The sequence below is a fragment of the Schistocerca nitens genome, chromosome 3 (genome assembly GCF_023898315.1).
Source record: "Schistocerca nitens isolate TAMUIC-IGC-003100 chromosome 3, iqSchNite1.1, whole genome shotgun sequence".
In the NCBI taxonomy this organism is placed as follows: Eukaryota; Metazoa; Arthropoda; class Insecta; order Orthoptera; family Acrididae; genus Schistocerca; species Schistocerca nitens.
In genome coordinates this window covers 302,735,775-302,879,953 of record NC_064616.1, presented here as the reverse complement: position 1 = coordinate 302,879,953, position 144,179 = coordinate 302,735,775, and the positions used below count along the sequence as shown (strand labels likewise).

Sequence of the window (144,179 nt, the reverse complement as noted above, 5' to 3'; positions counted from 1 at the left end):
CAACTCACACACAACTCATGTATGTGAGTTGCGTTTGCGGGAGTGTGTGTGTGTGTGTGTGTGTGTGTGTGTGTGGTCTATTTTTGACGAAGGCGTTACAGCCCAAAAGCTTTATTTGTGACAGTCTTTTTGTTGTGCCTACTCCCAAAAAAGCCATAATTTAGGAACAGTTGTTAGAATGAAGAAACAAACTAATGTTTTTATTATGGTGAATAGTCTTTAACCAGTTGTGAAGTGGAATTAGGTCGGTTTTAGTTCAAGACTGGATATCTTATTTTGAGTAAGGCAATTTTACAAAACTATTAAGTGATTATTAATTTATCATAATCGGTAGGTATGTATTTAGAGTTGCAAGCAGAACTCTGGACATTACAACATGTCTCTTAATAGGGTGTGTGATCACCACGGATGGCAATCCATCCTCTACAGTGTGCTCCTGTGCTGGCCACAAGTTGGGTAAGGAGTTCTTGTGGTATGGCGATCGATTCCTCCAACAGCACGGTTGATAAATGCAGGCTGGTCATTGGTACGTGTAGATGTGCTGTAGTATGTTTCCCTCACATACGCTAGATAGGAAATAACCTTTGCAACACCAACGGTGGGGGGTGGATACTTTATGCCCACCTTTTGAAAATATTGTAATCCAGTAACGTAATTTTTAAATTTTGAAAACAAATATTTATTGTTGAATTCTTCTATCAGATTCCGTATATGTTTTAAATTTTTCACTTAAATTTAGCCCAAAAATTTAAATTTCAGTAAGGTGTTACTTTGGCAGTGAATATTGTATCTAGTATTTCCAGTTTCAAAGCATTACTGCCTTAGAACATTTCGGTTTTGAGCGTGTAGTGCGAGAGGACTCATTGTCCTCCCTTGTCTCCACTCACAATAGTTAGACGGAAGACAATCTTTGGGATATATAAACACTTTATTCAGTATTACTTTACAGGTGTTATTAAGCAGTACGTATCTAACAAGCGCACAAGGTGTCCGGAACCCATGGGCCTTGGCTGGACAAGACATACGTCTGCTCGCTGCAGAGTCCCCAGGCTCCCTGCTGGCCGCTTACAATAGCCGACCAGCTTATCTGCGTGCACAAAGGACCTGGGAAGTCCACTTCAGCACAAACAGCAGTTTTCAAACTGCTGGTAGATGGTTCTTACAGTAGTACTGTGAGTTATGGAACTCAACATACACGCACTCTAAAATGGGTCTCCTCATTTTACAAATAGACATAAATTCAACAAACAACAAGGTTAAAAAAATGGTTCAAATGGCTCTGAGCACTATGGGACTCAACTGCTGTGGTCATCAGTCCCCTAGAACTTAGAACTACTTAAACCTAACTAACCTAAGGACATCACACACATCCATGCCCGAGGCAGGATTCGAACCTGCGACCGTAGCAGTCGCACGGTTCCGGACTGCGCGCCTAGAACCGCGAGACCACCGCGGCCGGCAACAAGGTTCAAACAAGGAAACAACAAAAATAATACTCGACACAAAATCAGGGTACATAAATATGAATTTCACTAACTTTTGGTTACACAAACCAACAAATGTTACTGTCACGCTGATAAGAGACATGAAAGGTACTAACATTAAACACAAAAGCAACGAAATGTTACTATCACACTGCATATGAAATGTATGAACTCAATACTGACAACAGTCAGTACATAAAAGAAACATGCACAGCTTCTCAAACTGACATTATGAGTTAACGATTTGTTCCTGTAAATAGCAATTTGGCAACAGGCGTTTATCATGTACCACCCCACAAATCGGAGGGAACACTAAAATGATTCACTACTTATTCAGGGGACAGAATTATGCTACAGGCCTCTTAACCCACCCGTTGATAGTTTTCACCATCAGCACACGCACATGATTATGAGATCCAGGAAGTAGCTGTTTGACGATGCGCAACCTCCAAACCAAGGAAGGCAAGCTATACTCCTTGACCAGGACATGATTGCCTATCTGGGGTTGCCACGCTCCTTCCTTTTTCCATTTACTGCGTTACTTCAGTTGATGCTGTTACTCAGTGGACCACCTCCTCCAAAAGTACTGGTGCAGCTGCTGTACAAGTTGCCAACTGTGCAACCTCTTGGCAGGAATCTCAAGGACAGGGGGTTTAGGATGGGCACATAGTGGCTGTCCAATGAGGAAACGCCCAGGAGTGAGAACAGATGGAGAATCTATGTCATCAGGGAGAGGACACAATGGTCTTGAATTTAGCCATGCTTGTATCTGGGTCAATATCGTAGTTTGTTCTTTGGAAGTCAGTACTGTATTGCGAATGACACGTTTGAGATATCACTTCATATATTTGACTCCTGCTTCCTACAGTCCACCAAGTGAGGGGCATGCAGTGTAGTAAAATCCCAGTTGATACCCTCCAAGGTCGAAAAGTTCACCACACCTTCAACTGCAGCATCATCACAGAAAAAACGTTTAAGTTCACTGTGTGATCCCACAAACGTAGTACCATTATCACTATACATGTGAGAAGGTTTTCCTCATCTCGCAATGAATCTCCTGAGGACAACAGAAATGAGCTGGTTACTAAGTCACTAACTAACTCTAGATGTATGGCTTTGGTTGCCATGAAAATGAATAGGGCAATATAGGCCATGGTAATAACCTTACTCCATCTTCCACCGTGCTTCACAGTAACAGGGCCTGCGTAACCCAGTCCACAGTGCTGGAAAAGACGATAGTGGTTTACTCTAGATGCTGGTAGTTGACCCATAATTTGAACTGCAGTGTGTGACTTCAAGCTAAAGCTCTTCAAACAATTCCCATTAACTACTTTGACTGTGCTGTGCCCATTGGGGATCCAAAAACTCCTACGAAACATGTTCAGCAAAAGCTCTGACCCAGTATGCAACAGAGTTTCATGTACATAAATGAATAATAGGATGTCGCTCATCATATGGTACGTCACCATTCATTAATCTCCCTCCTACTCGTAGAATACCTTATGTGTCAACAAACGAATGCTAATCTCGTAGTTAGCTGTAATGTGGTATACAAGAACTCGCCATTCGCAAAGCGATCTCGCTACCATACTCACCATGTTGAACTATGCCAAAGGCCTTTTTAATGACGTTTTGGCGTTCTTGCAGGGTGAGCAGACCAGTTATACTGTATGCTTGCCGCGATCTAGTATTTCTAGCAAACCTCAATGCATAAGCCAAAACCCTGTAGGTTTTCTTGAATGAGGAATATTTACGTATCAATTCATCATAAAGCTTAATTACCGACACCAAAGATACTTGCACACAACTTCTTTCAGGTGTATCTTCTACCGCAAGTGAAGGTCATAGTTGGATAGCCATGAAGGGCCAGACCCCCACTGCACAAATGACCCCAAATGTACTGGACTAATACCACGTGATAAGTGATCAGCAGGATTGTCTTCTGATTCGACATGTCTCCAGTTGGGAACTGAATTCAGTTCCCGAATTTCAGAAACTCTGTTGGCCACAAAAGTTTTTCAGTGACTAGGACTACGTTGGAGCCAGCAGAGAACTACTGTGGAGTCCGTCCACAGGTGGATATCACCATTGTTTACGACATCTAAAGCATTGGCCACCTTACGAGTGAGTCAAGCAAGAAGCAGAGCACTACATAATTCCAGTCGTGGGAGAGATTGCAGTTTGACAGGAGTTACACGAGATCTGGCTGCAGCCAATGAAACTACAACCGAGTTGTTGGAAAGAACACATCTGATGTGTAGGTACATAAGCACTATATGCCAACTGTGAAACATCACAAAAACCATGAATTTCGAGTTTAACGTATTGAGGACACGGAACGATCTTCATTCCCATCGAAATATCATTTACGGAAGGTAGTTGCATGTAGAGGACATTTCATTCATCAACTATGTTGGATGGCAGAACTTCATCCCAATCAAGGGTTAGTTGCACAAGCGCGGCAAGAATAGCTTGGATCTTATGGCTGCTGGACTCAAAAGCCCTGGTGGGTCAAAAATAGATGCTATTGTAGACAGGACATTACGCTTCGTAATCTTTGAGCACTGATGACTCTTCAGCTGCATGTGGATCTCGAATGTGTCAGAGGCAGGGTGCCACGATATTCCTAACGTTTTTATGATTTATTCACAAGTAAGATTACAAGTCAAAGAGATTTCTCTGTCCTGCAGTGAAATTTTTTCCACAACCTTGTGACTATTGGAACATCATTTCCTCAGTGGAAACCCACCAGAAGCAAGTAGGTGAGTCAGCTGGGTTTGAAGTTCCTGAGCTTCAGTTTCTGTAGCTGACCCAGCTAAGAAGTCGTCCACATAAAAGCTAGACAACAGTGATTGCGATACCACTGGGAACCTGCCTTGATTTTCCAAGGCCAACTGTTGGAGACATCTAGTCGCAAGACATGCAGCAGCAGCGCTTCCATAAGAGACTATAGACATCACATAGTTTTGCATCGGTTCAGACGGTGATTCCTGCCACAGAATTCTCTGGAAGTTTCTGCATCAGGATGGAGAGGCACTGGGCGATAAATCTTTGTTATATGTGATGACAGAACCACATTAAAGAATCGAAATTTTATAAGAATGAAAAATAAATCTGGCTGCACGGTGGGACCAAAAATCAAGATATCATTCCGAGACACTCCATTAGAAGTGGCAGCAAAGCTATCAAAAACTACCCTCAACTTAGCAATGGAACTGCATTACTTGAATACAGCATGATATGGAAGGTAAGACCTTAGACCAAGAATATCCCGAGAATTGAGAACTCCACGTGTCATAGTTCAGTATACTCATGCATGAATGCAGCATATTCTGCCCTCAAGTTTGGTTGCCTCTTAAATCTCCTCTCAAGATGCTCCATCCTCCGAGAGGCCTGTTGTCTTGATTCACCTAAGGTTTTACGGTCAGGTTTCACTGGCAGTCGAACCACAAACCTCACATCTTCATCTTAAGCTGTGTGGAGCTGAAAGTGAGCCTCGCACATTTTATCCTGCTTACTCATCGTTTTGGTAGACTGTTCCTCTAGCTTCCGAAACCTCTGCAGTCTGGCATCCAAATTGTCACCTGTAACAAAGCACTAGGTCACTGTAGAATGAGGCATGTTGCATGAAGCTGAAGGAATCCTACCAGACAAAGTCCAGCTGAATTTAGTTTCGATCAGTGATGGATGATTTGGTTTCTCCAGCCTTTCACTACAAACAACATCAAATAAAACCTGAGCATCAAGAATTAAATCTACTGAGGTAGGCTTGTTGGACTCAGGAGCAGCAAGTTATAGCTAAAGTGGGACATTCCAACTTATTATGTCTATATAGCTTGCTGGTAGTCACTGGTGACATTTTCAACAATAGCACAAGTGGTTCTGATATGAAATTCGCTAAGCATAGACGACAGTTCAACATCACAGGTATAAGACACTGAGGCTGCAAAGACATTTTTTATGCCATTCGCAGGAAATTATTGTTCATTTCTTTTTAATTTTAATCTACCTGCATGCCCTTAGATATAAAGGACAACTCACTCGCATTATCTAGCAGCACCTTAAAAGACCGCTCCCAACCCCCGTTGTGTTTAACGTTGACAACAGCAGTTGCCAACAAAGCATTACAATTAGTGTTACATCTCCCCTTCATAGCCTGGTGTGCCAAGGATTGGCTTCCAGATTCACCATTCGGTCTACCCCTTCAATCAGCTGATTTGTGGAGCAGTATATTGTGCCTTCCCTTACAGGTCTTATCAGGAGAGACCTTGCATTTACTTGAACAGTGACCAGGGCATATGCACAAAAAACAAAGCATCTTTCTTGTTACAAATGCCCGTCGCTCACCCTTTGCATTTGCTAATAGTGTGAGGTTCTTTACAAAATCGACATGCCCCTCAGTATCAGCATTAGCCTGATGAGCCTTCCTCACATGCTTAGTTTGTTTTGAGTTACTGGCCTTTTCTTGTGGATCCCTTGAGGTGATGTCCCTGAATTTGATCAGCTCGAGAGCCTGACATTTTGTTTCCAAAATATCTATCAGTGGATTCATTGTGGTGAACGTGGACACAGACATTTTTACCTCCCACTAATGCCGGTCTGTGGGTCGTAAGACAGCCAAAATTGCTTAAGAAAGAATCACTTCATGAAGTGGGACGTTAGGTTTAAGAGCTTCTAAGGCTAAACACGTTATTAATTAATTGCCTATGATCGGTTGCCCTACCATGACCGACTGTAGGCAGAGCTAACAAAGTCTTTGCATGTCTGGTTGCAATTAGTTTTGGGTTATCATACCTCTGCTTGATAAGTCGCCAAGCAATTGATAGATTTCCTGATGTTACAGGTACATGTTGCAAAAGATTCCTTGATTCACCTCACAAACAGGAGTTTAGGTAATGAAATTTCTGTACATCATCAATTGAATTATTGTTCATAATATGAAATAAAAATGCAATTTTGTAGGACGACCACTTAAGGTAGTCCCCTTCGAAATTTGGCAGATTAATGGTAAGTAGTTTTAAAGTACTGGCACTGCTTATCGGATTCGGTTCCGTAGGCTGTAGCTTAACGTGCCCCTTGATTAAACCTTGATAGTCGATTCAATCAAGTCCAATGAATCCCCGAATTCTTCCCTATCCTTGCTGTGATCAGCGGATTCATCATCAATTTCCAGCCGACACTGAGACGACTCAAAATCAATCTGAGCCCGCGTCGGTCAGCTTAATTTTGCCTCTAGTATTTCAATGCTAGTACTATCTGCATTCTGCGAAAAGGTCTATACGCGTGCTAGAGCGCCATTGCAACCCCGCTCTGTTTGACTAATTTTGTTCTCTCACAGGAATCCATTTCGGGAATGGCCAGATGATAACAGGATTTCAACAGTTGCACTTACGAGGTTGCGACGGCGTTACAGCACAGTACGAACTGGAACAGTAGCGGGGTCACGGACGCAGGCAACTGACGTGTCAGGGGCTGCACTCTTCGATGGTGTGAAGTTTCGGCGAGAGCAGGAGGTGACGTCACAGATGATGATGGCACCGTCCGTGTTTGTACTTCTCGCGTGTAGAGCAAAAAATTTCTCCGATCACTCTCTCACGTGGTTATCTTTTCACGGTATTTTATGTGTTCACAAGCACGGAACAATCACGAGCGCGAACGCAACTACCCCGCGTGCTGACTGTATCCGGCCCGCAGGACCAAAAAATGTACGCACTACACTTACAGGCCTCTGGTCCTGCGTTAGAAAATTTCAGTTTTGAGTGTGCAGTGCTAGAGAACTCACTTGTCTCAACTAACAATAGTTAGACCGAAGACAACCTTTTTGATATATAAACACTTTATTCCTATTACTTTACAAGTGCTATTCAGCAATATCTAACAAGTGCACGAGGTGCCCGCGAGCTGCGGCCCTTGGCTGGACGAGACATACGTCTGCTCGCTGCAGAGCCTCTGGGCTACCTACTGGCCGCTTACAACAGCCGACCGGTTTACCTGCGTGCACAAAGGACCTGGGAAGTCCATTTCCGCACACAGTTACAACGTTTCCCGAAAGGGAGCAGATTATACTGGACAGTCTGATCTGCCCAGTTTTCAAACTGCAGCTATATGGATCTTACAGTGGCAAGTGCGTTATAGAACTCAACAACTGTGTTCAAAGATTTGGTCTTTGTACTGCCATGCAACATTATTTCTCCCCTCACCAAAACACCGGGAACTCTGAACTGATCATATTCGACAATGTCCCTGGGTGGATTAAGTATGGCCTCATATTACAGGAGGTAGGAGCACGTAATGCACTCATGAACATTGTGGAAAATGATCGTTTTGATGGGCTAGGGTTTGACGTTTGGAGGCACGGGGGCATAATGTTGCATGGACTTACTGCCTCCAAATCTTTGAACATAGTACATTCACCAGTCAACACCACTGCGACACTCTACTCCTTCCTGACGTTTGTCTTTTCAGGAGTACAGTTGTCCCTGGCCTCATTTGTATGGATGACAATGTGCTACTGTATCTTACAGTGCAGGTGCAGGAGCTCTCGGAACGATAATATAAATGGCAAATGGCCTGGCCCGCTTGTCCCCTAGACCTAAAATGCATTTAGCATGTGTTGGATGTGGTGGTGTGATGTGGTATAGCACTTCCACATGTATCCAATGACCATCCAGCTGTTGTCAACTACACTGGTGGAGAAATGGAATGCCCTACCGCAAGAGAGATCCGTACCAGTCCTGTGACCAACATGGTAGCATGCTTTCCCCTCTGTGGTTAAGAACAATGTCCTGCTTGTTATAACTCCAGGGGACCACCATAAATCATGGTGACTTCAGTGTAATTAATCCCTGAATGAAAGCATCATTTCTCTTCATCACATTGTGTATTTCTTTCAGTTACCATCTGTGTTACACTTAAGTAATTTTTATGTATGATCAGAGTTTGTTCAATCTATCTTACCTGGCAGTGACACATAATGCGAAAGTTAATTTCACACGAGTGTAGTATGAGTGTATGGACCTGTGAATGCTTCTGGGAACTTGTTATTGTTTACTGTGGCACGAAACTAATGCATTTTGTACAATCTGTCGTATGTACATCATCAACGTCATCATCACCATCATTAGAACCTGAAGAGTATGTAGACCCACATTCCTGTCGCCATCTCTATGCTGTCAATACATTTTTGCTGTTACCGACCCAAAGCAGTTGTCAAACTGCTGTAACTGACAACTTGGTGTCCTCAAGACATTGTATTCTACTGAACTGCAAAGCAGACGCAAGGGGGATGCTTGAAGTCTTCCTGTTGTCAAATTTTGAGGGATGTTTTCCGAACAACCTGTGGGGGAATGACAGGGCAAAGCAGTGTAAAGGTTCGACCCATCACAGCAACAAAAGCCAACGCAAAATAAATCCCTGACATTCTCCAAGAAAACTTTTGTATCAAAATCTGTATTAATTCAAAGTATGTGGTACGCTATATGTATTGTATGATCCAACCCAGTGTTGCTGTGATGCTAATTGAAATGTATTTATCGAGTCACTCCACTCTGAACACTTACATTAATTAATACTATGATGTATAATGTGTTTTTTAGAAATGATAACTGGAGATTCTTTTGTTGGAATTGCTCGCTGCACCAAACTGTAGGTTATTAGACTTTCCAGAAACATCGTTAATGTTTGCACTACTGTGTTTATATTTTAATAATGCAATTGGTAGAAGTAAAGCAATGTCTCAGGTAGAAATAAAGTGCTAGTTGTATTTATGAAGTATTGTAATGGAGTAATATTGATACTTCTGGACTGAGCCTTCATATCATTAGTCCCAGTGTTAAAATTTTATATTTTAGTGTAATTCCTGTGCAATAAATGTGGTACATCTTGTAAAGTGCGTGAAAATCAATTGTTGTTGTTTAATAAAGACTCTTTCAAGCTTTCAGTCAAGTTCTATTTGTGCTAAATAAACATTATGCACCTCATTAATTCATTCAAATGTAGAGGAATAATCATGCAACAGCTAAAAAGCAAAAGTAGTTGACTCGTGTGAGCTGAATTGGATGTTTTGGGAAACATGGGTAATAATGTTCCCCTGGTAGAATGTATGCAATGAAAACATTTTGCAACAATGAATGTTGATCCATTTGTAATAGTGAATGGTGCTTATGCCTTTATATGCTTGCAGTATATTGAAATATAAAGCTGTTAGTGCCTTTAAGTCACGGTGAAGCATTAGAGACACCTTATAAGTGTTGCTAAATGTATTATTAGGTTTCATCATAGAAAAAGTTTATGCAAGATGCGCATAGAGACTCAAAAAAACCCAACTACTGTTATTATTGGTGTCAAGTACAGAATATGCTTTTATGTTCCCATAGTAAAAAATTGGAGATCAGTTCAGGGAAACACATTTGAGGGACTTGGCATCCACTTCTATCTATTCAACTAATGAAATTAATTTTGTACTTTAATTAGGGGCTGTGACTGAACAAAAATCTTGCATGAAATGTCCAGACGTATTGTTAAATGGTCATTTAGGATGGGAGAAACATGAGCTATTAAATAAACTGTTGAGTAAATGTCGCATATAACGAATGTTTCAGAACTGGCGATTCAAATTATGCTTGCCTTGAGTCGGTCAGAGGATGTGAAAGGACAATTTAAGCTAGTTAATGGATTTTTGCAGGAAAAACGTGGATCCGTTTGAAAAGAGGTGGCTACCAGTGATTCCTAAACACATGCACTTAGATGTTCTACAGAAATTCCATGACACACCTGAGGCCGGACGTTTAGGATTTATTAAGACATACGATAGGATATGCAAGAGATTTTTCTCGCCAGGTTTATTTAGGAGTGTCCGTCACTATGTGTCGCATTGTCGACAGTGCCAGAGGAGAAAGGCAGTTCCTCAAAAACCACCTGGCCGACTCACACCAATTCCACCAACCGGAAAGCCTTTCCAGCGTGTTCGGATTGACCACCTCGGACGATTTTCAACGTCTGATAGTAGCAACAGATGGATTATTGTTTGCATTGATTATCTGACGCACTTTGCCATTACAAACGCCGTGAAAACAGCCGAAGCATTCGAGGTAGCCAAATTCATCGTAGAAGACATTGTGTTAAAACAAGGTGCCCCAATGGTCGTTAATTACGGATTGAGGGAAAGTTTTTCAGTCGAATCTTGTGACAGAGATAAACCGTCGGTGCAACATTACTCATCACATGACGACTGCCTACCATCCGCAAACTAATGGGCTTACTGAACGCCTTGATAAGACCTAGGCCGACGTGCTATCAATGTTCGTCAATGTTGAGCAGAGCAACTGGGATGGGGTGCTACCTTTCGTGACGTTTGCCTACAACACCGCCAAACAAGACACCACAGGATTTACGCTATTTATCATGGTGCATGGGCGTGAGGCGACGACGACGATGGACACGGTGTTTCCGTTACATCCTCATGACGTCGATGACGACTACATTGGCCAGGTGTTAACCAGAGCTGCGGAAGCTCGGCAGGTAGCTCGACTCCGCACGTTGCAGGCTCAAGAAAACCGATCGCCGAAGGTATGACGCGAGCCAACGCCCTGTTATCTACCAGCCTGGTGATCTCGTCTGGATCTTCACTCCTGTTCGGAAGGTTGGTCTCTCTGAGAAGCTCCTCAGGCGCTACTTTGGACCTTATAAGGTTGTGAGACAGTCGTCTGATGTTTCTTATAAAGTTGAAGATTTCGACCCCGACACAAGATGACGAAAGATAGGAGATACGGTCCACACGTCCTTCGAATGAAGCCCTATAAGGATCCTGTCACCCAGGGTAAATTCGAAGCTCCTGCGACAGGCAATAAGGGGAAAAGTGATGAATAACGTAGCGGCAAGGGAAGTTCTAAGAAGATCATGGTTCAAATGGCTCTGAGCACTATGGGACTTAACTGCTGAGGTCATCAGTCCCCTAGAACTTAGAATTACTTAAACCTAACTAACCTAAGGACATCACACACATCCATGCCCGAGGCAGGATTCGAACCTGTGACCGTAGCGGTTGCGCGGTTCCAGACTGCAGCGCCTAGAACCGCTCGGCCACTCCGGTCGGCTAAGGAGATCATGGCCAGGGCGAACACCAGTCATCGGGAGTCGGAGTATGCAGAAACGATGACTCGTTCCCGGACTAGGAGGACGCAACACCGAGACGCTGTTCTCTTAACGAGGGAGCAATGACGCAGAAGAAGCTGAGTAGCACAGTCGCCGTAGTGTTGTGGGTGTGATTCTAGAGTGTTGAAAGAAGAGTCGTAAGTTCACAACTCACTTGAACTGTAAAATTTTAATGTCTATATTCGGTTCGAGTACACTCTAGAAGTATCCACAAATGGCAAGAATCATTGTACTGGAAAGTTCTGTAGCTGTATATATACCGTATGTGCTCTGGCCGGAGGCAGTTCGCTCCGTGCTCTTGTATGTGCCAGTGTTGAATAAACTTTCGTTAAGTGAAGTTAGTATTCGTCATTCATCTACATACACCTTCCTCTATGTGACAATATCAGAGGCTGTGAGACGTCAGTACTGATGCATTGATCAAAGTTGCCTGTGCCCCAGGTAAAATAAAATTAGTTTTTCTTTTTCTTTTCTTAGATGAAGCTTCAGAGTAGGGTGTAATCTACACGCCTCAGAAGATTCAGGCTGCTCTAAAGAAGATAACATGACATAGCAAAGATAAAGTTTATCGGAATATGAATGGCATTGACAGTGAAACAGTGATTATAGGCCTATTTGTCATACTTTTCGACATCTAATTAACACAGTAACTTGCTTCTAGAGTGTTGCCTCCACTTAGTTACAACTATAGAAACAGGTTAGGCCCACCTTATGAACTGGGAAAACATGCTAAACTGAACTCTTGCTAAACTAAACTCTTACGGTACTCAACTATTAGCATTCACAGACATTTCTTGTTTTGCACACTGTAGCCAAGACTATTCTGTTATTGAACAGAGTTGTAAAACAGCGAGAGCAATACAGATGACTGAAATGTAACAACTGGGTATACCAATGACAGGTAGTGCTACTGAAAAGTCCCACAACTCAGGGCGTTATAACAAAGCTTTATAAATGAATTCCTGCATCAAAAGTACATAAATGTATTCAAGTGTTGCAGATGTCATACCTCCAGTGACAATGCCACTTCCTAAAGGGCAAATGTAAGCTGGTCATTTATTTGTTTTGAGATATGTAAAACACCTTTTAGTAATAAATAGGTAGCACACATTGTGAAGTAATGATAGTTTACTATTTCTGCTTTTGACTTATTTTCTCTTTGTTTCTTTGCATGTGCTTCTTCCCTTATTGAGTTTTGATGAAACACACAACGCACAAATTTGTACAGGATGACACAGCAGAACAAAGTGCACTAAAGAAAGCTCTTCTGGGATAACATGGCAAGAATGACAAGGAGTGTAACTCACAAAATATCCCAAGAATTTCAGACATTTACTTAGGGTATACCGGGAGCAAGAAACTGCCTATGATTTCTGAAGTTCATTAACTCGAACTCTTAAGTGAGAAGATAGGACTAATCAAGTTTATTAAGAAAGACTCTGTTGACAATGAAGTTGAACACAAATGATAATGCTGTTGAAAAAAAAAATATTTTTTTAAGTTTGGTAAGTTAATACAGGATGAGATTTTCACTCTGCAGCGGAGTGTGCACTGATATGAAACTTCCTGGCAGATTAAAACTGTGTGCCGGACCGAGACTCGAACTCAGGACCTATGCCTTTTGCAGGCAAGTGCTCTACCGGCTGAGCTACCCAAGCTCCCCGTCCTCACAGGCTTACTTCTGGCAATACCTCGCCTCCTACCTTCCAAATTTTACAGAAGCTCTCCTGCGAACCTAGCAGAAGTAAGTCTGTGAGGACGGAATGTGAGTCGTGCTTGGGTAGCTCAGATGGTAGAGCACTTGCCCGCCAAAGGCAAAGGCCCCGAGTTCGAGTTTCAGCCCGGCACACAGTTTTAATCTGCCAGGAAGTTTCAAGTTAATATAGAATTTGAAAGCACTGGGCTCAAATACTGAAGAAATTGATAGAGTGTGCAGTTTGTTACTAACAGTGTCTCCACAATACTAAATTGTAGTTGCTGCTCTGACAACCTAGTCAAGTGGTCAATTAAAACTGTCACGCGGGATTAGCCGAGCGGTCTCGGGCGCTGCAGTCATGGACTGTGCGGCTGGTCCCAGCGGAGGTTCGAGTCCTCCCTCGGGCATGGGTGTGTGTGTTTGTCCTTAGGATAATTTAGGTTACGTAGTGTGTAAGCTTAGGGACTGATGACCTTAGCAGTTAAGTCCCATAAGATTCCACATACATTTGAACTTTTTTTTAAAATTAAAGCTGAGCTTTGTAACAGGTAGACTATTAGACAAAGAAGCAAAACATAATAATTCGAAAGGTAACAGAAGGTCATCAAACTAATTGTCTTCGGCGACCGGATTTGTCTCTCAGAAAAGGAAATATCAAGTGAGGAACAAGTCTCAAGGTATATACGATACAACCAAAGCACACTCTAAATACATTTGTTACAGATGTGGAGAGCCAGATTATATTAGGATGGAATGGATAGTTAAACTGTAACAAACACACAACAGTAACAACCCTGAAACTGTAGCAAAAGATGTGCAAGAAATAGGAGCAAGTGAAAATAATTTTTCATTCTTGGCTTTTATTACAAGTTCTAATGGTGGCAAAGTAAGAGCGGTTTGTTAACTTGGTGCAATAGAACATTTAGTTATTGAATCTGTTCCTTTTAAGCATATGAAGGAACTGAAAAATCCAGTGAAATAAACGTTGCCAAGAAAGATACATTTTTGTTTGCCAGAAAGGTTGGAGAACTTGATGTTGAAAGCAATGTTTCTGGAAAGAAATTACAAATAAAAATAAAAGAAGTTCTTGCAGTATAAAGTTTCCTAAATAATTTATCGTTAGTTTTTAAGCTATAAATGGCTGGATACTAGATTGTTTTTGAATCTCCAGTGGGTTCAGTTCGAAAGGGTGATAAAGTTATAGCATGTATACCCTTTTTGTTCAAACATACTAAGAGTGCTGTGTGCAGTGCTCGTGTTTCATACAGTGATGTAGAGTTGTGGCATAAATGCTTAGGGCATTTTAACCTCAAAAATATGATGACACTTCATTACCTAGCAAAGTCTCACGTTCAAGGCAAACAACAACTTGGAACGACACATAGTAATGTTCTTGGTCCTATAAGGCCTGTTTGTTTTGGCTCTGAGCACTATTGGACTTAACATCTGAGGTCATCAACCCCTAGAACTTAGAACTTGGTCCTATAAGGCCTGTTTGTTTTGGCTCTGAGCACTATTGGACTTAACATCTGAGGTCATCAACCCCTAGAACTTAGAACTACTTAAACCTAACTAACCTAAGGACATCACACACATCGATGCCCGAGGCAGGATTCGAACCTGCGACTGTAGCTGTCGCGCGGTTCCGGACTGAAGCGCCTAGAACTGCTTGGCCACCGTGGCGGTCCTGTTTGTTTTGATGGAAAGAAATGTATAGTAACTTGCGCTGATGATTATGCTCACTTCACAGAAGCTTATACTCTTCAATTAAAGTCTAAAGTGTTTCATCATTTTAAAGTATGCTAAGGAATGGCCACTGCTCATTTTAACACGAAAATCAGCAGATTTAGAGGTGACAATGGCCGAGAACACATTTCAAATGAAATGACAAAATTCTTTGAAGAAAAGGGAGTGTAGTTCTAGCTTACCAAAAGATACACACCTCAGCAAAATGGACTGACAGAACAACTAAGCCGCACTATCACTGAAAAGGGTTATTGTGTGATACTAGGATGCAAACTTGGCAAGCAATGTTGGTCATAAGCGGTACTTACAGTAGTTTCTGTCATTAACTGTAGTCCTACTTCAGCTTTAGATAGCGATATTCCAGAAACACTATGGCATAGAAGGAAGCCACATTTGAAGAAACTGTGTGTATTTGTGTATGATGCATACTTGCACATTATTAAGGAATTATCAACAAATAAATTTGACACTAGGTCATTAAAATGTTTCATGACTGGATATTGTCGTGGTGGTTATAGATCATGGTGTCCCAAGCAACACATGGCTGTATTTGTAAGACATGTAATTCCTTAAGAAGATAAGTTTCTAGTTAAAGGTGAAAGTAGTGATGACTGTATCTTGAAGGGGAATGTTCGAATGGACAGCATAACACAAAACATAGCAGAAGAAAAGGATACCAGACTCAAAGTAACTTTGAGGAAACTGAACAAACTGCTGAAGATAACTCAGACACCGTGATTTCATAGGTGAAGGAGGCAGAATCTCTGGGGAAAAACAATTGAATAACAAGAAAACCTAGATACTTTGAGGATTATGCAACATTAGCCTTGAATGCAGAAGCATTTCTGAAAAACTTACCTCAGAATTTTGAAGATGTGTCGTTCAGCATGATAAAGAAGACTGGACAAAACAATAAAGGAAGAATTGGTCTCTCTCTCATCTAATGGAACTTGGACTTATGCACAACTTCCAGCAAACAAAAGAGCCAATGACATTAAGCAGGTGTTCAAAGTAAAAAAGTGATGCATCTGGAAATATTGAAAGGTATAAGGCATATTTGGTTATTAAACATTGTGATCAGGTATTCATGATCTATGGAGCCAGTATTAATATATATATGTATGTATGTATATATGGTATAAAGGATATGACTATGAGAAGATATATGCTCTAGATGCTCAACCCACAACTCTCAGAACTTTTCTTATTGTGAGCATGATTTATTTATGGAACAAATAGATGTAAAAATGCATTCCTGATTGGAAAACTGACTGAAGAAATTTATATTAATATTCCTCAAGGTGTAAAGATTAAGGGAGGACTTACATGTGAACTCAATAAAGCTTCATACGGACTGAAGCAGGCACCAAGATATGAAGGAAAACAGATTTTTGCAATCCAAAGTTGATAGATACTTCTAAGCTGATATCACTGATTATTATAATAATTATTTGCTACTGTATGTGGACAATGTTCTAATTGCTGAGACTTGTAACAGAAAAATCACTGAGTGGTTGATTTATTCATCTGTAGAAAAATGTACATAGTACGGGTGTCAGAAAACGTTTGTACAATATTTCTTATAGAATAAACATTCCTCTTACAGTATTTATAGCGTCTATATTTAGTTCTACTTTTCTTGTCATGTCATAAATTGTTACATAGTACATAAAGTCTATTCGCCGAGAGCTGGAACGAAACATAAACAGTGTCACGTGAGCGACTGCGCTAGTTTCCAGAGAAAGCAATCGGTGTTCACGTGATACGTAGGGGTGTGGAAAATCCTTGGCGCACGCTTTGCAGCTGGCAGTGTTCGGCTGCCTGCCGAGCTGTCACAGCGGACCATGAGAAACCTGGGCCACAATGTACGAAACAAATTTAACAATAATTTTAAAATAATGTTAAACTGAGTTCATTCTGTCTAAGCAGATTTATTTTCAATCAGGTTGCTAACAAAACGCTCCATTCAAACACAATTAATTGTTAATTTTAATAACAATACCAGTAATAATAATGATAAAGGACGAAATAAGGTTCACTCCGTCGAACTTGAATTGTTTTCATTGAGGTTTATAACAAACCGCTCCTCTCTCTCCTCTATAATGGAGTCTAATTTCCTCATTTGAGTTTCCACTTTTTCTACGACATGAAGGACGCACTTGTCCCAATCCTCTGCAGTCACTGTTCTTACTGCTTCTTCTAGCAGTACTTAAACTTCCGCCATTTTGTACGTTTTGTTTTTCGCTGCAACATAGCCTTTGATTCTGCCCCACACTAACTCGATGGCGTTTAATTCACTGTGGTAAGGAGGAATTCTGAGAATAGTTTTCCCTGCCTTCTTCGCCATTTCATCTATTGCGTATTCGTTGTGCGCTGTTATGTGATTTTTAACTATATCTAAAACTTCTTTCTTCAACAAACGGTCTTCGAAATCGATGTTTTTAGATTTTATCCACTGTGATATTTCATGCTTATTGGAATTCGCCTTGGGAACTTTTTCTCTTCTCCGGGAATGGTACGCCGCGTTATCAAGAACAATAACTGCATTTTCCTGAAGCCGAGGAAGAACAGCTTGAAACCACTTCTCGAAGGTTTCGGCGCACATCTCCTCATGATAATCTCCACTTTTCTTGGATTCGAAAGTCCACAAACATCCTTCACCGACCCCTGCTTTGCTGTCATTGTGTGCGATAATCAGACGTTTCCCTTTACCTGGTGGGCCCTTGCTTCCGGTGGATATTCTTTAATTGGTGCGGGAATAAGTGCTGGTTGTTGGAACTTACGACTTTTGATTACACCATGAACTGAAAGGACAGATCCGTGGGTAATAGTAGTTGTAGGGCCATTTTTTGGACGACCAGATTCGTGTGGATGGTACTCTGAGAGTGACTATGACATTTGTGTTTACTGTGAGATACAGTTTACTGTTCAGTGCGTGTTCAAAATGCGGATTTGAGTGACTTAAAGACTTTCGTCCGGGTAACCATGGGAGAGCTTTGACACCCAGACAGTGTTTCTGGGGAACCTGTCAGCAGCTTTTTTGACCCCAAGAAAATCACAGAATGAAATGATTCCGTGTGACTCACAAGCTAGGGAATAATGTATTTGTACTTGTAATTGTGTAAATTTTTTTTATATGTTCATTCCTGAAGGGGCAGCAAGTGTAATTGTATTTCATTAACATTTGTGCTTAACGTTTGTTCTAATACAGTTTTCTTAAAAAAATGTTTGGAACAACCCTCGCATTGCAAGGATAGTACCGTGCCATTTTTTTCTGCATGGGTAGCCGGTGGTGAAAGGATACAGTACCGCCCGACATTGAAAATAGGTACAACATACTTCATTATTTTTGTGAGAACAACACATTTTTTTTGTAAAATAACGCAGTTTCAATTAATACAGCGAAGCCGGATACCAGTGTGGGAAAGAATGACAATTTATTTATTTAATTGATCACATGTGCACTCCCACAAAGTAAATCCCTACATACAGTTTGGTGAGATCTGTGAAATGAATGAATGTATGGTCGTCTGCTAACCGCAGATACTGAATGTGAATATATGATCATCTTTGAGACGATCCTTTGGCCACCTTTGGTGGAACCAAAGAGATGAATCTTACCGGAGCTTTGAGCGCCTGAAATGTGGCAGACCAATACGGTAGCAAGGTGCTCCCCCACTTCAGCAGAGGTGCGAGAGGACCTGAAGAACGGCCATGTTTCATCACTCTGCCACTGGATCTTGTGCTGTTAACACCTGTTTTAGTTGTGTTCCGTAATGACAGAAGAGCGGAGACATGGTATGCATGTGGAATATTTAAGAGTAGTTTGAAATAATAATTTCTCTATTTCAGGAACTTTTGTGGGGAGAATTAAATGTCAGGCATGTAATATTAATGGGATTGTATTAATCTTCGAAAGTGATCAATGGTCACAATGAAACCACGTGTAGCAATAAGTTGAAATACTTCCGTGTGCTTAAGTTAAGCTGAATTACTAGCGTGTGTACAATAAGTTGAAATATTTAAGAAATAGCGTGTGTACCATAAGTTGAAATATTTAAGAAATGGCGTGTGCAGGACTTGAAATTAGAGATGAGTACTTCCACGTGGTGAGTACTGTGTGAGTCTCAATCTGTGTATGAGACAAAGGATAAAGAGAAGTACTCGTCCATGGTATCAGTTGAGGACTCGCGTGTGTGATGAATACGTTCTTAATATTACTTTGCGTGATATGATTCCGTGTGACGCTAGATTCAAACTCTGAGAGAGAAGCAAGGTGAGTCGGCCGTCTATCCAGCAACGCCACTTGGCTTGCATTGCACAGGAAGACGTGCATATATCTCCAGAGTTCATAGTAGGAAAGTAGAATTACAAAGTGGGGCAGTGTCGTGTGAAACTGGGATAAATACTAATTGAAGTGGGAGTGCTGGAAGTGATAGTGTTGTGAATATTTATCGTATTGTATTCCATGTTGTAGTGTGGTGTATGTCATGTAATTTGGGTATGTGTGGTTTGCATGGGAGAGTAGTGAGGTAGTTTCAAAAGATTAGTGGGTTACGCATGTTCCTTTTGTACTGCTCAGTCTGGAGGGAAGTTTCGTGATGATGATCGCGAGAGTCGAAGAGTGAGAAATAATAAAAGATCCACCATCCTATCCAGAAAGTGCACTGTAGCGTTGAATAATTACGAGACCATAAGGTAGAGAATCACCAATGTAAAGCCATGCCCACTGGACGGAATTTCTCATGTGTTATTGTTGTAGGTTATAGAATTTGTGTGTTTAGGTTATAGAATTTATCGGAATAAATAAGATAGTGAAAAGAAAAAGATTGGTGGACTTTTCCTTCGAATTGTATGTTTTCATGATGTCCCGAATTTATAAAGTGTGCGCCATTCATATTCAGTGCGGTGGCCACGTGTTGATAAATGCCGTTAAATAAAAAAGAAAGAAAATGTGGTATTGCCAGTGCGTAGTGAACAGTCAGAGTTCTGTAAATTACTGATAGTCAGATGTGCGTTTCCGTTGCGTATTATTCATATTGAAGGATAACTTGTAACTTAATTGTGAGTACTAGAGTTCATGTTACTCGATAAATAAGAATGAATCCACTCGCTTGGCAGACCACTCATATTGCAGGCCTGACTGCTTGTTGCCACAGTATGAGCAAGGCATGTGGGTGCCTCTCAAAACTGCTTCAGTCTAACATACCTACATATCCTTCACTGTACCAAAAGCCACTTCGTCGGGATTAGCTGAATTTTGTTTTTTAAAAACAAGATGAAACCTGACAGCCCAGGCACATTTCAACACTGGTTGCCTTTACATGGCTGTGAAAATCTATTGCAGAATTGGAAAACTGGCAACCAGAAGCGGCTTTCCAGAAGTGATTTTGAAGTGTTTACATGACCATCCAGAAGCAGTGTTAGGAAATCGGTTTCCTAAATACAGTTTTTGGAACCCCATGTAAACAAGTGTTAGTTGCTTTTGTTAAAATATCTCCCAACTTCTTCTCTGAGGTAATGTACTGAAGATTTAGATTTCCTTCAATATACAAGAGAGTAATGAAATTTTATTTTAGCATACACATATACTGATGACCTAAAACATTATCAACCCCTTCTGAATAGAGTGTTTGTCTGTCTTTGGAATCAAATACATCACTGATTCTTCATATGAGGGATCCGACACATTGTCAGTAGGTTTGTGGAGATTGTGGTTCTAGATTTCTATGCGCAGGTCATGTAATTTGCATAAATAATGGGCTACTGATTTTTTGTACATGGTGATGGCACCCAATAGCCATCCAGATGACTTCCACATTATTTACATCAGGCGAATTTAATCGCTGAGACAACTTGAGTTCATTATAATGGTTCTCAAACCGCTGCAGCATGGTTCTTGCTCCAAGACACGGACAATTATACTGCCAAAAGATGCCATTCCTGTCAGGAAAGGTGTCAAGCATGAAGTGATGCAGGTGGTTCACAGTTGTCAAGGTGTGTGTGATTATTACCACAGGAAGCATGCAAGTGCAGGAGAATGTCTCCCAAAGCATAATATTGCTTCCACCAGCCTGTGTCCATGGTGTGCTGCACGTTTCAAGCTGCCATTCACCTTGATGACAGCATTTGTGCAGACGACCATCGACCTAGTGATGCAGACTTGTGATTAAGCCCAAGAGATGGCAAATTTCCATTGATCGACAGCTGAATCCTGATGCTCCCATGCCCACTGCAATTTTAACTGATAATGTCATTGGATCGCCACGTGAATACGAAGTTGTGCTCTGCTGTCGAGCTCCATGATCAACAATGTGTGATAGAGGGTGTACTCCAGAACACTTTTGTGTGCACCAGTAACGTTCACTTTCAACAGAGATGCCACAGATCACCATCTCTCCTAATTCACAGAGCAGACAAGCCTCCGAACTCGTTGTTCTGTTAAGAGTCGTGGACATACAAACATTTGGCACCTAGTGTTAGTTTCACTGTCCTTCTATCTCCTTCCATAGATGCTCACGACAATAGCATTAGCTAATTCGACCATTTCGCCATTTTCGATATTGTCATTCATTGGCTCTGTGTGTTAATAATCTGCCCTTTGTCAAAGTAGCTTATCTGAATGGATCTCCCCATTTTCATTCCATATCTTCACTAGGGTGAACCCCTATCTGTGTCTGCTTCATTTACATACTTTTGTTACCACGTCACATGCCCACAACACTACGAGGCAGCATCCAACTTTACGTGAGCAGTGGTCATAATGTTTTTGCTTATCAGTGTACATGACTGATTACCTTCAAAAACTGCTGGAGTTCTCACAAATATTTTAAAATCTTCAAGAAGTTCTTCAGCCACAGGATGCCTGTTGCAGCTTTTTCCAAAGCACTAAGTTGTGCTTCTGTTGAAAATGGTGGAACACATGCCTATCTCCTTTTAGCCCAACAAACAGTATTTCCATATGTATGCTCTGGAAGATACTCTAACTTCTTAACTTCCGCAGTCAGAATCAACATAGCAGAGATGAACATTTGAATTTCCCTTTTTGTAACACAGGTCCCCATCAAGTGCTCCTTTAATATACTGAAGAATTCATTTCCAAACTTTCCAGCAGAATTATGTTGTTTTATTTTGATTTCTACTAAAGTAGTTTACTAATTCACTTGTGCCTGGTCATGTAGCTGTAAGTAAACACACCAAACAATGAATTAATTCTCTGTACAGTTTATTTCCAACCATGTCACCCAAAACATCCTTACTGGGTTTGACTTCTATCAGTATAAAAATACTATGTGCTTATGGTAGCATCATAGTGATTACAGACAAATATTCAATTCATTTAACAGAAAAGTCCAACAAAGCTCTTAGAGACGTCCACAGCTGATCATGAAGGATTAGAATAACTTCAAATGTGAAAAAGACAACCTGAATAAACGTCTAACTAAATTAAAAAACGAATACTGAAAGTAAACAATGATGTACTCAGTCATCTAACTGATACCAAATTCTTGCAGAGAAATGCAGACTGTCAACTGAAATGGACAGAACGTGTGAAAATTCTGATAAAGAGGCTATCCTCAGCATGCTATGCCCTGTGAATCCTTGCAACAGTGTGCGATATTTCGTGCCTCAAAATAGCCTACTTTGAATATGTGCGTTCAGTCCACAGTTATGCTATAACATTTTGGGGAATAAGTTCCAGGAACATACAGACTATTTTCAAGTAACAGAAAACAGTTGTACAAATAGTAATGAATAGTAGTAACAGAGCACACTGTAAGATATTATTCGGAAAGCTAGAGATTCTAACATTTTCGTGTGAATTCATCTATATCGTCATAATGTATATGAGAAAAAATCTTGATCTGTACACCACAGCACAGTACAGTACATCACCATAGAACTGACTCCAGACAGTGTTTACATGTAAACAGAAGAAACAAATCAAAAACTCAAAATAGTGTATTATAACATGGAATAAAATTGTACAATAGACTGCCACAAGAAATAAAAGTTGCAAAAGATCTCCATATATATATATATATATATATATATATATATATATATATATATATATATATATATAATAGCTATTGCACTGTAAATAAATATTTAAAATAACTGAAGAGAGCAGCTTAGTGTTCACGAACATTGTACCAAACTCCATTCACCGAAACAAGAGACGTACTGTAAACACGGCAAGGCGTGTGACCACAGCCCTGCCGTCGAGGGGTGTAGAAGGCAGGGGCGTCAGATTTAAAAAAATGAAAGTCGCGTTTTTTATAATTTGGCACCTCAACATGTTAAATTGATTCGAGAACTACCTTCCGACACCTTCTTTTACATTACATTAAAATTTATTGTCACTGAAAAAGAGAAATATTTAAGCTTTCAGGAAAATTTGTTTTTTCGCGTTACTCTATATTTATCACACCATATCTCCTAAACTGTGGGTCGCACAGCAAAATAATTTTATAATTGCCTTCAGTACTATATGTTGATGAGTCTGCAAATTTTCTGCCCAATAGAGTCAGTAATAGTGAAGTAATAAATTAAAATCTCACGTCTGATGCAGAACTTTTACCAAATCAAATATAATAAGCAACAAACTTTTCCCCTTTAAATTTTTTTGTGGGGGTGTAAGCGAGATAAGTTCCAGAAAGGTTTGAATTTAATTTTGTAGTTTGTCTGAATGCGATGGGTGCAACCGTTTGCCCTTTATGAGCGATGCATTGTGTGGTTCGCAGGCGCGGCGTTCAGCCAGTGTGGCCGTCTCAGTTGCAGGTGTGAGCTCGTTAGTGGGTGTTGTACAGCGGCGATTTCAGGATATCTTAAGTTCATCTGTAAAGACGCTTGAAATACTGGTTGTTGATTATTAGAGTAAGCATATGTGTTTGTAGTCACGCTGAGTATTCACTGTTTATGTGCTCATCCAATAGCATCGCATGGTTTCTTATTTTATATATTCACTTATTTCATTAGCATCACATATGGCTGTCCTCATTATGTCATCCACGGATTCAGCGAGCGAGGTCGACGTGTAAGTTCTGAGTCCACCAAAGAAGCGAGCAAAGAAGAAATCATCAAGTTCTTCTGATAAGAACATGGTACTTAACGTGTATAATACGGAACTGTTACATCCAGAGCAGTCGATGAGTGACATTGTTTCGAAAACAGCTGCAGCTACAGGTGTTGGATGTTCTTCAGTGTATCGTGTGATAAGTGAGTACAAGGCCACACACACTTTGAAGTCTCCCAAGAAAGGAAAATTACGACAGAAACTTTCTGAAAGTGTTGATGACTTCGATAGAAATGCGATACGAAGAAAAGTACACGAATTTTTTTTTTTCGTAATGAATTGCCAGCAATTGACAAAGTGCTTACAGTTGTGAACGAAGATGCAGATCTGGACAATTTTATAAGTTATTGAGAGAAATGAATTTCAGTTGTGTCCGGCGTGGGCGCGATAGCATGCTAATAGACAGGGATGATGTCATTTTATGGAGGCGGCGTAATCTTCGAACCATTAAACGGTTGAGATATGAAGGCAGACCCATTTACCATTTGGACGAGATGTGGGTGAACGCAGGACATACTCGAAGTTATGTCTGGGTAGATGACACTATAAATTCCTCAAAACAAGCGTTTCAGTTCATGGTGTAATCAAAAGTCGTAAGTTCCAACAACCAGCACTTATTCCTGCACCAATTAAAGAAATGTCTCCTACTACAAATGCAAATGTCAATGTCCCACTTTAGTTTCTTGCGTTCATACAGTAATTAGTCACCAAACGAAAACTGTCCTCTTTAAGTATACCAAGCGTCCCACATGCAATTCACAAAGCACACTTAACAAGACACTGCCAAAAGCTTATGGATCCCACCGTTCAGTGGTCAAGAGAAAACAGGACAATCGTCCTGTCTGCTAAAGTCAAAATCTTTTCCACCACTCACAACATGGAAACACCAGTCCTTCACTTTCCACCTTATGGAGACATACGAGCAGTCATCTTGCTTCACGGCTCCACAGTCCAGTACTAGTTAATAGTTGCTGGTAACAAATGCCTGCCGGATTCTGCCCCGCGTCGTTCATTCTGCCTTGGCGCCGCCGCGCGAGCCGTTAAGCAGAAGAAACCACCCGCTGTTGCCTCCGCGGGATACTTTCCCCAGTCGTAAGGGTGGCGGAACTTATGAATGGCCAGTGGTACGTGCGTGTCGCCCCAGGCTAGTGACCTGCTGTAGCGGGCACGTGGAGTGTACCCCGACCGGCAGTGGAGTGGGGAGTGCCACGGCTATGTCGCCTCTCCCATGGCGACATCAGTTTGGCCTCCCGCCTTCTTATGCAGGTACGGGCGTGTTCTGCGTGAGCACCTCAGCGCTACGACACCCAATCAGTCAGACCCTTCCGTGCATCTCGCAACATTACAGACAAAAGGATATTCTTACAGTATTTAAATACTCATTTATTACATGTATGATCTATTAGATACATTGGTAATAAAAGAATCTTTGTTCTAAAAAACATAAAGTCATACACCCTAGTTTTCTACACATACAACATCGACATTTATCCCTTTTCTACATACAGCCCACACTTGTGCTATTGATTGTACCTGTCGTCCCTCATACAAAACATGAAAGTGTAAAAAAAAAAAAAAAAAGGAATAAGAAACAATCTATACAGCTCATAATTACAATATCAGATAGTAGACTACTCTAACATCCTATCACAGTGAAAATATTAGAAACTGTTTATTCTAAAACTACAATATACAGTGAACCTTTCAGCTTGTGACAGACTGAAATTAATACCCCTTGAAAGTGTTCTAACAAAAAAATAAGAAATAATCTACACAGCTCTCAATTACCTACCACATGTATTAAATAGTAAACTACTTTAACATCCTAACACAATAAACATTTTAGAAACTGATGACTCTAAATCTACAACATACAATGCACCTTTGTGCTTGTGACAGACTGAAATTAGTATCTCTTTATATATTTTACCTTTTTATTATATATATCAACATTTCTAGGACATGTATGTACCATCCACATGAAGTCAGATCCTGACCTGCCATCGAGGTTCATCCCAATCAAACAATAAAACACAATAATGTTTTAGTTATGGAGCGGTAGCATCCCCTTTACAGGAGTGTGCGCATTTATGACAATACTCTACGACTCTCACTCACCAGACATCACATTTTCCTTCTCATTCAACCCATTAATACACTAACAGAATAGGTCTAGAAGTCAGCTAACCTTAACACCACCACACTCACGACAACATACCATACCTTTGCTCCCTTATACTCAACCACATAACACATGAAGCTGTTTTGGAGATAGCATTCCAGTCTCCGAATTCGTCCTTTCACTCTGGCACCTCTCTCCATCGGCTTACCTCTGCATTCACTTTACCGATTATTCATCCTGCTAAATATCAACTTAGAATTGCGACATTTCATCTAAGAACAAAAAATACACAAATTATTCATCCTGCAAAATAACTGTACACATTCTTGGTACCGTTTTGATTAGTTATACTGGTACCAGGCTTCAACAACAACAACAACAAAAATTATTTTTTTCAAATAGCAAATGTTATGGTAAGAATTAGATTTACACTTATATTACATCTTACGTCAATATTCCACAACGTTCACCATCTGGATCTCATACTCCCTTTATGTCCTTTCACGTTGTGCAGTTGTCCTCATCTCTTCATTCGTGTTTCGGCTCTCCGTCCGTCGATTACTCCATCATTTCCTGGTCTTCCTTCTCCATTCGCATCAATCTCGATTGCAGCATACACAGGCCTCTCTGTAACATACATCTAAGACATCTCCACATTATTAATTCTACTCACCTTCATTTACCACTGTTTCATCACGTCGAATCTCTCTTTATTAATCACACTGCTTCACGTCGCTTCTCTCCTTAAATATCACCTTTATCCACTGCTATTTATCACGTCGCTTCTCTATCTACCATCTTTATCCACTCATTAATCATCACGTTGTTTCTGCTTGATCCTTATTCATATGACAAAAAATACGTACATGCACCACTCTGTCGACTCCTGTTCATGACTCATTCGACCAGTCTATTCCGTTATACTTCCTGACACCCCGCCTGAAAATTCTTATGTTCGATTTGCCCCTGCACAACGTTACACACCACAAATAAATACACTGACTATCTACCATAAATTGCCTACTTTCGATATATCCTTAACTTTTCCATAATTTGATGTTAGAAATGTGATGAAGCCCACGAGATTGTTTTCCCTTGATTGTCTCAATCAGTACAGCATTTTCATGGACAATCCGCCTCACTCTGAATGTTCCACTATACACAGTAAAGAATTTGCTAGTTAGGAATCTGTGCTTACATGAAAATTAAATGTGTGCAGAGAATATACAAGCTGGGAGAAATGGGACAGCCCAAGTGTTAGAAACTTTGGTGCTAGTGGCCTCTTTCCCTAACACCAGATTCTGAACAACCGTACGCAGGTCCTCATTATAACTGTCACTATGACAATGACATACTACCGATCAGATGGCAGCTAATCTAAAAACTTCGGACACAATGTTGACTTTTTACATTATGTGTTAAGTACCTGCAATAGTAAAATCGCACTAATTATACTGTGGAAACAGTCCTTTTACTTTACTGTTCCAAATAAAAATTTGCAAATTTGGCTCTGAGAGACCAGCCTAACAGATTCCATTACTGGTGTTTCATTCTCTGATCAGAAGTATGGTATTTGCATTCCTACATATCAGTAGAGTATGTCTGCCACATAGACAATTTTCAGTGCCAGCTGCATGTGTTTTAAGGCAAGATGCTAGGGGCTGATATGTTGGATTAGTTTCTCCTATCCTTCAATCCATTATTACAAGAATGAAATGCCAAGATTCCATGCTCTCCTGTCACTCTGATAGTTTCTGCCGTTCCTATCCTCGACTCTGTCTGACCTATGAGTCGTGTCACCGTTCACAATGTTGCTCTCATTACCCAGTTCCTGTAACAAGTGCTGAAATGACACGGAATCGTCTAAGCCTCTGCCTGCTATCACTATATCTCTGCGCAATCTCGCTGGCAACTTCGTTATACAGATTCTAATGAGCTCCCCAGTTTCGTATGGCACATCCAAATACCTATTTCGTCTCAGAATTTCCTGATAGCACGACACTGGATCTCTTATACCACCTTCGTTACAATTTGGCATCATCAATATGCTTTGCTTAACCTGGTCCTGCTTACTTTTCGACCAGAATTCATTTAAAAACTTGTCACAAAATATCTTGTAGCTACTACAGTCTTTAATAACTTCCAGCATTTTCGCTCTAGCCTCGTCCCTCAAATGGTTACACACAAACTTCATTTTGAGGAGCGGTCCCCACGATGAAGGATTGTGAAATTGAGACTGCCTTGGACTATACCCAGTTGGGTTTGCCACCTGTTTTATCCGACACAACCGTTCTTCTAACTCTCTGAGTTCGTCTTCCTCTTTCTGCCTATTTCCATTTTTTGAATTTATCTCACTCTCCCTCTGCAATCTACCTGGTGGTGTGTCACCTTCGCTACTGCACGCTAATTGCAACTGTGCTAGTTCTTCCCTATGTTTCCAACTTATTTCTGATTGGGCCTCTTTAAGCTGTAATAGTGATTGTATCTCCCCCTGGTTGGCATAAACCTCTCGCTGCATACTGTCAGAGCCTGTCTCGCCTCTTATACTGATCTTTTCTACATCTGCACTAATCGTATTCATTCTGGCCACTACCTCTTTGATTCGCTCATCCGGCAGCACGCCCCTATGTTCTGTAATATCGCTCTCTATTGCACTTATTCGTACCTCCAAATTATTGGCTTTTTCTTTCACGGCATCACATACTTGCTTCAACGCACCCAGATTCTTCTCCCCCACATCTAACTGATTATTAACTGCGGACAGACGCTCATCGATAACTGTGTGTAGCTTCCTCATTGCCTCTTCATTTCCCTTGTCCATTGCCTCCCATCTTTCCTTATTTGCTTCTAATCTTTCCTTAGTCTCCCTATCTCTCTCCTTATTATCTCTATCCATCGCTTCCAATCTTTCCTTATTTGCTTCCAATCTTCCCTTAGTCTCCCTATCCATCGCTTCCAATCTTTCCATATTTTCCCTATCTCTCTCCTTATTATCTCTATTCATCGCTTCTAATCCTTCCTTATTATCTTTATCCATCTTCTGTAAAAACTGCAGTAGCACATTGTCATTTGCTACTTTCGGTGCGCTCACCTTGTTCGCCTGAGAAACCGTAGCTTCGCCAAGGGTTGCTTCACTGTCACTGCATACCTGACCTAGTCCTGGCTCGCCCGCGTCGTCGGGAAAAGCCCCCGTTTGTGGACAAAGCCCGCCGCATAAAGGATCACCTAGCCACGGTCCGCTGAACAATTCAGCCCCTTCTGAGTGTTTGCCGTTCTGGCTCATTAACCCATGGTCGACAGCTACTTCCTGCTGCACTGCTATGTTCACGCCAGAATCACTATTCTCCATGGTGACTACACTTTTCGACTGCGACCTAGTTACTACGGACATTACGCAAAAAAATTATACAACGATCTTCCAACCTTAGATGACGTAGCAAGCGATTACATAAAAAAAAATAAAAGATCCTCACCAATCCAGAAAGAAATTGCAAACAAAAAAAATTTTACTTCTTAGCGCTATCACAATACATTCCATAGAAAAAATCTTCAGCAAACCCTAACAGCAGAATCCTGGCAGGATATCCTGGCAAAAAGAAATCCTGGCAGGGTCGAAATTATGAGAGGCACCCACATGCCTTGCTCATACTGTGGCATCAAGCAGTCAGGCCTACAAGATGAGTGGTCTGCCAAGCGAGTGGATGCATTCTTATTTATCGAGTAACATGAACTCTAGTACTCACAATTAAGTTACAAGTTATCCTCCTACATGAATAATACGCAACGGAAACGCACATCTGACTATCAGTAATTTACAGAACTCTGACTGTTCACTACGCACTGGCAATACCACATTTTCTTTCTTTTTTATTTAACGGCTTTTATCAACACGTGGCCACCGCACTGAATATGAATGGCGCACACTTTATAAATTCTGGACATCATGACAACATACAATTCGAAGGAAAAGTCCACCAATCTTTTTCTTTTCACTATCTTATTTATTCCGATAAATTCTATAACCTAAACACACAAATTCTATAACCTACAACAATAACACATGAGAAATTCCGCCCAGTGGGCATGGCTTTACATTGGTGATTCTCTACCTTATGGTTTCGTAATTATTTATTTTTTATTTAACGGCTTTTATCAACACGTGGCCACCGCACTGAATATGAATGGCGCACACTTTATAAATTCTGGACATCATGACAACATACAATTCGAAGGAAAAGTCCACCAATCTTTTTCTTTTCACTATCTTACTTACTCCGATAAATTGTATAACCTAAACACACAAATTCTATAACCTACAACAATAACACATGAGAAATTCCGCCCAGTGGGCATGGCTTTACATTGGTGATTCTCTACCTTATGGTTTCGTAATTATTTAACGCTACAGTGCACTTTCTGGATAGGATGGTGGATCTTTTATTATTTCTCACACTTCGACTCTCACAATCATCATCACGAAACTTTCCTCCAGACCGAGCAGTACAAAAGGAACACGCGTAACCCACTAATCTTTTGAAACTACCTCACTACTCTCCCATGCAAACCACACATACCCAAATTACATGACATACACCACACTACAACATGGAATACAATACGATAAATATTCACAACACTATCACTTCCAGCACTCCCACTTCAATTAGTATTTATCCCAGTTTCACACGACACTGCCCCACTTTGTAATTCTACTTTCCTACTATGAACTCTGGAGATATATGCACGTCTTCCTGTGCAATGCAAGCCAAGTGGCTTTGCTGGATAGACGGCTGACTCACCTTGCTTCTCTCTCAGAGTTTGAATCTAGCGTCACACGGAATCATATCACGCAAAGTAATATTAAGAACGTATTCATCACACATGCGAGTCCTCAACTGATACCATGGACGAGTACTTCTCTTTATCCTTTGTCTCATACACAGATTGAGACTCACACAGTACTCACCACATGCAAGTACTCGTCTCTAATTTCAAGTCCTGCACACGCCATTTCTTAAATATTTCAACTTATGGTACACACACTATTTCTTAAATATTTCAACTTATTGTACACACGCTAGTAATTCAGCTTAACTTAAGCACACGGAAGTATTTCAACTTATTGCTACACGTGGTTTCATTGTGACCATTGGTCACTTTCGAAGATTACTACAATCCCATTAATATTACCTGCCTGACATTTAATTCTCCCCACAAAAGTTCCTGAAATAGAGAAATTATTATTTCAAACTACTCTTAAATATTCCACATGCATACCATGTCTCCGCTCTTTTGTCATTACGGAACACAACTAAAACAGGTGTTAACAGCACAAGATCCAGTGGCAGAGTGCTGAAACATGGCCGTTCTTCAGGTCCTCTCACACCTCTGCTGAAGTGGGGGAGCACCTTGCTACCGTATTGGTCAGCCACATTTCAGGCGCTCAAAGCTCCGGTAAGTTTCATCTCTTTGGTTCCACCAAAGGTGGCCAAAGGATCGTCTCAAAGACGATCATATATTCACATTCACTATCTGCGGTTAGCAGACGACCATACATTCATTCATTTCACAGATCTCACCAAACTGGATGTAGGGATTTACTTTGTGGTAGTGCACATGTGATCAATTAAATAAATAAATTGTCATTCTTTCCCACACTGGTATCCGGCTTCGCTGTATTAATTGAAATTGAGTTACTTTACAAAAAAAGTATTGTTCTGACAAAAATAATGAAGTATGTTGTACCTATTTTCAATGTCGGGCGGTTCTGTACCCTTTTAGTTTAAACTCTTCTAACTGAAGAGAAATAATAACTGTGCTGACTAAATCATAAATTGTAACAGCTGTTTTCCCGGCGCCATATTTAACTCGGCTGGCAAATCCCCCTCAGACCTTAACATGTAGACACAACAGTGAGAAATAGTTTCTGAAATTCGGTTTTCGTGTTTCGGAAGATGTATTGCATGTAAACGTATGATGTATTGTTCAATTGACTGTGCCCGTAGATGGGATTAGTGTAAATTGTAGATACTTAATGAAATTGTAAACTTAGTGGGTGGTGTTGTTGAAGCAATTACTAGTCTATGGCTCTTTCTGATATATTCATTAATAATGACCGGGACAAATATCTCACGAAATAAAATAAGCATCAAACGAAAAAACTACAAAGAACGAAACTTGTCTAGCTTGAAGGGGGAAACCAGATGGCGCTATGGTTGGCCTGCTAGATGGCGCTGCCGTAGGTCAAACGGATATGAACTGCGGTTTTTAAATAGGAACCACCATTTTTATTACATATTCATGTAATATGTAAAGAAATATAAATTTTTTTAGTTGGACCGTATTTTTCGCTTTGTGATAGATGTTGTTATAACTATGTGGTATCAAATAACATTCCACCAGTGCGGACAGTATTTGCTTCGTGATTCATTACCTGTGTTAAAATGGACCGTTTACCAATTGCGGAAAAGGTTGATATCATGTTGATGTATGGCTATTGTGATCAAAATGCCCAATGGGCATGTGCTATGTATGCTTCTCAGTATCCCGGATGACATCATCCAAGTGTCTGGACCGTTCGCCGGATAGTTACATTATTTAAGGAAACAGGTAGTGTTCAGCCACATGTGAAACATCAACCACGACCTGCAACAAATGATGATGCCCAAGTAGGTGCTTTAGCTGCTGTTGCGGATAATCCTCACATCTGTAGTAGACAAATTGCGCGAGAATCGGGAATCTCAAAAACGTCGGTGTTAAGAATGCACCAGGAATTGCATGGCGACAACTTTGAATTTCATGTACAATTCTGTCACTGGGCACAAGAGAAATTATGGGACAGTGACAGTTTTTTCGCACGCGTTCAATTTAGCGACAAAGCGACTTTCACCAACAGCGGTAACGTAAACCGGCATAATATGCACTATTGGGCAACGGAAAATCCACGATGGCTGCAACAAGTGGAACATCAGCGACCCTGGTGGATTAATGTATGGTGCGGCATTATGGGAGGAAGGATCATTGGCTCCCATTTTATCGATGGCAATCTAAATGGTGTAATGAATGCTGATTTCCTACTTAATGTTCTACCGATGTTACTACAAGATGTTTCGCTGCATGACAGAATGGCGACATACTTCCTACATGATGGATGTCAGGCACATGGCTCGTGTGCAGTTGAAGCGTTATTGAATAGCATATTTCATGACAGCTGGATTGGTCGTTAAAGCACCATACCATGGCCCGCACGTTCACTGGACTTGACGTCCCTGGATTTCCTTCTGTGGGGAAAGTTGAAGGATATTTGCTATCATGATCTACTGACAACACCTGACAACATGCGTTAATGCATTGTAAATGCATGTGTGAACATTACGGAAGGCCAACTACTCGCTGTTGAGAGGACTATCGTTACACATATTGCCAAATCCATTGAGGTTGACAGACATCATTTGGAGTATTTATTGCATTAATGTGGTATTTACAGGTAATCACCCTGTAATAGCATGAGTTCTGAGAAATGATAAATTCACAAAGGTACATGTATCACATTGGAACAACCAAAATAAAATGTTAAAATGTACCTACGTTCTGTGTTTTAATTTAAAAAACCTACCTGTTACCGACCGTTTGTCTAAAATTGTGAGCCATATGTTTGTTACTATTACAGCACCATCTATCACAAAGCGAAGAAAGTGGTCCAACTAAAACATTCATATTTCTTTACATACTACACGAATATCTAGTAAAAAATGGGGGTTCCTATTTTTAAAAAACGCAGTTGATATCCGGTTGACCTAAGGCAGCGCCATCTAGTGGGCCATCCATAGCGCCATCTGGTTTTCCCCTTCAAGCTAGAAAAATGTTGTTCTTTGTAGTTTTTTAGTTAGACGCTTATTTCGTGAGAAATTGGGCCCGGTCACGATCAGTGGACCACCCTATATGTATATGCTTCTTCCTGTCTTTTTTCCTTCATGATTGTAATTGCGATAAATATTAAATTGATATTACTTAACTACATACCTGGTAATTTCTTGAACTGACAACAACACACATTTCACCACCCCACCCCACCCCCAGGTGTATTTATGCCAGTAATGCACAGTTAGCAAAGTACTAATCGACGATTTTTTTAAGCTAATTTTCCTGGAATATTCAGTAAGCCGTACAGAGGGCCCAAATTAACAAGTTTCTGCATGAGTTATGCAGAAAAAAAGAAAAGAAAAAAATGCACACACACTACACTGCAGTCACTCTATATTCAAGGTTTTAATTACTTCCACAATACAAAATAAAACTAGGCCTGTATATAAATATATTTAGTTTAATGGCTAATCTTGGTTTTGTGGGGGTATATATTCTCATATCGTGTTTCACTGATGCATAATGTTTAGCTGCGGCAGACGTTAATTTTCACTGTACAGCCTCTTGATATTCATGGAGTTAATGAATTCATCAGTACAACATTAAGAAACAAACACGAAATATCGAACGTCTTGGAATATCATGGCTTCGTGGCGATAAAATGATGCATCACACAAAAAATTTCATGGTTTGGTGAAATAGCGTGAATTGTAGCTTTTACAACTCATAGCCGTTTCATAACGAATATTTCTTTGCTTCTTATGATCATATACTGGCACATAAAAGTTTTGTAAACATCATAATTCATTTCCAGTCGATTCACGCCGTTCGTATTCCTTGTTTGATGGTAATTCCATTCTCATTGGTTAACTGCACAGTTGAAACTTATCTTTGGAATTGAATGTAGCTTATTTTGGTCGAGGAAATAATCGCACATGTAAGTTGCTGGTTGAAATTGCTTATAAATCGAAGTGAGCAATCGATTTATGTCGAAATTGCCAGCAATATATCGCTCACTGTCTTTTGGACACTAGGGCAGTTGATATTTTTAAAAATTTCTGGAATCCGATGTAGCAATATCTTCGACCGTAGATACTAGTCTAAGAGCGATATTCAAAGAAGTGTAGTTATCTTTCCTCAATATATCGAGGAAAAGTAACGATACATCGATGGAGGAAACGTCTACATACAGGCCTATAAAAATATCGGATGCAAATTGTAAATATACTACCAGTTATTATTTATTATTAGATATTTTGTACATCAACAAGCTAGCAACCTGCTTATCTCTCTTACAGCAAGAATTTAAAAGGAAACGTAGCATGTTCACACCATCACCAAGAAATTAATCATTTTGTATGTGTATAGATCTCCCAGTGATAGGGTGGACACTTTTTTCAATAAATTAACAGTAGTTCTAAATAAATTGTCAAGTACAAAGATCAAAATAATTCTGTGTGGGGACATTACCATCAACACTAATATCATAAATGTATCCAACAGCACCTTCATAAACATCCTTCAAAGTTTTGGTGTGTCCCTATTGGTCAATAGTGCAACAAAGGTTACTACAATGACTGCATCAGTAACTGACCATGTGGCCACAAATATGGAGACAGAAAAATATGATGTAGCTGTAAAAGATCTCAGACTATCAGACTATCTCTGTCAAATAACAACAGCAAAATCAGGCATCGAATAATTCCCTAAACTACAAGCCTACAAATGACATCTATCAGAAATCAAAATAAAAGATTTGTCAAACGAAGTAGAAAACGTAGCTGGGATGAAGCGTATAAGGAAACTAATGTGCTGATTGCTGCTAAAGTCATTTAATGACAAATAATATATAATAAAAGCAAATCAGTTTGGGATGTTATAAAAAAACGAAATAGGGATAGGCAAAAAAACGCAGTTTAACATATTACTAAGGGAGGGGGATAAGGTAATAAATGATCCACAGCACTTAGCAGACTATGTAAACGAGCATGTTTCAAGAATTGCAGAGAAATTAAAGCAGAAATTCCCCAAAACAAATACAACACCTGTAAATAATGTTGCATTAAATACAATGATGTTACTCCCAACCACAGAGAATGAAGTCTATAAAACTGTTCAAAAACTAAAGAATTAAAAGTCAGTAGGCTTAGAAGAAGTACCAATGTGTGTACTGAAAAAATGCATACAAGGCCCCTTATCAAATATAATAAATGAATCCTTCACATCAGGGATATTTCACGAGCAGTTAAACCAGGCAAGAGATGTACCTTTGCTTAAGAAAGGTAATGCAGAAGACATAGAAAATTACAAGCCCGTATTTCACGAGTAGTTAAAACAGGCAAGAGATGTACCTTTGCTTAAGAAAGGTAATGCAGAAGACATAGAAAATTACAAGCCCGTTTCCCTGCTGTGAGCATTTTCAAAAACAATAGAAGCAATTATGAAAGACAGATTAATGAGTTACCTCAATAAATACAATCTTTTAAGTAAATCACAGTTTGGTTTCTAAAGTGGCAGAAATATGGAGTCAGGCATAGTAGAATTCGCAAAAGCTGTACTTGATGCGCCGGCCGCTGGTGGCCGAGCGGTTCTGGCGCTACAGTCTGGAACCGGGCGACCGTTACGGTTGCAGGTTCGAATCCTGCCTCGGGCATGGATGTGTGTGTTGTCCTTAGGTTAGTTAGGTTTAAGTAGTTCTAAGTTCTAGGGGACTTATGACCTCAGCAGTTGAGTCCCATAGTGCTCAGAGCCATTTGAACCATTTGTACTTGATGCTCTTGATAAAGATGAGTGTGTCACAGGCATATTTTTGGATCTTTCTAAGGCGTTTGATACAGTCGACCACAAGATTCTATTAAATGAATTAGAATCATTAGGAATAAGAGCGGTAGCTAATGACTGGTTTCCATCATACCTAGCAGATAGAGTACAAAGAGTAGAGGTAACACATACTTCAAATAGAGCTAAACATTTAGTAAAGCACTAATCAGCACCCAAAATACGTTAATATAGGGCTTCTGCAAGGTAGCATATTAGGACCAATACTATTCCTGATGTCAATGACTTTCCCAGTAGTGTTACAGTGAAAAATTCTCTTTGGTGATGACAGCAATATTATGTTGTTATTGTTGTGGTCTTCAGTCCTGAGACTGGTTTGATGCAGCTCTCCATGCTACTCTATCCTGTGCAAGCATCTTCATTTCCCAGTACTTACTGCAACCTACATCCTTCTGAATCTGCTTAGTATATTAATCTCTTGGTCTTCATCTACGATTTTTACCCTCCACGCTGCCCGCCAACGCTAAATTTGTGATCCCCTGATACCTCAGAACTAGTCCTAGCAACCAGTCCCTTCTCCTTGGCTAATTGTGCCACAAACTCCTCTTGTCCCCAATTCTATTCGATACCTGCTCATTAGTTATGTGATCTACCCATCTAATCTTCAGCATTCTTCTATAGCACCACAATTCGAAAGCTTCTATTCTCTTCTTGTCCAAACTATATAACGTCCATGTTTCACTTCCATACATGGCTACACTCCATACAAATACTTTCAGAAACGACTTCCTTGCACTTAAATCTATACTCGATATTAACAAGTTTCTCTTCTTCAGAAACGCTTTCCTTGCCATTGCCAGTCTACATTATATATCCTCTCTACTTCGACCATCATCAGTTATTTTGCTCCCCAAATAGCAAAACTCCTTTACTACTTTGAGTGTCTCATTTCCTAATCTAATTCCCTCAGCATCACCCGACTTAATTCGACTACATTCCATTATCCTCGTTTTGCTTTTGTTGATGTTCATCTTATATCCTCCTTTCAAGACACTGTCCATTCCATTCAACTGCTCTCTGACAGAATTACAATGTCATTGGCGAACCTCAAAGTTTTTGTTTCTTCTCCATGGATTTTAATACCTACTCCGAATTTTTCTTTTGTATCCTTTACTGCTTGCTCAATATACAGATTGAATAACATCAGGAAGAGGCTACAACCCTGTCTCACTCCCTTCCCAACCACTGCTTCCCTTTCATGTCCCTCGACTCTTGTAACTGGCATCTGGTTTCTGTACAAATTGTGAATAGCCTTTCGCTCCCTGTATTTGACACCTGCCACCTTTAGAATCTGAAAGAGAGTATTCCAGTCAGCATTGTCAAAAGCTTACATTAAGTCTACAGATGCTGGAGACATAGGTTTGCCTTTCCTTAATCTTTCTTGTAAGACAAGTCGTGAGGTCTGAGTTCCTACATTTCTACGGAATCCAAACCAAAGTTCCCTGAGGTTGGCTTCTACCAGTTTTTCCATTCCTCTGTAAGGAATTCGCGTTAGTATTTTTCAGCTGTGACTTATTAAATTGATAGTTCGGTAATTTTCACATCTTTCAACATCTGCTTTCTTTGGGATTGGAATTATTATACTCTTCTTGAAGCCTGAGAGTATTTCCCCTGTCTCATACATCTTCCTCACCAGATTGTAGAGTTTTGTTAGGACTGGCTCTCCCAAGGCCGTCAGTAGTTCCAATGGAATGTTGTCTACTCCCATCCCCTTGTTTCAACTCGGGTCTTTCAGTGCTCTGTCAAACTCTTCACGCAGTATCGTATCTCCCATTTCATCTTCATCTACAGCCTCTTCCATTTCCATAATATTGTCCTCAAGTTCATCGCCCTTGTATAAACCCTCTATATACTCCTTCCACCTTTCTGCCTTCCCTTCTTTGCTTAGAACTGGGTTGCCATCTGAGCTCTTGATATTCATACAAGTGGTTCTCTTCTCTCCAAATGTCTCTTTAATTTTCCTGTAGGCAGTATCTATCTTACCCCTAGTGAGACAAGCCTCTACATCCTTACATTTGTCCTCTAGCCATCCCTGCTTAACCATTTTGCACTTCCTGTCGATCTCATTTTTGAGATGTTTGTATTCCTTTTTGTCTGCTTCATGTACTGCATTTTTATATTTTCTCCTTTCAACAATTAAATTCAATATTTCTTCTGTTACCCAGGGATTTATACTAACCCTCGTCTTTTTAGCTACTTGATCCTCTGCTGCCTTCACTACTTCATCCCTCAGATCTACCCATTCTTCTTCTACTGTATTTATTTCCCCCATTCCTGTCAATTGTTCCCTTATGCTCTCCCTGAAACTCTGTACAACCTCTGGTTTACTCAGTTTATCCAGGTCCCATCTCCTTAAATTCCCACCTTCTTGCAGTTTCTTCAGTTTTAATCTACAGTTCATAACCAGTAGATTGTGGTCAGAGTCCACATCTGCCCATGGAAATGTCTTACAATTTAAAACCTGGTTCCTAAATCTCTGTTTTACCGTTATATAATCTATCTGATACCTTCTAGTATCTCCAGGATTCTTCCATGTATACAACCTTCTTTCGTGATTCTTGAACCAAGTGTTAGCTATGGTTAAGTTATGCTCTGTGCAAAATCCTACGAGACGGCTTCCTTTTTCATTTCTTACCCCCAATCCATATTCACCTACTATGATTCCTTCTCTCCCCTTTCCTGCTCTCGAATTCCAGTCACCCATGATTATTAAATTTTTGTCTCCCTTCACTACCTGAATAATTTCTTTTATCTCATCATACATTTCATCAATTTCTTCATCATCTGCAGAGCTAGTTGGCATATAAACTTGTTCTACTGTAGTAGGCATGGGCTTCGTGTATATCTTGGCCTCAATAATGCGTTCACTATGCTGTTTGTAGTAACTTACCTACACTCCTATTTTTTTATTCATTATTAAACCTACTGCTGTATTACCCCTAATTGATTTTGTATTTATAACCCTGTATTCACCTGACCAAAAGTTTTGTTCCTCCTGCCACCGATCTTCACTAATTCCCACTATAACTAAGTTTAACCTATCCATTTCCCTTTTTAAATTTTCTAACCTACCTGCCCGATTAAGGGATCTGACATTCCACACTCCGATCCATAAGCCGCCACTTTTCTTTCTCCTGATAACGACGTCCTCTTGACTAGTCCCCGCCCGGAGATCCGAATGGGGGACTATTTTACCTCCGTAATATTTTACCTCCGTAATATTTTACCCAAGAGGACGCCATAATCATTTATCCATACAGTATAGCTGCATGCCCTCGGGAAAAATTACAGCTGTAGTTTCCGCTTGCTTTCAGCCGTTCGCGGTACCAGCACAGCAAGGCCGTTTTGGTTAGTATTACAAAGCCAGATCAGTCAATCATCCAGGCTGTTGTTCCTGCAACTACTGAAAAAACTGCTGCCCCTCTTCAGGAAACACACATTTGTGTGGCCTCTCAACAGATACCCCACCATTGTGGTTTGTGGTTGCACCTACAGTACTGCCATCTGTATCGCTGAGGCACGCAAGCCTCCCCACCAACGGCGAGGTCCATGCTTCATGGGGGGAGGGGGAGCAATATTATAGTCACTGAGAAAACAAGAGAACTCCTTGATGAGAAAGCAAATGAAACTCCGAAGGAAGTTTATGATTGATCAATAAGCAATAAAGTGACAGTGAACATAAAGAAAACTAATGCCATGAATTTCAGTTTGAAGATTAAAAATGACAATGTTAAATGTAGATGGCATCTCTATAGATTGTGTAATAAATGCAGAATTTCTGGGAATGAATATTGATTCACAGTTGAAGTGGTGTGAACACACAAAGGTACCTGCAAACAGAATGTCATCAACATGTTATGACCTTAGAAGTCTGTCATCAGCGTGTAACATGCAGTGTCTTTTAGTGACATATTATTCATATGTACACTCATTTCTTAGCTATGGCGTTCTTTTTTGGGGAACAAATGCACAAAATATGAACACAATTCTCAAACACCAGAAAAGAGCCATAAAAATAATAACAAAAAATACTAGTCTAGCTCACTGTAGAGATCTGTTCAAAACACTGGAGATTTTAACTGCTTCATGTGGATACATTTGCCAGTCAGTTGTACACAACAAAAATAACATTGGTAATTACTGCACAAACAGCTCTGTCCATGACCATCCAACAAGAGATATACTCAGCTTACATTTACCAAGAAAAAATAAGCATAAATCTCAAAACAACATTTTCTACCAAGGAATAAAACAGTACAATAAATTACCAAAAGAAGTTAAAGAAATTGCAGAAATACAATTCTTTAAAAAGACAGCTAAAAAGTACCTGTTATGCAATAAATTTTATACATTGAAGGATTACTTAGATAAAACAGAGCAGGGGTTTGATAAAAAAATGTTATACAAATAAATAATAATAATAATGATTATAAAGCATCCAACTTCCACATAACACCTTCACTTTATGTTTTTTTTCATTTGTAGAAATACTTAACCCCAAGCTATGCATAGCACAAAACTAACACCTCTTCCTCTTTCTGAGCACAGCATCTCACTCACTATGGAGGGATTCTGACTCAGTTTTTCAGGATAGCAATTGGGAAGTTGTGGTAAAGAAAATGGCCCAGAGATCACCACTGTGTGTGTGTGTGTGTGTGTGTGTGTGTGTGTGTGTGTGTGTGTGTGTGTATTTGTAGTGGGTGACGTATTACGAAACAATGTGTGTATAGTGTGTCCAGTGACTGATATTGTGATATGAGTGATCAGTGTGGCATTACATTATTTAATAAGTTATTCGTAAAAAAATTATTGTATACCAGGAGTAAATCTTATGATTGTCTCTAACTAGAAGTCTGTAAATATATGTGTATACGAATTAGCTTATTTTAAATTGGTCTAAACTTGTAAATTCATTGAGATGTCCTATATCCTTGTAAAAATATATCTACAGATGAATAAACCTACTACTACAACTACTACTACTTGGTGGTTTGGCGTTAACCATCTTGCTAACAATGGTCGTTGCATGCAAGTGGCCCAATAAAATATGTCCAATGGGTCCGTTGTTCGATTTCCTCACATATCGGATTTGTCTGCAAACTCCAGCGACCTAAAAGTTGTATTGTTAAAATTCGTTGGTGAAATTAAACGTTGTAGCTTCTGTTGGTAGCACCGAGCGCCTCTTATGTCACCATTTCTCCTAACACGTCTCTGCCCAACGATCAAGATGGTGCAGTGGTTAACACACTGGACTCGCATTTGGGATAACGATGGTTGAAACGTGCGTCTGGTAGTCCCGATTTCCCTAAATCGCTTCGGGTAAATGCCGGGATTGTTCCATTGAAAGGGCAAGGCCGACTTCCTTTCCTAATCCGACGGGACCAATGACCTCACTGTCTCCACCCACAGCAAAGACCAAGTTTGTCATTTAGATTTTTTTTCATCATTTTCAGCAACTGTTTAGGACGAACAACGATGTGACGAAATAGCACATTACCTGCGTTAAAAATTGTTTTTTAACGCAAGTGGTGTGCTATTTCTTCACATCGGAATCTTGTTATTCCATTCACACTGCTACACCCCAGTGCCACATATACGTGCGTCGCATAGTCAAAGGGGAAGAAAGCTCGAAAAGTAGTAAGAATCCTTCACACAGTGAAAGTGAATTTACGTTATACTACAATTTCAAACGGACAGTTTCAAATATTTACCGAAATTTGCTAAAAGAATATGATATAAAATAAAAATATTGGCACTCGATATTGACATTTCGAAATCGTTTTATAGGCGGAAAAATATCGATATTTTATCATGTCTCGTGTGAACACTTGTGTCTACAGGGTGACAAGTAACTGCGGCACCGGAGCCGAGCGTTAGCGAAAAGAGCCGATGCAGCAGACAACACCGAAAATGGCATGTTCGGCGAATAGCGGCCTGATGCTAGTAGCCTATGTGGTCTATTATGTGGGTGTCGCGTGTGTAGTTTTCGCTGTCGTCGTGTGAAATCTTCGAGGTGTTGCGAAAGCGTGAAGGTGTTCTCCTTCTTGAACTAGGACAACACCATCAGATATAAGATGAATCCAGAAAAGAGATACACATGTTCAGAGGGTGGAAAAAGCTATAGCTATAAGAAGACTCTGAGGAAACATATACCACAGTACATCCAGGAAAGTTAAACGATATCGCTCCACAGTTAAAAGGGCAAAAGTTTTATAAATATTTGTGTAGTTTATGTGGCAAACAGTTCAACCATGAGCGCAATGTAATGTGCCACGAAAGAGAGGAACATGGATTGGAAAATAGTTTTATGAAATTGAAATGCCCATTGTGCGATATTTCAGTTCTTTCGAAGAAAAACTATTATGATCACTTGCCAATGAAACAGGCTGTGTCAATAGCATATGAAGAGACTGAATTTGCATCTTTCCAGGAATTCAGTGAGTGGAAGAAGCAGATTGAGAGAAAAACGTTGTCACTTTACGCCAAAAAGTGTGGGTCGTATCGTACTTCGGACAATGTCACTTGGCATTCCTTTGTATGCCATTGTTCAGGACGATGTGTATCTAAGAGTAAAGGCATTCGCCGCATGAAAATCCAAGGCACTAACAAAATAGTAGGTGTATGTCCTTCCAGCATTGAAGTAACCGAAGCTGGAGATGGTTGCTGCAAAGTAAAATACGTGGTTACTCATGTTGGTCATCAAAATGGTGTTACGACATTTAGATTTGACAGAAGAAGAAAGAAACACGTTAGCCGTTGACATCGCAATACTCGACAAAGTGAGAGACACTTCATCTGATTCCATGCTAGAGCGTATCCATCTACTGACAAAAAAAGATTTATACAACATTGAGCAGTGTAATAATTTACGTTCCGAGGTCATGAGAGATAAAGACAATGGCATCAGCGTAGAAGCGTGGGTAAACGAAATCAATGCTAGCGATAATCCCTGTATTTTATTCTACAAACCACAAGTTACAAGCAGCCAAAGTCATCCTCTCCTGAGAAGTGAAGACTTTGTTCTCATTATTATGAACAATGCTCAATGTGAAATTCTGAAGAAGTACGGCAGTGACTGTATTTGCATCGAAGGAACTCATGGAACTAACGGTTATGGTTTCGAGTTAACTACACTTCTTGTGATTAACGACATGAGACAAGGTTTTCCTTGTGCTTTTCTTATCTCAAACAGGTCTGATCAAGATGTGCTGTCATTATTTTTTAAGGAAATAAAGACTAAAGTAGGAAAAGTGTGTCTTCAAGTGTTCATGACGGATTTAGCCGAGTCTTTTTACAATGCTTGGCTTTCACAGATGGAAGAACCTGTGAGAAGACTTTATTGCTCGTGGCATACTGACAGGGCATGGAGGAAAAATATATGTATTAAAATCAAATCAAAGGAAAGACAGGTTGAAGCTTACAAGCTAATGAGGAGTTTAATGCAGGAAAGAGACGTCATAACATTTGAGCACGTATTTCTTTTAGCTCTGGAGCGCCTGGTTTCAGATACTGTAAGAGCTGACTTTGGGTTCTATCTCCAAGAATATTATCCTAAAAGCACCAGGTGCTGTGCATGTTGTTACAGAGTCAACAGTGGTATCAATACAAACATGCATATTGCAAGGATGCATCGAACAATAAAATACATATATTTGCGTGGTAAACATGTAAAACAACTTGACAAATCCATTCATGCATTAATGAGCTTCGTCAGGGACAAATTACATAACAGGCCCATTATTCTGACCAAGGGAAAACTGACAAGCAAACTCCAGGGTATTCGCTCAAAGCATGACTTAAGTTCTGAGGTGGTTCAGGAACGCATAGTTGAAGAAGGAAAAAGCTGGCTTGTGGCTGAGGTGGATTTCACTTATTTTGTACCGCAAAATGTGCAAGACTGCAGCTGTAAACAGGCCTGCATACATAAGTATAAATGCTCGTGCGTAGATTCGAGTATCAGATGGAACACGTGTCAACATATTCACTCTGTCTGCCTACACAAAACAAGACAGTTATCCAGTTCAGTGAACTTCAGTAATTTTCGTGATATTAATGATGACGAGGATATATTACATATTTATGAAGCAAGTGAAAAAGAAAGTACGGTATATTGGTCGAACTCAGCAGGGGAAATACTGAATCATCAGATTTAACTCAGGAGAAGCAGAAAATGAAGAGAAAATTTGCTGAAGTGATTGATACAATATCTTTCTTCTCCAGGGCAAGTGGAAGTTTTGAAACGCCAGTTGTCAAGCTTGAGAGCTACATTAGCTGCTGTTGACGCCAATAAAGATCATAAACGAATTGGCCCCTGCACTGCTTCACCAAGAAGGGAACAAAATATACAGCCTCAGAGACGGTTGTTCTCTACAAAGAAGAGGAAAATAGTGCACCATTTCGAAAAAAACAAACTACAGCTGAGGCACAAGACATTACTGTTTCTCTTTAACAAGACAGTCAATAGACATTGACGTTTATACAGTGAAAATTTACCTTACCTAAATCCTTTGTTTGTGACGTTTCTTAGTATTTTGCAGTTCACATCGTAATTATGCTGTTGGTATTTAACTTCAGTCAGTGGCATAAGAATGACTATCATCCCTTATTAAATATGAAGAAATTAATTTAAATCAGTGCTGTATATTTGACTTTCTTGTTTAATAGTTTTATTTTCTGATACATTCGTGATTAAAACAGTAAAAATTTATAATACAGTAAGTAAAAGGTCTACTTTTTCACAAAGTGGGTCGCTCGTAAGCCGCAGTTGCGTGTCAGCTGCTACCTCGTGCATCTTCGGTTCTTTCCGCGAAAGGTCGCTCGGCTGCAGTGCCGTAGTTGCTTGCCACTCGTAGACTCGTGTGAATACACTGAGTTTGAAGCGTGATTGCGAACGAAAGGAAAGATGGCTCCTTTTCGCGTGAGGAACGTGCCAGTAAGCTTTTATATTGTACATCTATAGTATACGCATGAAAATAGAAAAGTTATTACGTTAGTATTGCGGTATTGTATCTCTTCAGAACGGTTGAATTCGCTTTTCAATATTCATAATTTTTCATTGTAGTTCTAAGTAAGTTAACACCCAGAGGAATTGCTGTGTGAATTAGTACCGCCTAGAAAATATGAAGTACAAACAGATCAGTCTAATTTCTGTTTCCATTTGTTACCGAAATGTCAGTTCTTTAAATTGTCGCTGTTATTAGTAACTTTTACCCACTTATTACACATGGAGAGGTGTGCATAAATGTTCATTGGGGGGAAAAAAATCTAGTATGTATGCTACTGAGGTAGAATACAAATACTACCGTATTTATGAAGTCTTTACAGCACAATTTTTTTCCGCCTGGTAGTCGCTTACACTATTGATACCGGTATTCAGAAAGATATTTGTAGTTTGTAATATGTTGAAGTCTAAGATAAATGTACCAGAGTAGCACGTGATGTGCTGCTGAGGTGCGCCGTTGTAGGGATTCGAAATTTTAAATTCGCTGAGTTTCTGCGGAAGGGGATAAAAGTGCTAATGTAAAGTGAAATCTCTGACTTCTCCGTCAAAGGCTAAATGTAAAATTGTCGTCAGTAGAACTATACGAGAGTGTTAAAACTGTTTTGAACAACAGCATTGTTGCAGAGTTTAATATTTTGTCTGCCCAGTGGAAATGTTTAGAAATGTTTTAGGTGGACAATTGTTCCTTGAGCATTTAAACTGAATTTCATGTCGTATGACATTTTGACTACTCACAAATGTGCTATGGTTTTTTTTACTCCATAAATTCGCCCTCCCTCCCACTTCGTTGAACAGAGTTGGATTACTAAAGAATGCTGTTTGGCATTGATAGAGCTATTTCTTATCATTGTCAACGTTAATGGGCACGTCAGTAGTTTGATATTTTTAATTTTTTTTTTTTTTTAGAATATCGTAATTTCAGTTTCTCGTATTTTGCAACCAAGATCCTCTATTGTCATGGATTGCTCCCATTAGCCTGTCGGTTTTGCTTTCGGGTTTTCATGTTTTTTAGTGACATCAGTTTATTTCTTAGTTTAAAGCTTCGCTTGAGGAAGCCATCAATTTAATATTTCAGTATCGGCAAACAGAGCTGACTAATTTGTAGCGTAGCCAAAGGTCTAGGTTACAGGGGAGTGACAGTTTGGTTGCGAACTGGCGAAGGCATCGACTTTGATATTATAGCAATAACTACCGGTATAGTTATTGACGTGGCACGTATTTACTGCATATTAGATTTCGATGAGTAGTCTCTGAACATAATCTTGATGCTATGGGTCAAAGCAAAACAGTGGCACAGTTTTTTTCCAGAGTCGACCTAATGTATAAGTTGGTCAGATATAAATAATGAATGAAACAATCTGCAGAATTGAACATATAGTGGAGGTGGTGTTCTGTATTAAATTATAACTACCCATACAACACACACCAAACCACAACTTTTTCCCTAAGATTGCCATCTTCACTACACCTGTGTTTATGAATCCTAAGGTAACAGCTTCCGTTCAGAGAAATGCCATTATGCTTTCATAGATCTCGTCAACAAGAGTAGTGAACACACATGGCAGTTCCATTAAATGACCAAATCTAACACCTCATCCCTATCCTGTCATTTTAAAAAATCTTTTTCGTCACTATATATCCTCACCTGAGTTATCTTGTGGATCTAAATGTGAAAAGAAACATTTCTCCTATTCTCTGAACATGTTCTGAAGGAAGGAGAACCAACATGACACAGGCTACATAAAGGCAGTAACAACCAAATCGTTCAAAAAAAGTTTCACCCACTGCATTGGATTTGTGTATCCTTGAACAATGTCATTTTCTTGGTAAAACTGAAATATTGCATGACACAGTTTGTTGGGATATCTCCTTAAGGGATCAAGTGTCTAAATCAAGAGACTTTCTTTGTTTGCATCCATATGGCCTCTTTCTGTCGTGAAGAATAGTTCTTAGGGGTGTATATTTAGTGTAGATAAGTTTGAGTGCATTGGTGGTGGTGGTGGTGATGGTAAGAAATGGGTGAAACAAAATCCGTTGACTAGGAAGCATACATCACCACCTCTTCTCCCCTTGCTGACAAAATATTGGCTGTGATAATTTCTTTCGCTACCAGAATTTGCAACAGCTTCTTCAATGTTGTCAGTGTGCATTTGTGTTCTTGTGGCCTCAGCTATGGAGATGGGCATTTCTTGATAATTGGGAATCATTCTATACTTGTGAAGTGGAAAAATGATGTCATTTAGTAGATATTAAAAATCTGCACTTACTCAGTAAAAGCAAATCTCTTGTCTGGACAGCAGTGAAACAACAGATAGTGCAAACTCCTGGGATGGCTGGCCAGAGTTGCCATTAAACTGATCTATCTGTAGCTGATGACACATAATGTCACCCCAGTAAAACAGTCTATGGTAAGTACAACTTAAATTTGTTCTTCCTTTGGCTTTAAATTTTCTATCTCCGTAACAAGTGTGAAAAAGACATGTATTGTATGATACACATTCTGATTTCTTTATTATTGTATTTACAGCTGTGAACTAAATTTTCACTGTTATTATATAGAGAGAATTTAAGGTGTCACTGACAACAAAACTGAAGTTTGTTGTGCCATATAATCTCATCTGAAGAAATATTAGTTTCTGTGTTTGGGAATGGACTTCGTGAAGTTTTTGATTGCAAGTGTTCTGAATGTCTCTCACCCCTCCCTGCAATTATACCTCACATTAGCAGGAACATTCAGTTGTACACTATGAATAACTTCCCTATTAATCAATCATAGTAGTAAAGTTTAAACATCTTCATGATTTTCAAGGTGCAGTTCCCACTCAGTTCTCCAGATGCGTGTGTATGGGAGCACTGTAAACTTCAGTTTTGCTGTGACTGAAAATGTATTTCACACCTGTAAACATAACAGTTAAGAGGTTAGAATTTATGTTTTAAACAGTTTTAAACACAAACTTCTACTGGACTTTGTGGCAGTTGTTTTGATTCCCGAAATCACACAATAATTGTTGTTTCCAATGTTATTCCATTACTAGAAAATTTAGAGTCAAAGGAAGAATAAATTTAAGTTATACTTACTGCAATCTGCCTTTTTGGGGTGAAATTATATACAAACAGCTTCAGGTAGGTCAGTTTAACCAGAATGGTATGCAAATTAGTGTTTTGTTGGTGTCCATAAACAAGAAATTTGCTTTTACCAATTAAGTTCATATTTTGAGAGTCTGTGTCCACAACCGACTAGAGTTAGCTGTCCTAGAGGACTTAGAACATTGACACTTGATAGCTGTGTTCTTATTTTACGAAGATTGCATGGTGCAACGAGGCAACACATCTTGGGTGCGTTACATTGCTTGAGCTGCAAAAGCAATTTACCCATTTTTAAAAAGAATTTCTTATCCAGCCTAAAATTTGTATGGTCATTAGTAATCAATGTGTGTAGGAAAATCGAGTTCCACAGGTTTCCATGTTATGTGCTGTCAACATTACAGTTGCTGTAAATGATATTTCTGCTAATTTCTGTGTGTACTGTTGTTTAGACATCACTGTGATCAACTGAGAATCATCCTCAAATGGCCACTTGGAAGACTTAGGTTCAGTATCAGGAGTATTGCTTCCTGCCTATAAAATCCTGGCTTACGCAATTCTCCAGAATTCAGTTACTCTTGCATTATATCTTTGTAAATAACTGCCAGAAATGGTAAATGATTATCAATTTTTAGGACTGCTGTTCGACTACAAATTGACATGGTTTCCATTCATAAGGCAGCCGAAGACATGTTTGTATATTTCGAACTTCCTACACTTACTTGGAAACATCTCTTGGTGAGCAGATCAACAGGTTGTAGTAAAATTCTATCAGTCACTGATTCTATAGACCTACTCCTCATGAGCCAGCAGTACCTGCTATTTGTGGCCTACTACCACAGTGAGGGTCCGCATTGCAACTGGAGCTTTCCACACAGACTCTTTTGAAAGACTCCTTATGGCAATGGGTGTTCTGTGGAGATCTGCCACCAACAATTTTTAATTAACTATATTGCTATAAGATTCATAGTAAACCATATCATATCTGTTTCACATTAACTTTCCAGAACCCCAACATCTAAATTCTTGTGAACTTCATGAAGACTGGCAGGAGAACAAGAATTAAACTAGAAGACATGGGCAGGTATTTCTTTTCCCCCATTGGTAACTTGGGCACCAACCCTTGAATGAAGGTTCTCCTGTGGTGAAATCTCCACCTGTTGTATAAATAGACCTGTGCTGTGGCGCTAAGGATCTCACAGATGCTGACAACAATCACTGTAGGTTCTATTCAGTCCTCTGTGACTACACAAACTTTAGTCCTTTATATACTGGTGCCTCCAGTCACAGTAATAATATCAGGTATGCATTTATTTGCAAACATTTTTATGAAGAACTCTCCCCACTGTCAACAGTATTTACATGACAGTGGATATTACCACATCTGTCCTGTACATTTCCACTAACAAATTACCTCTTGTAGCATCATGATGGTGGTGGTGATTCTAAAGAGATTAAACTACTTAATTATTAATTCTTTCATGCATCTGAAGATTTAAATGCAAGACAGATTTTTCCATTTTCTGTAGTAAGACTGCTGACAAATAGGTTGCTCTTCATATGAGAATGGTTTATGAAATATCAGATTTTGTTGACATGAAGATAAAACTAAGATCACCATCTAAAAACCTTAAAAATATAAAATTTTATACATATATTATATTTATTATATTGAGGGTAGCACTAGAAAGACATTTTTTTGTTTGTTGGGTTCAGGCAGGATGATCAAAATAATCATGAACAAGAGTGGTGGGTACCTTGTGGTTAAACTGTTAAAGAGGCTACTGCCTACACTCTCACACCCTCCCATTCTCTTGCCCCGAAGGCAACATCTAATGATGCTGACTTTAAATGTTTTCATAATCACTCCTCCATGAGAAGTGTGGTATATGGTTTATAGCTGCTGCATCTGCTGGGATCTTTGGCAAGTAATTTCGTAGTTACAATTGATGTCCCATGTCTTGTGTATCTGTGTGGTCATCAATGTTGTGACTAACTGTTAGAGGTGATTGAAAGACGCCATAAGGAGGGTGGAAGGGGGCGACTTGTTCCTGATCTATGGTAAATTCAGGAACAATTTTAGTATGTCCAGTTGAGATATGGCATAAGACAGTAACTTCTCCTCTTAAGCCTTGTAGTGGGAGTATGTAAAACCTTGATGGTGTTAGATTAATTGTAGTTCATTGGGTCATGTAAAGTTTCATTATTTCATCTCCCTTCTTTGGGAGGTGGCATCTCACTTGTGTACTTCAGTTAACACTGGTGGATTTTAATCCTAGTGTTTCCATCCATTTCACTTCTTTGGCTAATTTGGTTGCCAGTTTATTCCATGGGGTGTCGATGTGACTTGGCGTCCAATGGGAGGTACTGGATATCCCTATACAATGATTGGCACATAGCTGGTCATGAATGGCAGAGATGAGTGTGTGCCCTGGGCAACATTTGTTTATTATTTACCAATGCTCTCAAGGAGTTGCCGCATAGGAGAAAATTCTGCTGTAGAGAAATTGTAATGTGTTTTAAGCCTCTTTGTATGTTTATTAATTATGCAATATGAATTCAGCAATCTGTTGACAGAGACCATTGTTCCTGATTCTTGTTGTGAACGTATGCACAGCCCACTCACTTGTTCTCTTGGAACCATCTGTGCAAAGGAGTCTAATTTTGGCTGACTGAATAAAATTTACAGTGATAAAAATTAGGGTCTGTGTTGTAATGGTTGGGGGACACACCATGGCAGGAGGGGAGAAGTACAGCTGGGAGTTTTTCATTCATGTTAAAAGGGGAATTTGAAGCTCTTGTTCAAGGACTTACAAAGACATATCACAGCCAGTTGGCCTATTCTGAGGTTGCTCCAGAGTACATGGGTCTTTGGGTTTTGGAATAGAACTAACGGCTGGAATGGCTTGGCATCTGATTAATATTACTAAAATAGTTGATTAAATTTTGTTGGTTGCTTTTTTCAGTGATAGTACTGAAAAGAAAAAGATTGTCAGACTGTCAAAGCAACCTTCAGTGAAATTAAAAGAAAGGAAGTACGGGTGGTAACATTAAGACTGCAATGATAATTCCGGAATTAAATGTAGAAGAGAGAGTGGATGGATGGAAAGAGTACATTGAAGGCCTCTATGAGAGCGAAGACTTGCCTGACAGAGTGAGGTAGCACAGCGGTTAGCACATTGGACTCTCATTCGGGAGGACAACGGTTCAATCCCTCGTCCAGCTATCCTGATTTAGATTTTCGATGATTTCTGTAAATTGCTTCAAGCAAATGCTGGGATGATTCCTTTGAAAGGGCATGGCCGACTTCCTTCCCTATTCTTCCCTAATCTGATGAGACTGATGACCTCGCTGTTTGGTCTCCTCCCCCAATCAACCCTACCAGCCCAACTTGTCTGATGACGTAGTAGAAGAAGAAACAGGAGTTGATATCAAAGAGATAGGGGATCCAGTAGTAGAATCAGAATTTAAAAGAGCTTTGGAATACTTAAGATGGAATAAGGCAGAAGAGATAGATAACATCCTATCAAAATTTCTAAAGTTATTGAGGGAAGTGGCAAGAAAAAGACTATTCACATTGATGTGTAGAATGTATGAGTCTGACAGCACACCATCTGACTTATGGAAAAACAACATCGACACAATTCTGCAGACTCCAGGGGCTAACATGTGCAAGAGTTATTGAGTAATCAGCTTAACATCTCATGCATATAAGTTTCTGACAACAGTAATATACACAAGAATGGAAAATAAAATGGATCAGTTTGGCTTTAGGAAACAGACACCAGAGAGGCAATTCTGACGTTGATAATGCAAGCAAGGCTAAACAAAAATCAAGACATGTTCGTGGGATTTGTTGACCTGGGAAAAGCATTCAGTATTGTAAAATGGTAAAAGGTGTTCGAAATTCTGAGAAAAATAGTGGTCTGCTGTTGGGAAAGAAAGGTAGTATACAATATGTACAAGAGCCAAGAGGGAACAGTAAGAATGGGAGACCAAAACTGAAATGCTTGGATTAAAAAGTGTAAGACAGCGATGTAGTCTTTTGCCCCTGCTGTTAAACCTATACATTGAAGAAGCGATGAGGAAAACAAAAGAAAGGACCAGGAATGGAATTAAATTTCACGGTGAAAGGATTCAGTGATAATACTTGCTGATGACCTTGCTATCCGAAATGAAAGAGAAGAATTAGTACAGGATTTGCTGAATGGAATGAACAGTCTAATGAGTACAGAATATTGACTGAAAGTAAATCAAACAAATACAAAAGTAATGAGAAGTATCAGAAATGAAAACAGTGAAAAACTTGACATCAGGACCGGTGATCACAAAATTGATGAAGTTAAGGAATGCTACAACTTAGGCATCAAAAAACCCATGATGAATGGAGCAAGGAGGACATAAAAAGCAGACTAGCACTGGCAAAAAGGGCATTCCTGGCCAAGAGAATTTTACTATTGTCAAACATAGGCCTTAATTTGAGGAAGAAATATCTGCAAATGTACATTTGAAACACAGTGTTCTATGGCAGTGAAATATGGACTCTGGGAAAACCGGAAAAGAAGAATGTCGAAAATTAGATGGACTGATAAGGCAAGGATGGAGGAGGCGCTCCACAGAATTGGCGAGGAAAGGAATATATGGAAAACATGGATAAGTAGAAGGAAGAGGATGGTAGGATATCTGTTAAGACATCACTGAATAACTTCCATGGTACTAGAGGAAAACAGAGATCAGAATACATCCAGCAAATAATTGATGACATAGATTGCAATTGCTACTGAGATGAAGGGGTTGGTACAGGAGCAGAACTTGTGGCGGGCCACATCAAACCATTCAGGAGACTGATGACTCAAAGAAAAAGGATAGAATGAAAGATGTATAAAAGTTTAGTAAAATTTATCATCTCCCCGGGAAGTGTTACTAAAGAAGAAACAGAGAGCAGTGAGTTTCTTCATGCAGCTCGTGAAGTGGCAAGGCACGCAAGAAGGCATCTTTTGAAGTCATATTTATATAGATGAAACATAGTTCTCCTGGACCCGCATACAGTGAATGTGTCAGATAGGAACAAGTGATGCCAAGCTCTTGGTCAGTGACAATTCATGTGACGGGAAGTGCATCGACATCACGGACCATCCTTCTCTACACTGTCCAAGCACACTGTCCTTCTGTTGTCAGTTTTTTTGCTCTTTTCATTACTTTTAAGACAGTATGCCATCTCAGTAGAAAATTTTAAAAGATATATGGCAAAACTCTGTAAACCACTCTTCAAATCATTCTTAGATTCTTGTAAATCTCTTGAATGCTCAAACATAACTTCTTTGTTTTTCTATGTCTGTTTACTATGCAGTACTTTGTATTTTAAGAAATTATAGCTCCAACTGTAATTAATATTAAAGCTGATCATAGAGTAACTGTAGATATCACGAATTTATTATAATTCTTGGTATTATTTATGGTACATAGGTAAAATTTCACTTACATTGTTTTTGCATTTTGAAGGCTCATATGATTAGGCATCTCCCAGGAAAACCATCATGTATAAAACTTTTAATGACTGACAATGGTATCCAGCTATGTTGGGACTCTCCAGAGAAAGAAAAAGTTAGAGAATATGGAGTTTACATGGCGGTACGCGGTCCAAGTTCACAAGTGTCGGTAAGATTTTTTGTTACTTAAATTACTTTCCTCATATTATAATACATAAGAATACATGAATAAAAAAACTGAAACACTTAATATGACATAAGGGTGCTGGGCAAAAGTATAGAAACTCTAAAAACACAACACATTACTATGACTAATGTTGTATGGGAAACCCGTTGGCATTCAAAATAGCTTCCAGTCATCTCATAATGGTTAAATACAGATCCTGCATGGTTTTCAAGGGAATCACACACCAACCCTCCTCCAAAATAGTGGAAAGTTCAGGTAATGATGATGAAAGTGGATAGCGGTCATGTACCGTTCTCTCCAAAGTAAACCACAAGTACTCAGTAATAATGAGATCTGCTGAATGTAGTGGTCAGGGCAGGTGCGACAATTCATTGTCATGCTCACAAAACCAGTCCTGAACAATGCAGGCTGTGTGAACAGGGACCCTGTCATCTTGGAACACAGCATCACCACTGAGGGCCAAACATTGTACCATGGGGTGGATCTGGTGAGCCAAAATATTTGCATAACCTGTGGCAATAATGTGACCCTATACGGTGTCCATTGTGCACATGGAATGTCATGATATGATTGCACAAATCATCATCTAACTCCTGCTGCTGTATTTCACTCTTGGGATGTAAACTCCGCTAGAAGTTGGGAACAGTGTGAAACAAGGTTCATCTGACCAAATGATTGTCTTACATTGTTCCATGGCCCAGGTTTCCTGTTTCGGGCATTTCCATCACTGAATTTGGAATTCCAGCTTAACTCCCTTTATGTTTTGGTTCTGACGTGGCTTGCAAGTGTAACATTCAGCTTTGCAGTGACATTTGCACCTGTTGTCGTCTTATTTTTCATCACAGTCCTTTCAATGACTGTGTCACAGTCATTCAACACGTACTTTCATCCGTATTGTGGCTTAGCTGATGATGATGATGATCTGCTTTCCATGTATTGGCATAAATCATCCGTATGGTGACTATTGACACACCAGACACTTTGGCCATACAAACACCAAATTCATCTAGCTCTGACATAATGCACTCACAACTACACAGAATGTTGTTCTTCCCATGACTGCTGCAACATGTCGAGGACATTGGGCAGGTGCCGTTCGTGGTTAAATACTACAGTGCAATCTGCAGGGTTGGCTAGCATCTGCATTTATGTTCAAGCACACATTTCTCAAGTTTTTTCTGTACTTTTGTCCAACCTCTGTAAATTATATATTCGATATTCAAAGAGTATTTGGATAAAGACAAGTAACTGGTAAATAGGAGCTACAGTATGAACCATTTCAAACATATGTTTTGCCTCTAGTAAGGCAGCCACCTAGATAAGGGTTTTAATCACTGTTTGTCCTTTTTTTACATACATTTCAGTCTATTAGAATGCAATATCAGGCATCAATACTGATATGAATATTATTTGTCTCCACAGGGGGAAGATAAAAGTAACATATGTGTAAGTGATGAACTACAGTATGTTTGTATATATAAAGGTGCAAGAAATAAATGTGCAATAACAAAAGAGCATGTTAGTAGTGCCTACCTGCACAAAACAGATAATTATGGATTTATCTTTAGAATAGCTGCAAAGAATGAGAGAGGCTATGGGCCTGCCATACCAGTGAAATGGGTTCTAGGTATGTTTTCTTCATTACCATATTTTCACTTAGTTTAGAAAACTTCAGTATGGTATATCTTAACTACACCACAAAATCATCTTTTGAACAGCACCCATTCATAATTTTAGTCAGAAATGGGTCACTCAGTTTTTCAAACTATTGGGGAAGATAAACACTAGCATTGAGTATGTTAACTGTATCTCTGTATAATACCAAATGTCAGCAGTGGCTGAACACAGATTTGGTGAATCCAGGATGGTGAACTCTGAACTGGTGTATGCTGCAAATCCTCTTACCTTATAAGTATGAGGTAGGCATTTACCTTATAAGTATTAGGTAGTCATTTAAAATACAGCACAAATACTCTCCTCACAGCTATTTCAATGAACACTTGTTGTGCACCTGTACCAGGATCATTGTCTACATTACTCCATAGGAGGTGTTTTTACACTGTTAGGTTGACCATCATCCATACACAGGTAGTTTTGATGATGAAGCTGTTTCAGACATGGCAGTACACTGCTGTAAATTTCCTGTATGATGGTGGGTTCCATGCAGAAAATACTGATACAGGCATGCTGCTTCACACTTACTGGCATTTATATGGCGATGTTGTAGGACATCATATGTTCTCAGGGGCAGTTTTCCTTCATTTTATCTTAGGATCAAACCTTAATTAAACTTAAATGAACTCCCTGTTAAACCTTAATTAATTTTTTTTTCAAAACACGACCTATTCCTATATAATAGAGGTGTTGAGCTGCAGACAGACATGACAAAAAGACTGCTAAACTACTAAACGTTCATCCAGAAGGCCTTCTGAAGTGGACAAAACATGCACACATGCACATTCATGCAGACACAACTCACACACACACACATGATCACTGTCCCTGACCACCGAGGCCAGACCATGGTCTGACCTCTGCAACCAAAAACCGTGGTCATGTGTGGGTTGGGTTTTAAATGGATTTAAAACGTCCAAGATTCTATTGAACTCCTAACCAAAGGTAATGGATGGACACAAACAAGTACCCACAAACCCATCAATTACAAAGCCCATAATGATACCAACACACCTTAGGAACTGTAACCATATAGCATTTTTGGCCAACTATTGCAACTGTCAGTTTGTCAAATCTGATGATAAAAATGTGATATTATAAAACATTATGAGACAGGATGACCAACAGTAGCACCAAACTACAAAACAGCTTATAAAGTGAGAGTACTAAATGTGTACCACAGTGTAATACTTAGAATACAGAGTGACAATGACCACTAATGGTATATGGACATAAGTACAAAATTTGTACGTCTGAAAATACAGTAACTAACATTATAATGCAATAAAGTATATATATATATATATATATATATATATATATATATATATATATATATATATATATATATAATTTAATAGAGGGAAACATTCCACGCGGGAAAAATATATCTAAAAACAAAGATGATGTGACTTACCAAACGAAAGCGCTGGCACGTCGATAGACACACAACCAAATACTATGTCTGCTTGTGTCTGTATATGTGTGGATGGATATGTGTGTGTGTGCGAGTGTATACCCGTCCTTTTTTCCCCCTAAGGTAAGTCTTTCCGCTCCTGGGATTGGAATGACTCCTTACCCTCTCCCTTAAAACCCACATCCTTTTGTCTTTCCCTCTCCTTCCCTCTTTCCTGATGAGGCAACAGTTTGTTGCGAAAGCAGAATTTTGTGTGTATGTTTGTATTTGTTTGTGTGTCTATCGACGTGCCAGCGCTTTCGTTTGGTAAGTCACATCATCTTTGTATATATATATATATATATATATATATATATATATATATATATATATATATATATATATATATATATATATGGTGTTACAAAAAGGTATGGCCAAACTTTCAGGAAACATTCCTCACACACAAATAGAGAAAAGATGTTATGTGGACATGTGTCCGGAAACGCTTAATTTCCATGTTAGAGCTCATTTTCGTTTCGTCAGTATGTTCTGTAGTTCCTCGATTCACCGCCAGTTGGCCCAACTGAAGGAAGGTAATGTTGACTTCTGTGCTTGTGTTGACATGCGACTCATTGCTCTACAGATTTTCTGTGAACGTTTGGGAAGGCATTGTTGGTGATGTCTTGATTGGGCCCCATGTTCTTCCACCTACGTTCAATGGAGCATGTTATCATGATTTTATATGGGATACTCTACCTGTGCTGCTAGAACATGTGCCTTTACAAGTACGACACAACATGTGGTTCATGCACGATGGAGCTCCTGCACATCTCAGTCGAAGTGTTCGTACGCTTCTCAACAACAGATTCGGTGACCGATGGATTGGTAGAGGCGGACCAATTCCATGGCCTCCATGCTCTCCTGACCTCAACCGTCTTGACTTTCATTTATGGGGGCATTTGAAAGCTCTTGTCTACGCAACCCCGGTACCAAATGTAGAGACTCTTCGTGCTCGTATTGTGAACGGCTGTGATACAATACGCCATTCTCCAGCGCTACATCAGCATATAAGGGATTCCACGCGACGGAGGGTGCATGCATGTATCGTCGCTAACGGAGGACATTTTGAACATTTCCTGTAACAAAGTGTTTGAAGTCATGCTGGTACGTTCTGTTGCTGTGTATTTCCATTCCATGATTAATGTGATTTGAAGAGAAGTAATAAAATGAGCTCTAACATGGAAAGTAAGCGTTTCCGGACACATGTCCACATAACATATTTTCTTTCTTTGTGTGTGAGGAATGTTTCCTGAAAGTTTGGCCGTACCGTATTGTAACACCCTATATATATTGTCACTTTCACAGATGGTCTGCAGATAACAATCTAGTTGAAATGGATCCATCACAGTAAAACACCAAACTCCTATAGCAGCAATTTGGATTTCATTAAGTAATATCTCTAAGAGATATGTTTATTTTGATTGCTATTATTACTAATGTATGCATCAATTGATTCTACTAATAAATCTGGCAATTGGAGGAGTTAGAAATCAATTAATCCTTGAGGATCCTGTTACACTGTACTTCATTAGTAGGCAGATTTTGCATGACTGCTGGCAACTTACTGAAAATGTGTGTTACTGAATAATGGTCACCTTCTTGATCAAAATTTGACTTACTATTGATGTTAGGTTTGGATTGGTAGTCAGGGGCTCATATTGTTAGCCAAATGTTTCAAATGGTTCTGAGCACTACGGGATTTAACATCTGAGGTCATCAGTCCCCTAGAACTTATAACTACTTTAACCTAACTAACCTAAGGACATCACACACATCCATGCCCGAGGCAGGATTCAAACCTGTGTCCAAAGCGGTCACACAGTTCCAGACTGAAGCGCCTAGAAGGGCTCGACCACAATGACCTGCTATTGTTAGCGAGCAAACACTATTGTAATAATACTTAGAAAGTGTATTTTTTGTGAAAACATTCACTTCTTAAATGAAACAGTGTCTGTTGGCATTAACAAACTAAAATTAGGGTAAATTAGAATATCATTTGCATATGTTGCAGGATTCTAGTGTGAGTCATTTACGAGACATCATATTTAGAAAAGTTCCCACGTGGACACTTGTACGATACCTGAGGTAGCACACACTAAAGAACAACACATGTGAATGTATTAGTTTTGTGGCTTCTGACCAGTAACGAGAGAATTGACAATCACAGGTTGTGTTCAAACTGACCACCGGCATTGGCAATACACACATCCAGTGTGGTATGGAACAACTGCTGCACATGTGCTACCATTTCACCAGAGATGCTTGAGCAGGCTGCAATATTACTTCATAGCATATCATCAAGTGTAGTTGGTATGTCCTTGTAGATGGTGTGTTTCAGCTTTCTCCACAGAAAATGGCCTACAGCCCTAAAATGCAGGGAATGGACCATTGAGTCCAACAATTTGATAACAATTTGTGAAGACATGCTGTAGTACTATGTGGACTCTGGTCTGGACAGCCATCATGTTGGTACCACAGATTTCTCCTAGTCCACAGAGGAAGGTCTTCTAGCATCAATGGAAGATGGTGTGTTAGGAGGCTGTGATAGTTGTGCAGTTTCAGTGCTCCATCTATGAAAAACAAGTCTTTGGGGTGGTAGTTCAGTATCCCACACCACACGTTTACACTCCACTTGACAAATCGAATGGAGATTGTCAACAGACCAAATGTGCTTGTTTCAGTGGTTTACCTGTCCATGATTGTTGAATGTGGCTTTATCACTAAACAAGATTCATTATACATCTGGGATATCCTCTCTTGGTGCTCATGTACAGAAGTTAACACAACTCTCATAACTGTTCCAGTGCAGCTCTTGATGGAGAGGGATATGATAGGGGTGGAACCTATGTTGATGGGGAATCCATAGGACATTTACCTCACCCATGCTACTATCTCATGCGGCTGTGCAGGAGCTCTCCCCAAATATTGAGCATTGTGTCTGGAGTAATTGTTGCAACAACTGCTTCAGTTGTGTTTTTAAGTCAGATAGATCAATTCATAGCAGAGACACATACACCTGTTCCTTTATGAACCAACAAAGGTAAAAACTGCATTGTGGAAATTTGGGTGAACGTGGAGGTCACGGGAAGCAAGATCTCTTATCCGGCCCCTAGTGACCAATTCAGTAGCCAGGTGCAACATTGTTTAACCAGCTGTGTGGTAAGTGATGCCAGTGAGATGGCCACAACCTTGCTGCCAAATAAAGTTCTATGGTACAGCTTTGTCCAATTAAGGAAAAAACCGTAGATGTAGTGCATCAAGATGAGAAGCACCACTTACAATTGGTTTACTGTAAAAGAAAATCCCCTAAACTTTCTGTCAGGATATGACACAAAAAAAAAAATGTAATTTATGGGAGTCTCATTGAGGTTGTACCCTTTTCTGAGGATTTTCTGACACCTAGATGTGTGCATGTGTGTTCATATTTTCACTTAGGTGAAATGTAAGTTCATCACTGAAGACTATATGACCCAGAAAATTTTCATTTCCATGCAGCAACATTTTGTCTGCAAACTTTGCACATCCCAGAGGGCTCCCAACTCTTTTGTAAGTACATGCTTGGCTACCATGGGGTCCCAGCCTTCTCAGCATTACTTCCTTCCAATTCTGCTTGCTTCTACTTCCACTATTCTTTTCCCCCTCTACCTCTCCATCAGATGGTTTTCTTTGTGTGGACCTGGTTTACAACGTCCTACAACTTTTCATTAACTAAACACATGGTCCCCACTGTTGGGTTTGACCTGCCACCAATTTTCAAATTTCCCCATAAGTGTGGATAGTGCAGGGAAGGTCACCAAACGTGGCGTGTGTACCACCTTGTGGAGAGGGGCGGGGGGGGGGGGGGGGGTGGCGAGGGTTGTCAAATACCTGCTCGGTGGTAGACCCCTGATCATGCACGGATCAGACTGTTGGTGCCTGAGCTAAAAACTCCCTGTGTATGTCAAGAAATATTTGCCTGTTGCGGCTGGTGCACGAGGACTGAGAGCAATAGATTACTGGCCAGGTAGCCATTTCTGAGGTAGGGTGGTGCCCATGGGGAATGCCCCTGTTCGGAGTGAGTGGCACTATGGCGGATCAGCTGCAAATGATGCAGATGAAGTTATCTCCTGCTGGTGGCCATACAGCACCAGCAGTAACTATGAAAGGACAGTCCTCTTTCAGTGCAGAGAAATATGACCCTAAAATGTTCGCTTCCCTCACTACACTGTGGGAGGAACATAGAACTGAGAGGCAAGCAAAGAAATACTCCCTGCAATACTTTGTACAAGGACTTATGGTGACCCCTTTTTGACCACAAAACCCTTGATCTTTGTGGAGAACTTAGAAGACAAGTTTGGGAAAGTGGTAGCCATTTCTGAAATGAAAAATGGGTCCCCTGCCCAGTCACGGGCACTACTCACTTTAATGAGCTGGGTAACATACATGTGACTGTCACGCCCCATAACAGTCTAAATTGAGTTCAGTGGTTCATTTTCCACACAGACCTACTCTTACAGTCTGATGATGAGCTACACACCAACTTCGTGCGATGAGGTGTACACTTTGTCCGTCGTGTATGCAGGGTGGCCCATTGCTAGTGACCGGGTCTAATATCTCACGAAATAAGCATCAATCGAAAAAATTACAAAGAACAAAACTCGTCTAGCTTGAAGGGGGAAACCAGATGGTGCTATGGTTGGCCTGCTAGATGGCGCTGCCATAGCTCAAATGGATATAAACTATATTTTTTAAATAGGAACCCCCATTTTTATTACATATTCATGTAGTACGTAAAGAAATATGAATTTTTTAGTTGGACTACTTTTTTCCCTTTGTGATAGATGATGCTGTAATAGTCACAAACGTATAATTATGTGGTATCACATAACATTCCACCAGTGCGGACAGTATTTGCTTTGTGATGCATTACCCGTGTTAAAATGGGCCATTTACCAATTGAGGAAAAGGTCGATATTCTGTTGATGTATGGCTATTGTGATCAAAATGCCCAATGGGCATGTGCTATGAATACTCCTCGGTATCCTGGACGACATCATCCAAGTGTCCGGACCGTTCGTCGGATAGTTATATTATTTAAGGAAACAGGAACTGTTCAGCCACGTGTGGAACATCAACCACGACCTGCAACAAATGATGATGCCCAAGTAGTAGCAGACAAATTGCGCGAGAGTCGGGAATCTCAAAAACGTCGGCGCTGAGAATGCACCAGGAATTGCATGGTGACAACTTTGAATTTCATGTACAGTTCTGTCACTGGGCACAAGAGAAGTTATGGGATGATGACAGATTTTTTACACGCGTTCTATTTAGTGACGAAGCATCATTCACCAACAGCAGTAACGTAAACCGGCATAGTATGCACTACTGGGCAACGGAGAATCCACGATGGCTGCAACAAGTGGAACATCAGCGACGTTGGCGGGTTAATGTATGGTGCGGCATTATGGGAGGTAGAATTATTGGCCGCAATTTTATTGATGGCAATCTAAATGGTGCAATGTATGCTGATTTCCTACGTAATGTTCTACAGATGTTACTACAAGATGTTTCACTGCATGACAGAATGGCGATGTACTTCCAACATGATGGATGTCCGGCACATAGCTCGCGTGCGGTTGAAGCGGTACTGAATAGCATATTTCATGACAGGTGGATTGATTGTCGAAGCACCATACCATGGCCCACACATTCTCTGGATCTGACGTCCCCGGATTTCTTTCTGTGGCGAAAGTTGAAGGATATTTGCAATCGTGATCCACCGACAACGCCTGACAACATGCTTCAGCACATTGTCAATGCATGTGCGAACATTACGGAAGGCGAACTACTTGTTGTTGATAGGAATGTCGTTACATGTATTGCCAAATGCATTGAGGTTGACGGACATCATTTTGAGTATTTATTGCATTAATGTGGTGTTTGCAGGTAATCACATTGTAATAGCATGCATTTTCAGAAATGATAAGTTCACAAAGGTACATGTATCACATTGGAACAACCAAAATAAAATGTTAAAACGTACTTACGTTCTGTATTTTAATTTAAAAAACCTACCTGTTACCAACTGTTCGTCTAAAATTGTGAGCCATATGTTCCTGACTATTACAGCGCCATCTAGCACAAAGCGAAGAAAGTGGTCCAACTAAAACAGTCATATTTCTTTATGTACTACACGAATATGGAACAAAAATGGGGGTTCCTATAAAAAAATAAAAATTAAAAAAAAGTTTGACCTATGGCAGCTCCAACTAGCGAGCCAACCATAGCGCTATCTGGTTTCCTCCTTCAGGCTAGACAAGTTTCCTTCTTTGTAGTTTTTTCGTTTGACGCTTATTTCGTGAGATATTTGGCCCGGTCACGATCAATGGACCACCCTGTATAGGGGGCCAAAGGACAACAGGGTTGCTACCAGTGCCTTCATCTTGACCTCTGAGGATGATTTAATGCCGGAAAAGCTCAGGATGATGGTATGCTGATGCAATGTGAAACCATATGTTGTTCTTGCAGCCCCCCCCCCCCCCCTCCTTCCACCCCTACTCCCATGCAGTGCTTCAAGTGCTTGAAATTTGAGCACATCTTCACTTTGCAATGTTAGCTCCATCTGTAGAGATTGTGCACAAGAGCTGCTTGTGAGTACTCCCTATGCACCTCTCCTCATGTGTATCTCCTGTGGAAAGCACAATTCTCCCCTGCTCACCAGATTGTACTGTTTTCCAGACAGAAAAGAAAATACAAGACTCTGGACAGATTCAGTTACCATGATGCCAAGAAAAAGTACGAGCTGTTGCAACCAGCAAGTCAGACAATGTCACATGCTACACACGATGGTACCCCCATATGTTACACTTCCTACAGTGAGCCCTCAGTGCTGCTCAACCATGCCTGCTCCTGTGATGTTTGGGTGCCCCCCTCTAGCCACTACCTTCACACCTACTTTGGGATTAGTGGCTTCCCACAAACCAGGGACTTTGGTCCCCACCTCCCAGCCAGAGACAAATCAGCTTCCTCCAGCTCCTCTCAGCAGGAAGGGGTCCCTCAGCACACTTTCTCACAAGATTTCTGCTGCTCTACAACTGGACACCAACCAGTGGCTGTAGGGGCAACAGGCTGCTGGTCGCAGGGCTTTGTGATTATCATCTTTACCTGAAACTGATTCACAGAAGTCCTTGCAATCATCAAAATCCTCTAAGGAGAGAGAAGACAAGAAAAATTCCTCCAAGGATGAGGATATTCCAGTGACCACCATGCCACCGGATCCCACCTGTTCCACTCCTTTGGTCGAGGTGGGGATTCTAGTGGCCCCTGAGTCCTCAGTTCACACCACAAAACGGAACCCAAAACATATGTATATTGACAGTATAACCCCTCAACTTGTGGTAGCAAGTGACCCTAAGGTATAACCTGCCACCTTGTGGTCTCTTCATGGCCTCACTGTACGTTGACAACATTATTCTCCATTGGAATTATAGCACTTTTTAACACCACCTAGCTGAGATATGACATCTTTTAAGCATTTCACGTATCTTCTGCATTGCCCTTCAGGAAACTTGGTTTCCAGTAACGCAGACCCTAGCCCTTCATGGATACTGCTTATATTATGAGAATTGTGATGCGTATGACAGGGTGTAGCGTGGAGCTTGTATTTATGTTCTAGACACTCTATATAGTGAATTTGAGCCTCTTAATGCACATTTGGAGGCTGTGGCTGTTTCTGTAGGGGCATTTCAAAAAATCACCATCTGCAGTGTTTACCTCCTTCTCAGTGGTGAAGTGTCTCAGAACATACTATTTGCATTTGTTTCTCAGCTACCCCCACTTTTCATTATCTTGGGTGATTTCAATGCCCATAACCCTTTGTGGCATGGAACCATGTTCCCTGGCCATGGTAAAGATCTCAAATTTACTGGCACAAGTTTACCTTTGCCTCTTGAATATTGGTAACCACACACACACTTCAGTGTGGCACACGGAACTTCCTTGGTCATATCCCTTTCCATTTGCAATCCTTGTATTCTTCCATCCATCCACTGGAGGGTCCACAATGACCTTTGGGGTAACGACCATTTCTTGATCCCGCCCTGTGGGTCCAGGGGTTAGAATAGGCCTGAGGTATTCCTGCCTGTCGTAATAGGCGACTAAAAGGAGTCCCATATGTTTCGGCCTTTATGTGACAGTCCCCTGTAGGGTTATACCTCCATTTTCCAAAATTCTCCCACAGAACAAGCCAATTTGGGAAGGGCGCCTTACATGGTGCATAGTGTCCATCATGTGCTGAGACCTCTCGCATCCTTCGTTGACGTGGATCTGCACTCTCACTCATTCTCCAACTGCTGGGTGAGGTCAACCTACTGGATGCATTTTCCTCCATCCTCTGTGCAGTATCGCTTTTTGCGCTGTCGACAATAATGGACTTCTAAGCTCATTTGCATCTGATATCCAGTATCCAGCATGGTAGCCAGTCCCTTGTAGTGGGGTCGCCATGTACCCTCTTGGTTGTAGCCTGCTGACCACAAAGGGTTTGCTCTGCTGATGCCTGCGCCATTAACTCTCCATGTATGCTAAGTAGTAGATTCCCATCACCCTGGGGCATCGGGACTCTTGACAATGGCCATCCTGCCAGGTGGCCTTCGCTGCAGCTGGGTGGCGCCCGTGGGGAGGGCCCCAGGTCGGAGTGGGTGGCATCAGGATGGACGACACGCCATGAAGCGTGATACGTCATCTCTCGCCGGTGGTCAAACACTGGCAGACTCTAAGCGGTCAAGATCTAACTTCAATGCTAAGAAATCATTCCCCCTCCACGGCCACACCATGGGAGGAATGCCAGGCTAAGGATGAACGTGAAGCATATCCACCCCAGTACTTCATATGTATCAGAGTTGATGGCGAAACTTTCTTGTCAATGAAAGCTCAGTTTTTTGTGGAGCATTGAGAGGACAAGTTTGGGGAGGTGGAGGGCTTGTCCAAAATGCGGTCAGGGCCAGTCTTGATCAAAACAGCATCCTCTGCCCAGTCACGGGCACTATTCACCTGTGACAAGCATGGGGATGTTTCTGTTTTCATCACGTCACATAAGCGCTTAAATACGGTCCAGGATAACATACATTGCTTGGACCTTCTTTTGCAGTCTGACGATGAGCTGCACGCAAATTTAGAGTGGTGAGGTGTTCATTTCATCTGGTGTGTCCACCGGGGTCCAAGGTTGCCACCAGTGCCTCCATCTTGGCCTTCGAGGGTGACACATTACCCGAGAGGGTCAAGGTGATGGTCTACCGCTGTTACATAAAGCCATATATCCCTCCCCCGATGCAGTGCTTTAACTGCTGGAAGTTCGACCATATGTCTTCCCGCTGTACTTACAGTGTCACCTATCGGGATTGTGGACATCCTTCACATCCCAATACTCTCTGTGCCTTTCCTTCCATCTGTGTCAGTTGCAGAGAGCACCATTCACCTTGCTCGTCAGAGTGCAGGATTCTCCAGAAAGAAAGAAAAATTATGGAATACAAGACCCTGGCATGACTGCCCTACACTGAGGCTAAGAGAAAATACGAGAGCCTACATCCTGTGCATATGGCATCAACCTACCCTGCTGCTACGACAATGGTTCTACTATCTTCCGTTCTACCGCATACAGTTGGCTCTCAGAGCCATCAGACCCCACCTGCCCCCTGATGGTGGGGGGAACTTCCCTCCCTGTTGCTCCTGCACAACCTAATTCAGAAGCAACACCCTCCCCCTCCCCAAAGCATTGGGGACGTTCCCACTTCTCAGCCGGAGAAGCGTAAGTCTTCTTCGGCTCCTCTCTCTAGGCTCCTGGAAGGGATGCCTTGGGTCACTCCCTTCCCAGGTTCCTACCAGTAGGAAAACTGACACCTGCCAGTGACCGAAGCAACCACAGGTTGCTGGTCATAGGGCTTCACGGTCCTCCTCAGTTCCTTAGACTGAATCAGATAAGCCCTCCCAGCCGGAGAAACCTAAGGAGCAGTGAGAGAAACCTAAAACAAAAAAGTCCCCCAAGAACCAAGACACTGCGTGGCATCCACATCACAACCACTACCTACAAGCTCTGTATCTGTGGTTGAGGTGGAGATTCTGGCATCCACTGAGGACCTAGATCTCGCTGGGCCCTCAGACACAATGAGTGTCAATTACACAGGTACTAATCTGGTGGCTGCAGGTGACCCTGTGGCATAGACTGCCTCATTGAGTGTTTCATGCCTTCCCAGTCTCATGATCACGTAGTCCTCCAATGGAATTGTGGCAGTTTTTTTCCACCACCTGGCTGAGCTACAGCAACTGTTATCTTTTACACCTGCTTCCTGCACTGCCCTCCAGGAAACCTGGTTTCCGGCACTGTGGACCCCTCCCCTCCGTGGCTATAAGGGATATTACAGGAACCGTGGCGACTGTAATAGAGTGTAAGGTGGGGTTTGTGTCTATGTCCTGAACTCAGTATGTAGTGAACCTGTGCCCTTTGAAACTCCTCTTTAAGCTATGCGTGTTAGGATAAGGACAACGTAGGAAATGACTCTGCTATGTATATCTTCCTCCAGATGGTGCAGTAACCCTGAACGTATTGGCTGCACTAATTGATCAACTCCCTAAACCTTTCCTACTTTTGGGAGATTTTAATGTGCAAAACCCCTTGTGGGGTAACGTCATGCTTACTGGCCGAGGTAGGGAGGTCAAAAATTTACTGGCACAACTCGACCTCTGCCTTTTAAATACAGGTGCCCCCACACTTTTCAGTGTGGCACATGGCACATATTCGGCCATTGATCTCTCAGTTTGCAGTCCTGGCCTTCTCCCATCTATCCACTGGAGAGCACATGGCGACCTGTGTGGTAGTGACCAGTTCCCCATCTTCCTGTCACTCCCCCGGCTTCATGCCCACAGACACCTACCCAGATGGGCTTTGAACAAGGCACCCTGAATCACCACTGAATCTCCCCCATCAGTGATGTCATTGAGCAGGTTGCTACAACGATTGTTTCTGTTGTGGAAAACCGTGATCCCTCGTTCTTTATGGTGCCCCAGCGAAAGACAGTCCCTTGGTGGTCGCTGGAAGTTGCTGAGGCAATTAAACAGTGTCGGCGAGCTGTACAGTGACATAAGTGGCACACTACCCTAGAGCACGTAATAGCAGTTAAGCGGCTCCGTGCCTGAGTTCGCCAGTTTATAAAACGACAGAAACAGGAGTGTTGGGAGAGGTAGATGCCAACCATTGGTATGCCACATGTCACCTTCCCACGTCTGGGCGAAGATCGGACGTCTTTTTGGGTACCAGATCCCAACAGGTGTCCCTGAGATTAACATCAATGGCATGTTATGTACCAATGCAAATGTGATTGCCAAGCACTTTGCTGAGCACTATGCTCGAGCCTCTGCATCGGAGAACTACCTCCCAGCCTTTAGTACCCTGAAACGGTGGATGTAAAGGGAAGTCCTCTCGTTCACTACATGCCACAGTGAACCCTATAACACCCCATTTACAGATTGGGAGTTCCTCAGTGCCCTTGCACATTGCCCCTACACAGCTCTTGGGCCAGATCGGATCCACAGTCAGATGATTAAACATTTCTCATCTGACTACAAGCAACATCTCCTAGTCATTTTCAACCAGATCTGGTGTGATGGCATCTTTCCATCGCAATGGTGGGAGAGCACCATCATTCCGGTGCTCAAACCCGGTCAAAACACACTTGATGTGGATAGCCTCACCAACTTTCTTTGTAAGCTGCTGCAACGTATGGTGTGTTCGCAGTTGGGTTCTAGAGACGCGTGGCCTACTTGCTCCACGTCAGGGTGCCTTCTACCAGAGTCGCTCTACCACTGATAATCTTGTGTCCCTCGAGTCTGCCTTCCGAACAGCCTTTTCCAGACACCAACATCTGGTTGCTGTCTTTTTTGACTTACGTAAACCATCGACACGAACTGGCAACATCACATCCTTGCCACATTTTATGAGTGGGGTCTCAGGCACCCGCTCCCAACTCTTATCCAAAACTTCTGCCGCTCTGTACTTTCTGTGTCCAAGCCGGTGCCTCCCATAGTCCCCCCCTACTCAGAAGAATGGCGTTCCGCAGGGCTCTGTATTTAGTGTCTGTCTATTTTTAGTGGCTATTAACGGTCTAGCAGCAGCTGTGGGGCTATCGGCCTCACCTTCTCTGTATGTGGATGACTTCTGCATTTCGAACTACTCCTCCAGTACTGGTGTTGCTGAGCGGTACCTACAGGGAGCCATTCATAAGGTGCAGTCATGGGCTCTAGCCCATGGCTTCCAGTTTTCAGCTGTGAAGTTGTGTGTCATGCATTTCTGTCAGTGTAGCACCGTTTATACAGAACCAGAACTTTACCTTAATGATGACCCACTCACTGTAGTGCAGACGTATCGATTCTTAGGACTGGTTTTCAGTGCACAATTGACTTGGCTACCTCACTTTCATCAGCTTAAGCGGAAGTGCTGGCAGCACCTCAATGCCCTCACCTGCCTGAGCAACATCAACTGAGGTGCAGATTGCTTTATGCTGCTGCAGCTCTACAGAGCCCTTGTTCAATCATGCCTTGACTATGGAAGTCTGGTTTACGATTCGGAGGCACTTTCAGCACTGCATTTACTTGACACAGTGCACCACTGTGGCATTTGCCTAGTGACGGGAGCTTTTAGAATGAGTCCAGTGACCAGTATCCTGGTGGAGGCCGGAGTCCCTCCATTGAAGGTTAGGCATGCACAACTGCTTGCCAGTTAGGTTGCACGCATTCATAGTTCTCCTGCACATCCGAATTACCATGTCCTTTTCCCAACAATGGCGGTTCATCTCCCGCATCGCCGGCCCAGACCAGGACTTACAATTGTGGTTTGCATCCGATCCCTTCTGTCTGAGCTGGAGTCCTTCCCGTTACCACCTCTCCTCGAGGTCCAGTCACGTACACCTCCATGAAGAACACCTAGCCTGCAGATTCTTCTGGACCTTTCGCATGGCCCTAAGGGTTCTGTTAACCCTGCGGCTCTTTGCTATCACTTTCTCTAGATTCTCGACATGTACTGGGGCCATGAAGTGGTTTACACCGACAGCTCGATGGCTGATGGTCACATAGGCTTTGTGTATATTAATGGGGGACATGCTGAACAGTACTCCTTGCCAGATGTCTGCAGTGTTTTCACTGGAGAGCTGGCCGCCTTACCTCGTGCTCTCGAGCACATCCGCTCATGCCCTAGCGAGTCATTTCTCCTGTGTACTGACTCCTTGAGCAGCCTACAAGCTATCGACAAGTGCTACCCTCACCATCCTTTGGTAGCATCCATTGAGGAGGCAATCTATGCCCTGGAATGGTCCCGTCATTCAGTGGTGATTGTGTGGACCCCAGGACATGTCAGAATCCCAGGTAACGAACTTGCCGACAGGCTGGTCAGACAGGCCACGCGGAAACCGCGTCTGGAGATGGGCGTCTCCGAAACTGACATACGTCCTGTCTTACACGCAGGTTTTTTCGGCTTTGGGAGACGGAATGGCATAACACTACACACAGCAAACTGCATGTCATTAAGCAGACTATGAATGTGTGGAAGTCTTCCATGCGGTCCTCTCACAGGGAATCAGTTGTCCTCTGCCAACTCCACGTTGGCCATATTTGGCTAACACATGGTTACCTCCTCCATCGTGAAGACCCAACTCGGTGTTGCTGTGACTCACAAATGATGGTAGTCCACCTGTTGCTGGACTGCTCACTTTTAGTCACTCTGTGGTGGATTTTTAACTTTCCCAGCAGCCTACCTTCAGTGTTGGATGGCAATGCCTCAACAGCAGCTTTAGTTTTACGTTTTATTTGCGAGGGTTGGTTTTATCATTTGATCTAAGTTTTAGCACATGTCCTTTGTCCCTGTGTGTCCTCCACCCTAGTGCTTTTAGGGTGGCGGATTTAATGTGTCATAGAGTGTCTGGCTTCTCCTTTTTATTCTCATGGTCAGCCAGCCCTGGTAATCTGATCTCTTGTTTTGATTTCTTCTACATGTTTCTCGCATCTCTCTGTGGTTTTCTTGTCTGATTTTGTCCATTTTAGTATTTGTTGCCATTCTGTCACTCTTGTGGGTTTCTCCTTTCTTCCAGCTGTGCTTTGTATATCTTGATTATTTTAACCCACCCTTGTGGAATTATTTTAATCAGAATGAGGGACTGATGACCTAGCTACTTGATCCCTGCCCCCCTCTTCTAAACCAACCAACCAACCAACCATTTACCAATCTTTCCATCCCTCTCTCAGTGTAACTCCCCTGTAAGCTCATCCAGATGGGCTCTCAACAGTGCTGACTGTGATGCTTTTGTCTCTGCTGTCGACATTGGCACTCCCCCACATGGAGATATTGATGAGGCAGTCCAGAACTACAGCTATTCTTTCGGCAGCAGTTCCTTGGGATTGACTTAATGGAAGACAGCACCTTAGAGGTACTCAGAAATCGCAGTGGCTATTTGAGATTGTTGGCAGGCTCTTCAATGCCATAAGCGGCACCAGTCGATGGAGCATCTCATTGTCTTTAAGCGTCTCTGTGGTTGGTTCCACAACCTAATAAAAGGACCGAAGAGAGAATGCTGGGAATGGTATGTTTCAACCTTTGGGCCACGTACCTGTCCTTTATAGGTTTTGGCTGAGGTCAAATGACTGTAAGGATACCTGCAGGCATACCTGGTATTAACTTGAATGGCCATGTCTACACTGACCCAGATACTGTTGCCGAACATTTTGCTCTGTGCTTTGCTCAAGCCTCAACATCTGAGAATTACCCACCTGCTTTTCATGTGCTAAAACAGTGGTTGGAATGAAAACAATTACCTTTCACTGCATGTCACCTGGAATCACATAATGCTCCACTCAGTGAGTGGGAATTGGTCAGTGTCCTAGCTCACAGCCCAGATACAGCCTCAGGGCCAGACCGCATCCACAACCAAATGATCAAGTACCTATTGTTGGATTGTCAGCACCATATCCTTGCCATCTTTAACTGCATCTGGAGTGAGGGCGAGTTCCCATTGCAATAGCAAAACAGCATCATTGTCCCAGTACTGAAACTGGGTGAACACCCTCAAGTGGTGGACAGTTGTTGCCCAATAAGTCTCACCAGCATTCTGTAAAAGTTACTTAAATGCATGGTAACCAGGCGGTTGTGTTGGCTCCTTGAGTCTTATGGTATACTGACTTTGTCCCAAGGTGGTTTCAAGGCCGTTCCACTACTGATAATATGGCTTACCTGGAGTCTGCCATCTGAACAGCTTTTGCTCGACATCACTACCTTAAAGCCGTCATCTTTGACCTGAAAATGGCTTATGACACCACTTGGTGACACCACATGGTGACACCACATTCTTGCAACCTGACACGAGTTGCGTCTCTGGGTTCCACACCCAATATTCATCCAAAGGTCCTGTTGCACCATATGTTCCAGGTTCAAGTTGGTGTTTCCCACAGTAATGGTCATAGATGCGCAGATGGCAGGACACACATAGGGAGAATGGTAGTGATGGGAGCTGTTGGCAGGCACTGTGGAGGAAATGCTGAGCAATGGAGGGGAAGTGCCTTTATAAACTGAAGCCTACACCCACATTTCTTGTAAATATTAACCATGTCCCCTTCACTCCCACACTTGCATGGTGACCATTCAAAAAGATCTGTCACCTATTCTTTGGTTAGTCTTTAAAAAGAATTCCACCAAAAATGCAACCATTTATTTTCGCCTGGTTTGTTAACCATTTGTAACTTTCAGAGGAGTATTATGAGTGACGAATTTTGAGTAAAACTTTAACATTTCTCTTGTTGGAATGTTAAAATTTGCTTCTTTTTCCAAAACTCAGTGGAATTTACACAGTTTCACCTCTCTAAACTGTTGTGCAGATGCAGTTTTGAGAGAATTCAGAAACAATGGTTTATTAAATGAGGAACTGAGGTAAAGTATGGTCAAAATCTTGCAAAAAAGCACATCCTCAGTACAAAATAAATGTGTAATGACTTCACTTATGTTATTCGAAAACACACAGCATTTATCATTTCACCAGCTATCAGTGGCCCTTTAAACTTGATTTCTCTCATCAGAAGGGTCTGTAGTTAGTGGAATAATGTGCTAGAAGGTGAAGTTTTGCATGATAGTGACGTGGTAAAATACTCTCCTCTTTGTATGCTATCATATGCCAAAATCTCATTTCGATATCTCAATCCATTTACGAAATATGAGGAATGTTGTTGATATTTCACTCTGGCTTTATCGCTGGCACGGTGTGATAGCACGAGTGCACTACACCAGATCAATTTTCTCAAGATTGATGACAGATAGACCTCTAACCAAGTCCAAAGAAAAATAATTTCATACACAGCAACATAATATGTAATACGCACCAAACACAAAATCATAGTGATCTCTATTTTTCATTGCAAACTTCTTCGAATTTCATGCAGTGTCTTATTTAAATGTAAATATCACAGTAATTATGACCATTAATGAAATGATGGGCACATTATAATGAACCTGACATATAAAGCTACAAGTAAAACATAAATGAAATTTATTTACTGTATAGTTTCTGTAAAACTCTGTAAAACTGTTTGAGGAAAAGTGCAGAGTGTGCGTGTCGATTCTGTCATCATCGACCAGCCAAAAGGTGACACACTTGTCGGCCTCTCCTTCTGAAGGAGCGAATGAACTCACCCAGTGTTTTGATTGAAAACTGGTCACTGCGCATCGGTCACCATATCCTGTACAACCCATATACTGACAACTTTTGCTTATACAATTGCTCCTCTAGTGTGGGTGTCACTGAACTTTGACTGCAAGGTGCCATATGAAAGGTGCAGGGATGGGCCATCCCACATGGATTTCGATTTTCTGCTGCCAAGACTCACGTCATACACTTCTGTTGATGTCATACCGTTCACCCACAACTAAAACTTTACCTTAATGACCAACTGCCCAATGTGGTGGAGACTTATCATTTTTCAGGACTGGTCTTCGATTCTCAGTTGACATGAATTCCCAATCTTCACTAGCTGAAGCAAAAATTCTGGCTGCAACTTAATACACTTAGCTGCCTGAGTAACACCAGCTGGGATGCAGATCGCACTACCTTTTTGCAGCATTACAGAGCCCTGATACAATTTCCCTAATTATTGCAGGTACTGGATCTGATACACCAGTGTGGGATTTGGCTTGTGACAAGAGTCTTTGGAACTAGCCCTATGAACAGCTTACTTGTTGTGTTTGGGGTCCCTCTGTTGGAGATCAGACACCAACAACAGCTTGTCAATTATGCTACCCATGTTTGCAGCTACTCTAAGCATTCGGATTACTGACTTCTACTTTGTAACACGGTAATCTATCTCCTGCAATGACAGCCCCAATCAGGGACCACAAATGCAATCTGCATCCAGTACATCCTCTCTGAACTTTAGTTGTTTCTTCTTCCACCTCTTCACTGGATCCACTCTCATACACCTCCATGGTGCATCCGTTGGCTACAGCTTGATCTTGACCTATCACAATGTCCAAAAGACTAGGTCCATCCTGAGGCCCTCCACCGACAATTTTTCTCCATCCTTGGTGCATCCCAGGGTTCAGAAGTAGCCTACACTGATGGCTTGATGGTTGTGCTGGTCATGTAGACATGTGGGACATACTGAACTGCTCTCCTTGCCAGATGGCTGTTGTGTTTTCACTGGAGAGTTGGTAGCCATCTCTCGTGCTCTTGATCCTATCCATTTCTGCACTGGTGGGTCCTTTCTTTTCTGCAGCAAGTCCTTGAGGAAGCTCTCAACCAATGCTACCCATGCCATCCGTTGGTCATTGGTATCCAGAATTCCCTGTATACCCTTGAGCAGTTAGGATGGTCAGTGACCTTTGACTGGACACCGAGCTACATCAGGATCCCAGGGAATGAACTCACTGATAGCCTGGCCAAAGTGGCTACCAGTAAAGTGATTCTTGAGACTGGTATTCCAGGAACAGACTTCCAATCAGTATTATGCCATCGAGTTTTAGATGCCTGGAATATGGAATGGCTCACCCTGACTTCACCAAAGTACTGGTGATAAAGGAGCCTACAAATCTGTAGAGGCCCTCCATGCAGGAGTCTGGTAGGGACTACTGTCCTTTACCGGCTCTGCATCAGCCATGCTTGGCTTATTCATGGTCATTTTGTCCAATAACCCCTAGTATTGGGAGATGACGCCCCAGTGGCTGACTTAGTTCTACCAGTCTCTTTAAGGGAGAGCTGCTTAACCTTTTCGGCCCATTGAGGGGTTGGCAGAACACTATTGCCTCCTCTGCCCAGACTGGGAGCAGCTTTCTGGGCCTTATCCTACCTACTCCTTTACTCTTCTCCCCTCCCCCCCCCCCCCACCCCCTCTTCCCCTCTTGCGTGGAATGTTAGACGTTTTCATCTTTTGCCTCTCGGTGCTTCTGTTGCCCTGTCCATGTTGCTATTCTTTCCAAGGCAGTCTCTGAGTAGAGTACCTCTGGTAAGTGGCAGCGGCTGGGCGATGTATGTCCTCTCACTGCACTCTGCTTTCAGGGGCTCTGACTGCTCCCTAGACAGCGCACATGCTTGCCTTTCTTACTCTTTTTCCCTTTCTTCTTTTTGTCTCTTACCTCAGCTTCAATGACATTGGTAGACCTTGTGGTTTTCTTCCACTGGGTTATGCATGGTAGGCTATCTCTAATCTACAGTCCTGTAGACCTTTCTGTTTGAGGAGAATGGGATCAATGAACTACCTAACCAATGTTTGCATATAAACCATAGTTTGAAGGCAATCATGGCACACCCGCATGTATACAAACAAAGTTGTTTGAATTACTCTTTCATTTGATGTATTATTTATAATTGTAAGTTGAATGTACTAAGTGCTGCAAGGCTTGAAACTGTGATACTCATAGTGATTGACCCGCCATATGCAGTTCAAATGAGCTCCTCTCCACGTGTAAAGAGCCAAGGAATATATACCAGCTTTCATTTCATCCTCTGCTTTGTGGTGTCATGCGAATGTGATATAGAGGGGCATGTGGTCTGCACACTGCTCTCCTGACTGACTGGTTATACTGTGGAGCCACTACCACTCTGTCTGCCCAATTGGCATCATCAGGTCAATGCACGCCATACCAGTCATTTCACCAAGGAAAAATGCTTTGCAATACTGGAAATCGAATCCGGGTTATTGGCATGGCAGCCATCTACACTGATGACCCAGCCATGGAGGCAAACTTATGGAGTTCAAAGGTCATTTAAAATGTTTTGATTGATTTGTTACAATTTATATCTCACACAATTGAGTTGGTTTACTGATCTTGAAATCCTTCCTAAGAGCAGTATATGTAGCTTCTCGTGTGTGAGGTATTATTTTGCTCTATGCTTGATTAGACATTAGTGTCAAACATTTTTAATCCTTGTAACTTCTCCATGTTGCCACACACAATGTCAGTATCAGCTATTACCGTGAAAATACTCTCTCCATGGAAGTGTTTTAACCTGTTATATCAGGAGCTACATGCATTTATAGATATCTGCATGACTTCATATCCATTTACAAATAATTTTGCCATTCATCAGGACATGGTGTTTGACAGTGGTTGTTGTGGAACTGATCAGTCTGACATTCTGTGTGGATAGCAACATGTCTGAAAGACATCTTTTGAGTGTTAACAATTGTGGACAGACAGTTGGTCAGCTCGAAGGTGATCAAAATGCTACTTCTGTGGACACAGAAATGGGTGTGTCCAAAAGTGTCATCCCATGATTGAAAAAGGCCACTGAGAGTGAAAATGCTGTGCAAAAGCATTCCAGTGGCCATAGAAAAACTATCACCTTCACACTCCCAGAGTATTGATGGGTAGCTGTAGCGGCAGATCACTGCAGACCTTGCAACCACAACTGGTACACATGTCTCTGCCAGAACCATTTCAGGATGATTAAATCACACTGGTTTGAAAGCTCGGAAGCCTGTCAAACTTTAACCTCGTCATTGTTGAGAAAGATTTCGTTGGGCTAGGGAGGATGTCATTTGGGGTCAGCAACAGTTGTCCAGAGTGATGTTCTCCTATGAATCCCGCTTCACTGTGGCAAGTTATTCTGGCCAGCAGTTAGTGCAGTGAGGAGGGGAACATGTTACACATGGCTTCATATCTTTGCGTGAGGGTATCGTTACAGCACAGTGGTACTGCAGGGAGATTATTCTGGATCATGTCGTTCTGTTTAGGGGTGTGGTAGGTCCCGCCTTTCTGTTTGTGGGTGACAGTGCTTGCCACACTGGCCTGCTGAGGTGTAGGACACACTAAAAAGTGCAGATGTTGAACATATGGAATGACCTGCTCACTCCCAGTACCCAAAACCTGTGTAACATGCCTGGGATGCTCTTATCAGATGTGACTCGCAATGACCCCCCCCCCCCCCCCTCCCCAAGCCGTGCAAGAACTAAAAACTGCCTTGAGACAGCGGTGGGATAATAATCCCCAAGGACTCCTCTGTAGTTTGGCAGCCAGCACGGATAAAAGGTGCAAAATGTGTATTAGTGTACAAGGAAGGCATATTCCTTACTGAGAGTCTGATACACACCTTGATGTTGGGAGTCTGACCTACACTATGTGATCAAAAGTATCTGGACACTGGACACCTGGCTGAAAAAGACTTAAAAGTTCATGGCCCCCTCCATCAGTAATGCTGGAATTCAGTATGGTGTTGGCCCACCCTTAACCTTGATGACAGCTTCCACTCTCACAAGCATACATTCAGTCAGGTGCTGAAAGGTTTCTTGGCGAATGACAGCCCATTCTTCACACAGTGCTGCACTGAGGAGAGGTAACGATGCCAGTTGGTGGAGCCTGGCATGAAGTCGGCATTCCAAAACATCCCAAAGGTGCTCTGTGGGATTCAGGTCAGGACTCTGTGCAGGCCAGTCCATTACAGGAATATTATTGTCGTTTAACCACTCTGCCACAGGCTGTGCATTATGAACAGATGCTCGATTTTGTTGAAAGAAGCAGTTGCCATCCCTGAATTGATCTTCAACAGTGGGAAGCATGAAGGTGCTTAAAACATCAATGTAGGCCTGTGATGTGAAAATGCCATGCAAAACAGCAAGTGGTGCAAGCTCCCTCCATGAAAAACACGACCACACCATAACACCAGCGCCTCTGAATTTTACTGTTGGCACTACACACGCTGGCAGATAATGTTCACCAGGCATTCACCGTGCCATCGGATCACCATTCTGTGTACCATGATTTGTCACTCCACACAGTGTTTTTCCAGTGTTCAGCCGTCGAATGTTTATCCTCCTTACACCAAGCGAGGCATCGTTTGGCATTTACCAGCATGATGTGTGGCTTACGAGCAGCCACTTGACCATGAAATCCAAGTTTTCTGACCTCCCACCTAACTGTCATAGTATTTGCAGTGGATCCTGATGCAGTTTGGAATTCCTGTGTGATGGTCTGGATAGATGTCTGTCTATTACACATTACAACCCTCTTCAACTGTCTGCGGTCTCTGTCAGTCAACAGACAAGGTCTGCCTATACGCTTTCATGCTGTAGATGTCCCTTCATGTTTCCATTTCACTATCATATTGGAAACAGTAGACCTAGGGATGTTCAGGAGTGTAGAAATCTCGTGTACAGGCGTATGACACAAGTGACATCCAATCACCTGAGCACGTTCGAAACCTGTGAGTTTTGTGGAGCACCAGATTCTGCTCTCTCACAATGTCTAATGACTACTGAGGTTGCTGATATGGAGTACCTGTCAGTAGGTGGCAGCACAATGCACCTAATATGAAAATGTGTGTTTTTGGTGGAGTCCAGATACTTTTGATCACATAGTGAATGTCAGATGTGAACATTATTTATGTCTGTTACACTGCTTCCCCATGTGGTGTAATATGTACTGTTTTTTGTTATAAATGTACCACTCACCTTCTGTTTTGTGTGTACTGTGTTTTGTGTTGTCCATCATTGCCTGTTATTATTCTTGTTTGAAAGTGTGTCTGTTCCATAGCAATTGTTAAGCAGTGTACAAATATTTAATATTTCTTCTTATCCCATTTTGTTCAACAATCAACAGCAATTTTGTATCATTGAAACACTATTTTAATAGCCTGTGATCCTTTGAACCCCTGCAGTGCAGAAACTTAATCCTAGAGAAAAATATGAGTAGGATTCTTTTTATAGGAAATTTAATGTAGTTTCATTTTATTCTTGGAACCATTTTCTCTACTAACCACAGTTTTTGAGTTATTTACCTCTAAGTGCCACCCACCCCTATGCTCAGACCCCACTGGTGGCATGTTTCAGTATGTTTTTCATGTTGTTGTTGTTGTTGTTGTCGTTGTTGTCTTCACTCTTGAGACTAGTTTGATGCAGCTCTCCATGCTACTCTATCCTATGCAAGCTTCTTCATCTCCCAGTACTTACTGCAACCTACATCCTTCTGAATCTGCTTAGTGTATTCATCTCTTGGTCTCCCTCTATGATTTTTACCCTCCACGCTGCCCTCCAATGCTAAACTTGTGATCTCTTGATGCCTCAGAACATGTCCTACCAACCGATCCCTTCTTCTAGTCAAGCTGTGCCACAAACTCCTCTTATCCCCAATTCTATACAATACCTCCTCATTAGTTACGTGATCTACCCATCTAATCTTCAACATTCTTCTGTAGCACCACATTTCAAAAGCCTCTATTCTCTTCTTGTCCAAACTATTTATCATCCATGTTTCACTTCCATACATGGCTACACTCCATACAAATACTTTCAGAAACGACTTCCTGACACTTAAATCTATACTCGATGTTAACAAATTTCTCTTCTTCAGAAACGCTTTCCTTGCCATTGCCAGTCTACATTTTATATCCTCTCTACTTCGACCATCGTCAGTTATTTTGCCCCCCAAATAGCAAAACTCTTTTACTACTTTAAGTGTCTCATTTCCTAATCTAATTCCCTCAGCATCACACGAGTTAATTCGACTACATTCGATTATCCTCGTTTTGCTTTTGTTGATGTTCATTTTATATCCTCCTTTCAAGACACTGTCCATTCCGTTCAATTGCTCTTCCAAGTCCTTTGCTGTCTCTGATAGAATTACAATGTCATCGGTGAACCTCAAAGTTATTATTTCTTCTCCATGGATTTTAATACCTAGTCCGAATTTTTCTTTTGTTTCCTTTACTGCTTGCTCAATATACAGATTGAATAACATCGGGGACAGGCTACAACCCTGCCTCACTCCCTTCCCAACCGCTGCTTCCCTTTCATGCCCCTCGACTCTTATAACTGCCATCTGGTTTCTGTACAAATTGTAAATAGCCTTTCGCTCCCTGTATTTTACCCCTGCCATCTTTAGAATTTGAAAGAGAGTATTCCAGTCAACATTGTTGAAAGCTTTCTCTAAGTATAGAAATGCTAGAAACATAGATTTGCCTTTCCTTAATCTATTTTCTAAGATAAGTCGTAGGGTCAGTATTGCGTCACGTGTTCCAACATTTCTGCGGAATCCAAACTGATCGTCCCCGAGGTCGGCTTCTACCAGTTTCTCCATTCGTCTGTAAAGAATTCGCGTTAGTATTTTGCAGCAGTGACTTATTAAACTGATAGTTTGGTAATTTTCACATCTGTCAACACCTGCTTTCTTTGGTATTGGAATTATTATATTCTTCTTGAAGCCTGAGGGTATTTCACCTGTCTCATACATCTTCCTCACCAGATGGTAGAGTTTTGTCAGGACTCGCTCTCCCAAGGCTGTCAGTAGTTCCAATGGAATGTTGTCTACTCCCGGGGCCTTGTTTCGACTCAGGTCTTTCAGTGCTCTGTCAAACTCTTCACGCAGTATCGTGTCTCCCATTTCATCTTCATCTACATCCTCTTCAATTTCCATAATATTGTCCTCAAGTACATTGCCCTTGTATAGACCCTCTATTTACTCCTTCCACCTTTCTGCTTTCTCTTCTTTGCTCAGAACTCGGTTTCCATCTGTGCTTTTGATATTCGTACAAGTGGCTCTCTTTTCTCCAAAGGTCTCTTTAATTTTCCTGTAGGCAGTATCTATCTTACCCCTAGTGAGATAAGCCTCTACATCCTTACATTTGTCCTCTAGCCATCCCTGCTTAGCTATTTTGCACTTCCTGTCAATCTCATTTTTGAGACGTTTGTATTCTTTTTGCCCGCTTCATTTACTGCGTTTTTATATTTTCTCCTTTCATCAATTAAATTCAATATTTCTTCTGTTACCCAAGGATTTCTACTAGCCCTCTTCTTTTTACCTACTTGATCCTCTGCTGCCTTCACTACTTCATCCCTAAGAGCTACCCATTCTTCTTCTACTGTCTTTCTTTCCCCCATTCCTGTCAATTGTTCCCTTATGCTCTCCCTGAAACTCTATACAACCTCTGGTTTAGTCAGTTTATCCAGGTACCATCCTTAAATTCCCATCTTTTTGCAGTTTCTTCAGTTTTAATCTACAGTTCATAACCAATAGATTGTGGTCAGAGTCCACATCTGCCCCTGGAAATGTCTTACAATTTAAAATCTGGTTCCTAAATCTCTGTCTTACAATTATATAATCTATCTGATACTTTCTAGTATCTCCAGGATTCTTCCATGTATACAACCTTCTTTTATGATTCTTGAACCAAGTGTTAGCTATGATTAAATTATGCTCTGTGCAAAATTCTACCAGACGGCTTCCTCTTTCATTTCTCTCCCCCAATCCATATTCACCCACTACGTTTCCTTCTCTCCCTTTTCCTACTACTGAATTCCAGTCACCCATGACTATTAAATTTTCGTCTCCCTTCACTACCTGAATAATTTCTTTTATCTCATCATACATTTCATCAATTTCTTCATCATCTGCAGACCCAGTTGGCATATAAACTTGTATTACTGTAGTAGGCATGGGCTTCGTGTCTATCTTGGCCACAATAATGCGTTCACTATGCTGTTTGTAGTAGCTTACCTGTACTCCTATTTTTTTATTCATTATTAAACCTACTCCTGCATTACCCCTATTTGATTTTGTATTTATAACCCTGAATTCACCTGACCAAAAGTCTTGCTCCTCCTGCCACTGAACTTCACTAATTCCTAATATATCTAAGTTTAACCTATCCATTTCCCTTTTTAAATTTTCTAACCTACCTGCACGATTAAGGGATCTGACATTCCATGCTCCAATCCATAGAATGCCAGCTTTCTTTCTCCAGATAACGACGTCCTCTTGAGTAGTCCCCGCCCGGAGATCCGAATGGGGGACTGTTTTACCTCCGGAATATTTTAACCAAGAGGACGCCATCATCATTTAACCATACAGTAAAGCTGCATGGCCTCGGGAAAAATTACGGCTGTAGTTTTCCCTTACTTTCAGCCGTTCGCAGTACCAGCACAGCAAGGCCGTTTTGGTTACTTTTACAAGACCAGATCAGTCAATCATCCAGACTGTTACCCCTGCAACTACTGAAAAGGCTGCTGCTCCTCTTCAGGAACCACACATTTGTCTGGCCTCTCAACAGATATCCCTCCATTGTGGTTGCACTTACGGTACGGCCATCTGTATCACTGAGGCACGCAAGCCTCCCCACCAACGGCAAGGTCCATGGTTCATGTTTTTCATGACAGTCATTTCTACCACTGAACAGATATTTAGGACTACACCATTTTTTCACTCTGTTTTCTGTGGTGGGTGGATTACTTTCATATATTATTGTATGGTCACTCATTGACACTAGATGGCATTGGATTCACCTCTAGCAATGATTTTGCTCTCAAGTTGGCTGAATATGACATCAGGAGTGGATCAAAGGTAGAAGGATGATGAGGTTTGGATTTGAAATTTTTCCATTTGTAACAGTAATAAACAACACTTGCAACAAGCAGAACCATGTCACTAGAGGTGCTAGTGGTACACAAAATTATACCCCAGTGTGGATAGTTGTGATACTGTTGTATGTGCTGCAGTACACACTCCAAACTAAGTGATTGTGCTGAACCAAGATCAGATGGTCATGCGAAGTGAGAAGAGGGATCTAGAGGGTATTTATGTGAGATAAACCATGTATGTAATTATTATAGCATACCCCATGTGTTAAAGCACATACAAAATGCACTTGTCCTGTTACTTTGTTGGGTTCACCAATTGTCCCTCCCTTTTCTTACAGTAGCTGCTGGTTGTACTTTCAGTGCTTTGAGATGGCTTGTATATGGCCAGACATATTCTACTTGCACAATGTTGGCTCTGAATATAAGCTAAAGTTTCATATTAACTGGTGATATCATTTCAACAAGTCAAGTGTGTTCCCAAGTACTTGGTAAAGAATTTCTTTGTCTTATCTTTAAGTGAAAAAGAGTTTGTTAGCAATACTCAAGGCAAATACTGAGATGATTAATTTAAAAGGGTATGGGTGATTTCATTCCCCACATTTCCCTAGTCTGAGCTTGTGTTCTGTCTCTGACCTTGATGCTGACAGGATGTTAAATCCTAATCTTCCTTCTTTCCTTCAGTATAACTGTTGGCTGTTGTTACTCACAGTGCTTCGCCCTGTTACTCTAAACCTTTGATGTTTGTCTTGTTGATCTATCTTCAAACTGATGTATGTGTATTCCATTGTATTTGAGATATGCATCCTGCACTGCAACTTACGATGAAATATTGCCATCCCAGTGCACACTTGATTTACAAGGGAGTATTCTGTCTGCTGGGAAAACTCCAAGAATCACATTCGCTAAGCGTTTTTGCAAAATGATAAATAGACCCAATTTCATCTACTGGGGGCAGTTTGACTAATCGAAAGATGAAGGCAACACTTGGCCATACACTACTTTATGAACTGAGAGTCCTGAAATTTCATGTACTTTGGAATTAGATTATGCTAGCATACATGGCAGCAAACTGTGCTGGTCAGTGTGGTGGCTACGTACCAAATGGCTTAACATTATGCATATCATTCTGCACACCTGCTCAATTCTCTCATTGGCTGCTTAATTCTGTACATTAGTCAGTAGCTACCTGATTGCCTGTGGCAAACTCTGCAAAGGTGCGCACTGATGGTTAAGATATGTCCTTCGCAGACATGCCACATAATCATTGCATTTTGCTCAGCATCTTGTTTATAGATCCTTGATAAATAATTTTCTTCAATCAGTTGAATGACAGTATCTCAGAACTGAGATAATATACTTGCTTCAGCACTTCATTGCACAGACTGGCTAGTGTGACAATAACTGGGCCATACCATGTATCTTTATACAGAATCCGGTTGTCATGATGTAGCTGTACGTGAATAGTGAGTGAATTGCTGACAGTCAGGTTGGGCAGTACGTAGCACCTGCTGTTTGTTACCAGAGATGCCCAAGTTTTCTGTTGTGTGCAAGTTCATACTCAGCCTGTCTGCATTATTGCGCATACTCCCTGGGTGGAGTATGACTTAGTGATCATATCTGCTATGATGTAATGCCCCTGTGTAAGTCAGGTCATTAGATCTTTTAGGCCTAGAAGTCATTATAATGCAATGTGGTGGGTAACCTTCTTAAAACACTGGCTATATAAGTAGCAGTGGAAACAAGTGATTAGGTTACACTCTGCATCTCTTTTTTCACGGTGGAATAATTATTTTCAGCCTTGTTCAACTATCTGGAGGCACAAGCTGTTGGATGTTACATTTCATACATGTCCTGCCTTAAGACACACACTAGAGCTTGATTATTGGCATCACTGGCCATAATAAACAGTTTATAGCAGTCAGAATAAGTGACAATAAGATCAGTGACCAACACATCCTTCAAATACTCAAAAACTACTTCTCACTCTAGGGTCCAATGCCTGTTTTGGGTGAAGAGTCTTACTATTCCCACAAAGTTGGCTACTAATTTTTAGTAGTATTAGTAGTAGTAGTAGAAGGAGGAGGAGGAGGAGGCCAGTCTCAGGAAGGAATGCCATTCCCTTTCTGTTACATGGGAAGGGAACCTGCATGTAGCTTGCACGAGGCAGGGGTCTGTTGTGCCATTCACACTTAGCTGAGCACATTTTGGAAACAGACAATGTGTTTCTTGATACTCTTGAAAAACACTAAGATGTCTGCTAGATACACCATACACTGCCTCAGTTTTAGGCCTCATTTTTTAAACTGAATGACATTTCTCAACTCTGGTAGTGTCCCAATGGAACAGTGAAGGCAGTTTCATGTCAGGTGTTTCTAATTGATGGTACCTGCTTCTTAAGCGTGTTGTTGTAAAATAAAGGTATATTCGCAGCTTTTCGAAAGTTTCCATAACACAGGGTGGAAGAAATACGTCTCCCAGAGAACAGAGTTCCAGGATACAAAGAAACAAACCAGAGGAAAGGAAATATGGTACTAACGTGACTATAGCAGATGTTGAAAGTGACCACCATTCATCTCTTGACACTTTTGGCCCTGGTCAGCAAACGATGCACAGTGAAGTCAAATCAAAGCTGGACTGCTGAAATTGCTGCAGTCTCATCCGAAATGTTCTGCTGAAGTTCTTGAAGACTGAGGGTGGATTGCCGGTAGCAATCCTCAATTTCTACACTGGGTCTCACAGAATTCATCTTGTGTGTGTCATGATCACTCACTTCTGTAGTAACACTGTTCACGTTACGTCGCACTTCACTTAGCGTAGACCGGGACTGTGTCCTAGGCATGCCCGATGTTGACTGACTGGGCACGGCCCGTGCTGCCGGAGTTGTTGTTGTTGTTCTTGTTACGCCGGCAGAGGTCGCGTCCGAATTCTCGCGTGCCCTCTGGTGGACGGGACTCTACTTGCGGCAACTAACGCCCGTGACGCGCCGTGCCAATGTGCGCCTCCCGCGATCTTTCTGGTGGCTACTACAACTTCTGTATTGAATACCTCTCTCCTTTATTTAGCCCTTGTCATTGCCCATATATCTCCTAGGATCATGAATGGCTTCATGCAATGTATCTTAGAGGTGACTTCTGCAGATAAATTTCATAACATCATGCCCAACACCCTCTGCTCCACTGCATGTGTGAGGGCCTTATTTGAACTATTGCTTCCTGTTAGCAATTATGTATTTATTGACTTAATGGGACCATAAATTATTTATGGTTCTTGTATACCTTTGAGTAATAACAGTAAGTTGTTGTTGGTAAAATCTCGCTGTATTTTTTGCACACATTCTCATGCATCCTTGAATATATGAGCACCTTACAGTGTCTCATCACACATTATATGTGTTGTTGCATCTGCTTCTAACCTCAGATGAGTGGGAGTTCTGGAGATTCATCACATCCTTCCCTGATTTAATTGAGAAAGGTGTAACCAGATTGGTAGCACTGAAATCTAAATTGTATAAGGAAGCTCTGTGGGGATCACCCACCCTTGTCTTTTCCCTTAGTGTTCCAGGTCACTGTGAATTGTGTGGGAGTATTTGTTAGCATATGCAGAACCTCATCTGGTAAATGTTAACTGCCTCCTGGGTAGTAACCTTCCCACCTGCAGTACTCGATGACATTCTTGCGTATTGTATATCATTATGGGGAGAGAAAAGCACTGAACATAGAAAATAACCCAAAAGCAAGTTCAGTGTGCCCAATGTGCCATTTATCCATGACAGCATGTTGAATTCTGCTGCTTGGTTACAGCCAAAGGGACTGCCATACTTCATGCCATTGCATTTTGCTCAGTGATGACCAGGTGCAAGTCCGCCATTGACCAAACTGTCAATGCAGTGACCATATGGGCATCTGACTTCTGACATTTAATTATACTGGCATGGTTTAGATTTTGACCCAGATAAGCCTCCATGTGCCATTATAGGTATCGTAGGAGGTATGGAAGCTAATGTGTGATATTAAGATACTCTTGGCTACTCAGCGGGTGAATGGGTTCAGTTGGTTGGCCAAGTGTCGAAGCAGTGGCTGCCACAGATTCGGCATCAATAATGGATCTGGTTGTATCCCTCTCACTGTCCCACTAGGTATAGGGCATCAGTGAGTGCATGGTTTGAACATGTGAACAGCACCACGGTTGCTTGGCGGAAATTGGTGTTGTGTTAAGGTGGGGCTGTCTTTTGTTTTGTTAGCCTAGTTACTAGGCCATCCATGAAATAAAGAGTGCATCAGACAGCCCCTTCAATTCTAATTGAATTGACTTGGTAGATGTAAAAATATTAATTAGTGTGTGGCTTGTGTTACAGGTTGGTTAACTTCTGGATGAAAAACCATTAAAAATTGTCAAAAATTACTGTTGCTGTGAATTTTCTATGCATAATGCAAGTTTCATGTGATTGCAGTGAAATATTAGCTTTGGTTTAGTGAAAAATCACAAATTTGTGAGCTGGAAAATACTCCAGTGGTGTAACCAGGGTATTGCAGCCAGGGAATATCTCCTGGGCAACATTTCTGTGAGGGTCTCGTTTTGGAACAGACAAAAAATACGAGAAGGGATAAAAGAAAATTGGAAAATGTAAGGCAAAGGAGCAGGGAGAAGATGAGATAGAAGGAGAAAGAGAAGAGAGAGGATTGGAGAGCACCAAAATGGTAAAGGGCAGAGATGTATAAAGACAGTAATGAGTTGTAATATTGCTGCAAGACTGTAGTAGTATATGTGGTTAGCTGAGTGTCGCTTCTTTTATGTCCTTTCTTATCTCCCTCTTTTCCCATTCCACAGAAAGACAAGATTGACAGTATTGTTCAGTTTCCCACCAGCTGAAATGATTCATTAACATAGTGCCTAGAATCTTGCAAAAGTATAACATATCATGCAAGATGTGATTCCACAGCATGGTTTAAGTCTCCTCATGTTCAATGACGAGGCCTGAAGAGAAGTTTTGCCTGACAAACTACAGACTGAAGTCATATAGTATGGTTGAAGGTGCTTCCAAATATCAGAAGAACCATTTCACCCAACAAGTAGTTGATCATTATGCAGTGGTTTAAGGAAAACTGCACAATGTTTGTGATGAACAGATTGATTCATGGTTATATGTTCTCTGTCTTTTTTTTTTTTTTTTAAAAAAAAGAAAAAGAAACTGGGTTTGAATAGGACAGATTTAAGCAGCTGAAAGCAAAAGTAAGAATTTGCCATCATGAAAACCCAAAAAGTCATTGTAAATGCATCACACACAGGAAGAAGTTTGAGAGGATTGTCATTGAAAATAAAATATTGATTGACAGAACTTCAGAAATGGATAAGACACAAAGTAAGAAAAACTACAGCAGAAAGGGCCATTCCTGTAGTATCTCGCCAGTACCACCATGGAACACATCCACAGCCAACAGATTGCCATACCCCTGGGCATCCTCCGTGGAAGCCAGGCGAACACGCCAATCTCAGTTCTGGTCATACACACCACATGCTTACAGTGGCAGCAACACACCAGTACATGTGCACCTAGGACTCCATTGGGCTCCATGAGAGGCATCAGCACTGCTCACCAGCAGCGCATGCAGCACCAAGAACACAGCACTACATTTTGTCTGCTGGCATGTGACACATCCATAAGTCACATGACACTCAAAAATCATTCTGTCACATTACTTAAGACATTGCAGGACCACTAGCAGACAGCACTCATGCTCTCAACTCAATGCTTGCTGTTCCCTGCAGCTCATCTGTCAGTAATGTTCCTCAGCAGCAGTCTTCAGTGCCACCCCCATCTCCAACCAGACGTCGGCCCAGTGTGGACCAGGACTCCAATCAATACACTGACCAGCTTGCACCTGACTGAGCCAGATGCCTATTTGGACACAGGCTGGACAACCATTTAGGACACGATCAAGACTCCAACCAAAGGCACCTAGTTGGACAAGAGTGAGAGACTTTATCATCAACTATGTGAGACAATATCAGTCTTTTGGAAATGGGTATTATTTTCTTCACATCAGAACTGTGAACTGTTCATTTTTGTGATTATAATAAGTGCTTCTATCATTGTAACCTGTGGACCAGTTTTTATGTGCAGTCCTTGGCACCTCATTAGGACAAAGACATAAGAATGGCGATGAGGATTGTTTGGCCCCACAGTGATTGGATCTCTCCACTCTGTCACCCCTGCAGTTTTTCTATTAATGAGGTCAGCAGTTGCACTGTTTGACACAGGACACCACTCATTTCACTCAACATTGTTTGATGACCAAGCCCCTTATGCTGTGGATGGGCAACACAGTTTCTGCATCATGCGTGTCAGTACCTGTGAACCTCTGAACTGCTTTAGTGGTGCCTTACCAGTCCTGAAGCCCCGTTGCTCAAGCATTATGTGCCAGCAATGTGTGCAGCTGACCATGATGCTATGAACATAGCACAGCATTTTGTCTGCACAGCATGTGACACGTGTCATGTGACATCTCACGAAAGTTTTTCCTCCATCTAACCTAAGACACTGCATGACCACTAGCAGATACACTCACTCATGCTGCAGGTTCAATGTCAGCTGTCCCCTGCAGCTCGTATGTTGATAGTGTTCTTCAGTAGCAGGCTTCAGTGCCACCCAAATCTCTGATCAGATGTCTGCCAGGTGTGGCCCAGGACTCCAACCAAGACACTGACCAGCCTGCACCAGACAGAGCCAGACAAGATCTAGAACACTATGTAAGACACCAGCTAAGGATACTAGAGCTGAACAGCAGTGAGAGAGTCTCTCTTCAACCATGGGAGACATTATCATGCTCCCGGAAATGGCTAGGTCGTATTATTTTCAATTTCATGTCAAAACTCTAAATTGTTCATTTGTGTGTTAGCAACCTGTAACCCTTGGACTGACTTATTATGGGCTGCCCTCGTCATCTCATAAGGACCAAGGTGTAAGAATTTCCTCCATAAAACACCTGGCAACACAAAATTTGTCTTTCTGTTGAACTAGAAAGCAGCATTGAGGAGACTGTAGTCATGGAAACGATCTTGGTATATTGAAGCTACTTGGAAGTTTTAATCCTGTCAGGAAATTCACATATCTATGTGAAAATTCATCCGGGTACCACATCTTAACAGCGTTTAGTTATTTAAAAAATGAGTTAATTTGTCTATCAGCATCCAACTGGAATCTGCCCAAAAATATGTTGTTTTGGTCTTCAGTCTGTATACTGGTTTTATGAATCTCCTCATGCTAGTCTACCATGTGAAAATCCCTTCATTTCTTATGAACTACTGCAACCTACATCCATTCGAACTTGATTACTAAAATTTTTTAACACCCCACACTTCTCTTCATTGCCAAACTGACAATTACTTGTTGTCTCAATATTCGTGCTATAAACCAGTCCCTTCTTTTAGTCACATTGTGCCTAAAATTTATTTCTTCCCCAACTGAGGACTGTTTTTTCAAAACTTGCTTTCCGCAAAATTTCAGGAAACAGAAAAAAAAACTGTTTAGTGGTTTCTATAATGATATAAATTTGCAAAGTTCACATGCAATGATTAATTTCTAAACAACAGTTGATACAGCCATAAATTTAAAAAACCAATTTTCACTAATGTATTTAAAAAAAGACAATGAAAATATTAAAATTATTTCAAAACTTGCTTTCCGCATATTGTATTGCTGTAGAATTTTCTTTCTTATCAGCCATTTACCAAGGACACATAGTCAAAAGCATATTACATACAACTTTTTAAAGTATTACTTGTGTAGAATGCAGTAATTACATTCAGACAATTGTAACTGTAATTTTTCATAGAGTAATTTTTCATAGAGACTACATCTGTCAAACCCAATCTGGAATGACAGGGCGTCCCTTTTGTTTGGCGTGTGCAGATAGATCGTAAGGATAATTTCACCGATACTGGCACATTTATTCTGGCTTTTGTGGGACATACCTTCCCAGAGAAGGTCAAGGTTATGTGTTACTGGTTTTATATGAAGTTGTACGTCCAGCCAACCATGATGTGCTTTTGGTGCTTGAATTTCGGTCACATCTTGCCAGTGTACAGTGGATTCTCCATGTGGTGACTGTGGCCAACCACTCCATGAGGGGAACGCCTGTGCTCACCACTCCTGTGTGTTGTCATGACCGTCACTCTCTAAACTCACCAGACTGCCCGACTTACAAGAAAGAAAAGAAGATGCAAGAATATACGGCCCTGGATCACTTATCTTAACACTGAGGCTCATCAGAAATTTGACTGACTACATGCTGTGCCAGTGACTTCTGCTTTTACTTCTGTTATGTCCTTTCCCCCTCCTACCTGTTCCTTACCTGAGTTCTTTTATCTGCAGTTCCAACTTTCTCACCTCTGGTGACACTCCCCCTACCTGACCGAAGAAGTGTCCCACTTCTTCACCTCCTGGCAATGACGAGTCTCCCTCCTGTGACCTGTCCCCCCTGGCATCTCTCAGGCCAGAGACCTGCAACCACAAGTCGGCCATGGGACACACAGTCTGTCTGCCCCAAGGTCGTGTGCTCTCTTTAGGTTCTGGGCGCTGAAGAAGTGTGCTCTCCCTCCATTCCCTGCCCTCTTCAACCAGTGAAAGAGCAGGAGGAGGAGGAAGAGGAGAAGAAACATAAATCCCAGGTCAAGGGTTCCCCAGTGTCCCCAGAGGTGTCGTCTCCCCCCTCGCAACCTGAGTGTGACCTCTTACTTATTGATGTCACCCCATGATCATTGGTGATGTATGGTGATGTGGCGATATGATTTGCTCCGTCCTGTTTGCCTCCCAGTTGGATACGCACTGTGCACTTATTCAATGGAATTGTAGTGGATACTACTGTCACTTCTGAGGATTGCAATCTCTTACTGCCATTTACTCGACAGCTTGTGTCGTTCTCCAGGAAACTCATTGTACTAACACTCACTCACTGACCCTTCGTGGGTTCTGTGCCATTCGGAACCAGGTCAGCCCTTTGTGGGCCTACGGTTGCATCTGCCCATTGGTCGGTATGGATATTGTTAGTAAATGGATTCCACTTCATACCCGTAGGAAGCATTTGCCATTTGTGTCCCCTTGGGCTATGTGGTCACGGTTTGTATCTACTTCCTGACAGGCCACCTATATCTGCTGCCTTAACTGCCCTCCTTTAGCAACTCTCCCCTCCCTTCCTCCTCTTTCGGGATTTTAATGCCCATCACCCTTTATGGGGCAGTGCTTTTTCATCTAGCTGGGTGCTCCTCATTGACTAATTTATTCAGACTATGACCTAAGCCTTCTTAATTATGGTTACCCAACTCATGTCTTTCCTTACAATCGTCACCACATGATGACCTGTGGTGATAGTGACCACTTCACATTGACTATCTCATTTCCTTCAGGTCTCCCTTTGATCAAGTTAGCCCACTGGCCTTTCTATCGTATTGATTGGCTTCTGTATACCACCTAGGTTGCGTTTCCACCTTCTTTGTCAGGTTGCATTGATGATGAAGTTGTCCGTGATCTGTCTGATAAGGTAATCCACGCTGCTGGCATTGCTGTTCCCCACTTGACAGGCCCTGTTCGTTGTTGGCCTATTCCATGGTGGAGCACAATCATTGCCACCACTACCTGTGATCATTGTTTCCTCCTCTGGAAAAGCTTGTTTTACACCCTGTCACATGGAATCCCATAATGAACCTTCTACTGAATGGAAGCTGCTTCTGGTCCTGTGTTCTTCCCACAGTTCAGCTCCTGACCCTGATTCCTTCCATACCCAATTGCTTCAACACCTCAGTCCTCCACAGTGGCACTATTTCCTCCAGGTTTGGCTCGAAGGCATTTTCCCCCCTCAGTGGAGAGACAGTATTGCACTTCCTGTCCTTAAACCTGGCAAAGGTCCGTCATCCTTTGACACTTACCATCCAATCAGCCTGACAAAAGTCCCCTGCAAGGTACTAGAATCTCAGAACCTTTCATCTCCTCCTCACTGCAGCTTTTGGGAGGGACAGTCTCTGATCCATAGTCTGCTTTGATTGGAAACTGTGGTTCGGCAGGCCATTTCTCAGTGCCACCATATTTTCACAGTTCTCGCCAGCCGTTGTAAGGCCTGCGACACTGCATTGTGTCATCACTTCCTCGTTATGCACCATGAGTGGGATTTTAATTTGCCAGTTCTTCTTCCATCAGAGTCTGGATTGGTACTGTTCCCAGCTCTCCTCAAACCCAGCAGAACGGCATTCCACAGAGTTCTGTATTAAGTGTCCTTTCTCTCATCACTATTATTGGACTTGTGGCCTCTGTCAGAATGTTGGTCACCCTTCTCTGTATGTGCATGATTCCTGTATTTGGACTAGCTTCCACTCAGTAGCCCTTGCAGGACGACAGCTGCAGGGTGCCATCCAATATGCTTCCATGTGGACACTCTCGCACAGTTTTCAGTTCTCTCCTCTTAAGTTGAGTTGGTGCATTTCTGTCACCGTACTATGGTCCACCCTGGTCCAGAGCTCTGCTTCGAAGCTCAATGCCTGACCTTGTTGCACCAGTTCCATTTCTTGGGTTTTCTTTTTGACAACAAGCTTGCTTGGTTGCCCCATATCCATCATCAGAAGGTTGAATGTTTTTGTAAATTCAATGTTCGTTGCTTTCTTTCCCACATCTCTTTGGGTGCAGATGGTTTGACCCTTCTCCGCCTTTACCGGGCATTAATTCTGTCTCGTCTGGACTATAGGTGTCAAGTTTATGGATCAGCTGCCCCTTCCACACTGCTCCTCTTGGATCTGGTTCACCATCATGGTATCCATTTAGCCACTGGCAGCTTTTGCACTAGCCTGGTCAATAGCCTTCTCGTTGATGCTGGGATCCCACTCCTTTTGATTCGGCAGTCCCAGCTTCTGGTCTCCTGTGCCATCACTATCTGCTCTTCCCTTCTTCCCCAACTCACTCCTGCTATGCTATGCTTTTTCTAGCTTCAGGCCATTGCTCATCAGTGCCTGCCCCTGTGTGGGTTTACCACTTGGGCTCCACCTTGCTTCTGTCCACCATGAATCTTTTTTTTTTTATTTAGCTCTAAATCTGCCTAGTGTGGGATATCCTTCATGTCTTCTGATGGCATAGAGTATCATCTCTAGCCTGCCGCATGTGGGGTGTTCACTGCAAATTTGATGACCATCTATTGGATTCCTCACTCACTCAAGTTTTGTTACGTATGGACTTAATGAGTGGCCTTCAGGCTATTGCTCAAAGTTTTTTCCACCACCTCTTCTTGGTGTCTGCAATTCATGATCTTATGACTGTCAGATCTAGGTGATGATGCTGCATGTTTGGTTAATTTCCTTTGTGTTCCTACCCATATAGGTATTGTAGGTTATGAACTTGTTGATTGTCTGGCTGAGGGGGGGGGGGGGGGGGCACCTACCTTGGCATTATCCGTGACCCCTCCGAGAGCAGATTTGTGGCTTTACATCAAATCACTTTCTGCTCAATCTTGGACTGACTCTTTGAATGCTACCCTCCAGTCTAACAAAAAACTTCAAGTCATCAAGGACACTCCCATCATGTGACCGCCTTCCTTCAGCCTCTCCCAGCAGGACTCTACCATACTCTACTGTCTTCATATTGGCCATACTAAGTTGACCCACAATTTTTTACTCCATGTTGAGCTGCCCCACCCTGTCCCCTCCTTGTAGGTGTGGGGCACCCCTCATGCTGATCCATATTTTGCTGGACAGCCCATCTTTTGGTCCTTTACACTAAATATGCTCTCCCACCTTTCTTTTCTCAGGTGTTAGCAAATGACCCTTGCACAATTACCTCTGTCATCAGTTTCCATCATGAAAGTGGTTCATCCTCTCAGATATAAGCCCTTTAATATTCCTCAGGAATTTGAGACCCTCTCTTACTGTGAGCATTGGTTTTGGAGGCCTTGACCTTGCCTCCACACCAGCCAGGTTCTCCTTGCCTTTTCCTTACATTTTGTCTAGTCTGTGGTGCTGCTATTTTACCCCTTCTCTTATGACTTCTTCCCCTGGTGTTGACCTCATTGTATTGTGAGGATGGTATGGTGTGGGTGTGAGAACAGGTTGGTGGCAGTACTGGTGCTCCACTGCCCATAGTGCTTCTGAGGTGCCATTGCTCTCTCCATTTCCACCAACACCTCTCCTGTTCATTTCTCTTCCTGCTGGCCTGACATCCATTTTCCCCTCTTCATTTGCACTTTATTCCTTCCCCTTTATTGGACTGTGCTGTTTTCGTTACTCCTCCCTTGATTTCTGCCATCCTAGATTACGGGAGTTGACCTCGCTGTTTGGTCCCCTCCCCCAAACCAACCTAACCAACAGTTGACTCCCCACACTATGTACACCTAAGAGAAATCTTAACCTTGACATTTGAATGTTTTTGTGTAATACAGGAGACTCCAAAAATCTGGATAGTAGTCAAATAAAATTACATTAATTTCAGATACTATTGTTAGTCAATGAGGTCTGTTCAGAAAATTTCAGAACTTTGTCCACAAATATTTTCTACACTTACCTTTTACTTATAGTGCACAGTTTCCTTCAAATTACTCTTCTTCACAATTGATACACCACTCCCAACATCATTTCCATTTCTGGAGGCAGATTGGTGTGGCTTTTGCTAGATCGTGCGAAGTGCAGTCTGCAGATTTTCTTTTATCTCATCTACCATTGCAAATCTTTGTCCTTTCAACGGGGTTTTTAACTTTGGAAATTAAAAACAAAGTCCACATGGGTAGATGTGGAGAGTACTGAGGCTGAGGCAGCACAGTGAATTGGTTTTTTGTGTAATAGTCACACACTAAGAGTGATGAATGTGCTGGTGCATTATTGTGATACAAGAGACATGAATTGTTTGGCCGTGTTTCAGACTGTTTCCTTCTCATATTTTCTCACAGGCATTGCAAAGTCCCAGTAGCACTGTTGATTAACTCTTTGTCCCTGTGGCACAAATTCATGATGAACTAATCCTTCAGGATCAAAGTAAACTATCAGCATGGCTTTGACGTTTAACATGATCTGACAAGCTTTTTCTGGTCTTGGAGAACCTTTCCTGACCCATTGTGGAGACTGAACCTTGGTCTCAACATCATAACCATAGACCCTCATCTCGGCACCAGTTATGATTCTCTTAACAAACATCTTGTTCTCATTTGTGTGATCCAGAAGCTCTTCACAGATTGTGAGGTGAAGGTCTTTTTGGTCTTGACTCATAAGCTGTGGTACAAACCTTGTGGCAACATGATGCATTCCAAGATGCTGTGTCAAGATTTCGTGAAATGATCGAACTGAAATGTTACATTCTTCTGCTATATCTTGGACAGTCAGTTGTCGATTGGCATGCTCAATTTTGTTGACGTTTCTGACATGAGTGTTGTTTGTAAATGTCGAAGGGCATCCTGAATGAGGGTCAGCTTTAACTTCCATTCTGCCATTTTTAAACCATGTGAACCATTCTTAACACCAAGTATGGCTTAAGCACTTATCACTGTAGGCTTCCTGCATCCTTTGGTGTGTGTCTTTCTGAAGTTCTTTCTTGAGTTTCATGCAAAATTTAATGCAGATGTGTTGCTTCCCTAGCTTTACCATCTCGAAATTTTCCATCTGTGCGACACAATGTTCTACTTTTCTTTTGTCATATGAGATTACATCATTCATTCCTTTTGTTATGTATTAATTATCTCATTTGTACTGCTTGTATTTATGTTCAAAATATAATAACTTGGGAGCATTTTGCCTGTTTGTCTAAGGAATTCAGGTGTTAGAGTACTGGCAGATATCCTGTTGTTGTTACTAATAGGTGCTACTAATAGCAGCAGAGTAGGAATTTTTTTTCAGTTGCCAGTTTCAAATAGTATTTGACCTTTGCAACAAAATTTGATCCACATATATTCCTTCCTGACTGAATCTTCTTGTTTACATTAAGATCAACATATTGAATTTTAGTTTGCAAATGATGTCTTTCTAGTGTACTTTCACCTATTAATGCAGGAAAAAACAATAAAAAAATCTACTACATTGTAGTTTTCTCTTTCTGCATGTGCAACAGTGTGGCTTTTTAGGTCAAATGTGATTATACTTTTTTGGTATTAATCAACATTGGAGTGCCAGAACACTGAAATATTAGTAAAGGGAATGCTAATTTCATTGATGATATTTGTGTGAACACTAATGTCTTCAAGAGAACTGTAATATTTTTGGCAATTGAGTCTTACTCCAGGACACAGTTAATTTACTGATTACCATGTCCCAGTTTTCTTTGAGTAATTGCATTACATTTGCATACAGGTACCCTCACACTCATTATTTTATGAACTGTGAATCTTTTAAACACGTTTGTAAATGTCTTAAATTTGTATTAACTAAACAATTTTTGTTTTGTTTTGCAAAAGTTTTTCGAAACATGGCAAAAATTGTTTTCATTTAGTTAATGCAGTATACAATGTTTCACCAAGAATCTGCAGTTGAATCAGTTAAAATGCTCCAAATTATTTCCTCCTGATTTCTGGAGTAACACAGCAATTAAACATGGTCTCTTATTTATTAACTTTTCCATAAATTAGTCAAAATTTTTCTATGTACTTGTTCTTTTGAAGCAAAACATTTCCTTTTGCGACATCCTTGTTATCCACAACCATGTTAGTAATGTTTCCTGTGCATTATTGTCTCTGTGGTGTACTAATAAAAGAATTAGTGCACTGGTTCCATACTTCAACAGCAAATGCTTAAAATTCATTATTCAAACATTTGCCAGAACTGTTTTAGGTAAGCCTATATTTTATTTATTGTTGTTGTTGTTGTTGTTGTTGTGGGGACTTACACCAAAGAGTCAGAGTAAGTCATTATTTGAAGTGGTGACATTGATATTTATTACTGGTTACTTTTTAGTGATAGAGCTCAGAAATGGAAGATTTTTCCATGTAGTGTTGCTGTCCTGGTTACCCCACACATTCAGCTATCTGATCTAGTACAGTTAGTGCTTTTGCAGTGGTCGTAGGGATATGCAACTTGAATGTATACCTGACATTCTCTTGATGTGTAGTGTTGCCTTTCTGTCCTTTGACTGACTTTATGGTGAATATATATGCAAGTATTGCTTTAATATATTCAGTTCTCTTCCATGGTATCTGATTTTGGGGGCCAGTATTTGGAAAAAATTTTGTGAAGCAAAAAAGGCTCTTGAAGGTTATGAAACAGGTATCCCCATGTACCTCCTCTTAAGCCTCTTTTTAGGAAATTGAAAATACTGCTTGTTGCCAGCATTTATTTATTAGAAACTGTGACTTTTGTTAATAAGACTTTGCATTTGTTTCAGACCAATAAACCGGTTCATGAACATAATACTTGTATTAGTGCAGACATTCACCTAAATAGTGTAAAAGACTGACCAAAAGCCTGCTTGGTGTTAGAAATGTGGGGAGTGTACTTTACAATAAACTACCACCATCAATTAGTGAAAACAGAAACGCATTTATGAATACAGTAAAAAAACTGTACTTAAGTGTTCTTTTTATTCAGTTGATGAATATCTACAATCAGCTTTGTCCTAAAAGTTCTTGTGCCCTTAGTCTATAGTGTGTCTGTCCTGCATTATGTGTAAGTGTATTGTAATAATCTATAATTTATCTGAATTGTGCTGTTATGTTTTTGTGTTTTATTTTTAATTTTCAGTATTTTCCATGTGCAGCTGACTAAGTTTCTTAATTGTCATCTAGTATGATGAGCCGTGCTGTGCTCAGTTACTAGCTTATCATCACACATAAGCTAATCTGTTCTGCAGTTTTGTATAATTTATGGCTTAAAATTCATATCACATATCATAATGTGAAGTTTAGTTCCAAAAATTTGAAGTTTGTCCAATATCCTTCTATATCTTGTATATGCAGGAGTTGATTGACTAAATAAATAATTATTCACTTTGCAGGCCCAAAAGGTAAACATAAATCATCCAGAAACAAGGATTAACACCAGCAACCATGCCAAGTGGAGGAGCTAAACTAAGTCATTTGTGTGGAAACTTTTTCATAGCCAAATGTTCATGCAAAATAGAATCTACTGCAATTTTGGTGTGCTTAAACATGTCTTTCTTATGGAATGTCACATTTTGGAACAAACAACTGAATTTTGGCTGACCTGTACAAAATCACTAGTTTATGGAAGCTCAACCCATAGAGAATTCTGCAGACCAGTAGCAAACTTCAAGAAGTTTACCAAAAGTTAGAGAAAGTGATTCAAGTCAGTATCAAATGTAGGGCTTTACAAGAACTGTAAAAAATCATCCAAGAAGAACTTTACAGTGAATTTTTTTTCCCTCAGAAGTGGTTCTTAATACTCTCTCTGTAAGTAAATCATTCGTCCAATTTTTTAACTGCCATTGTTTTAAGAGCAACAAATAAATTTAAAAAAAATAGTGATGTGTGTGCCCCAGCACCGCCAACTAGTGTTAGTTTTTATAAACTTAAAAGATGACTCACATATCTCATAAGATAGTGGAAACTTAGAGGAGCACTGTACTTACACACAATACAGGTAAAACATCCCTGTCTTCTCAACATTTTAATCAATTTAAGAGGACAACAAATTCACAAAAAAGTCTTTCTCATTAGGGCAAGAGCATTGAACTGATGAACATGCTGTAATTATATGGATTTCTGAAATAGTGACTGCTGCTGTATATCTAGTGCTATACTAATCACAAAAAGCACTGGGTTTTGGTACAGTGTGTGACCTTTTCTTCAGTCTGCCTCAATAGTCAGAAAGAGAAATGCCAGAGCTGTGTAGTTTTGTTTTACCAACTGCACCTTTTTTTGCAGCCCTAGCATATAGTGAAATTGTATTTGCTATGCAGGCATCCTAGGGTGCTTTATGTGCTGCTTCATTTCTCTGAACTGCCACGTTCCCTGTTACCCAGCAGAATGATACCTCCTTCCCTTGTCTACGTGGGGGGAGAAGGCGGTTCTGGGTCATGTGGACTTGTTTAGTGAATACATTCTATGGAATAGTTCTTAGGTTGTTGGAGCAATTGATTACTCTAGTAACATGATTACATCTGATCTGATCCAGTGACTTTAAAAGCATGTATAATCCAACATCAGTCACAGTGAATCCAATAGGTAAGTGAAATTTCAGGATATATTCCGGAAATAATACTTTTGAGTTGACGGAGTCAACTTGCTTAGCTCCACAGTGTAAACTACAAAGCAGTTGCACTGTTCACATAAAATTGTATAAAAAATGGATTTAAAGACATAGTCCAGGGTAAAATCATTTCTGGATCATGATAAATGTAAAATAATTCTGGTCTCCTTATTAACCAGGATGGTGAACATCTCCACCCTAGACTCTGCATGGTAATACAGTCCAGACCTCAGAAACATACATATGTAGTTATTGTCACCCCCAGTACACTCCACTCCTCTATCCCTACAACACTCCATGTAAATTTTCCACTGAGGGATACACTGCTGGTAGTCTTTCTTAGTGAATTGCTTGATGACGTGTGTCGCTTAGTCTTTTGCTGCTTCAATGGACTGAAATGCAGATTTGTAATGCAGATTTGACCTTGAGGGAATAGATAGGTCACTTGGTGCTAAGTCAGTTGAATAAGGAGGGTGGTCTAACAGTGGGATGCTGTACTTCACTAGAAATTCCTTAACAGACAATGCAGTATCAGATGATGTGTTGTCTCGGTGCAGAACTCATGACTTGTTCTTTCAGATTTCGGATAATTTTTTTCTTATTTTGTCAAGGTGTTGGCAAGGACCTCAATGTAATAATGTTGATTCATAGTCTGATCTTCAGTAACCCAGTGAAGATACACGACTCCATTAATACTGTAAGAAATAGCCATCATCGCTTTGAATCTTGAGTTGCTCATTCAACCTTCTTCACTCTCAGTGAAGTTCAGCGCAAGGACTGGTGCTTAGTTTCTTGATCATAAGTAAAAAACCAAGATTTGTCACATGTTATCAATCTTTTCAAGGAACTATGATCATTTTCATGAGTTGCTTTTTGTTCCATCATGACAGGGTGTATACGACCCGGGATAACCGGGAGATCCGGGAAAAACCCGGGAATTTTTTCATCTGGGAGAAAACCAGGAAAAATTTTTTAGAATTCCGGGAATGTTTCATTGTTTTAGTTTTCAGTTAAATTTTTGTGATTTTGACTGGTAAGAACCAATCCTCCAACAAAGGATATTACTGTATCCCATGTCTACAGGATAATACTGCAGCAACAAAACATTAACAAGAGGAAGAAAAAATGAAAATAAAACTTAAGCCGCAAAGGAAATCCGCCATATACAACAACAAAACATAGTGCTCATATAAGCATCTGCCAAAAGCAAAGTGTGTCAAAGGCTGTAGAAAGACTATGCAATGATTCATAACGACAAGTTGCCTCCGATGAGCGTGATGTGACAGCTGTTGACATCAGATTCGTTTGAGCAGTTGCGGGCAGGCTCTTGTGCATGCGCAGTTGAGTCATGTATGGGTAGTAACTTCTCCCGCTTCTGGCTACGGATGTGTGGCTGGGCACCACTATCTAGTATTTCCCCGGTTTGGAAATATTGTGGATCCGGGGCTGATGCACAGAGCAGTCTGAGTTGTGATGGGGAGGTGGGTAGTCTCCACGTGACCTGTGTTTACGCTTAGTGATTTTGCTGTTTCCTCTTCATTTATTAATCTCACATCAAATGAAAACAAAATGGATTTCTGTGGTCGGGAGCTATCAAATGAATTAAAATACGTTTGCATAATTACGGAAGGCTAAAATATGTTATTATTTTCAGGTTTTATTTCCACCTTTCTGACAGTCAAGCATTAATCACCTTGCAGAACAATAAAGTTAGTTTTGTCACTTTGCTAAAGACATTTGGTTTTTATTAATATTTTGCGCTGAGGCAGTCAATTTATTTGAAACGAAGTGTTTAATTTCACACTGTCGGCTAGTTTCAACTGTTTGCTGCATTTCAAGTGCACGTTTTCCATCTTCTAGCTCGCATGGCATTATGCCATAATAAAGAACCAAACATGAGATAATACAGTACTGGTGCTCAAGAAAATTTACATTTGAATCTGGGCATACGAATGTGCACTTTAAGCCCAATTATGCGTTTTAGTATGGTTCACAAAATTCCAATGAACTTGACGTGTCCTCTGAGTCTTGTTTCTTTTGTGACATAGTGCAAGATCTTTTAATGTTTTACATGTACGAACATACAGGCTTCCTGTGTCATCGTAGCTGCGCAAGCGCGGTGGCGCCTGTTATCTGGCGCTATCTGGCAACTGCTGAAACAAATCAGGTTCTAACAGGTCACGGGAAAACATTGCGGATGGTGGTTTGAAAAGCGTTAGTTTCAAAGTAAATTTCCTTTCACACAAGATGAACTATATGTGAGAATGTATGATGAATTTCTTAAATCACAGAGCGTTTGAGTCTCAATTAAAAATGAACTCTTTGAGGACGACCATCTAGAAGAATTGCGAGCTCAGAAGCTCAGACATTTACATCGTTATTAAAAATTTTACTGGTACATTTGTGTGATATATCTTAAAGTGTAACACGCGCAAAAAAGATTAACATTATATGTGGAAGCTTAGCTTCTCTTGCAGCAGACTACGATTATATGTGAAACCTCTGTTTTTCTTGTAGCAACATTATGTATATTAATTTAAACCATGAACTTTCCTTATTTGTGTGTTCGCGCTACTTAAGAGTGATCTTGCTATTGGCTGACTACATCACGTGTCCTATGCTGTCATCAGCTGGTGAGATCACATGACATGAGCTATGACTGGCTTACAAAAGTGCGTCGCAATCTCGATTTCAGTGCCTTGGAAAGTAACCTGCGGTGTTTGATGGAATTCGAATTTATATCTTCGTAACACGAAAATATGCAGCGTACATGTTGCTGCTGCACATCAAAGATCTTTCCAAAACGTCCCCCCCCCCCCCCAGTTTTGTTTTCTAAAGTGCCAGGAAATTCTACGTTGGTGTATAAAGCCATAAACATTCAAAGGATTGATAAGTTTTACAGTGACGAGGAAAAGTGTACTCTCACATAACACGGGGAAAAATGTATTTTCACCCGGGAGAAAGTGTATTTTCAACCAAGAAATCCAGGAAAAATCCAAAATATTTTGGTGTTCCAAGGAAGTGCAGTCAACAAAAGTGGTTCATTCATTAAACAGTTCCAAGAAAATAATTTGCTTGTTTCTTTTGTTACAATGGACATGTTGCAACTACAGATTTAGAAGACTGGAGATTAGTTAATCCACAATGATACACAACAATCTGTTGGCCACAAGTCATTGATCAAATCAGGAAATACACACACACAGTTACATTGTTCATCATTTTTTTTCCTTGTCCATGTGTACACCGTGCATGAGAATTCGTGGTACCAGTTTTGTACACACTTTCCTTATGTTAATTTGGTTATGTAAAATTTGTCTTATGCAATCTTCCTCAGTTGCCACAGTTTTGTAAATTGATTGAATACTCGAGCAGTGGTCAGAATGAATCAGATTATCTACTGTTTTGATAGTTTCATACTTTTTAATGTTAAAGGGCATCCCGGGCAGGAGTCTACTTCAACATCTTCTCAGTCATCTTAGTGACACTTCAACCCTTCAAAAACTCATGTATGTGATAGTCTTTGTCTTACATTTCTTTTAGTAAAACATAGTTTTCAGTAGCAGTTTTTCCAAGTTTTTTTTGAAACTTCATAGAAATTCATTGCTCTATTATTAAACTTACCATTTCTCCGGCAAAATAAAATAATAGCTCTTACACAAACAAAGGCAGTGACCACACTAATTTGTCTGCAGACATCAGAGATGCTGCAGTCAACTAAGAAAGTTTCATATTTCACAGCTATCAGTTGTTTAGCTTTGGCACATGTGTAGTTATTCTGTGACATCAGTCCCACTTTTTTTTATAACCACACCTTGTGTTGTAATAGAAGTAGAGCTTTTTTTTGCCTTACCTAAAGATTGACCTCACCATCAGTCTAATCACTACTAAACAATTCTGTGCGTAAATGAATGTTTTAAATCTCATGGAACTGTGCCAAGAAGAAAAAGAGAACTTAAGTCAATCACTACAGTCAGCATTTGATTTATATCTAAACTAAACTGTACATGGAAATTCACACTATGTTCCATTGTGCAAACGAAAAAAGTAAAAACCTGTACATAAGCAATATATGGAAGACTTAAACAGTAAAGATATTCTTAACTGACTCTAAACCCAAGTTTCTGTGTGTTCTTCCCTTTTTCTGAGATGTTACTTAAATGTGCGTGTCTGAATTCTTGTTGGACTATTCTTTGCAGCTTTGTGGCTGCTCATTTCTGATTTTCACTTTGTATACCTCTTGCATGAAGTAAATTTTCACCACAACACAGTGCTTCACTTCACATTTTGTTGTATTATGTCAGCAGTTCATGCACAAATACATTTAAGCAGCACTGTTTAGGCTGTTACCTGGCAGCTAATTAATAAATAAAAAAATAACCGAACCGAAACCTAAACCAGCATGCAACCTACCCTTTGGTATTCAGGCTTGTAACACGCCAAACAAAACTTAAGGAGAAATCTCATATAGAATTGGGGGAGGGGAATGAAATCCCATGTTCATGAGGTACACAGCTTGTGCAAACGTTTTTTCTTATTTCATATTCCAATAACTTGTGCCTGTTTATTGCACTCAGCTGAGGAACTACCTGAACACGAAGAAGACTAGTTGTTAAAACTGTTGAAACTGAGAGGAAATCTATAACCATGATAAACATCAGCTGCAAGGTTGGGGGGGGAGGGGGTGTTTCCTTATTTTCCTAAAAGCAATACAAACCAGAATATTTTTTTATCATTTCAGCATGAAGCCTTGTGCCATGCCATGTAGCACAATTTATACGTTTGAAATAAAAAAGAAACTACTTGTGTAACTATATCCAAATCCCTAGAAATATTCCCTAATCTACTCATTCACTGTCTTGTGCAACTTACATCAGGTGATTCACCCTTCCCTGTGCTGCAAAATTACTCCCTCACACCAGCCATAGTGTTAGGCTCAAAAGGCCATCTAAAGACCATTAGTACAATGATGCACAATAGGGAAGAAACACTATCACTTAATAATAACATACTACAGGAACAAAAATGTAATATTTTGGAAGAGGAAAAAATAGCCACATATACAGCTCATATTCTGGTTTCTCTTTCTGCAGAGTCCACTTTCTGCTCTACCACACCTGACAACATGTCTGTATCAGTGTATAGTAACAACGAGGGTGATCCAAACACTCCAGCTTATGAAGTAGGCAGTAAAAACCTATTTATTTAACATGGCATTTTTCGCAGCAGCTTTTATCTACATTTTAAATATACATGAACCATGGTTTACTCTGCTGTCAAGATACTGACTTCTTCTGGCAAAATGAACTTTAGAGCAAAGTAAATACCATTTTCTTAGATCCTAGGTCCACAGTTTCTATGAAAATTGTGAATAATTTCATGATACCTGGAACCATTTTTTTTTAAATAAATTTTTGTATTATTCTAAAATTTCAGCCACAGGCCATTTTTAAGTATGCTGTTAAAGAGTTTTTATGAAAAAATGTTAGGTATCCAGTACATTATTGTTTTAGTTGAAATTGAAAGCAGTGACTAAACAATATACAGGTTATGCTATATTTAATGACTTACCAGATATTGTTGTTAGCTTTTTGACAATAGAATATTGCCATGGCAAAAATTGTCACTTTAACATGAGATGCTTTTACAAGGAATATATGCTAATGGTATGCTGCCTATACACAGACACATATATGTCATAGACTTTTGATATCTATCTAATGCTGTGCATATAGGGTGAGGAGCAGTGGGTAACTTGTAACGTTAATGACATTTTGACTATAGCAATGTATAATATACCAGGTACTATAATAGATTATGATAATATTTTGTATCTACATATTAAAACCACAGTATCTTAGAATTAACATTTTCATAATCACCTGTGCTGCATTTGCATTAGTCATGCGTCACCATGACAACACTAGTTAGTTCTGTGTCATGTTGACAGGAAGAAAGTAGACAAAGCACAGATGATTATGAAAATACCCTTCTCCTATGATGTTGTGGTTTTAATGTATGTATAAATGTAAAACATTATTGTATTCCAGTATTTCATTGCAACTGCTACTTGTACACTGCTATAGTTGAAATATCATTAAAGTTGTCCACAGTTCCTAACCTCATATATACACTATCACATAGATATTGGCCTGTGAGATATGCATATTATCTCTGTAAATGTGTTGTGTGCCATTGGCAGAAGATTTAATGAATGTATCTTACAAGTAATGAAATCTGTCAGAACTAACATACTCTTTTGTCACTGCTTTTAGCTTTCACTAAAAAATATTCTGAAAATTAATATTGTTTTATAAGACATCTTTTAACGGGCTACTTTTAAACTACATAAGGGCAGAATTGTACAGTAGTATGATAATGAAAAATAAGTTACAGGAATCTTGGAACTATTAAAACTATACACACATCAAACAAATGTACTCAAATATAAATAAACAAAATACAGCTATAAATTAATGCCTGATGTTTTATCTACTGGCACAAATCTCACTGATGCTAACCTTCCTTAAGTGTTACTGTAGTCTCTTGCAACCATTTACTACAGTTCTGATTCAGCTAGCAGAACCCCCTCAGTTACCCCAGATGGAATCCCTGTTCATGCTGAACATTTGACTCCTTGAATATGACTCTATCATCCCACAAAGTTATATTAAAAGTATCCTTAATGTTAGGGTTACCCCTTCTTAATCCTACCGAGCGAGGTGGCGCAGTGGTTAGACACTGGACTCGCATTCGGGAGGACGACGGTTCAATCCCGCATGCGGCCATCCTGATTTAGGTTTTTCGTGATTTCCCTAAATCGCTCCAGGCAAATGCCGGGATGGTTCCTTTGAAAGGGCACGGCTGACTTCCTTCCCCATCCTTCCCTAATCCGATGAGACTGATGACCTCGCTGTCTGGTCTCCTCCCCCAAACAACCCAACAACTTCTTAATTCTACTAATTTCCTAGCAAAGACCTGCCCCAGTAACCATACATATCAACGTGACTATGTCCAGCATTGAGGGTGGGAGGGGGGGTGTATGCTGGTCCCCAGATCATATCTACCTGGTCAACTAACGATTGTTGAGGGCACATTGTGGTGGCCACCCTGGATGTGGTTTTTAGGTTCATTTCCACATCCCACTAGGTAGGTGGATACTGGGCTGGTTCATATATTCTGCCACGGACAGACGCTATACAAACATTCAGAACACTTTCTCACACTTGCACAAAGAATTTACTTTGTATGGAGCCAGTTTGGGTACAGTGCATTTGTTCAGCAGGGAGGAATATGAGACGGATTACCCTAGCTGTCTGGTCTCCTTAAATACTTACTCAGCATCATCATCCTAGCAAATCTAAACTTGTCTACCCGTATGTAGTAACCCACCCATAACATTATCTTCAAGGCCACTACTGCGGCATGTGTAACACATTGGAGCATCGCACTGTTCGGCTGCTCCAGGCCCCATGAGAGGCCACCGACCATGGATGGTGCCTCAGTCACCTGCACCTGATAAACACTGCAGTGGCCCCTAGTGGGCAGATGTTATCTATATCTCTGTGCACCAGCTCCGACCAGCAGTCTTGTACATATCCCTAAACTGCATTGCTCTAGTTACGTAATTGCTGTAATGCTTTGACCTAATAAATAGTTGATGGTTCCTCACAACTGTTTCTTTTATTGTGTTTGGAGTTAGTATTGTTTCAGAATATAGTAATTTAGAAAACTTTCATGGCCTGCATGATCTGCTATATCATACTCCTTTGTGGATTTGGATTTATTTGTCCATGAGACCTTGTTGGTACATAGAACATACATAAGATGTTGGACATAATTTAACACAATATTGTTTCTACATTCTAACATCAGTAATCTCTTATGGTTACACTTCATATCATTCGTACATTATTTGTTTTTGTTCAGTGATTACAATGTTACTGTGGTTTCAGTGGATAAGACTGGCATGTTATTATTAATACTGGCGCATTGTTATTTATCAAAATACTCTTTCAGACTTTAGAAGCAGTGATCAGTTAGATACACCTTTAGTGCAGCTTTGAACCCTGCTGTGTTGTTTATTGATTGTGTATTACTTGGTAGTTTCCAAGATCAAAGCAGGCTATGAAGTTATCACAGTCCCACCATACTTTCCGAATCCAATGCCGTGCTACCAGTGTCATCGTTTCAACCACACTCAAATGTCTTGCCAACACCCAGACAAGTGTGTAACGTTTGGTAGGGAAGTGCACGAGGGCCATTGTCCGCCTCCTCCTGCCAACTGTATCAACTGCAGTGGCGACCATGCAGCCTCATATTGGGATTGCCCCATTTATCTCATTAAGCAAGTTGTCCAAGAGATCTGGGTAAAGGAAAAAGTTTCTTACCTGGTTGCTTGCAAGTTACTGGCTAGTTGCAAACCCTGCATTCTACCATCTGGGGCTTGTAGTGCTGTTCTTCCTATATCTCAGTCTATGAAGGACATCGCCACTCACACATGTGATCTCAAATTCAGCTCTGAGGTTGTGAAATCGCCAAGTGTCATGGTAGCATCACCATCCCCTTGTCCAGCTGTGCGACAAGCCACCAAACTCTCGCCTCATGGGACGAAGTCATCAGCTACACAACCAGCAGGCCAGAAAGGACAGAATGAATATTCCTGTGAAGATTTCCTATATCCCTCCAGCCAACCAACACCTGAGTCTTTGTCTGCTAACTGAAAACGCTTGAAGAAGTCGAACAAAGGCAAATGGTCTTCTCCTTCGCTGACTCAAAGATCCTCTTCGACGGTGTCACCATGTAATACTTTCCTCTGGCTAGCCTCCATGTCACTGGTGTGCACTGCCAAACATTTTTCTGCATAGGACTCTGCAGGCCAACAGCACAAGAAAGCCAATGTTTCTATGGACCTTGTGGAGCAGGATCCTCCTGCCTCTGTGCCCTGTAGCAGCGAGTTTTGCAGGCTGGCTCTTCACGGCAACTGTGCTGATATCTCTTGATTTTTTGCCTCATCATGACTCTCCTCCAATGGAATGTTTGCAGCCTTCAATCCAACAAGGAGGATTTACAGCTGCTTTTAGAATCACAGTGTCCACTTTTACTCTTCCTTCAGGAAACAAAAGTGCATCCTCATGATTGCTTTTTGCTTTCTCATTTCTTCCCAGTCCATTTTGACCTTCCCCCTGAGGTCGGCATTCTGTCTCATGGGGGAGTCCTGCTGCTCATACAGGATGACGTTCATAGTCAATCCATCTCCCTGACTTCCCATCTTCAAGCTGTTGCAGTTCGCCTTTTCCTTCCTCACTTGACCTTTTCCCTTTGTGCCATTTATATCCCCCCATCATTTGATGTCACCAGGGCAGACTTCCTCTACCTTATTGGGCAGCTACCTCACCCATTTCTGCTGATCATTGACTTTAGTGCACACCACCCCCCTAGGGGTTCTCCCAGAACTCTTGGCTGACCTTCTTGATCAATTTAACCCCTTCTGCCGTAACACAGGAGCACCCATGTACCTCTCTGACTCCTCGCACACCTATTCCCATTTGGAGCTATCTTTCTGCACTGCCCAACTTGACCGTTCCCTTGAGTGGACAGTTCTTTCTGAAACCCCCCCAGGGGATCCACAACTCTTTTGTGGATATGTGCGTAGCGAGCACGGGACCCCGAGCTGATGTGGCCTTCCTTCCTTTCCGGGCTGCATACCTTCCCCTTCCGCATCCTTCCCCATCCCCCCTCTTCGCCTCCCCCCCCTCACCTCTGGCTCTTTCCTTTCCTTTCCCCCCCCCCCCCCCCCCTCTGGGGGTCTGGTTTGTGCCTACGTCCGGAGACGGACGCTTGTCAATGTACCACATTCTTTGCCTTCCTTGCTTGTAAGTCTTCATCCTTCCTTTGTCCTCTTTTCCTTACCTCTTCTCTCTACCCTTTTCTCCGCTGCGGCGTTTGAGACCTCTTATTTCCTTTCCCTTTCTCTTTCTTCCTCCCTGTGCGTGTCTGAAGGCCAACCCACGCACTTCCATGCGTAGCCGGTGACGGGGTAACACGTAATTCCCCGCCCCGGGTAGACAGGTAGGACACGTACGTACCCCCTGGTAACGGCCAGGCCCAGGGAGGGGTGATTACCCGAGCTGATACCTTCCGAAAGTGCCGATTGGTCCCTCCGTCCGTTTGTCGGGAGGTGTGACCTGAGGTGTGAACAATCACCTAAGGCGGGAGTGCCCTCAGAGAGGGCCCCCACAAGGGAGGAGCGCGCCATCGGAGACGCCGGTAATCATGGGGGATTCTTCCGCAATGGTTTCCTCACCTTCCACTATGTCTGCTCACAAACGTAAGTTCACTGAGTCTCAACCACAGTCAGTTCTTCCATCGTTGCCACAGTTCCCTGTTGTTTCTCGGTCTGACGAAGGTCACGACTTCTCCACGGTCAACCCTTACATTATTCAGAAAGGTGTCGACGCAATTGCAGGTCCTGTAAAGTCTTGTTCCAGATTACGGAATGGCACCCTGTTGTTAGAAACAGTCAGTGCCCTCCAGGCACAAAAGTTGCTGCGTACATCACTACTACACACCTTCCCTGTCCGGGTGGAACCGCACCGTACCTTAAATTCCTCGCGTGGAGTCGTTTATACACGCTCCCTCGATGGACTGTCTGACGAAGAAATTCAGCACTACCTGTCTGACCAGGGCGTAACGGCTGTTCATAGGGTTATGAAAAGGGTTGACACGAACATCATTCCAACCCGCATTGTCTTCTTGACATTTGACAAAGTTCAACTACCATCGAAAATCAAAGCCGGCTATGAGATAATTTCCGTTCGCCCTTACGCCCCGAACCCTACGCGTTGCTATCGGTGACAGCGGTTCAATCACACCAGCCAGTCCTGTTCCAATCCGGCCAAATGTGTTACGTGTGGCAGGGATGCCCATGAGGGTGCTTGTCCACCTCCATCCCCTCGCTGCATCAACTGTATGGGTGACCACGCCGCTTCCTCTCGAGATTGTCCCGTTTTTAAGGACGAAAAGCTCATCCATGAAATTAGAGTAAAGGAAAAGGTGTCGACCTTTGCTGCTCGAAAATTATTCGCCAGTCGACAGCCCACCGTGCCTCAGAAAGGAAAATACAGCACTGTCCTTGCTTCTCCTCGGCCAACAAACGAGGCGGCCACGCAGACTTGCGACTTCACCTTTAGTGCCACGGTCGTCAGATCGGCCAGCGCAAAGATCGCCCGTTCAACCTCACCACTTTCGCCTGCCCACTCTCTGGCTCACCCTTCGTCGAGTTCTGCTAAATCTCGAGCCCAAAAGTCAGACACCAAGACTTCGAAAAAAGAGCATACTCGTGAAGAGTTTTTATGTACGGCAACTTCCAAACCATCGGTTCCTCCTTCCTCTAAACATCATACTTCCAAGAAGGCTACAAAGAAACCCAGTTCCTCTCCTTCTCCGCCAAGGCGTGTCCCATCTACAGTACCACCTGGCGGAAGTCGCCCTCGGCCGTCTTCTGTGTCGCCGAGGCACACTGCTGGCGGCCGATCAACCGGCTGGTCGCTGGTGGCAGGAGCTGCTCCTGACCAACCTATGGATCAGGATCTTCTGCCTTCGGCTGAATGCCATTCCATGCTGTCGGTCGCAAGCTCAGAGCAGTCGTTGAGTTGACAGCGACCTTGGTCACATTCCTCCATTTTCTGTTCACCCTATGTCCATTATCCACTGGAATATCCGCGGTCTTCGAGCCAATCGGGATGAATTGTCGATCCTCTTACAATCCTACTCGCCGGTCATCTTCTGTCTTCAGGAAACAAAGCTGCGTCCCCATGACCGCTTTGTTCTCCCTCATTTTCAGTCCGTCCGATATGATCTCCCCTCTGTTGAAGGCACTCCAGCACATGGAGGACTCATGATTCTTCTCCATGAAACTGTCCATTATCACCCAATCCATTTAAACACTTCCTTCCAAGCTGTCGCCGTCTGTCTTTCCCTTTCCGGATACACGTTCTCTCTTTGTACTGTATACATTCCATCGTCCACACCAATGGCACGAGCTGATCTCCTTCATCTTCTTGGTCAGCTTCCACCCCCATATTTGCTGGTTGGGGACTTCAATGCCCACGACCCGCTTTGGGGATCTCCACATCCTTGTCCACGTGGCTCACTATTGCTAGACGTCTTCCACCAAGCAGATCTAGTTTGCCTCAACACTGGGGTCCCTACGTTTTTGTCTGCCTCCACGGCAAATTTATCTCATTTGGACCTTGCGGTCGGTACTGTTCCGCTAGCTCGGCGCTTCGAATGGTTCGCCCTTGATGATACAAACTCGAGTGACCACTTTCCATGTGTCCTTAGACTGCAGCCTCAACGGCCATATATGCGCCCGCGACGCTGGAAGTTTGCTCAAGCCGATTGGACACTTTTTTCGTCTCTAGCGACATTCGATGACCGTCACTTTCCCAGCGTCGACGATGAGGTCACACATATTACTGACGTTATTCTTACAGCTGCGGAACATTCAATACCACGCACCTCCGAATTGCCCCGGCGCCCCCCAGTTCCTTGGTGGAACGAGGCATGCCGTGATGCACTACGTGAGCGGCGACGTGCTCTCCGCGTTTTCCGCCACCATCCTACTTTTGCCAACTGTATCCGCTATAAGCAGCTCCGAGCGCGATGCCGTCGTGTCATCCGCGATAGCAAGAAGGCAAGCTGGAAATTCTTTATTAGCTCATTTAACACCTTCACTCCCTCCTCGGAAGTTTGGAGTCGGCTTCGACGGTTCTCAGGCGCGCCTAGTTTCTCCCCGGTCTCTGGGCTCACTGTCGCGCATGACACATTAGTGGACCCCGTCGCAATTTCTAACTCGTTGGGTCAGCACTTTGCCGAGATTTCGAGCTCTTCAAATTACCCGCCAGCGTTTCTCCCGAAGAAACGTGCAGCGGAAGTGCGACCTCTTGCTTTCTCCTCTCAAAATCGCGAAAGCTACAATACTGTTTTCTCCTTGCGGGAACTCCAACATGCACTCTCTTCTTCTCGCTCCTCCGTCCCAGGACCAGATGGTATCCACGTCCAAATGTTGCTGCATTTATCAACCCATAGTCTGCGTTACCTCCTTCGCCTTTATAATCGAATTTGGACCGACAGTACTTTTCCCAGACGATGGCGGGAAGCTATCGTCGTTCCTGTTGCGAAACCTGGAAAGGACAAACATCTCCCCTCTAGCTATCGCCCCATTTCTCTCACGAGTAGTGTCTGTAAAGTTTTGGAGCGTATGGTGAATTACCGTTTAGCTTGGTGGCTGGAATCCCGCAGTCTTTTAACACCTGCCCAATGCGGATTCCGAAAGCATCGTTCTGCAGTTGACCATCTTGTTGCTCTCTCCACTTATATCATGAACAATTTTCTCCGGAAACGCCAAACGGTAGCAATATTTTTTGATCTGGAGAGAGCATACGACACCTGTTGGAGGACAGGCATCCTCCGCACACTGTTCTCTTGGGGCTTTCGAGGCCGGCTGCCCCTTTTTCTTCGCGAATTTATGGCAGAGCGCACATTTAGGGTGCGGGTGAACACTACTCTCTCCCGCACTTTCTCCCAAGAAAACGGGGTACCCCAGGGCTCCGTGCTGAGTGTTGTACTGTTTGCCATCGCTATAAATCCAATTATGGATTGTCTCCTTCCCGATGTCTCGGGCTCCCTCTTTGTGGATGATTTTGCGATCTACTACAGCTCTCAACGGACCAGCCTTCTTGAACGACGTCTTCAAGGATGTCTCGATCGCCTCCACTCTTGGAGCATCGAAACAGGCTTCCGTTTCTCTCCCAGTAAGACCGTTTGTGTTAATTTTTGGCGACGTAAGGAGTTTCTTCCGCCCTCCTTACATCTAGGACCTGTCAACCTTCCGTTTTCAGATGTCGCTAAATTCTTGGGTCTTATGTTTGACAGAAAACTGTGCTGGTCCTCCCACGTTTCCTATCTTTCGGCTCGCTGTCTGCGATCGCTTAACACCCTCCGTGTCCTGAATGGTACCTCCTGGGGAGCGGACCGAGTGGTCCTTCTCCGCCTCTATCGCGCCTTAGTGCGCTCGAAATTGGATTATGGAAGCATAGTCTACTCCTCTGCTCGGCCGTCTATTCTTCGGCGTCTCGACTCTATCCACCACCGTGGATTACGTTTAGTGTCTGGAGCTTTTTACACTAGCCCTGTGGAAAGCCTTTATGCTGAGACTGCTGAACCTCCGTTGTCCAATCGGCGAGCGGTCCTTCTAAGTCGTTATGCTAGCCATCTGTCTTCCATGTCTGCTAATCCAGCCCATGCCCTTTTTTTCGACGCCTCATTTGATGTAGGGTATGCTGGCCGCTCCTCCTCCCTACTACCCCCGGGAGTCCGCTTCCGTCAACTCCTCCATTCTCTTTCCTTCCGCTTTCCTAAAACCTTCTTGACAACTTGGGGTACAGCACCGCCTTGGCTCCGTCCCCGGATCTGCCTGCTCCGTGACCTTTGTCGATTTCCCAAGGATGGTACCCCTACACTTGTTTATCGTCGGGCATTTGCTGCTCTATGTGCACAAATGACGGACGCCACATTTATTTACACCGACGGCTCGAAAACATCGTTAGGTGTAGGGAGTGCCTATATTGTTGGCGACACCCCAAATCAATTTCGGCTTCCCGACCAGTGTTCGGTGTATACTGCGGAGCTTTACGCTGTTCTCCAGGCTGTCCACTACATCCGCCGCCATCGGCGGATACAGTACGTTATCTGTTCAGATTCTCTCAGCTCTCTCCTCAGTCTCCAAGCTCTTTACCCTGTGCACCCTCTGGTCCACCGGATTCAGGACTGTCTGCGCTTGCTCCATCTGGGGGGCGTCTCGGTGGCGTTCCTCTGGCTCCCGGGACACGCTGGTATCTGTGGGAATGAGGCGGCCGATATAGCGGCCATGGCTGCAGTCTCTCTTCCTCGGCCAGCTATTCCGTCGCTTCCCCTCACCGATCTACGGAGCGGTTTATGTCGCAAAGTTGCTCATTTATGGCATGCGCATTGGTCAACACTTCCCAATAATAAATTGCGGGAAGTGAAAGCTCTTCCTTGCGCTTGGACTTCTTCCTCCCGAACGCGTCGTCGGGAGGAGGTAATTTTAACTCGACTCCGGATAGGGCACTGTCTTTTTAGCCATCGACATCTTTTAAGCGGCGATCCTCCCCCACTCTGTCCCCACTGCTCTCAGCTGTGGACGGTAAGACACCTTTTAATTGAATGCCCCTATTTTAATCCGTTACGCTCCCGTCTACAGCTATCGCCTGATCTATCGTCGATTTTAGCAGATGACACGCGCTCAGCCGACCGCGTTCTCCAGTTTATTAGTGCTAGTGAAATGACGTCAGTCATTTGAAGCTTTTTTTGGGGACAACCACCCCCTTTCTGTAGTGGATTTTTAAGCCTTCCTTCTGCTTTTAGTTTCTCCAATTTTATGACTTTGTTCCCATTGCTGCTGATTTTCAGTTTCGGTTTTTTTACTGTTTCCTAAGTCACAGGCTTGGCGCTAATGACCATAGCAGTTTTGCGCCCTAAAACCAAACCAAAAAAAAAAAAAATCTTTCTGAAACCTACTCGAGTGACCATTTCCCATGTGCTATCCATTTGCTGACTCCTATCCCACCTGTGTGCACACCCAAATGGCAGCTTACTGAGGATGACTGGCAACTTAACTCCTCCTTGGCGACCTTCTATGAACAAGCCTTCCCCTGTTGTGATGACCATGTGGAATATCTTACAAACTTTATCCTTACAATTGCAGAATAATCTATTTCTCGCACTTCCTCCTCACCATGACATGTCCTGGTCCCTTGGTGAACTGAGGCATGCCGTGATGCAATTCGTGTGCAGAGATGTGCTCTACATGTTTTTAACCATCATCCTACAATGGCAAACTGCATTCATTATAAACAGATGCACGCACAGTGTCGTCGCGTTCTTACAGATAGCAAAAAAGCTAGCTGGATTTCATTCACTAGTTCTTTAACAGTTCCTTCTTCTATCGTGTGGACCAGCCTCCAATGGTCCTCTGGGACTAAGCTCCATTCCCCAGTTTCCGGCCTGACAGTAGCAGATGATGTCATCATGGACCCTATTGCTATCTTCAACGCCTTGGGCTGCCATTTTGCGGAAATTTCAAGCTTTTCCCACTATCACCCTGTCTTCCTTCATCGTAAACGAGTGGAGGAGGCTCAGGTAATACCCTTCTCTTTTCAGAATCATGAGTGCCACAATGCCGCCTTTACTATGAGAGAGCTAGATCATGCTCTCACATCATCCTGCTACTCCACTTCAGGGTTAGATGCTGTTCATATTCAGATGTTGCAGCAGCTTTCTCTTGTGAGCAAGCACTTTCCGCTTAATATGTACAACTTCATTTGGGTAGAGGGCACATTTCCCAGATGCTGGCTTGAAACCACTGTCATACCCATACCTAAGCCCGTTACAGACAAACATCTTCCTTCTACCTATTGCCCCATCTCTCTCACCAGCTGTGTTTGCAAAGTGATGGAACGTATCATTCATGCCTGGATGGCATGTGGCTCGAGTCTTGCAGCTTACCAACCATAGCACAGTGTGGATTCGGAGTGCGCTGTTCTGCAGTTGACCATCTTGTCGCTTTGTCCACCCATGTCATGAATGGTTTTCTGCAGAGATCCCACACTGTGGCCATGTTTCTCTATTTGGAGAAAGTAAGCCTACAACACCTTCTGGATGACTGGTATCCTCCATACTCTCTACATGTGAGGCCACCTGCCCTGTTTCCTTGAGGAATTTTTAAAAGATCAAGTTTTCAAGGTCCATGTGAGTTCTGCCTTGTTGGACACCTTTATTGAGGAAAACAGCGTCCCACAGGGTTCCCTCCTGAATGTCGTCTCTTTGCCATTAATCCTATAATGGCCTGTCTTCCACCGGGTATCTCCGGCTCCCTTTCTGTTGACGATTTTGCCATCTATTGCAGTTTTTCATGAACCTGTCTCATTGAACGGCATCTTCATCAATGTCTCAATCATCTTTACTCCTGGAGCTTTGACAATGGATTTTGTTTTTTCAGTGACAAAACCGTCTGTATGAATTTCTGGTGGTGCAATTGGTTTCTTCCATCATCTTTATATCTTGGTCCTGTAGCTCTTCCGTTTGTTGAAACTACGAAATTTCTGGGGTTCATGCTCAATAGGAAGCTCTCTTGGTCCTCCCACATCTATTACCTGGCAGCCCACTGTATGCGGTCCCTAAATGTCCTACATTTCCTTAATGGTATTTCCTGGGTTGCAGTTCGAACCACCCTCCTCTGTTTATACCGGTCCCTTATCCGTTCAAAACTAGGCTATGGGTGCTTCGTTTACACATCTGCACATCTGTCCCTCTCACGCCATCTCAATACTAGCCATCATCATGACATCAGTTTGGCCATCGGCAGCTTTTACACTGGCCTAGTTGAGAGTCTGCATGCAGAACTGGCTGAACTACTGCTGTCCTAGTACCACGATATTCTCCTCAGCATGTGTGCATGCCGTTTGTCTGCCATGCATGGCTGCTCATCCTATGTCTCCTCCTTTGATCACACGTATGGGGTGCATCCCTCTTCTCTGGTACCTCCTGGAGATCAGTTTCATCTCTCGCTGCAGCAGCTTAACTTCATGCTACCTGCAACTTTCCCTTCACCCACTTGGCTTCGTGTAGTGGTCAGTGTTCACCTTGGCTTTCATTCACTAGCTAAGGACACTACTTCAGCCTCTCCCTATCGCCTTCCGTTTGCAACCTTCGGATGGAACTTCACGATAGTACCGTTGTGTATACTGATGGCTCTCAGACTGACCTTATCAGTTGTAGTTCTCTATGGTGTGTTTTATAGACGTTTGTCCACATCCCTATTTTTAGCCTTTTTTTGGGATTGATGTACAGTCGTTTTTAACTCCTCTCCTTGTCTTCATGTTTCACAGTTTTGACATGGGCGTGTATGGCCCTCAAACAAAACAAACAAACAAACAACTCTAGCAACTATGAAATTTGTGTGTGTCACCCACTGAACTCATCTTATGAGTCTTCATGCCATCAGCCTATGCTATAAAACCAATATTACTGCAAATGCAACCATCTGTTTGTGCCCAGCCACAACAACTCTGTTTTCTGGTTCCAGCACCCACATGCAGCTATGAGGGACCTTTATTAAGTAATGCATCATATTTTTTTCTGAAAGCAAGTTGGTTTTTTTTTTCAGGGTACCAATACACCACATTATTATCCACTCATTTGGCTACAAAAAACTACTTTTCAACTCAACATCCATTCAGTTAGATTTCCTTGTGCCACCTTACTGGGTAGGCCTGTATTCCCTGTGTGGTACCATTCTACTGGTTGATGTCATGCCATAGCCTTGCTGCATCAATAACCTCCACATCATCCATGTATTGTCTCCCATAGAGTGCATCCTTCATTGAGCCAAATGGATGGAAGTCGGAATGTGTGAGATCTGTACGGTGGATGTGGGAGAACTGTCCAATTAAGCTTCGTGAGCTTCTCTCGGGTGTGCAGACTTGTGTATGGCCTTGTGTTGTCATGGAGAAGGAGAAGTTTATTTAAATTTTTGTGGTGATGAACATGCTGAAGGCATTTCTTCAACTTCCTGAGAGCAGTACAATACAATTCAGAGTTGATCGTTGCACGGTGAAGGAGAGTGTAAAACAGAATAACCCATTCAAAATCCCAGATTGTCACCATGACTACTGGCTGAGGGTGCAGCTTTGAACTTTTACTTCAAAGAAGAGGGGGTGTGGTGCTGTTCCACTGGTTGCTGTTTTGTTTCTGGTTCAAAGTGATGAATCTAGGTTTCATTGCCTGTGATGATGTTTGACAAAAAATTTTCAGAAACAGCCTCGCAACCATTAAGAAATTCTGCACAAATGGTCAGTCATTGCTCTGGTCATCTGGTAGGTGATGAACCCAGCAGGCACACACCTTGCTCCAAATGGTAGAAGAGTGTGTCAGCAGTACCAGAAGAGACATCCAGTTTTGCAGCATGGTGTTTGATTGTGGTCCATTGACCACCTTGATTCGTGTGTTTGCATGTTCCAACACTGCAGGGTGTGGCCAGGTGTGTGGCCAGCCAGCATGTGGGAAATGGGACACATTTGTGTGATCCTGTTGCAATGATAGCGGATGCCTCACCCAACAACTCATCATGCTTTGTTCACTGCCAGGTCTCCATAGAAATCCTGCAAGCAGCCATGAATATCTGCAATGGTCTGGTTTTCTGCCAAAAGAAACTCAATGACAGCTCTCTGCTTGGATACACTTCCCATTACAGGTGCCATTTTGAGGGCTATGTACAGTGGTGCCACTTATTGTATCATCATGAAACTATAGCGGCTACAGTGGGAATATTCCAAGGTGCTCCAAAACAAATTATGAATTTTTTCAACTGAAAGTGGCTGAGAAAAAAATGTGTTTCAGTACTTATTGAACGCCCCCTTTTTTTAAAGCCACAAGAGCTTGAGCAGATAAGTCAATCCTGATAATAATAATAACTGTCGCCTCTTCAAAACCATGTATCTCTTTGCAGTAGCCAGCTGTTTGTGCTCCCTCCAATAGCCTTGATTCTGACATGCAGTTAGTAAGTTGCTTTGTCATACCAATAATATTGGCTCCATCATCTTTCCTACAGCTGAATAAACTTTTGATGTTGCTGTCTCTGTTTATACTGTTGTGGCTTGAGTGTTCTACAAAAGATAAAATTTCCTGCCTGGACTGTTATTAAATGTATTTGTTCATGGTCATGATTTTGGCCTACTTGCCATTCTCAAGTGACAACTCACTATGGAATGTGCCCTCCATGCAGAATGATTCCTTTTAAGAGGACACTGTCCTTGTGTCAGCAATGTTTACATATTTGATGTCCATAATAAGACATTTATATAAAAGAATGTGGCACTTTATGAAGTAACTACTATCAAATTTGTCATCTACACACATAATTTTCACTCTGTGTCTGCTTGGTGAACAAATGGAATATCTGTCTGAAATGGTGACTGATAAAAATATATTTAGTAACTATGCCAGCAAAATGTTGGCATTTCTAAAATATTGTAGGACTCAGAACGCAAATAAACAGAAAATGATTGTTTTTGGCTACTACATTTCCTTATAATTCGGTTTTGGATTTTTCTTTCACCAGCTTCCCTGCAAATCTATATTAATCCTATCAGCACCCATGATAAATATTCTTTCCTCCCAGCTGTTATTATGTTTATTATTTACCTCTTTATTGTAATACACTTTATCAGCCCATTTCATAGGAAAACATCCGTGTCCTCTCTCAGACATCAGTTGTGACGTCTTTCAGTTTCCCTGTTGCTGACTTGACTGATTCCTCCTGTCGTGTCCATTACAATGCCGCCTTGCATCTCAGACATATTTCTGGTACCAATCAATTTGTTGTTAAATCATTTTTTTGTCTTAAGACCCTTTGAAACTTTCCTCGTTCATTATGCTGGTCCGTGTCTCCCCCCCCAGTTCTCATCTTCACTAGGATTTTCATTATTATTTGCCACTTTGGTCTGTGACATATAGCGTGCTTCATCTTCTCTTAAAAATTTAAAACTTATTCAACTGAATTAATTCTCATTGCATTGATTCAGAGAACAATCTTTTTAAATTTAAAATTTCATTTAATAAAGTGACTGGAGACCTATTCACATGTTAAAGTTTCCTGAGTTCATGTTGACAAAACTTTCTCATTGGGCTGTTCCATGGCTGATTTAGTAACCTTTTTTGCATTTACTGACTAATATTTGTTTAGAATACATATTACATTAAAATAATAATCTTATTACTCTTTTAATTTTTACTACATCCTCCATGCCACATACAAAATAACACTTACAGAAATTTCTTGTTGCTGTCCAATATACCATAAGAAAGTGTGCACTACCTCCAGTATACTTCGGTCTAAATTGTTCAACCTAATGCTCACAACAGTGATTTGCTCACCGTTCTCTGTAAACCCTTCCTTTAATTTCCTTCCTCAAAATATAAAAAAATGGTTCAAATAGCTCTGAGCAATATGCGACTTAACTTCTGAGGTCATCAATCGCCTAGAACTTAGAACTAATTAAACCTAACTAACCTAAGGACATTACACACATCCATGCCCGAGGCAGGATTCGAACCTGTGATCATAGCAGTCGCTCGGTTCCAGACTGTAGCGCCTAGAACCGCACTGCCACTCCGGCCGGCCTCAAAATATCAGCTGAGTAGCATTGCAGTTGATGATGTTATCTTCTGTCTTATTCAAAGCCATCTTAATTCCTTCTTCCCTTGATTTACTTTTATGGTCCTGCACATCAGTCACCACATCTTGCTCAGTCCTGACACCTTCAAGCCAGGACACCAAAATTTGCTCTGTTTCATTCACTCTTGTTTCAACAGCTTTTAACAGTCTGTTTCCCCATAACTTATGTTCAGATATCTTTATAAGGTCCAAAATATAGTTATCTAATTTGATGTCAAAATCTGTTTTCAGATTCATCATTTTGCTATATGGAAGTAAAATTATCTGCCTGAATAATTCACCATACATGTTATCTAACGGATTTCCCTCTGATACTCTAGAAAACCTGAGATGACCTGACTCACCGCCACTAACCACTGATTCATCATTTGATGAATTCTTGAATTTCCTGCCCATCTCTCTGGTGAACATGAACACAAATTACAATTACAGAGTTGTGGAACAGCTGTACAAGTCTCTAACTTAAGGGTTCTGTGTCTCTGCCTTCTCATATGTGTTCTTGTGCTTGCTCTATCCTGATGCCGTGTTGTGTGACTCACTGTGAACTCAAGCCATGTGGCATTGCTCTGCACTTCAGGGAGGCACAACAGCGTGCTACTGTCTGTTGCCCAGCCGCTTTCACTGTTGAGAATCCTTCTTCTCTTACATTCCATGTTGGGATCCAGCACGGTGTTCCGTATTACCCTCCTGAACCCACCGTTTCCATATTCTGCTAACAGTCATTGGATCTCGACCAACGCGAGCAGCAATGTCGTGATACGATATACCGCAGTCACGATAGGCTACTATCTGACCCTTATCAAAGTGGGAAACATGATGGTACGTGTTTCTCCTCCTTACACGAGGCATCACAACAATGTTTCACCAGGCAACGCCAGTCAACTGCTGTTTGTGTATGAGAAATTGGTTGGAAACTCTCCTCATATCAGCACGTTGTAGGTGTCGCCACTGGTGCCAACCTTGTGTGAATGCTCTGAAAAGCTAATCATTTGCATATCACGGCACCTTCTTCCTGTTGGTTAAATTTCACATCTGTAGCATGTCATCTTTGTGGTGTAGCAATTTTAATGGCCAGTAGTGTAACTGGTGTAACTTCCAGAAGGTTGAGTGCAAACATGCATGCATTGTGTTGTATGGGTACCAGATGTCAGTTTGTGGGATGGAGTTACATGCTTGCTTGTTGAACCTGACCGATCAAGACAGCAGCAGTTAATGCCTGTTATGGATGACACTGGAGTCGTCATCCAATGATATCCCATGTTTCCCTGATTGGAGACCGATCTGGTGATCGAGCAGGCCAAGGCAACATGTTGATACTCTGTAGAGCATTTGGTCAACACTGTAGAGCACGTGGGCTAGTGTATCCAGTTGGAAGACATCCCCTGGAATGTAATTCGTGAATAACAACACAATAGGTCAAATCACCAGATTGATGTACAAATTTGCACTCTACATGCATGGGGTAACCATGAGAGTGATCCTGCTGTCACATGAAATTGCACCCCAGGCTATAACTCCAGGTGTAGGTCCAGTGCATCTAGCACACAGACAGGTTGGTCCAGGCCCTCAACTCTCCTCCTTCTAACCGAGACATGACCAACACTGGCACTGAGGCAGAACCAGCTTTCATCAGAAAACACAACAGACCTCCACCATGTGCTCCAATGAGCTCTTGATTAACATCACTGAAATGGCAGTGGATTCCGGTCAGTGGAAAGCCTGTCATAGGGCATCTGACTCGAAGCTGTCCTTGAAGTAACCTATTTTTAACATTTTTTTGTGTCACTGTGGTGCCAACTGCTGCTCAAATTGCTGCTGCAGATGCAGATGATGCACAAGAGCCATGCACCGAACACAATGATCCTTCCTCTCGGTACTGCCAAATTGCTATATAGAGCCCTGACTTCTTGTGACTGTACACTCCAGTGACCATCACTGCCAGCAGTCATGTAGTGACCACATTCCTGCCAAGTCTTCCTACAGTACTGCAGAAGAAATGTCCAGCTTCTCGTAGCCGTAATACATGATCTTGTCCAAACTCAGTGAGGTGTAGATAATGGTGTCTTTGTCACCTTTAAGTCATTCTTGACTAATGTCAACTCACCATGTCCATTATTGAAGGTAACAATTGCTCTTGACAATTACAGCCTGTATTTGGAGCAAATCCAATTTGCATCCTCATAGTGGTGCTACTAGCACCACTCTTATGTGACTGGTGCAAAATTTAAATAGACATCTTTCAGATGAAGAAACATGTGTACCAACTTTCATTTATGTCGCACAACTGCTTCTTGGTGTTGAGATTTTTTTCCTGTCATTATGTCAGTTCACTTTTACTTCTTAATATTACATGTGTTTATGTTGTTATTTTTGTTGTTATCTCACTGTTTTTTTACTGTCATTGTGACAGACGAGGCCACATCACAGCAGTAGCCGTGTTACACGGGATGTCTTCCCAACCCACTGTTGTTAGATTACACTGTAGTATGAGCAGAGCAGCTGCAATGAGTGCCTGATCCAATGCTGAACGAGAACAGTCAGATGTTCGCGCAGTTGCAGTCCACAGTATGTTTTACCAGTATTTCAGATTTCTTGTTGTTCAACTATGCGGTAGCAAAGCCACAGCAGCAGCCTGAACTTCTCATAGTGACATTCATGTGGTGACTGCAATTGAGAACATCAACATCTCACTACTAGGAGGCAGTATTCATGGGATAAGTGGGACTTTCAGTATAGTGTGATGCAGTTCATAGAGAGAAAGATGACAACTGAATATGGCTAATCACATACTCCTATAAAATTTATCATGTTAAATGGTGAGGCATCAATAAGTACATATGAGGAGCCAGTTCTTCAATTAAAATCTGAGGGTGTGAGCATATATGTTTAACATTCAAGTGTGGAAATTTAGGGGATCTGTTCAATGCTTTTTTGATTGCTGCAGGTGGACTGAGCCACTAATGTCCATATGTAAGAGGGGTGTACTATGAAATTGTTCAGAATTTGCACAATAATAGTGTAAATACAGAAAAAATGAAGCAATGTATCAGTGCCTGCACAGTATTCCCTCCATATCAAAGTGTGTAAGTACTGAACCTGTAACTATAGAATCAGTGGAGACTGAATTTGGTGAAGGTAAGCCCATGCATGTAATTGGAAGTATAGGCTTGAATGAAATTCAGGCTGAATTCAAAACACATGAGAAACAATTATTTGGATACTTGTGTAAAACTGAATATAACACCAACAGTAACACAGATATAGCAAACTAACTCACGGTTCATTGTTAGAAACCATATTCCTTTCAAGAAAGAAACTGTAAATGCAGTATGACCTTTTTTTATTTACATAGCAGCTGCTGATCAGTATGCAATATTTACAGCTGCAGAGATAAATTATGCTAAGAGAAGAGGAGAATGATTCTTTTTATTGACAATATTTACAGTGTAGTGACCAGCAGCAGCAGGAGGAGGAGGAGGAGGAGGAGAAAAACCATGCTTGTGCACGCACAAATGTGCACACGCACATATTTTATATACATTTTTACAAGCACACACAATATGCAGCTGTGTGTGTGGTACACATTAATAGTGTAAAATTCACATTCAAACACACAGCAAAACAAAATTCATTATTGAAAGCAAACTGAATACAGACATGCACTTGTTGATGGATGTAAATTCTACAGAAAATGAAAATACAGATTGGCAGGAAGTAAACAAGTAGGGAGGCAGAACAAATTCAACTGTAGTGAAACAAAATTAATGAACTGGCCAAAACCTTTGCAGGCACAGCAAAATGAAATAAATGGTTGTACAAGACTGTGCTACAAATTGGAAAGGCTGGTGAGCAGTATATGCCTACTTTGAAGCCTACAATGCAAACATTCAACTATGTCAGTAGTAAAAAATTAGGAAGAAAGTCATAACAGGTATGGTAGACAAATTGAATTCTGTATGGTGAAAACAGAGCTTCATTCTACCTTAGTAAACTGATAGGTGGCATCACAACTGACACTGTAACTAATTTCTTACAAAACATTTCACCAGGTCACGACAGTTTCACAGTTGGAAAACTGAAAATGAAGGAATTAAATAATAGCTCTAGAATTGGTGTTCATTTTAACTTAAAAGATAAAATAATGGACAATGATATAGGGCCCAAGAACGTTGTGATATGACATTTTTTTTATAATTATTGCAGAGGATGCTCGGTGCTCCAGTGAGGTGTACTCCCAAGACCAATGACATTCCAGTAGAAAAGGGAAAGTCACCACTGAAAAAATGGAAGCTTACTTGCAGTGCCTTGGGACAAAACTTGACAGACTCTCATTGTTTCTTCACGAAGTGAGATTTGATATATTATGTATATCTGAACAATGGCTAGCCCTATCACAAACAGACTATTACATGCATATTGAATACCTGGAAATGGTGAATGCATGGTGTAGGAAATTTCTATACATGCCGGTGTGTGTCTGTAGGCATGTAGTAATCTCAGTACCAAGACAATTGCTATAAATAACTTTTGTGTGGAGTTGGATCTAGAATTAGCTGCTTTTGGGCTGACAGATGCTAATTTAATTGTTGTTTTTGTGGACTCTTCTCCAAATGACAGTTCTGAAAACTTCATCAGCAAACTGGAAACTGTGTCATCTAGTGCACTTAGGAGCATAGGTTGCCTCATGCAGAGACTTCAACATTCATATCAGGAAAAGTTGTGACAAAGGGAGAGCTTTTATAAACTTAGTAAGCAGCTGTGGAGTATTTGTGGCAAGTTATCTATCTACAAGAGATTATGTCTGTCTTGATACAACTGTCACAAACCAAAACAGTTTGGACTAAAAGGTAAGTGTGGTTGATCCTATGTTTGCAGTTCACAGTTAAGTAATCATGAAGCTATGGAGAAACTCAGTATATACACAACAAATTCCCAGCTGGCATTCAAATTCTGTCTTCAGGAGTAGTGTATTATTAAGAAAAATTTAGACGATTACAAAACTGCGTTGCCTTCTATGGATTGACATCAAATGTCTGAAGAAATGGCACCAAATGATACATTTAGTTCCATCTTCCAGATTCATAAGGCCAAATTTGATGAAAATTTTCCACAAAAACCCAAGAGATATCAAATTACCAAATCAGAATACACAAAGTAAACTGTCAAAGTTAAGTGCTGGTATATCACTAGCTTCATTAAAATAAAATGCATTGTACAATTACTAAATGATAGTCAAAGCCACTGAAGATTAAAGATAGACTGTACTGCAATTAGTTACAGAATAAAGGGATGTAAAGAAAAGAAGTAGAGAAATCAAATAAGGAAAGCAATGCCTGATCTATTGAAGAAGCTCACAGTTATTGCAGGGTAGTGTGGATCTAGTAATACACATAGGCAAAAGCCCAGCTCCTTCTCTAATTCTCATACTCCAGATGTGTTTAATGAATATTTTAAAAACACAATTGGAAGCACAGGAGGTGAAATTCCTGACTTTGGAACAGACGTTGCACTTCTTGTAAAATTAGGAGATAAAGTGCAGCATGATAATGTGGAAGAGAGTGTATCTAAAAGATAATAAAAATTGAAAAGCACTACAAATGCCTAGGGAGCCCAGGCATTTACAGCATGTCCTCTACTATATTAAAAACTATAACCTGTGAAACTGCTCAACTACTGACAGTAGTAATAAATAATTGCATCTATGCTGGGGAATTTCCAGACTTTCTGAAAGTAGCCCACACAGTATCAGTTTACAAGATAGGAAATCCACATGAAGTGTGAAGCTACGGGCCTATATATAAAAACCTGATTATTTTAAACCAGTTTAGTCTACATTAGGAGTTCTGTTTTCAGGCAACATATTTTTAGTTACATTGTTCACACAAAGACAAATCATGAGTTAAACAGAAATGAAGTTCATCAACACAGCACTTGCTATAAGGACAATATAGACAGGCCAAGGTGTTGATTAAGTAAGACACAGAACAGCTTTCCAGTGGTGACCTTAAAATTATTTAATACTGTACCTACGGACATTCAGTCATTACCAACTGAACAATTTAAAACTAAAATTTTGTGTAAATTAAAAGAGCAACCATTTACAGTACTGAAGAATACTTCTCTGGTGACAGAACAGTGTGTACCTGAGTGTAACTCAGCGTCAACAAAAAAAGCAGTTGCCCTGCTATTTCACTGCATTATGTTCTAATATAGAATCTCTTATTATTGTAAAGTATAGTATCCATTTTAGTATTATAGTTTGAATTGCAATACTGGGTTCATGTTGTTGTTGTAATATCATTGTAAACTTTATGCTGCCTGTCTGGCCATAGAGTTGGTAAAAAGGTTATAAAGATACACACAACTATGACAAATACTTTGCTTCATCTATTTATTTACTGTACCATGTGAGGAGACTCCTCACCAGCAAACAGGCACTCCTTACAGGGTGATTGAAAGAGAAGTTTACAAACTGACATGGCACATCGAGCATACAACAAGGATCAGTAATTAAATAGGAACTGGTGGTCGCAAATGCCATGAGTGGGCAATATGGTCATGAGAGGGTGTTGTGTTTAATTAGGTCATACATTCTCCCAGACTGACGTGATGGTCACATGTACCTCAAATCCTGCGAGAGGTTCTGCCGGACATGATGAATGATGTTGGCTATCTTTGAGGCGGCACACTGTTCAATGCAGCATCAATATCAGGCATGTCTTGATGCATCTCGACAAGTAGTGGGCGTCCATTTGTAGCATGTGACAAAATAATTGCAACGCCATGTAGTAACCCCGGATGATCTTTGCGACCCTCGGTTCCTATGTGATTACTAATCCTTGTATGCCCGATGTACTGTGTCAGTTTGTAGAAGGTGTTTTGAATCACACTGTGTAGTCTTTGACACTGTGTATAGTCTTTGATTGCAAGAGTGCGTGATGCACACACTTAGCTCATCTCTGGCAGCACCTGCATCTACTCAGTATGCTTACATCTTTGGTGCGTGCCCTACAAACTAAACTGTGAGACATTCACCTCATCCTTCATCAGGCCAATAACTTTCTTGTTCTCACCTGTTACACCACAAAGATTATTGGTAGCATATCCAGATGTGTCGAATTCCTCGGGTCTTCCAAATGGAAGAGTGTCTTACATGGCTTGTCTGTAAAGATTGTTTACATCCAAGTGTAAGGATGTAACTGAAATCATCAGATGGCCTGTATTCCTCCTCACTCAACTGCGGGTTATTCATCTTGGCGTACCTGTGGATGCACAGGCAAAGTCCTCCTGCATTCGGAAAATAAATGAATAAGTAAATCAATCAATTAACAGTTCATTTTTAATGTGACCTGTTTTAACTTGTGTCCCATAAAAGACCCAGCATGGTATAATAGAAGGCAGGATCCAGTGTGTGTGTGCCCAGGCATACACTCCAGAATTTCTCAAAAATGTCTGTGAGCAAGCACACATCTCTCCACGTACAATTTAACATATGTTTCTAAGTCAGAGATGCTGAACTTCTGGCAAACATTCCCCATGTGCCTATGTTCTCCATCCATTGGGGCAGTGCCTGAGAGTTTGCTGGTGAATGCAGTTGTATTGGGCATCGTAGTTTTAGCGGAGTCTGTTCATTGAACCCAAGTATCCATGTGGAAAGATCCCCTTCTTCTTTACAAGGTGAAACTTTGAGTCATTGGGAAGCGCAGCTGAAGTGATATCCTCTGTACACATCACCTCGGAATCTTTCTGAAGTGGCGCTTGCATAAATCGAAGGAATTCAGGAATGGGAACAATATTCTTGGTGTCATTCACTTGGAGAATGAAATGAATTTTTCTACCTTTCCAGGTAGTTACTGATGTTTTTAATCTTCAAACTGAAATTCCACAGGTGCTCAACAATAAAGTGAGCATCATATGTACCCACTCAAATTATGGAAGAAGATGGGTATATATGTCAAGTTGCATGCATTGTAAGCTGTACTACAGAACTCCCTTGTTTGGTGACAGTGGTCTCTACATGGATTGTGAATTTGCAACATGACTTATGTCCCTAGAGTTACATTTTCAGAAACAACAAAAAACTGTTTATTAAAAAAAGCCTGATATTGTACTTCCTTCATGTTCAAATTTTGGTTTAAAAAAAGAAGGACTTATGTTGTTTCTCAAATTAACTTCAGTTTTGATTCTTATGCATTAAAATTCTGGCATATAAACACATAACAATGTACTTTATTTATTAAAAAACACATTCAGAATACATAGAACAGTAAGTCATCCAGGGAAATAAACATACAGGACAAAATTTCCAAAACGAAATTGCAGTTTTACTTATTTGTCTTTGTTTTCCAAGCAGCAATGTCCTCATCAATTACTTTGGATTCATTACAGTTGGGTATGCATTTTGCATATATCTTTAATTTTATTTTCATTGATTGGACACACACCATTTGGATAAGCATATCTATGTGATAGTTCTGGAAGATGTGGATATGTTGGCCCAAGGCTGAAAGAATGTTGAATTATTCCTCCTATGAATGGTTTTGCCACAACTATTCCGATCTCTTCTGCAGAAAAGCAGAATTCCATAAAAGTTGAAAGAGTGAAAGATACCTTTTTATCTCTAGGAATGTCCTTAACAGACATCTCTATGGAATTGGCATTTCTTTTGTAATAATGTGGCCACCACTTGTTGTTATCATAAACATCCTTACTTTCAATGATTGTAACTGTAAAAGTTCGTTTAGCACTAGAGCTGACTATGCATTCACACACGTCCTTCATTGTGTGTACATGCATACATCCTTGTTCCATAGATTATGAATATGACATTTCGTAAAGGTGTGGGACGTGTCACTTTAAGATAAGTTTTCTTTACACAAAATAGTTAATTAATTAATTTTTTTTCAGTGGCTACTTCATATCTAAGAATTCATCTATTGAGTAGAAGGAGTTGTCATTCAAAAATTCTTTTAATTTGCTTTTAAGTGTTGTTTGGCTATCTGTCAGACTTTTAATACTATTTGGCAAACGACAAAAGGTTTTCGTGGCAGCATAATTCACCCCTTTCTGTGTCAAAGTGGGACTTAATCTAGAATAGTGAATATCATCCTTTCTTCCAGTGTTGTAGCTATGCACTTCGCTGTTATTTTTGAATTGGGATGGGTTATTAAGGACAAATTTCATAAGTAAATATATGTATTGCTATGGTACTGTGAATATCCCGAGTTCCTTTAGTAAATGTCTGCAAGGTGATTCTGGGTGGGCTCCAGCTGTTATTCTGATTACATACTTTTGTACAATGTATACTTTCTCTCTTAATGACAAATTGCCACAAAATATGATGCCATATGAAAGCAGTGAATGAAAATAGGTATAGTAGGCATTTTACTAATATGTTTATCACCAAAATTTGCAATAACCCGAATAGTATAAGTAGCCGAACCTAACTGTTTCAACAGATCATTGATGTGTTTCTTCCAGTTCAATTTCTCATCAATGCTTACACCCAGAAATTTTGAGTATTCTGCCTTAGCAACAAACTTCCATTCATAGTCCATATTTATCAATGGTGTTATGCCATTTGCTGTACAGAACTGTGTTTTCTCAAAATTTAGTGAAAGTCCATTTGCAGAGAACCACTTAATAATTTTCTGAAAGACATTATTTGCAATTTCCTCAGCTGATTCTTGCTTCTTGGGTTTGATTACTATACTTTTATCATCAGCAAAAAGAACTAGCGTTACATCTTCATGAATATGCAGTGGCAAGTCGTTAATATATATTAAGATCAATAAGGAACTCAAGATTAAACCCTGTGGACACCATTCTTGATACCTCCCCAGTTAGAGGACTCTGCTGGTTTTTGCAGACTATTTGTACTGTTAATTTGAACCTTCTTCATTCTTCTAGTTAAGTATGAATTAAATCGTTTGTGCACTGTCCCACTCATATCACAATACTTAAGCTTATCTAGAAGAATTTTATGATTCACACAATCAAAAGCCTTTGATAGATCACAAAATATCCCAATGGGTGATGTTCGGTTATTCAGTGCATTTAATATTTGATGAGTGAAAGCATATGTAGCATTTCCTGTTGAAAAGCCTTTCTGAAAACCAAATTGACATTTTGTTAGTACTTCATTTTTACAAATATGTGATGCTACTCTTGAATACATTACTTTTTAAAAAATTTTGCACAAAGCTGTCAGAAGTGAGATTGAGCAGTAGTTGTTAGGATCAGATCTATCCCCTTATTTTATGCAATGGTTTAACAATAGTGTATTTCAGTCTATCTGGAAAAAGACCCTGTTTCAGTGACGTTCTACATATGTGGCTGAGAATCCTACTTATTTGTTGGGAACCAGCTTTTAGTACTCTGCTGGAAATACCATCAGTTACATGTGGGCTTTTACTTTTGAGTGAATTTATTATTTTCCTAATTTCAGTAGGAGGGGTGGGTTGAATTTAAATTTTATCAAACTGCATAGGTACTGCCTCTTCCATATACTGCCTTGCATTTTCTAATGAATAGCAGGTTCCTATTTTCTCTACAACACTTAGAAATGATTATTAAAACTGTTTTCTACTTCTGACTTCTTGTTAACAAACCATTCATTGTGTTTCATAGAAATACAGTCCTCCCGTGCTCTCAGTTGCCTTGTTTCCCTTTTCACAATATTCCAAATTGTTTTAATTTTATTATCAGATGTGCTAATCTCCGATGTAATGCACATACTTCTGGACTTTTTAGTAACTTTTATTAACACAGTGCATTAGTTTTTATAATGTTTTGGGATCATTACTCCTCCTAGTTATAAGATACATTTCCCTTTTCTTTTTACAAGATATTTTTATCCCATTAGTAACCCATGGCTTTTTACATGGTTTCTTACAATTGTATTTCACTGGTTTCTTGGGGAAACTGTTTTCAAATATACTCACAATAGTATCAATGAAATAGGTTAAATTTTAAATTAGCATCATATTCCCTGTACAACTCTTTCCAATCTAACTGTTGCAAGCTTTCCCTAAAATTGTGAATTGTTAAAACGTTAATGGTACACACTGTTTTGGAGGACTGTTTTGCATTACTGTATGGAGCTATATCATATACTGTAACTAGCTGTGGATCATGACCAGAGAGACCATTCTTGACAGGAAAAGTTTTTATTTGATTAAATTTATCTTGGTCTATGAAAACTTTATCTGTCAGTTTGCTGCTTTCCTGTACCACACGAGTAGGAAAATCAATATCTGATGTCAAATTGAAAGAACCAAGTAATACTTCAATGTCAAGCTTTATATCAGACTATTTCAGGAAATATACGATGAAATCCTCACAAACAATAATTTGCTTTCCTTTGTCTGACAGGTAGCACAACAAAGAATCCAAGCTTCGCGAAAATTGTTGAAAATTTCTTAATTGGGACCTATACATGGCTACAATTATAAAAGTGCCATTATTTAGTTTAAGCTCACATGCATATGCTTCTATATGTTGCTCTATGCAAACATTTTTTGTTTCCAAATTTTTCACACTATGACTGATTTTAACATATATGACAACTCCTCCTTTCTCCATAGTGTACATGTGCTGAAAGCTTATATCCCCCTACATTTACCATTTCCATACCTGTGACTATATGATGTTCAGAGAGGCATAGTACATCTGTTCCACCCTCAGTTTCTAAATATTCTAAACAAACAACAATCTTATCTACTTTGTTTTTTAATCCCCTGATATTCTGATGCAATATTTTAACATTATTTTTCACAGTACTATTATGTGAATCTTGTGACATACTAACTTTATTTTTCACTGTACTGTTATGAGAATGGTGGCTACGGTGGCCGTGCGGTTCTAGGCGCTGCAGTCCGGAACTGCGGGACTGCTACGGTCACAGGTTCGAATCCTGCCTCGGGCATGGATGTGTGTGATGTCCTTAGGCTTAGGTTAGTTAGGTTTAAGTAGTTCTAAGTTCTAGGGGACTGATGACCTAAGATGTTAAGTCCCATAGTGCTCAGAGCCATTTGACCCATTTTTTTGTTATGAGAATCTTGTGCTATTTTACATCTCTAGTACCTGTCTGTCTGAAGTTTTCATTAAGCTTGATTTCAATCAATGTAGGATGACTGGACACTGATCTTAGCCTAAAAGTGTCTGTCCACATGCCTCAGTCGTCTTTTCGCTACTGAGTAGTCCCTATCATTTGGCAGAAATCAGTGTCCTCTGATAGAGGAAAGAAGTCTTATGTTCAAAACATGCCTCTGAGCACTTATACCATTAAAAACCTGATATGAGTGTTGTTATTGTTCTGGCCTGGACAGCTGTCACAAAACAACCAGAGTTATTTAACACTAGATGAGACACAGGTATTGAAATAATGGAGGAGAAAACTGAATACCACATTTGGACTTTTCTTAGCTTGCCCCTCATGGTAGATGTTGAAGGATACTGAATTAGTTTTCATGTTATGCACAGAGAAAACTGGAATCGTCAGTTGATTACAATAGTACATGTCCTTAACTGGCATCTTAGGCAAGCATGCATTTTGCATGTCGTCAAATGTTAAAGGAAGAAAATCCTCTCTCTCAGTGGATAACTTGGTTGCATCTTCTAGTGTTTTGTAGAACTTTTTGCTGCGAAGTTTATGAACTACGAGTTCTGCTGCAGCTACATGTTTAGCACAATCGTAAAGTGCGCCACTTTTCACTTTAACATTCAGTTCTTCACACGTAATGCATGTGTCTACACTGGGACTACCAAATCTTGAACGGAAATGATTATTAAAATATCTGTGATAATAGTGGTAAGACACATTACTATCAGGATATTTTACAAGAAACATTTCATACACAGTTTTCACAGTTGGTTCACTGTTTAAGTAGAAAACATCTGTGTTTCCATAGTGGGTTTGTTTCGTTGGAAATGACCCAATATGGGCATGAATAGAAGCAAGTATATCAGCCTCTTTTGTGTACCCTGGTTGTGTTTTCCACGTTGGTCTTTTGGAGACATGCCACGAACCAGCAATTTACACAAGTTTCATCCTGGATTCGGTAACATAATATACACTGAGGAAGGCTTTCTTACGTACCGTACCTCTATCTGCTTGTCTGAATCTTTAACACAGGTACTTGAACATAGCTGCCCTAGTATCGGGCTCATCTTCCCTTCTTCTTCGTCTTTTTATGGAAATACTTTCAGTTTATCCCAGTAAGAACACATCTTGGTCGTTCTTAGTGTCAAAATCTTTCATATAATTAACTCCTTTTAACAATGAATTTTCGGAAATCAAGTTGAGACATTGTTTCCTGCATCTGAAATATATGACAATTTTTTATAAACAAGAGTCTGCATTACTAGTAATTACCAGTCTCAGTAATCTAACAATGATGTGTACAAGAATATTGAGTACAACGATATTGTGAAACAAAATTAAATCCAAATTGCTTATCCACAAGCAGGTCCTGTTTGTCTAGCTGAAACTAACTTCCTCACATGATTTACGTGCGTCAAACCTTTAACCTTAGCACGCTTTATTGTAGTTCTCTTGTATTCTGCAGTCCTTTTCATTCATTTCCTCGTTTTTGATCATCGCAAATATGATATTTAACTGCCTGTTTGTATAATGCAGCATTCTCTTTTGACTTGATCATTGGAATGTTTCTGCTATAAAGACCATCAACAACCCACACAAGTTTTTGCAGCTCGGAGAGCAACCATGTCGCAGGATTAATCGTGACATATGAGTCAAATGTTTTGCAATTGAAATCATACGAACATACAGTTTGATAAGCTGCCGCCTGTGGTACATGTCGTTCTGTGAAAGTGGTTTGAGAGGCATTGGGATCACCTTCACAACACGCCAGAGGAACAGTGTGCACAACAAGGGGGCATCGTTCTTGGTGGAGGGCGTTCTTAAACTTTAAGAAATTTTTATCCTCAGTGGGCATTTCCACAGACACCAGTTCCCGGCTTTAGCAATGAATTAGACTTCTTTCTAAATACTCGCTTGAAGTAAAAGAGTTGTGACACCTGTAGTAAAAATACCTTGAGCCACGACGTTTTGACATTTGGGCGTAAAATATGCCAGACATGTTTTTGATCTTGACATACCGGTAGTGATGCTTCTCGCCTTCAGAGAACCAGTAAATATGTGTGTTTAGGACACTGGCCAGCTAGTTTGGATAAGTAGAGCATCTACCTTACGCATCACATGAACTGCCTTGTTTTTCTTCTTATCTACATCCAGTAAGTAAACATGAACTAGTATTCGGGTTTCTGCTTCTCGAAATCTGGCAAGTCTGTGATTTTGATAGGGAATGAGATGTCTTCGATGCTGTAATATCCAAAAACGTTAGATATCTTGTGTGTATCAGTAAGACAGGGCGTTTTGGGTAATTTCTATTGCAAACCAGAAGTGACCATGTGAAGCAGTATTCATCGTTCTCAGCTAGATTCTGCACCTTTATACACGCCTTTTTAGCGCCAATATCTGGAAAACGAAGGATGAAAATGGAACCCTCTATTAACTGGATCAAAAACGTGTGAGTACACATCGAGGTGGAGTATGGCTGAGTACCGTACCAGACCTTGTTCCCTTCATATTGGAAAAACGCTTCAGTATAACACTCTTGGTAAAAGTTCCACACCACTTTGCAGTTGACGTGTCCTGCGCTATCACGCTTACCTTCCCTCAAAATGTGACGGTGCTAGTCACTACGCCAACATTACTACCTTCCTTAGGGGATGCGACAGCTCACAGTAGAGAACTGCCTTGCTCCTGATGGAGGGATACCGCTGGGCGTGTATGATTACAGATAGCTCCTTTTCCATCACTGCTTGGCATGGGAGCTGGATCTCGCAATCCATCATTGACATTACTAATGCGCGATTGTAAGATCCTACCCTGAAATAGCCAGCAGCCACAGAGCAGTTTAATGTAGCTGTGTGTAGGTGAACAAGACCGGCTGTGAGGCTGCCACTGCTAGAGCAGGGAATGAGTGACACAGAAGTTACCACTCAACTATTGATAGGCCGAGGTGACAGTGCTGCAGAAACTTCTAACACTCTTTCTACAACACACACACACACACAAACACACACGCAACCGGGCGCACTCGCACATACGCAAGCAATAGACATTTGCCTCCACCAATAATAATTAATTTCTGATACTTACATCAATAACGATCAGTTTAATAAGTCACGGCTGCAAAATACTGACACGAATCCCTTACAGAAGAATGGAAAAACTGGTAGAAGTGTACCTTTGGGAAGATCAGTTTGGATTATGGAGAAATGTAGGAACACGCGAGACAATACTGATCCTATGACTTCTCGTAGAAGATAGGTTAAGGGAAGGCAAACCCACGATTATAGTATTTGTAGACTTAGAGAAAGCTTTCCACAATATTTACTGGAATACTCTCTTTCAAATTCTAAAGGTGGCAGGAGTAAAATACAGGGAGCAAAAGGCTATTTACAATTTCTACAGAGATCAGATGGCAGATATAAGAGTCGAGGGGAGTGAAAGGGAAGCACTGGTTGAGAAGGGAGTGAGACAGGGTTGTAGCACCGATGTTATTCAGTCTGTATATTGACCAAGCAGGAAACGACACAAAAGAAAAATTTGGAGTAGGAATTGAAGTCCAGGGAGATGAAATAAAAACTTTGAGTTTTGCCGATGAGATTGTAATTGTGTCAGAGGCAGAAAGGACTTCGAAGAGCAATTGACGGAGTGGACAGTATCTTGAAAGGAGGATATAAGATGAACATCATCTACAGCAAAACGAGAATAATGGAATGTAGTCGAATTAAAGCAGAAGATGCTGGGGGAATTAGATCAGGAAATGGGGCACTTTAAAGTAGTAAATGAGTTTTGTTATTTATGAAGCAAAATAACTGATGATGATCGAAGTAGGGAGGGCATAAAATGTAGCCTAGCAATGGAAAGGACAGCTTTTCTGAAGAATAGAAATGTGTTAACATGGAGCATAGATTTAAGTATCAGGAAATCCTTCCTGAAGGTATTTGTATCGAGTGTAGCCATGTATGGAAGTGTGACATGAACGATAAACAGTTCAGACAAGAAGCGAATAGAAGCTTTTGAAATGTGGTGCTACAGAAGAGTGTTGAACATTAGGTGGGTAGATCACATAACTAATGAGGAGGTATTGAATAGGACTGGGGAGAAAAGAGGTTTGTGGTACAACCTGTCTAAAAGAAGGGATCGGCTGGTAGTGCTCATTCTGAGATTCTGAGGCATCAAGGGATCACCAATTTAGTAACTGGGGGGGGGGGGGGGTAAAATCGTAAAGGTAGACCTAGACATGAATACAGTAAGCAGATTCAGAAGGGTGTAGGTTGCAGCAGTTCAAAAAATGGCTCTGAGCACTATAGGACTCAACTGCTGTGGTTATCAGTCCCCTAGAACTTAGAACTACTTAAACCTAACTAACCTAAGGACATCACACACATCCATGCCCGAGACAGGATTCGAACCTGCGACCGTAGCAGTCGCACGGTTCCGGACTGCGCGCCTAGAACCGCGAGACCACCGCGGCCGGCAGGTTGCAGCAGTTACTCGCAGATGAATAGGCTTGCGCAGGATAGAGTAACATGGAGAGCTGTGTCAAACTAGTCTTTGGACTAAAGACCACAAAAACATCAACAAAACTACTTACATCAAGGTTCACCGACAATAAGTGCTTTCATCCATTTATTTTTCATAATATTAGTTAACATATATCAACTGCATCTAGAGAAAAAGAAAAACTGAGTGCAATCATAGCCGGCCGCGGTGGCCGTGCGGTTCTAGGCGCTGCAGTCCGGAACCGCGGGACTGCTACGGTCGCAGGTTCGAATCCTGCCTCGGGCATGGATGTGTGTGATGTCCTTAGGTTAGTTAGGTTTAAGTAGTTCTAAGTTCTAGGGGACTGATGACCTAAGATGTTAAGTCCCATAGTGCTCAGAGCCATTTGAACCATTTTTGAATGCAATCATAACAAACATTATTAGAATTATAGTATTGCTACTACTTATGTATTTACCTCTCAAACACTGGCATCAGCTGTGACTAGAAAGAAAATGATGTAATCATTTGGGTATCCCATTCACAATCTGGTCGAAACCCCACGAGTTCTGAGTGGAAAATGGAATTAGCTAAATGTCAGCGGCATCGATCTGATTAACAACAATCCGACCGAAACTTCGCAAGATTCAGGCTGAAAGCGGTGTCAGAGGTGTTTGTTGTGATAAATCGGTATCGATCGATTGACTTATAGCTAAAAAATGAACACGTAGGGGAGAGTGGAGGAAATACACGCACCTAAGGAAAAATCGATGTGAACCATTCGTTACGTCATTAAAACCTATGAAAATAAGTACATACCATACAATGGACATTTCTCCAAATATTCCAATCGTCTGTAAATAGTTATAAGCAGTACCTTAATTTTGAACATTAAAATAAAAAAAAGTGCAAATGCGTGGTATTCCCAACCCCTGAGGGTAATGACACGCAAAGTACTGGGTAATAACACGTAAAGCAAACAAACCATAAAAATGTACAATACTTGCTATTTTTATTTGGTTTTTAATTACTACAAATAGTAAACCGTATATTTAAGAACGAAATAATGTAATTCTACAATCATATCTTATAATTTTTATTTTTTACATTTTTATTGATGTGAAGAGAGCTCATTTTCTCATACAGTAAAGATCACACTTGTAACCTTTTGGAGTGTTCCAGCCACTACATTCTTCATGAATCCATCTGCTGCAAGAAATACATCGGTACCATAGCTCTCCATCTTTCCCAAACTCTCCACAAACTAAACAGACATCTTCTGAAATCGCCAATGGATCAATATCATCCTTTTCATCGTCATCACAAATGTTCTGCAAGTCCAGATTTAGGTCATCCTCGTTGCTACTCTCACTTTCTTGGTGGTTTTGCTTCTTATATAATGTCTGTTTCTTCTTCGAGACTTTTTTAAGTTGCAGATTTCTGCACTTATCTGCTTTATCCTTAAGATTTCTTTTCTTGTTTCCTTCAGCTTTCTTTTTCATGGCTTCTTGTTGTTTCTTTATTGATACCTCCGTTAGCAATTTATTCTTCTCTGGAGTTTCTGTAAGAATCACTGACTTTCCCTTAGGCTTGTTTCGTCTTAGGAATACCCTGTTTTTGTTTTGGAACAGGAAAGATGTCAAATACACTAACGTACTTGACACACGCACTTTTAGTTGATTGTGTGACCTCTTCTAGGCCTACTAGAAGTGGAGCATTATCTGCTGAAGATCCAGGAATCAGTTCTTGACTCCTTTTGGGGATATGTGGCTTGTTTGTAGATGCAACCGCTTCGTTTCCATTTCTTGCATTCGGAACCTCTTCATCTTCAAGGATAACATCTCTGAAGATCTCACATTGTTGTAAGTTATCATGCTGAAATTTGTTTGGATTGAAACGACAAATCCCACATGCCTTAAACCCTGACTGCCCTTTGTCCATGGTAGCGACCTTAATATATGCCTTATTAAAAAGTTCTGCTAACTCATATAGTCTAATTTTTTGACACACCTGTGACTTCACATACATGTCACATTCACGATTGAAGGCTGGTTTCAAAGAAGAAAAGAATGTAACATCTAGTGGTTGAAGCTTGTGAGAAGTGTGTGGAGGTATGGTTACCGTGACAATAGAATGTTTTTTACGAAATTCAAAAATATCAAGTGAAATGTGGCTGCTGTGACTATCTAAAATCAGCAGCACAGGGTCATCAATAGTTGATTTTACATTGTTCTAAAAATGTTGGATCAATTCGAAAAATAATGACTCATTGGACCAGCCATTGACAGAACAACCATACATTGCTTCAACTGGTCCACCTTTACTTAAGAGAGTTGACATCCTCTTCCTGGGGCTGATAAACATAGGGGGGATGTAGATACCAGCAGCACTGAAACAACGTACCACAGTCACGTTTTCCCCCTTTCCAAAGACATGGGCCCACCTATTTGTTTAACAACTTTAGGAGCCAAAATTCTCTCGGGCTTTTGTACGGTATGTATGCCCGTTTCATCGACGTTGAACACTCGCCCCTCTTTAAATTTATATTTTTCAAAGACATGTTCTAAGTTTTTAAAATATGCATTAACCTCTTCTTCATTAAATGCCTGTATTCTGTTAATGCTAGTTGCTTCAGGTTTTCTCACGCTAAAACTTGGGCTTCTTTTTCAAAATAGAGCTAGCCAATCCTTTCCAGCTAACCTAGATGACTTATAAAGATTGTTTGCAATGTTGTTAGCCTCTGCATACTCAAATGTAATATTTCGCAGCTGGATGCATGGAATGCCATAGAACAGCTTGGCCATTGGAATAACATGATCCCTAATCTCATTTTCCTGTTCTGTCGAAAACGTTGAGTTTTTTCCAAGTTTTGGACCCTGGGTATTTTTAATGTTCATTCTCGATCGCAGAGTAGCTTCACGAAACCCGAAAGCTCTTGATACTTCTCTTATTTTTCTTCCAGATTGAATGGCTTCAAGAGCCTTACAAAGTTCCTCTTGCGTCCATTTTGCTTTCAGGGTTTTTCTTTTATAACATTTAAAATTACAAAAAACCTTATTAGTATTGAAAATATAATCTGCAAGGGGGAATACCACGCACTTAAACAGCTGCATGGCATTACCCCACTGTAAGTTCGATGACTAACATAAGCATAACTCGGCACTTAATTCAAATAGCGGGACAAATCTACAATTACATTAAAGATTTCATCTAGGATTAGTAGTTGATATGCAAGAATTACGTTAAAGCAACTTATAGTAGCACTTACCTTGCAAAATACAGCTGACCAAAATTACACGAGACACGCTGAAAATAAACAATACTTCACTGCTCCAACAATGCCACTGGAAAGTGGCTGGAGTAAGCCGCGTAGTAGTTGTTACTCCCGCCGGCAGGGTGTAGCACCAACTGGGAACAGCTTGCGCCATTCAAGCTGCGTAAATCAGCCTGCGTTGGTTTACCCACATGCGTGTAATTCCCCCACCTTCCCCTAAATATTGAATGTAAACATGAAAAACAAATTACATCGATATAGAAAAAAATTCTTACGTTCATCTTCGTGTAAATCATCCATGAGAAATGTCATTGTCTCATCATGAGAAAGGGGTAACAGTAAGCTGTCAGCTCTCGATAAACGAGCGTGCTTATCAGCGTCATGGCCATCATTCAGCACAGAACGTTTTATGACTGATCAGATTGAAATGAGAAGGAGGCATTTAAATCTGGTTACGGATACACATAAACTGAGAGACAAATTGTCAAGCAGGCTACCGCGTACGTATGAATCTAGTGCAGCGCTGACGTTTGTGCTTTCTGTGCGAGCGAGAGGTGCATGAGTAGTACTCGTCTGCACGTACCACTACATGCGCATTTCTTGTGGGTTGTAGTTCATGTGTATGTACTCGAAATCCAGTTTGCCCTTGCCTACTGTAGAGTGGTATGATGCACACATTTGTGATACTTGTAATCCAACACACCTGCACGTACTGCTGAGTGGTACTACGTGCACATACGTGGTACACTGATAGTGTTACACACAAGTTGACAGGTTGTTATCAGCGGTGTAACCTAACCAAGTCGTGGTACCATGCATGTCTTACCGGCCGGTGTGGCCGAGCGGTTCTAGGCGCTTCAGTCTGCGACCGCTACGGTCGCAGGTTCGAATCCTGCCTCGGGCATCGACGTGTGTGATGTCCTTAGGTTAGTTAGGTTTAAGTAGTTCTAAGTTCCAGGGGACTAATGACCTCAGATGTTAAGTCCCATAGTGCTCAGAGCCATTTGAAACATGCATGCCGGATCCCTCTGCTGTCTGTCAACGCTTGCTGTCGCAAGATCCCTGCTTATCACTCACAGCTGCATCACATCTGTTGGATACAGATCGCAAGAGTGCCTGGTGCTATGATTGTCATATTCTTCTTCTTTATGAGGAGTGCAGCAGAAAGCATAAGTTAAATACTTAGCTGAAGCCTGTAAGTGAAGAGGCGGAAACTAGGAAGTGAATAAATGAATACAAAGTTTTTTATATGAAACAATTTATTTAATTGGTAAGCCAATTGGTAATATTTGTATATTTTCTGGAGCATTTATAAGAGTGTGTGGTTCGTATCTCTTTTTCAACTGCTTAAGGGCAGGACATCCTTCTGTTTCCAGATACTGGATAGACGCACATTTACAAATTTCTTGAAACAGGGCATCTTCTCATGGCCTTTGATATAAACTGTATTGTCTCTATGATCATACATTCAGAGCAATATCATTATATCTTCATACACCACCATCATCCTCCCAGCGATTTGTGTGGTAAAATAGTATAAATCACACTGCGTTTTTTTCCAGTTTTAGCTCACTGCATTGAGCTAAACAGCTTGAGTGAAGTAACAATTGTGGAACACTTTGTTAGTATTTGTGCAGCGTCAGAGAATGCAATGAATCAACATCTTTAGACACAAATTGTCCGCACTTATCGTAAAACCCTTGTGTGTTTGCGATGATCTGCGCGCTTTGAGGTATCATTAATAATTTTCCACATGTTGTGTAATGCCTCTACATTTAAACTATAGGTTGTAGAATTCGTATCAACGGTCAGTAGTTTGCGAGACGGTCGTGTAGTAGTAATGTATAGTCTGCAGTGCCTGGAGGGAGGTTTTGTGACAATTTGAATTCAGTACGCCCGTCCAGAGTTTCAGTCTTCACCATATAGTGTTGCTTTGAGCAACATTTCCCTACTATGGGTGATAATTCCTTGAACTTCTGCACACAAATGGAGCATTCGAAACCATCGTCAATCTCATAATAATATGTGTAAAATACTGCATACATGTCCCACAACAGTCCATAGGCATATCTGTTTAGGTCGAGCTGTACATTATCGTATGGAAAAAAATTGGGGGTTTAGGTAAACTCTATCACTG

At 41.2% G+C, this 144,179-nt stretch overlaps 1 protein-coding gene across 1 annotated transcript; it reads left to right on the top strand.

Moving 5' to 3' along the window:
- The first annotated feature begins 45,818 nt into the window (after positions 1–45,818).
- LOC126249577 (host cell factor homolog hcf-1-like) lies at positions 45,819–100,084 on the top strand. The gene is made up of 4 exons (XM_049951241.1): positions 45,819–45,912; positions 54,568–54,723; positions 56,164–56,368; positions 99,657–100,084. Exons 1-4 carry the CDS (start codon positions 45,883–45,885, stop codon positions 99,695–99,697), a joined length of 432 nt encoding a protein of 143 aa, XP_049807198.1. The 5' UTR covers positions 45,819–45,882; the 3' UTR covers positions 99,698–100,084.
- The last annotated feature ends 44,095 nt before the right edge of the window (positions 100,085–144,179 follow it).

Coding starts and splice junctions, on each gene's coding strand:
- LOC126249577 (XM_049951241.1), top strand. CDS start 45,883: ATGGCTCCTTTTCGCGTGAGGAACGTGCCA. Junction 45,913..54,567: donor TTCGCGTGAGGAACGTGCCA/GTAAGCTTTTAT, acceptor TGCATTTTGAAG/GCTCATATGATTAGGCATCT. Junction 54,724..56,163: donor GTCCAAGTTCACAAGTGTCG/GTAAGATTTTTT, acceptor TTGTCTCCACAG/GGGGAAGATAAAAGTAACAT.